This window comes from Mus musculus, chromosome 7 (assembly GCF_000001635.26).
Source record: "Mus musculus strain C57BL/6J chromosome 7, GRCm38.p6 C57BL/6J".
Classification (NCBI taxonomy): Eukaryota; Metazoa; Chordata; class Mammalia; order Rodentia; family Muridae; genus Mus; species Mus musculus.
The window spans coordinates 13,779,914-13,898,205 of NC_000073.6; the positions used below are offsets into that span (position 1 = coordinate 13,779,914).

General features: G+C 38.5%; 1 protein-coding gene and 3 pseudogenes across 1 annotated transcript; 2 read left to right on the forward strand and 2 right to left on the reverse strand.

The window, feature by feature from the left end:
* Positions 1-16,332: 16,332 nt before the first annotated feature.
* Positions 16,333-57,497, reverse strand: Sult2a1 (sulfotransferase family 2A, dehydroepiandrosterone (DHEA)-preferring, member 1). Its single transcript, NM_001111296.2, has 6 exons — positions 57,308-57,497; positions 56,048-56,256; positions 52,664-52,790; positions 24,117-24,211; positions 21,469-21,646; positions 16,333-16,554 (listed from the first exon to the last, which is right to left on the reverse strand). The coding sequence occupies exons 1-6, from the start codon at positions 57,441-57,443 to the stop codon at positions 16,442-16,444; spliced, it is 858 nt and encodes a 285-aa protein (NP_001104766.1). The 5' UTR covers positions 57,444-57,497; the 3' UTR covers positions 16,333-16,441.
* Kat6b-ps2 (k(lysine) acetyltransferase 6B, pseudogene 2) lies at positions 33,334-35,124 on the reverse strand (annotated as a pseudogene).
* On the forward strand, positions 66,194-67,714 carry Sult2a-ps2 (sulfotransferase family 2A, dehydroepiandrosterone (DHEA)-preferring, pseudogene 2; annotated as a pseudogene).
* Positions 68,815-69,207, forward strand: Tmem167-ps2 (annotated as a pseudogene).
* The last annotated feature ends 49,085 nt before the right edge of the window (positions 69,208-118,292 follow it).

Here is a 118,292-nt window from a genome sequence, read left to right on the forward strand (position 1 = left end):
TTCAGCCGAGAATCCTTGAATCTTGAGTCATCAAATATTTGCAACTTTTATTATTGTCTTGTTTATTATCAGCAAATTCCAATTCACTTTATAGAATTGCAGCTTTAAAACATTTTATTTTTATTTAAGTAAATCATTTTTTTGTAGTTTTATTGACTGAGATTGGACACGAAAAATTTTCTAAGAGTGTCGCTATGGAAATTACACAAGTACTCAGTATTTGTGTATTTATCATACTTTGCATGAATACTAGCTTAATTATTTGCAAAGAAACATATATATATATATACACTAATATATATATACTTAATATTTTCATTTGTTTATTCTCTTTACATCCTGCTTGCAGCCAACTCCCTATTCTCCTCTCAGCCACACACTTACAACTTCTTCTCAAGGAAGCCCCTCTCCTCTTCTTCTCAAGGAAGGGGCTTCCCTTGCATCCACCCACCCAGGGACAAACTCACCCTGGTGCATCAAATCGCATAGAACTAAGTACATCCTCTCCCACTGAGGACAGACAGGGTAGCCCAACTGTAGGAAAGGGGTGCAGAAGGAGGCAACAGAGTCATAGTCAGAGACAGTCCTTGCTTCAATTAGTCTTCATGAGACACACATGAGACTAAGATATTTGTTACATAGGTATAGACAGCCTAGGTCCAATCAGTGCATACTCTTCTGTTGGTGGTTCAGTCTCTGGGAGCCCCCATAGACCCAGGTTAGTTGGCTCTGCAGGTTTTCTTCTGATGATCTTGACCCTTCCAGCTCCTTCAATCTTACCCACAATTCTTCCATAAGACTCCCTGAGCTCTGTAGTAGAGGTTGAGATCAGGGATGGTGATACTTCCCAGAAGTCCTTCTCTTGTAAAGGAGATTTTAGTTTCTTGGCTTTTTTTTTTTTTAACCACATAAAATGAAGAATTACTCTTTCAAGGTGGGTAAAGAATTCTGTAGGAATTTTTATAGAAGTCACACTGAATCTATAGATTGTTTTTGGCAAAATGGCCATTTTAACTATGTTAATCCTACTTGTACATGAGCATGGAAGATGATGCCATGTTCTGATTTCTTCTTCAATTCATTTTCAGACAGGAAGTTCTCGTCATACAAATCTTTAACTTGCTTGTTAGAGTCACACCATTGTATTTTATATTATTTGTGGCTATTATGAGGGGTTAATTTCCTAATTTTTCTTTTTCTTTTCTTTTTTTTTTTTTAATTTGGCTTTTCGAGACAGGTTTTCTCTGTATAGGTCTGGCTGTCCTGGAACTCACTTTGTAGACCAGGCTGGCCTGAAACTCAGAAATCTGCCTGCCTCTGCTTCCCAAGTGCTGGGATCAAAGGTGTGTGCCACCAAACCCGGCCTTTCGCCCATTCATCTTTTGTGTAAGGGAAGGTTAATGATTTCTGAGTTAATTTTGTATACAGCTACTTGGCTGAAGACGTTTATCAGCTGTAAGAGTTCTTTGATAGAATTTTAGTGGTCACTTATGTATACTATCACATTATCTGCACATAGTGATATTTTGACTTCTTCCTTTCCAATTTGTATCTCCTTGATCTTCATTTGTTGTCTTATTGGTCTGTTTAGAACTTCAAGTACTACACTTAATAGCTATGGTGAGAGTGGATAGCATTATTGACCCGTCCAGCAGGTCCAGTTATTCGAGGGTCTCGAGGGGACCTTCTCCTAAAAACCAAATTGGGGGGCTGTAGAGAGAGATGAGAACCTTGTGTAATGAACAACACAGGGAAGCAGTTTGAGTAACATCAAGGTCTCCCTTTATTAGCCAGGCCCAAGGTTTAAATGCACAAGAAAAATGGGAAGTACTTCTCAGCAGGAGGAATGGGGCAGTGGAAATGCACCTCAGCAGGAGGCATGGGGCAGTGGAAAATGAGGAAGTACTTCTCAGCAGGAGGGATGGGGCAGCAGAAATTTTTCTTTTGGCGACTACAAGGTGAAGCAGGAACTTGGTGGTATGAGGGTACATCTTGAGGTCAGGACATCCGGTGCTGACTTAGGGCTGGAACAATTTTGACCCCCTTTTCTTCTTGGGGGGGAGAGGCCCAATTCAGAGATCAGGACAATAGTGTTGTCTTAATAGTTCCCAACATCTCCCCTGTTTTAATATTTTTATAAAGGCATATTGTATAATAAATTTGTAGCCACGTTTTTAACGACCGCCTAAATGTCTGTTTGCTCACTGGGTGATTCTCTAAAACCATAAAGGACACAAGGACAAGTTATCTATGAGGCTTGAATTAACGGTTCCAGTCTGTAGTGTATAACCTGGGCTAGCCAAGGGATGTAGGAATGAAGCAAGCTCCGTGGGTAGAGGTAGAGGTCTGATCCCCAGTGTGCAATGTTAGGGGCCATGTACAGGATTGACTCTCAGGCCCACAGATTTTTACCCAGAGTAACCCTGACCTGCTCCCATGCTGATTTTCTTGGGGGAAGGACCCTAGGTCACTCAACCTTCATGCAATCAGACATGCCTCTCAGAGACTGTCTAACAGCTTCCAGACTAATCCCTGTGTAGTCCTTAGTCCCACAACTTTCACAGGCAATGGCTTCAAGTTCCAATTTTTTGATGTGTCTAGCCTGGGATGACTGTTTAGTTTCCAATGTGGCAAGAATGTATATCACCATGTCAGAAGTACCGACTAAGGCAATCTATAAATGATACATGGCATGAGACTGATGGCCGAATTTAGGGGGAGGGGAATGATCTTTCTTAAGAATTTTATGGAAATTGAGTCTCTCTCCCAGAGACCAGGGTGATGAAGCACCATCCACGTCTGACTCCTCCAGTAACCTGCTTGTTATCACCAACGTCCAGCCAATGGTAATGAACTGAAACAAGTGCACTTGAAAGAGATGAATCAATTTGAGATTTAACAAATTGGGTCAATTTCTGAAATGCCCAAGGACCGAAGGAAATCAATAATAGGAGTCCCAATAGGGGCCCCAAAAGGGAGGGCAACAAGGTCGACCATGGGGAGGTTGAAAACCAAATTTGGTACTATGACTCTTGTTGTTCTCTCTCTCTTTTTCTTTCTTCTAAACTGGCAGTAACCTTGGCAGTGCTATCTTTAACTAATCTAGTTTTATCAACATATATGCAGCACTCTTCCTTAAGTGCAGCACATAAGCCTACTTGTTGTAGAAAGAGCAAATCTAATCTCCTTCTATTTTGAAGGGCAACTTCTGAAAGGGAGACCAAGGAATCAGTAAGATCATCTAGGCCCCTTTTTATATTCTCTATATCTTGGCTAATAGCCTCATTGAGCAGATAGTAATTGCACGCAGTCTGTTGAGAAGACACAAGGGCTGCAATTCCAGTCATGGTCCCAGCAGCACCAAGGTCAAGAAGGACTGCATGGGTCACTGCCTAGATAGGCTCTCTTTTGTGGCAGGATGGCGAGGAGGCACCTCGATCCCAAAACTGCAGTAAGTCATCTGACTCATGAATACTAAAATTTGGAAAAAGCTGAACCAAGACACAATAATCTCTATTATTTATAAAATCTTGTATAATAATGTACCGTGTAAGGCCTGTGGAACATGCCAAAAGGTATCATTTGGGGAAAGAAAATAAGAAAACCCATTTTTATTTACTCTAAAAGTGTTATTGCAAATCTCTAGCAAGAGCCGCAGCAGAAACATACTTGGACCCAACACACAGCTTCCTACCCCAGAGAGTTCTGTCAAGGTAAGCTGAACTGACTTGAAGGGCAGCTGCCTAGCATCTGAAAGCAGGGTAAAATTTCCAAATAAGGCTGTGCCCTCATAAAAGGGCAGGGAAGCAGAAAAGCACATCCAACAATCTTCAAATTCTGACACATTATCTCTTTGTGTCTTATCCAGCAAGGTCAAAGCAAAAGCTTTCAATATAGACCACAGTAAATCAGTGGAAGAGGGGGGCCCCCGCAGGGAGAGTGGGCTGAAATAGGGTTGTAGCACGCCCTGGGGCAGGAACCTGGATGTCAGGGACTGTTTCGGAATTAGGGTGACGTAATTGGGGGTTAGGTCCTACAGATGCTTTATATTTGTTGGGGATTTCCTTTTGTAGTTTAATCTTGAATGTCAATCCCCAATCTGTGCCCTCTTTATATATGTGCAACCCTCAAGAGAATCCTCTCTTGGTCCAGTCAGCAGTCCTTGCAGCTGTTGTAAAGCCAATTTGTAATGGGTTGCACCACCCTTGTCTAGAAGAATTGGGGGAACAATAGCTAATAAGGGGTTGTTTTCCAGGGGAGGTAATTTTAATATTGGGGTAAAGTCGTTTAACTGTGACATAATCCCAAGTGGAGGATGGGGTCCAATATGTATCCCCAGTGGTTTCACAGCCCCAAGAGGCACAGTAAAAATCATTTTCATAGCCACATTTATAATTTAGAGATCTATCTCGATGAGTTCCCGGACAGATATATATATATATACATCCAGTGTGTAAGGCCAGGGCAGTACGATGTATATCACTGCTGCAACCTGGATCAATCTTTTTATCACCTGTGTTAACTGCTGTTAATTGAGGCATATAATAATCAGAGGTGCCCCAGGTGGCGTCTGCACCCAATGCGAGGACACAGATGTCTACTTCTAACTCAGGCCAATGGGGCTCGGCACCAATCTTGGAGCTGGAGTTATAGCAGCCCCAATGGCCAGGTTAATAGACTTAGAAACTTGTTGAGAAAACACATCTACCTCAATACAAAGCTTGATCATACCACTTATATCTAAACTCTTGGTTTTACCTCTCAGGGCAGCCCTACATGCCAAATTGGCATTTTCAAGAGCAAGTTGTTGGACCAACAGACCCTCACTTTCCTCAGGTCCCAAAATTCTCTCAGCTGATTCCTGCAATCTGACAATGAACTGTGCATAGGACTCGGGAACCACCCAGCACCTGCCTCTCTCCCTCTCCTCTTCCCTTATCTTTGGGGCCAAGTGCCATCCTGGGGCCTCTATTCTGTTCTCAGCTCCTCTGCTATATTGAGCATGCAATGCTGGAGGCTGAGAACCTGGTACCTGGGGCTGCCCCTTGTCCACCATCCGACATGTGGAGTCAGTGACTTAACACAGTCAGGTGCCCATCCAAGGCCGCATGAAAAGCATCCAGCAGTCCTCCCATGTCCACCCACCCAGAGCACCGGATCTCTGGTGGGATGCAGGAACTCCCTACCCTCTTTCCACACACCCATAGACTCACAGCCATCCACAACATTTCCCCTATTTTGTCGAAAAATCGGCTCTTTTCTCCAAGATATAAATTGATCACAACCATTACAATTATGTAAATTATAAAGTATAAGATACACTCAGACCATTATATTTGTCAATTTAGATAAAGCACTCTGCCATCTATGTTAACTTAAATTGCTTACAATATTATAACTGAATTATGTCTTGGTTTTAGCTTGGGTTACGATGTGAAAACTATCCTCTCACATCTATATCATCTCTCTCGATGTTAAACAACTTGAGTTGAGTATGGCACTATAACTAGTCTACAATCTTGTCAGAATATGAGAACAACTTAAACATTACCTGCAATTACTAATGTGTAGAGACAGTTGACTACCTTCATTCCTCAAAATGTTGGAATATCATTCTTCAGTATGCTGGCCCAGGATCATCTGACAGACCTATGTAAAGCAGAATTATAAAGGACTTGTTATCCTCTCTTGTCAGAGCTATCAGTTGACTATTTCACATAGTGTGCCATTTTCCCACACAGTATTTTTGTCAATAGATGAATTAGGGCAATTCTTGCCCAGTAGGTATCTTGCCACAAATGGAGCAACCCCACTGTTGCTCAGTTTTTTCTTTGAACCAAGAAGGGGGTGTGGCCAGGAGCACATATGTCATATGTCACTAGTCAAATGATCTTTAATAAGGAAATGTCCTTAAATGTCATATCCTGTGGGTTTCTGTCACTGTTGAAGATTATATAAAATATATCTGAACTGTGAAATCTAACTATTCTTAGTCACTTCTATTTGAGTAAATTGAAAACACTGTATAATAATTAAATCAGAATCTAATGTAGTCATGAGTTTACTATCTGGTTTTTAACTTGTGTTACTTAATTATCCTAAACAGTTTGTAATAGAAGAACTGGGTCTAAGCCTTGTGTTCTCAGATGAGTTGCATAAGCACAATGTCTATCAAAGGGTAACAATATTAATTTCAAATTTTGTATAAATATAAGAAATTCACAACAATGAGAACCTTAAATATGTATCAATCTTGAAATACTTTTTTATCATTCAGACAATATTTTTATTAGATATTTTCTTCCTTTATAATTCAAATACTATCCTGAAAGTCCCTTAAAGCCCCTCCTCCCGGGCCCTGTTCCCCAACCCATCCACTCCCACTTCCTGGCCCTGGTATTCCCCTGTATTGGGGCACATAACCTGTGCAAGAACAAAGGCCTCTCCTCCCTATGCTGGCCGGTTAGGCCATCATCTACATATGCAGCTAGAGACAGGAACTCAGGGGGTACTGATTAGTTCATATTGCATTTCCTCCTATAGGTTTATAGACCCCTTCAGCTCCTTTGGTACTTTCTCTAGCTCCTCAATTGGGGACCCTGTGTTCCATCGAATAGATGTCTTTGAGCATCCATTTCTGTATTTGCTAGGCACTGGCATAGCCTCACAAGAGACAGCTAGATCAGGGTCACATCATCAAAATGTTGCTGGCATCTGCAATAGTGTCAGCGTTTGGTGGTTGATTATGGGATAGATTCCTGGATGGGCAGTCTCTGCACATTCCTTCCTTCCATCTCAGCTCCAAACTTTGTCTCTGTAACTCCTTCCATGGGTATTTTTTCCCCATTCTAAGGAGAGACAATTATTATAATTTGGGGCTCCATCTTCTTAATTTTCTTGTGATTTGCAAGTTGTATCTTTTGGGTATTCTAACTTTCTGGGATAATATCCACTTATCAGTGAGTGCATATCATGTAAGTTCTTTTGTGATTGGGTTACATCACTCAGGATGATATCCTCCAGATCCAACCATTTGCCTAAAAATTTTATGAAAATCATTGTTTTTAATTGCTGAGTAGTATTATATTGTGGAAATGTACCACATTTTCTGTATACATTCCTCTGTTGAGGGAAATCTGGGTTCTTTCCAGCTTCTTGCTATTGTAAATAAGGCTGCTGTCAACATAGTGGAGCATGTGTTCTTAATACCAGTTGGGACATCATCTAGATATATGCCCAGGAGAGGTATTGCTGGATCTTCCAGTAGTACAATGTCCAATTTTCTGAGGGACTGCCAGACTGATTTCCAGAGTGGTTGTGCAAGCTTGCAAGAACTCCACATAAAACCATAGACACTAAAACTTATAGAGGAGAAAGTGGGGAAAAGCCTCAAAGCTATGGGCACAGGGGAAAAAATCCCTGACCAGAACACCAGTGGCTTCTGCTATAAGATCAAGAATCGACAAATGGGACCTAATAAAATTGCAATGCTTCTGTAAGGCAAAAGACACTATCAATAAGACGAAAAGGCCAGTAACAGGTTGGGAACGTTTTTTACCAATCCTAAATGTGATAGGGGACTAATATCCCAATATATACAAAGAACCCAAGAAGCTGGACCCCAGGAAATCAATATCCACATTTAAAAAATAGGGCACAGAAGTAAATTATCTTTAAATTCTGTACCAATGTAAAATTATAACTAATTTAAACTAATTATAAAGATTTCTGCAGTGTGAGATATGGCTATACAGTGTTTTCTTTAAGAGTAAAATTGATAACCTATACCTATTTTCTATTCCTCTAATTCATATATTACTATATCCCCTATTTTTCACTCTCATTTACCTTCCTTTACCTAAGAAGGAAGGATAGAGAAGAGGAAAGGAAAGGTAAAGATTTCTGAGTTTATGCTCTTCAATTTCCTCTCTTTCCAAAGCCACAACATTTGTGAATTGTTTCTTAAAATGAAAATATATCTATAATTTATAAAATAATAAGAACCATCCATCCCAAACTAAGTGGCTGGAATAATAATATTCTTTTGCTTGCTTTTAGCTGAATTAGGGAAAAGAATTCCCATATGTGGGCCCTAAGGGAAATAGGAAAAATAGTTTTGTCCAAGGAGGGCTAATTGGCATCATTTGCCTTCCAGTCTCTATGTGTTGAGAAAGTTCACAGCATAGCTGACATCCTGATTATAACAGTCTGAATGGTAAGATGGACAAGCTAGGTATTCTGGAAATGTCCTGGAAGCAAGTCTTTAGAGGAGACAGCTTCAATGTAGTTGAGGTAGAATCAATCAAGGAGCTGGAATGGAAGGTCCCAGAATATTGTAAAGCCTGTCTTCCTCCTCTTTCATTCTGCAATGTATAAACCTTACAACCAAAACATAGTTCTGTAAAGACATTCATATTAAAGGTTTAAGGTGCCAAAATTAATTAATGAAGATCAATAAAGAAAGACAACTGTTTTTCTTTAGAGGTTACTTTGATCATATAATCAAAATAAAATATAAATTTCTATTCATGCCATCTTAAAGGATTGTATGTAACAACAAGTCATGAGAATTTTATACCCAATAGGTGTTATTGGCTACATATAGACATTTAAATCTCAGCTTGTTCTAGCTGTCTTCGTGTACACAGATCTATACATCACCTATCTTTTTGTCTTTGTTTGTTTCTTTCTTCTTGTCTGTAGCCAAGGGCTTTAGGGGTTCTTCCTTTGTCATCTCTGATTTTTATCAATTTGGAAGAAACCCATAGCTTTTCTCTCCTTATAGAAATATAGGCATAACCCCTCTGTCAGCCTAACACAGTTCCCATTTTCCATTCTGAAGTCAGAACATCCTTAATGTAAAATAGGCTGGTTTACTTTAGCAGTTTTTTCAAAAAAATCCAATGTCTTTTAGCAGTGTTAGTTTTCTGTTCATTAGCAGATTAAAAAATAAGGTTAATATAGCACTATATAACCTGCCTCTGTGTGTTTTTGTTGCCCTCTCTTGCCTGTTAAGCATCTCTTTTAGAATTCAATTAGAGTTCTCCACAATTGTTTGTCCTGTATGATTATGCTATATGACTGTAACATGTTTTACCTTATAATGTATTAAAAACTGTTTCATCTTATTAGATACATATGTCATACCGTTGTCCATTTTAATTTACGTGGGTATTCCCATAATGGCCATAACTTCTAACAAATGTGTAATATCAGAATCAGCTTTTGGCTCTTGTCCATTGAAATCCTGAATAGGTTTCTATACTATGATGTACATATCAGTTTATCAAACTCTGTAAAAAGGAACATACCTCTGCCAAATTTCATTTCTTTGGCTAACGTTAAGGTTACTTCCTGTAGGTAATGGAGTTTGGTTATATAGTAAACAAGTAGGAAAGTGCCTCATAATTTTCTTGGCTTCTTGCCAAGTGATAGAGAATTCTTTAAGTCTTTGCTGTTAACATTTTTAAATGGAATTCTGAGTCCTCTCATACACTTCCTAACAATAGCTGGTCAGTTTCATTATTACCTTGTGACAGACCGCCTTGCAGACCTGTATGAGATTATATATAGTGGATTACTCCTATTTCTGATCATTTCTTGTAGCTGAATATATAGTGAAGTCAATTCAGAATCATCCTGAATAAGTTCAGCAGTCGCTATGTGTAAAACAATGCTTTATGCACATTGAGAGGCAGTTATTATAGTAAGAGACCCTTGAAAATCTGACAACACCATGAGTAGTATATATAATTCAGATTTTTGGACCAACTTATATGGACTCTCAGCTACCTTACTTACATTTTCTAAATTATATTTTCTCTTTCTTGATTTATTAGCATCAGTGTAAACTGTAGGGGCTCCAGAAATTGGAATTCTCTTTATTATATGAGGGAGCATCCAATTAGTTTTTTTATGAAGTGAAGTCACTTGTTTTTAAATTACCTGTTATTAATCTCTCCCAAGAAATCTTTTCATGCTCTTTGCCAATGTTCATCTTGTGCCCATAATGAGTCGATCTCTGTGTCAGTGAATGGTACGACAGTTTCAACTGGGTCTATTCCAACTAATAGTCAAAGTCTCATTTTCCTTTTAGTATCAATCCAGAGATCTTTTCTAAGTACTTTTTAAAAATATGTTATTCTGTTTATGTGCTAAAAATTATCTATTCTAAAATATAATCTTCCCTCTGTATGAGAATTCTCATAGGGAATGAGTAGAAGATAAGATAACTAAGATGTAGGCCATTTTTGGATTAATACAATCTAGCTGTGTATGCTGTAATTTCCTTCCTAGCAGAGCTAACTCCTCAGCCTCAGCTGGCAATTTCCTTGGCTATTTAAATCTTTATCAACTGCAAGGTATAAAATAAATTTGTTAGGTCTTGAGTAGTCAAGGAAATCACAGGCTGCACCCAGTTAATATCTCCCAGTAACTTCTGAAAATCATTAAAAGTCCTTAATTTGTTTCTTTTGATTTGTACAGTTTGTAGTCCAAACTTTTGTAGATATATTTGATATCCTAGATAATTAGTAGAATTCTTTGTATTTTTTTCAGGGGTGATCTGTAAATTTGTAATCCCCAGCAAGGCAAGGTTTTTGTTGTTGTTGTTGTTGTTGTTGTTGTTGTTGTTATTGTTTACTTAATCAAACATTCCTTCAGGACTTTGTATCTAAATAAACCAATAGGATATCATCAATTTAATGATATATAATGGATTGAGAAAATTATTTGTGAGGTCCCAAGCCTGGGAAATGTAAAACCCTGCATACGTCTCTCTGCCCCAGCTATTGGCTGTGGGCACCTGTATTTACCAATTGAAATTAACTGGGGGCAGGTTCCCAGAAGCTACATGCTGACTCCAAACATTAGAATACAAGCAGCATTGGGCTAACCTACTACAAATGTGTGTCTATTTTCACTCTTCTATATGTACACCTATAGTTAGAACAGCACCATGTGTTGAAGATGCTTTTGTTTTTTCCATTGTTTGTTTTTGGATTCTTTGTCCAAAACCAAGTGTGCATAGGCATGTGGGTGTATTTCTGGATTTTCAATTTTATTTCAATGATCAACCTGTATGTTATTGTCATAAAAACAGACACGTCTATCAATGGATATAGCGTGAAAAATGTCTAAAAAAGCAATCCATGCTACCACTGGCAAGGCACCAGTGGTCAGGCTGGACTGTTATCAGCACAGCAGACTCTCTGACCCAGAGCTCTGAAATCTCTTCACCTGGCTCACTAAGTTCCCAATGCAAATTGCTGCCATGCCAACACCATGCTTCAAAAATCCCACAGCTAGTTGGGGTGCACTTCTCACAAACCCGTGCTTTTTGCAGTACCTTTCTCTCTAGAACCCACTTGCCATGTGAAGACAAACATTATACAACTTAGTTTAGAATCAACAGGTAACACAATCTTTGGGTGCAGCACCTAGTGGCCTAATTTGTAAGCTCTTTTGAATTACATATCCTCTGGAAGTGGATCCCAGTGGATCTATCACCTGAACTGGGGCCTTTGGTACCTACATCCACTACATCCACTCTCCCATTCAAAAGACTTCTCTCCTGCTTCTCAACTTCCTTTCTCCAACCTGGAAGTTCTGCCTACTCATCCAGTGATTGATTCACAAGTGGGGAGCTGTTAGGAGCGTATATATTTCAACAACAAGTGAATAAACAACAATAAATGTCACATCTGTGAATTTCCGACATTTTTACAAACTATATATGTAAAATAATCTGGACTGTTTTTCATTAAATACTCTCATCAGTTTCTAATTAAAATAACTTTCAAGCACCTTAACAATTAACTTAGAGCCACGAATTTGCTATCTGGCCTTTATCTCAAAGGCTTAATCATCTCCCAGCAGTTTATGATAATGGTTATAGAATGACTGGGTCTAACCCTTATATTCTTAAAATTGCTGTATAGGAACAATGTCTATAAGAGAGTAACAACTCTAATACCAATTTTATATAAATAAGAAATTTATACCAAGGAAAAGCTTAAATTTGTATCAAAATACGTTCTGTACCAAAGTAAGAATTTATGATTTCAACTTAGTAACTATTACAAAGGCTTCTACCAAATGAGATTATCGCTGCACAATAATTCTAGCTGTTTCCTTCCTGTTCAAAGTATGACCATTTCTAAATTCCCCAGATAGATGACTTAGAATAACCACCTCCAACTCCCAAATCCAGGGAACTTGGACAACAACTCTTAATAATTACTTGCAGCTGAATATGTGCATTGAGATATATTTGAAAGTGGGAAGAGTAGTCTTTGATGATGTCCCTGTCCTGAATCCATCTGGCTGAAAGTCCCTGAGATCAGGAGTTCAAGCAGATCAGTTCAGCATGTCTGATGATGGGATTCACTAAAGCTGTGTCTTCTGAAATATACAAATCTCAAAACAAAATTTTAGTATCATCAAGTTATCTGTATGGATTGTATTAATCTGTGTAGGGTAGTCAAATAAGTTAGGATCAAATTATGCTACAATCATAAATCTTCATTTAGGGATGGCACAAAGATATTTTCTTGTTTGATTCACCTGAATTATTCATGCAGTATGCCTCTATCAAATCTGATCTGTATAAATCTGGAAGATATGTAAATACTAATCACCTTTTCTAAAAAGAAAAGGAAAAACAATTTCTCCCAAATCAGCATATCCTTCAGTTGGCAACCAACAAAGTTTGTATCCTGCTTCTCTCGCAAAAAATAATAAAACCAAAACCTCATATTCCTACTCATTTTGAAAATCTGTATCCTTTCCTAACTATAAAAGATTTAAATCATACTTCTATTACCCGCTAACAGGAAGTAGACAGCTTTTCTTTTTTGATTAGATATTTTCTTTATTTACATTTCAAATGTTATCCTTTTCCTAGTTTCTCATCCAAAAATCCCCTACACCCTCCACGACCCTCCTGCTCCCCAACCTACCCACTTCCATTCTTGGTCCTGGCATTCCCCTATACTGGAGCATAGAATGTTCACAGGACTAGGGCCTCTTCTCCCATTGATAACTGACTAGGCCATCCTCTGCTACATATATAGCTAGAACCAAAAGTTCCACCATGTATTTTGTTTCATTGGTGGTTTAGTTCCAAGGAGCTCTGGGGGTACTGGTTAGTTCATATTGATGTTCCTCCTATAGGGCTTCAAACCCCTTCAGTTCCGTGGGTACTTTCTCTAGCTACTTCATTAGGAACCTTGTGCTCCATCCAATGGGTGATTGTGAGCATCTACTTCTGTATTTGTCAGGCACTAGCAGAGACCCTCAAGAAACAGCTATATCAGGCTCCTGTCAGCAAGCTCTTGTTGGCATCTGCCATAGTGTCTGGGTTTGGTTGTTGTTTATGGGTTGAATCTCCAAGTTGGGCAGTCTCTGGATGGTTGTTTCTTTAGTCACTGCTCTGAACTTTGTCTCTGTAACTCCTTCCATGTCTATTTTGTTCCTCCTTCTAAGAAGGATTCTGAGCTTCTAGGTAATATCCACTTATCACTGAGTGCATATCATGTGTGTTCTTTTGTTATTGGATTACCTCACTAAGATGATATCCTCCAGATCCATCCATTTGTCTAAGACTTTGATAAATTCATTGTTTTTAATAGCTCCATAGTACTCCATTGTGTAAATGTACCACATTTTCTGTATCCATTCCTCTGTTGAGGGATATCTGGGTTCTCTCCAGCTTCTGAATATTATAAATAAGGCTTCTATGAACATAGTGGAGTATGTGTCCTTATTACATGTTGGAACATCTTCTGGGTATATGCCCAGGATTGGTATTTCTGGGTCCTCAGGTAGAAGTATGTCCAATTTTTGGAGGAACCACCAAAGTGATTTCCAGTGTGATTGTACCAGCTTCCAGTCCCACCAGCAATGTAAGAGTGTTCCTTTGTCCACATCCTTGCTAGAATCTGCTGTAACTTAAGGTTTTTTTTAATTAGATATTTTCTTCATTTACATTTCAAATGGTATCCCAAAAGTCCCTCAACCCTCCCTGAGCCCTGCTCCCCAACCCACCCACTGTTACTTCCAGGCCCTGGCATTCCCTTCTATTGGGCCATATAATTTTTCCAAGATCAGGGGCCTCTCCTCCCATTGATGGCCTACTAGGCCAACATCTTCTACATATGCAACTAGAGACACAAGCTCTGGGGGGAAGGGGGTACTAGTAAATTCATATTGTCATTCCTCCTATAGGGTTGCAGAGCCCTTTAGCTCCTTGGGTTTTCTATAGCTCCCTCATTAGGGGTCCTGTGTTCTATCCAATAGATGACTGTGAACATTCAATTCTGTGTTTGTCAGGCACTGGCATAGCCTCACAAGAGACAGCTATATCAGTGTCCTGTCAGCAAAATCTTGCTGGCATATGCAATAGTGTCTGGATTTGGTGGTTGTTTATGGGATGGATCCCAGGGTCATGCAGTCTCTGGATGGTCCTTTTTTCTATCTCAATAAGCATTTTTCTCTGTTCCAAAATTTGTCTCTGTAACCTCTTCCATGAGTATTTTGTTCCCCATTCATAAAAAAAAACGAAGAATTCACATGTTGGACTTCCTTCTTCTTGAGTTTCATGTGTTTTGCAAATTGTATTTTGGGTATTCTAAGTTTCTGGTCTAATATTCACTTATCAGTGACTGCATATCATATGTGGGTTTTTTGTGATTGGGTTACCTCACTCAGGATGATATCCTCCAGATATACCCATTTCCCTAAGAATTTTATAAATTCATTGTTTTTAATAGCTGCGTTTACTCCATTGTGTAAATGAACTACATTTTCTGTATCCATTCCTCTGTTGATGCACATTTGGGTTCTTTCTGCCTTCTGACTCCTATAAATAGGGCAGCTATGAACAAAGTAGAGCATGTGACCTTATTATATGTTGGAGCATCATCTGGGTATATGGTCAGGAGGAGAATTTCTAGGTCCTCAGGTAGTACTATGTCCAATATTCTAAGGAACCACCAAAATTATTCCCAGAGTGGTTGTACCAGCTTGCACTCCCATCAGCAATGGAGTGTTCCTCTTTATCCACATCCTCACCAGCATCTGTTGTCACCTGAGTTTTGATCTCAGATATTCTGACTGGTGTGAGATGGAATATGGGGTTGTTTTGATTTGCATTTCCCTGATTTTATGTGGTTAAAAAAAAAAAAGGCAAGAAACTAAAATCTCCTTTACAAGAGAAGAACTTCTGGGACCTATCACCATCCCTGATCTCAACCTCTACTACAGAGCTCAGGGAGTCTTATGAAAGAATTGTGGGTAAGATTGAAGGAGCTGGAAGGGTCAAGATCATCAGAAGAAAACCTGCAGAGCCAACTAACCTGGGTCTATGGGGGCTCCCAGAGACTGAACCACCAACAAAAGAGTATGCAGTGATTGGACCTAGGCTGTCTATACCTATGTAACAAATATCTTAGTCTCATGTGTGTCTCATGAAGACTAATTGAAGCAGGGGCTGTCTCTGACTATGACTCTGTTGCCTCCTTTTGCACCCCTTTCCCATAGTTGGGCTGCCCTGTCTGTCCTCAGTGGGAGAGGATGTACTTAGTTCTCTGCGATTTGATGCACCAGGGTGAGTTTGTCCCTGGGTGGGTGGATGCAAGGGAAGCCCCTTCCTTGAGAAGAAGAGGAGAGGGGCTTCCTTGAGAAGAAGTTGTAAGTGTGTGGCTGAGAGGAGAGTAGGGAGTTGGCTGCAAGCAGGATGTAAAGAGAATAAACAAATGAAAACATTAAGTATATATAAATATATATATGTTTCTTTGCAAATAATGAAGCTGGTATTCATGCAAAGTATGATAAATACACAAATACTGAGTACTTGTGAAATTTCCATAGCATAACACTTAGAAATGTTTTCATGTCCAATCTCAGTTAATAAAACTACAAATAAATGACTTATTTAAATAAAAATAAAATGTTTTAAAGCTGGAATTCTATAAAGTGAATTGGAATTTGCTGATAATACACAACAAGACAATAATAAAAGTAGCAAACATTTGATGACCCAAGATTCCATGATTCTAGGCTGCAGAGATGACTCTCAAAGATGGAGAGATTTTAGGAGTATTGTATTGCTTAGGTAGAGGATCTGAGATCAGTTCCTAGGACCCAAAGAAGGAAGTTTACAGCTACATGCAACTACAGGTCCCTCGTAACCCGTGCACTCTTCTGGCCTCTGAAGGCACTACAAACAGAAAGGTATACACACCACCACCAGCAGCAGGAGCAGCAGCGCTACCATCACTGCTGTTGCTACTACTAGTATTAGTAACACTAGCTTTAAAAAAAAAATCACCCTCACAATTCCACAACAGGTTTTATTCTATGACCACATCTAGGTATTCAAGATACACAACAACAGGAACATAAACATCAGTGTTCATATAATATTCAAAAGCTTTGAAAATTATTCCCATGGGAAAATCCCTGGGGGGAATCCAGCCATTTTCTCCTGGAAAACTTTATCGAAGGCTTCAGCTTGGGCTACTGTGAAGTGATTCTTCCAGTCCCCAATTGTGCCTGTAAAATGTGAAGAAGATACATAGGTGGATTAATAATGGTCGTAACACCGCACTAGCTCAACCCTTCATAAGCTTTTACCTTCTGTTTGGTAATGATCACCCAGTTAATATGCTACATCCACTCCAGCAGTGACTCACATTACAGGTTTAGAAATCTGGAAGCAGTCCTGAGGCACAGTTTCAAGGAAAGAGCCTCCTGGAACCTTGGCATTCCCATAGCTAGAATGCCCCAGATTTGTGTCTGCAATATTGTGGAGGGTCTTGCATGCTTTCTTAAGGTATTTTACTGGATAAGATTTAGAAGTCTCAGGGCAAGCTTAGCAAAGTATACTTAGACTCTTCATTATAGCCAGGTATACCAGACTACGTTGCATATTAGAAGCAAGTTGGTGAATTCTTCCGACAAATGGAGATTCCCTACAGATACTTAAATGAACAGCCAAGTTACACTCATATGCAAGAACTTACCAAGGTCTAGGAAACAGGAGGGTTGTGGTATTGCATTATTCATGAGAAGGTTTGCTAGAGCAGAACCCCCTGGTGCTAGCTTTCACAAGGCTCAAAGGAGAAGGACAAATGTGACTAGGTTGTGAAATCCTTACCTATCATTAGCTGACCATAGGCAGGGCTGTTTCATCTTTACTGTAAATATTACCTGTTTCCTGTAAGTCTTTTGAAGCCGTTTCTCTCTTTTGTGCCATGTACTTCAATGTACTTTGCATGCTGTGACACCCTACTCCTTTCTTTTCTGCATTATATAAGATTGGTGTTGGATTTGTGACAATACATTCAGATTCAGCACACACTCTCCTGTCTGTATCTGTCAGTGAATCCTCACAGACTCCAGCTCACCTGTTGGAACCTTGATTTCCACAGATTGAGAGGGGCCAACTGAGCCTGGTCCATGGCATTAACAAATCAAACTACCATTTTCTGTAGAAAATTTATCTCTCTCTCTCTTTTTTTTTTCCTGAAACAGGTTTTCTCTGTATAGCCCTGGCTGTCCTATAACTCACTTTGTAGCCCAAGCTGGACTCAAACTCAGTAATCTTCGTGCTTCTGCCTCCCCAGTGCTGGGATTAAAGGTGTGAGCCACCACACCCTACTGAAAATTTCTTAAGTCCTGAAATCATATATACAAACTTCTCCCTCTGTCTAAATTATGTCCTACCATTTCCTTTCCCAACCTATATGCTAGACAATCTAACAGCAGCAACACTGGCTTGATCTTTTTATATATACACAGGTTATTCCTGTTTCCCATCAAACCTGTTCCTATCATGCTATCCAACTCAGCAGTTTTTATCATCTCAATGATCCAAACAGACTTCAAGTGTTCTGTCTACATCTTAATATTTACTTACAGAAGTAAATGATTTTAAAGCAAGTTTTAACTAATATTTTAAAGTAGTTTCTACTTATGTGTGTGTGGGTTCACAAGTGATGCAGATACACACAGTTATCTGAGGCATTTCAAGTATCTTGATTTTCTCACCAGATACAGTGGACCCAGCCCCTGCCAGCTGAGGGAATTACAGGACTCTGTTTCATTCATCCATGGTGTTTGCTGATGCATGAAGATCTGTATAATTTCAGGCCCTGTCCTATGTAGCACTGTGTCTTCTGACCATATATTGTTTTTCACCAGTTCATCCCAGAATGTCTCTAGTTGGAACCTTAAAGATTAACAAACTGCCCAAACTGTATCTTCCTTCACCCTAGAGGGCTATTATTTTTCATATAATTACATCTTTCTCTTTGTCTTTTTATTAATGACACTGTAAACTTCTCTTCCCATCTTTCCTCCATTTACAACCCAGCAGGCCCCATCCTTGCTTTATTTCCTAGCTGTGACACTGTTATGTGTACCATGCATTTATTCTTTGAATATACACACAGAATATGCACCTAATATATTTGAAAAGAAAGTGTTTCTGAAATTACTAAATGGTTCATTTTACAAAGAGTGCCAAACATATAGGACATACTCAGTGTGGGATTGTTAAATAAATTCGTGAATACCTGAGGTAGGTATAGGCAGTTCTCCTATTTTGCTGATGAGGAAAAATTAGTCTTTGAGATGTTATCAGTATGACAGTGAATGTGTGTGTATTTGAATCCAAAAGGAATGACAATAGAAGCCATTCTTTTCTCTATCACATTACTTTCTTTCTGTATCATCACATAAGTTAATTTTAATTCCCCAGAGGGTTATATTAAAGAAAATATAAAGAATTCATAAAAATGTAAATACCTGATACAGCATATTAACATAATATACTGTAATTGATATGAGTATAAAAGTGTCATCTAATGAGATGGGTACCTATTAATATCCATTGTGCCTTCAGGTTCTTTCTTTTCTTTATTTGAACATGATATCTTATTGTTTTTGACAGCATGCCTGGATCCTGATAGGCCAAACCAGATAGATGTTAGACTACAAGCATCTCAAAAAACTCAATATGGATTCCCAATGAATCAGTCCATCTGAGAAACCACATCTTTGGAGGTATACACATGCAGTTGTAAGTTCACTTATGTGCAAATTCTGTGCACCTTATTGATGCACTTTTATTTTCTTTCCTCTTTCTAAAAATCTCCCCAAACTTTTGTGTGTCACATGGCAGGATAACCCTAACATGTGGTGGCTTAACTCTTGTTGAAAAAGAACTTCCTCATAGTTCTGGAGGCTGCAGATCTCACATCAGAGTACTGTCCAAACCTTTGTAGGATTTTCTTTTTGGCCTGAAGATGGCAGGCTTCTTCTTCTGTCCTTGTGTCATCTTCTTTTTTTGACTCTGTTTAAGGTCTTCTGAAGGTACCAGTGAAAATGATCAATGGCCCAACTACTGTGTCCATTAAACATACACTGTGAAGTAATGAGTGCTAGGAATTTTGAGGTTTGCCAGTATATATTTCCTATACATATCTTGATCATGGCATTGTCTTTATAAAGTCTGATCACCCAAACCCAAAGAGTAGCTGAATATCTCTCTAGTATGCATTTCCTGCAGATCCTAAATATTGAATTAAAATGACTACAATTGCATGTGGAAAATCATTGCTTGGAGATTAAAACCAGATGCATCTCAACAACTTGAATGATTCAGTCTCTGGGATAAAGCTTACAAAGTAGCTCTGCAGAGACAATAAAAGATAATTTCTTGTGTCTTGAGATAAGAACAACTAAAGGATTTTGGAAAATAGGTCTAGTGAATTCCTCCTGGCTCAGGCAAGTCTAACACTTAATACAGCTTTTTAATGCTCTATGATTTAGGGAATTAGGTTATCTAATGGTAAATAATGGAATGTGTATTAGCATTATCTTAGATTTGCACATATTTTGATGATTCAAAAATGGCACCAATCTGATAGAGGAATTGAGAAGACAAATATTATCTTTATATATTTTACTTTCAAAGTTATTTCCAGACATATCCATTTCATCATTCTCTATAATGAATTAGTGAAGCAAGTGGGTAATGTATTTCGTGTCCCCCATCAGTGACCTGGTTTCCAGAATTACCTGGCTTAAAGGATATAACATAGTAAAAGAAAAATAATCCTCCCAAATAAAAGTTGTCTTCAAATGAAAAAAAAAAAAAAACAACAATAACAACAAAAATATATGCTACATATAATCACTAGGATAATTAAATTTCCAAAGATTAACGAAGTCTTATCAAGTATTTTGGTAGAACTATATTATAATTAATGTATGTATGTATGTATTCCTGCTATCATCTGTGCTGCATGACAAAGAGTATTTGTATTTGGAAGAGATTAAAACTAAGTGGGGTCTCATCCTAAAATTATCTTCCTGGCAAAGCAGAAACAACAGTTGTCTTTATGGAATTTGGTCTTAAATTCTATTCCATCTGCTCTGATTTGTCTCTGCTAATGCTTTTGCTTGTCACTTTCCTTATCCCTTTGCTATTAACAGAGCTACTTCATTCCTTTAGGTATGTAATAACAGACTTATTTTCTTACAATGTTTTAACAATGCCAAATTCTCATTCATTATAGAAAATCCAGAAACAGAGCACTTTGCTTAGGTGAGACCTTGTTTCTAGTGCAGAGAAATATGTCTCCTCAGAGTCTGGAGTGCAGTAGTCTGAGGGCAGCTGGCAAGAACAGTTCTATCTGATGACTGACACCTTCTTTCTTCTACTCTAAGTTCCATCTCATCTATCATTATCTAATTAAGTCTGGGTGAGGCACAAGGTCTGATTCATTCTGTCAAAGTAACTCCATATCTGTACAGCTATGAAACCACACACACAAACAATCTGCTCCCATCATAGAGAGGAGTTGGCAAATAAATAGAGAGCATTAAAATCCCCTTTTCAGAAAAGATAATTCCAAAGAAGTGAGGGGTCATGAAACTAAGGTAATCTAAACATAGGTTGGCAAATAACATCAGATTTTAACTTTAGAGATTTTTTTTTTTAGTCCTATTGGAGTATAACCTTGGTTTACAGTTGGCAGCAATCTTGACCTGTTCAACATCTTTTCCAGCAGTTAATGTAATTTTTGTGGTTCTATGGTTATCATCTTAGATATATCTTTGTTCTACTGCATTACACTTTTTATATTTTAGAAATGAGGAATGTGATATAGGAAACTTTACAATGTCTCATAGAATACTGACTACTCTCCCATTGTTTTCATTGAAGTATTATTGGACATGACCATCTCCAATCCCAAGTTCATCTACCAGAATAAATCAACTTTGCAGAATGTCTTAAACCCACATCTTCTTCATAAAAACCTTCCCTGTAATGTCTGTGAGAAGCTATCAGTGATAAGCAGTGACTTTCAGTACATTCCCAACAACTACTTAGAGCTTCATTGCCACATCAAGCCCTTCACATGTTCTGACATATTCTGAAGCTAGATGATCTCTTACCTTTTCTCATGAGCTTCAAGCCATTAGTAACCTGATCTTCCTTAATGAGACTAAAATTGGACATGTTGTTTTCTTTCATGGCTTGGAAAGAGCTGTACTTGAGGACGAGATCCAGCTCATCTGGCCCTAAATTTTTCCCTAGGAAGTCACAGATCTTCTTTATGGTTCCCTTTGTATCCTAAAAGAAGAAGAAAGTGAAATTAGGGCAGTAAACAGAGAGCACTGAGAGAAAAGATTCAAACATGTGATCTGTGGATGGGGATGATCAAAGTGTTGTGAAAAGGGCATCATCAAATGAGAGAGCATGAATAGGAATTAGGCAATAAAGGAAATGGAACAAAGGGAACGACTCAGACTCAACATTTATATTTTGAGTGGGCTCTCAAGGTGGCTCATCTCTGCTCTCTAAAGGACAGAGCCTGGGAATTCTTTTTAGGGAAGAGAAAATGTAAGAGAGAGGTTCTCATAGAACCTAGGTTAAATTTAAACTTGCTTTTTAGAGGATCATGACCTTGAATTTCAGACCTTCCTGGGTTAATCTCTATAATGCTAAGGTCACAGGTGTGTGCTGACACAGTCACTCAGTATACTGAGGTTTTTTTTTCTCAAGACAGGGCCTCACTATGGAGTTTTTTCTTGTGTGTTGGAAGTTTCTGTGGAGATTAGTATGTGTCAAGCTCACAGAGATCACCAAACCATCTATCTGGCTTTTTCCTTCCAAGTGCTGGCACTGAAAGTATGTACAAGCATACCTATCCTTCCCTGGCAGGTTTAAAGAAACTTATAGAAATGCTGCTAGACAATCATCAAGGCAAATGAAGACATGTGCACAAAATTCTCAGCAGAGATTAATGTTAGTTTCAAATAATACTGTTTGCTTAGGCTAACTAAAAACAATGTAGATTTTACGACAGTTTTATAGAAATGTTCTCAATATTTATGACTTGAGAGTTCTTCCAAGAGATTTTGTTTTGAGAAAGCATCTCAGGTTGCGGCTCATGTGGGCATCACATTCCCAATTTTTCTGTCTCAGATCTCTAACTGTTGCAATGATTTCTGTGTATTACCACAATTAATTTAATCTTCTGATATAATCATTACAAGGTAAAATCTTAGAACACCAAAAATTGTGCTTTCAATCTTAGCCCTCCCCATGCAGACATAAGGTTTTCTTAGTTTAAAACATTTTTTTTTACATATTTATCAGAGTTTTGCCTAATATTTCACACGAATGTAAACACTCATGACGTTAACTGAAAAGAATGTGTTAATGGTCAGATAGAAGACTTATTGGAATGTGCAGTAGTGTGTAGCAGACAGCTGGGTTGTGATCCTTTCTTGGGAAAACTGAACTTAATGATGATTAAGTAAAAGATTCTACATATGGGAAAAAAAGTGTGATGAAACTTTTTTAATTGTAAAATTAATTTATTTTTTACACTCTATATATTATTGCCCCAAAGCCAATCTACTCTATGACTGTTCCACATCACATACCTCCTCCCCACCACCATGTCTCTATGGGGATGTCCTGCCCAAACCAGATGACTTCTAATCTCCCTGTGTGCTCCAGTCTCCCAAGGGTTAGGTGCATCATCTCTGAATGAACACTGATCAAAAGTTCTCTACTGTATATGTGTTGGAGGCCTCATATTAGCTGGTGTGTGCTGTTCGTTTGGTGGTCCACTTTTGAAAGATCTCAGGGGTCCAGATTAATGGAGACTCTTGGTCATCCTAAAGGATCACCCTTCTCCTCAGCTTCTTTCAGCTGAGTGTAATTCAAAAACTAGGGTCAGCTGCTTCTGTCCATTGTCTGGGTACAAACACCTGCCTCTGATTCTTTCAGCTGCTTGCTGGTATTTTCAGAGGCCATTTATGATAGGTCCCTTTTTGTAAACTATCCATAGACTCAGGAATAGTGTCAGGCCTTGTGACCTCCCCTTGAGCTGGACACCACTTTGGGTCTTTTGCTGGACCTTCTTTTCCTCAGGTTCCTCTCCATTTCCAACCCTGTCATTCTTTCAGACAGGAACAATTATGGGTCAGAGTTATGATTGTGGGATGGGCACACTCTCCCTCATTTGATACCCTGTCTTCCTGATGGAAGTGGAGATAGGGTATATAACATCCTTCTCCATAATGCATGGAAATTCATCTAAGGTCTCTCCCTTTGAGTCCTGAGAGTCTTTAACTTACCAGGTCTCTGGTGCATTCTGGAGGGTCTCCAAAACCTCCTAATTTTAGAGGATGCTTGTATCCATTCTTACTGCTGGCCATCAGAGTTTCAGTCCTTTTCTTTCACACAATACTAGATCAGGTTCACCTCTCCCTCCCAGTCCCCCCATATACTTTCCCTCCCAGGTTCCTCCCTTCTGCTTCCTGAGAGAAAACTCTATGAGGACAAATTTATTTTTGAATAATTTCATCTATCAGTTTTGTCTGACTGCATTTTTACTGTTTACTAATAAGTATTTTTCTCCATCCCTTCAGGGAAGCAGGTAGGCTGAAAACAGGTCTTTGGATTTCTCTCTGTTTTTCTAGATCCCATGGCCAATATTCATCTTTTGTTGTTGTTGTTGTTGTTGTTGTTGTTGTTATTGTTGTTGTAATGGGTTCTCGTTCTTAACTGAGTGATACTGTAAGCTCACCTTTTTTATGTCTTCATAGTACAGTACCAAAAAGTTGTCCCATTCTCTCATGGACAGCCAGCCACGAACATGCTCAAACCATGATCCGAATAGAACTGTGTGCAGGGAGAAGTGGAGTGTCAATTACAAAGTAATAACACAGGGTCTGCTTGACTTTCTTCATTTTCTGAAAGCAGCAGCAGAAAGCTTCACTAAGAAAAATCTGACTAGTCTGTATTTATAGCATTAAACATGATGTTTGTGGTTGATACACAAATAGAGAACTGATAAAATCAAGTTCATTAACAAACTCATTACCACAAATATTTACCATTGATGCCATGAGGAGATATTCTACTGCCAAGGTGCAAGGACAGAGGTTTGTGCTGGGGGAAACCTATCACACCAATACAGCAATCCAGAGGTGATTTACATAAGTACCTGCCTCCTGGTGCAGTGTATGAAGACAAAAGAAATATTTGTTAACAGAGATGGGAGAACAGTATTTTATATGGTGTTGGAAAGAAAGATTCCCATCAGTACAGCAACCTACTGGCAGTAATCTAATAGATGTATACATCAAAGCTATATGACATCATTAAAAATCACATCAACAAAGTTAGTTAAGGGGGTAAGGCACCTTTGTGTGTGTGTAAGGTATAGGGAGAGAGAGAGAGAGAGAGAGAGAGAGAGAGAGAGAGAGAGAGAGAGAGAGAGAGAATATGTTTGTGAGGTTTTAGAATTATTTTAGCATATGTATTGGATGCAGATCTGTTGATTATGAGAACTATATAAGGCACTGCCAAGTGGGGAAGACAAGAGACAGAGGAATTTTAACAGAATCCCTCAACTCAGCATACCTATGTCTACAATTCCCTTTGGGAGTATATAGGGTATCATTTCCATTTCTCAGTTTTCAATTTTCAGCCCCTGGTTTTCCACATAATGCTCTTATCCTGAGCTGAACTCACATGCTACAATATAGAGGTACCAGGCCGGAGGTGCCTAGTAGTGCAATAATGACACAATTGTTATGGGGTTACTTAAATGATATCTGATTGGATTTGAGCCTTGATCCTTGAGATGGAATTTGTGCCTGGTACTATAATCCTGGTCATGAACCCATGGTTGATGATGTCATAGTTTCAAACTAGGGTTCCTACTGTCATTTTATTAAATGGTCATATTGTCAAATTACCATCTAAATATTTGTATTTATACCTGTGGATTTGTGCTGTTCTATATCTTTGTTAGAGATTAATTTTGCAACTGGCTCTGGATAATGTAGACTCATAAGTGATCAAAATGTACAGCATAATTGTGAATCATTGATGTATCGTTCCCTACTCAAGGCTCAGGAAATACCATGGAACAGGAAGTAGAATGTAAAAGCTAGAGAATGTGGTGGAGTGCTTTGAAATTTTCCTCTGTAAATATTGTCCTTTGAACATGAATTAGCTATCATGCAAATGTGCTCATATCACCAATGTTTGCCTATAGAAAAACTGCATAACATAAAGTAGGTCAATATTCCAGGATGCATGGGAGAGGGTGTCCTGAATCCCCACTCCTCACTGAAGATCTATTTGCAGTTGATGACTGCTAGATGGTCCTTTTCATATAGGACCACTGTTATGGTTCTAGTTCCCAAATGGATGGCCTCACACCCATGCATATATGAGCATCACAAATTAGCATTAGTGGGTTGTATTGTTTTGAAAAAAATTAAGTTGTGGTATGGACATATTATGCAATGTATAGTGTGTTGGAATGCATACTGGCAAATCTAGTAGAATGTAATATAACATATTCATTTTTAAATTTTTAAAGAATAGAAATATTAGGTATAAAAACACAAAAATTTTGAAAACTAAATCAAGCTCAATCATAGGACATAGGAAGATCTAATGCTTGTCTAAATAATATTCTAAAAGCAGATAATTCAGGAAGAAGGAGCCAATATATGATGCCAATTCACTTTACTTTTGAAGGACACCATTTCCAATTTCTAAGACCTATTTATTCCAAGAAAGAGTTTTTAAATCTTCTTCAGAAACCACATCATAATGAGTTTTCATGATAGTTTAGTTCATGTCTCATCCACCATCAGAAAAGTTTACCCATGTAGTAAACATAGATTAAGTCACAGACCCATAGCTCTTAATTGTGAAGATGATAAGAGACTTTGGAGTGGTGAGCAGTAAATTTGACTTCTATATTAAACCTTTTTCTCCAATGTTCAGGGATCAATTTGCATGTGGATGTGCCATATTATAGAAGCAGTGTTGGTGGATGACTTTACTAAAACAGTGTTTTCTGAGCACTTGACAGCAGTTGGACAAATGAATCCATCAGTTGTGACAGTATGTGCAAGATCTGTATAAGCTTGAGTGAGATTGAGTCCCTGCATGGAGCAAGAGGGTGGTTCTGATGTGCCAAATATGAGGAACTACTAGTAATTGATAGCTTCCTGAAGAGAGTCAGTTTACTTTTATGAGTATCCAACTACAGTGAATATTCATACACCCAAAAATGTATAGGCAGAATTAATTGGAATGTATGGTTTTAAAAGCAATAGGACTGGAGAGATGTCTCAGGATTTTAGAACACTTGCTGATCCCACAGAAGATGTTGGTTCAGTTCCTGTACCATCATGGTAACTCATTATCTTCTGTAACTTCAGTTCAACCAGATAATTTATACTCCTGGACACTGTGGGTAATGCTCTCGTTATGGTTCACGTACATACATGCAGATAAAAGGCACCTAGACATAAAATAAAACTAAGCCTTAAAAAATAATATACAAAGTTGGATGCTTATGGAATTAGAGCAGTATAAGGGAAGAATCAGGAAAGGGAATGAATGTGATAAAAATACATTGTATGGGATTATCAAAGAGTTAAAAGATATATTTAAAGACATTTTATACAAAGATCACAGTGATACTGAGTTAACTCAAAGAACATTAGTCTTGTAGCCCATTAGAAGGAAGATCAATGAAAAGAATGCCTCATTTTATAACTATATACATGGAGATTTAGAGAAAATAGTAAGCCCTAGAAAGTTGAAGTTAATGAAATCATTCATAAAGATTTATTTTATTTTTTAATTGCATATATACCTATGTGATGTTTGTGAGATTGCATGTATGTGTGTTCATATTTGTAAAGGAGAGAGGAGGATGTCAGTTACTCTGAATCTGGAGTTATAGAAAATCATGACCTACTCAGGGTGTGAGTGTGGGGAAACAGACTGTGTTCCTCTAAAAAAGCAGCCAGTGCCATAGATTACTGAGCCTTCTCTCCAGCTCTTAATGGTATAATTTTTAAAAGAAAGATATGAGCAACTTTATTGAACAAAAAAGTAGAAATTAGCACAAATTCAAAATTGAACATGAAATGAATAGATTTACAAAGGGGAATGAAGGGATTGTTTTATGGCTCAATGTATAAAATTGTTTATCATATAAGCCTTCTGATCAGATCTCATTTTCTGTAACCTGAATAAATTAGAAGGAAATAATTGACTCCACAAAGTTGCCCTCAGGTCATAACTGATGTTCTGTGACATGTGTGTATCCACACAGACACTATGCACACATACAACCCAGATAATAATAAAGAAAATACCATTAAAGGAAAAAAGAAATAGGAAACTGGACACAATCTATAAATACCCCAGAAGACAGTCTCAATGAGGAATCATGTAGATACCATTGGCATGTGTGTATGTATTTAAACATTGTCCTGATTGTTAATTGATGATATAGAAGGATAATGTATATTGTGGGCAGCATCATTCCTTACTTAGTGGGATCCTGAGAAGTATAGATGGAAGAAAAATCTAAATGAAGGCCAAAAAGCCATGGACTATATATTTATTCTCTTCTTGTTCATTACTGTGTAAACAAAGAAAGTACATCGAAATCATTGAGAGATATGCTAAGCCAAATATAAAGGAAAGCATCTCAGAAAAAGAGACTCATTAACAATTCTAAAAGGCAGGAAGGCTGGAAATCTGTATTTCAAGTTCTAAAAAGTTAACCATTTACAAGTCAGAGTATTATATCTGGCATTGCCTCTTGTCATAACTGAAGGAGAAATTAAAAAAATATTTTTTTCCAATTTTTATTAGGTATTTTCTTCATTTGCATTTCAAATGCTATCCCAAAAGTCCCCTATACCCTCCCTCCACACTGCTCACCTATCCACCCACTACTACTTCTTGGCCCTGTCAGTCCCCTTTACTGGGACATATAAAGTTTGCAAGACGAAGGGGCCTCTCTTCCCCATGATGGCCGACTAGGCCATTTTCTGCTACATATGCAGCTAGAGACATGAATTTGTGGGGTACTGGTTAGTTCATATTGATGTTCCACCTATAGGGTTGCAGACCCCTTCAGCTCGTTGTGGACTTTCTCTAGCTCCTCCATTTGGGGCCCTGTGTTCAAGCCAATAGATGACTGTGAGCACCCACTTCTGTGTTTGCCAGGCACTGGCATAGCCTCACAAGAGACAGCTATATCAGGGTCTTTTCAGCAAAATCTTGCTGGCCTATGCTATAGTGTCTGCATTTAGTGGCTTATTATGGGATAGATCCCTGCATGGGGCAGTCTCTGGATGTTACATCCTTTAGTCTCAGCTCCAAACTTTGTCTCTATAACTCCTTCCATGTGTGTTTTGTTCCCAATTCTGAATGGGCAAAGTGATCACACTTTGGTCTTAGTTCTTTTTGAGTTTCCTGTGTTTTGCAAATTATATCTTGGGTATTGTACATTTCTGGGCTAATATCCACTTATCAGTGAGTGCATATCATGTGAGTTCTTTTGTGATTGGGTTACCTGACTCAGGATGATACCCTCCAGATCTATCCATTTGCCAAGGAATTTCATAAATTCATTGTTTTAATAGCTGAGTAGTTCTCTGTTTTGTAAATGTACCACATTTTCTGTATCCATTCCTCTGTTGAGGGACATATGGGTTCTTTCCACCTTCTGGCTAGTATAAATAAGGCTGCTATGAATATAGTGGAGCTTGTATTCTTATTACCAGTTGGAGCATCTTCTAGATATATGCCCAAGAGTGGTATTGCTGGATTCTCCTGTAATACAATGTCCAATTTTCTGAGGAACAGCCAGACTGATTTCCAGAGTGGTTGTACAAGTTTGCAATCCCACCAACAATGGAGGAGTGTTCCTCTTTCTCCACATCCTAGCCAGCATCTGCTGTCACAAGGGTTTTTTGATCTTAGCCATTCTGTCTGGTGTGAGGTGGAATCAGGGTTGTTTTGATTTACATTTCCCTGATGATCAAGGAGTTCAACATTTTTTCAGATTGAAAAGCATATGAAATGAATTAATGGCCACCAAGTCTGTCCTACAACAGAGACTTGAGAAAAACAATTTTATCTTTAAAGCCATAACCACATGAATTAGTTTTAGAAGTCAACCATATACAGCCCAGTGTCACCTTAGACTCTCAGTTAAGAGATTGTCCCCATGAAATTTACCTATGAATGTGTATTTGAGTGATTGTCTTTATTGACCAATCACGTGGTAGGGCCCACAGCATAAACATGTGGACCTGGTCTGAATGCAAAAACTGAGAGTGAGACATTGAGAAAATTAGTAAGCTGATTTGTAAACTGTTTTCACTTCAGTTCTTTCTCAAGATCCTCCCCTGATTTTTCCTGTTGATAGATTTTTCACCCTAAAGTGGAAGTCAGATAAACTATTTCTGCTCTTAAGTTGCTTCTGGAAAGAATATTTTATCAGAGAAACCATAAACCAAACTAGACCAATAGTTAAACAAGAAATAAGAGAACAGCTTGTGTACCTTAGCAAAATCATCAAAATGACAGGCATTAATAGTCAACTTACAATGATAACTACATATTAATGTGACTTTTTAAATTTTTACTTTTTAAATTTAAGTTTTATTGCATTATGAGGAGAAAAGATAATTTCAATATATCAGAAATTAACATTTAACATTTAAAACATATTTTAACATTTAAAAACATATTTTGAGTACATGTAGTTACATCACGTTCTTCTTTTCCTTTTGTTCCCCAACTCCTCCCAAAGAACACCCTTCAATACCTGTCATATCTTTCAGGATTTTTTTTATCATATTTTGTAAAATTTATAAAATAATATAACAATAAAAATGAGTACGCTAAAAGTTACTTGATATAAAACCACAATCAACTGAACAATCTTATATTGATGCTTGTCTACAGAAATATTGAAAATACATGCCTTATTCTAAATATAAATTTCAAATAATTCCAAATATATTAACCGTTATCACATTTTAAAATTATATATCACCCCTTCAGGTCAGTGCTTGCTCCTGGCCATCATGCGTGCAAACTCAGCAGACAGTCCATGGTCCTCAGAGGATTTTCTACTCTGTTGGTGCCCTAGCACAGGATCTTAGGATCCCTGGTGAGTGGAGTGTAATGTCTGTTCTAAAACAATCATGATGGGCCTGTGCTAGCAAAAGCAAGGACACAGGAGTCCTGTCTGACCAGCAGCTCAGGTTCCTTCTGATCAGTGCTGGTCTACCTTGGATTTAAACAGTGTCCCATGGTCCCCAGAGGAGATACCAATTCCAGACTCTGTAACACACCGGCAATCTTAGGATTTGAGGATCCCAGTACCCAGGAGCTTGGTCACAACAGGATTTCAGGGTCTCAGAGAAAGCTTGACTGCCAACAACTCTGACACACCCAGAATCTCAGGTTCATAGGATCCAGGAATCACAGTATCATAGAGAAAGCTGGATGCTGAGGAGTCCTGAATCAACAGGGATTATAGTAAGGATAGGTTCCAATCAATATATTGAGGGCAGCAAGCACTTGAGATAATCAGATGACAGGAGAGAAGTGTAAGAGCAGAAGCAACAGAAACCAAGGCTACTTGGCATCATCAGAACCAAACTGTCCCACCATAGCAAGTCCTGGATACAACATCACACAAATATGGATCTAATGTCACTTCTTTTGATGATGACGGAGGACTATAAGATGGAAATAAATAACTCCCTTAAAGAAACACAGAAGAACACATACAATCAGGTGAAAGAATTGAACAAAACCATCCAGGATCTACAAGTGGAAGTAGAAACAATAAAGAATTCACAAAGGGAGACCACTCTGAAAATAGACAACCTAGAAAAGAAGTCAGGAGCCATTGATGCAAGCATAACCTACACAATACAAGAGATAGAAGAGAGACTCTCAGGTGCAAAGGTACCTTAGAAAACATTGACACAACAATCAAATAAATTGGAAAATGCAAAAAGATCCTAACCCAAAGCATTCAGGAAATCCAGGACACAGTGAGAAGTCCAAACCTAAGGGTAATAGGTATAGACAAGTAGAAATATTTTCAACTTAAAGGGCCAGGAAATACCTTCAACAAATTTATAGAAGAAAACTTCCCCAACCTAAAGAAAGAGATCCCCATGAATATACAAGAAGTCTACAGATCTACAAATAGTTTGACCAGAAAAGGAATTTCTCCCATCATATAATAATCCAACCACCAAATAAAATCAGTAAGGGAAAAAGTCAAGTAACATATAAAAGCAGACCTATCAGAATTTCACCTGACTCCTCCCGACAGATTACAGAAGCCAGAAGATCCAGGGAAAATGTCATACAGACCCACAGTGAACACAAATGCTAGCCCAGGCTACTATATCCAACAAAAGTCTCAATTACTATAGATGGAGAAACTAAGGTATTCCATGGCAAAACCAAATTCACACAATATCTTTCCACAAACCCAGCCCTTCAAAGGATAATAAAGGGAAAGCTTCAACACAATGAGGGAAACTACGCTCTAGAAAAAGCAAGAAATTAACATGTCAACAAACCTAAAAGAACATAGCCACGTGAACAGAAGTCCAAATCGAAGAATAAACATAACAGGAAGCAATAACAACTTTTCCTTAATATTTCTTAATATCAATGGACTGAATTCACCAATAAAAAGACATACAATAACAGACTGGTTATGTAAATAGGACCCCACTTTTTGCTGCAGAGAGGAAATCCACCTCAGGCATAAAGGAAGACACTACCTCAAAGTAAAAGGCTGGAAAACAATTTTCCAAGAAAATGTTCCCAAGAAACAAGCTGGAGTAGCCACTCTAATATGAAATAAAATGGACTTTCTTTTTTTTTTTAATGGCTCATCATAATTTATTTTACATTAAAATGTACAGCTTTTTGGGGGGATTCCTTCTTTTTTTGAAGTAACTGACTAAAAAGAAAACAGGTAAATACAAGAGTTCTGCTGGCTCCTGTTTTATATAAGGTCGTGCACACCTGTCCTGCTTGGCCCTTACTGTTATCTGTCCAGGTGCAAAGGCTACAAAAGGAAGCAATAGAAACAGACACAAATAACTTTTCTGATTTTTTACTTGAGATTTGTAAGCTTACTTTGTGCTATTCACAAGCTACTTTTCTATTTTTCCTTAAAACATAATTCCAATATTTTATAAAGATAGAAAAATCTACAGATGGAATGAAAATGTTAAGTTAGAAGCATTTCCATAAAATAGCAACTTTACACCAAATTCATGATTTTTAAAAACACTTGCCAAGTATTTGGACATATATGAAATGCTTCAAAACCTGACAGATAAACACTGAGATATGCTTCATTTAATAAATAGAAGTGTGCATTTATAAAACAAAAAGCTGCCTCTCCCCATAGGAGTCTGCCACCAAAATGGAAAATGGTCTTCTCAACTTTACACCAAACATTTAGCAATAAACCCCCTTCACTAACTAGACAGGGATAGCTCTGATAGCTCTTTACAGTTTTATAATGAACAAAAATACAGTCTTTTTTAAACCCTCAAATTAGGGTACCCTAATCAAGGCAAAAAACTTAAGAAGTGGCTTACCGTTAGCACAACACTTGTACAGTACTACAAAATGCACTGTCACCACCAAAGACATTAGTGGCATACTGAAGGGTCGCCTTAAACAAAATATACAGTAATTGAAATGCTAAAGGCATTTCCATGGAGTAGACAAGGAATAAGAAAAGTTGGACGTTCAGTATTAAAACAGATGATTTGGGAAGGGGCTTGTATGCACACTGTTTAATGGAAGCAGTCAAGACGTGTGGCCACTGCCAACCAGAGTCCTAAGAGAGGCCTTCCTTTGCAAAGAATTTTATATAAAAGTAACTGAAATAAAGGTGCCAAAAAAGAAAAAAGAAGGAAAAAAGAAAAAGAACTTGTATAAGGCATTCTGCTGTATACAGCTTTTTTTTTTTTTTAAATAAATGGTGCCAACAAATGTTTTTGTATTCACACCAATGATGGTTTTGAAATCGTACTCTTCAAAGGTATTTGTGCAGATCAATCCAATAATGGGACCCAGTGGGCTGGGTAGGCTGACAGGGTGTCTAACTTCTCTTGTAGGACCCATTGAGATACTGTTAGGACATGCCCATGTTCAAGTAGCCATGTGATCTGGGGGCCGTGTACATCATGTTAGCGTGGGGTGGGGTCTGCATTGGCTGCTGGGCATATGGTTGGCTTCCCATCATATGCCCAGCAGATGGGCACATCTGCAAGTGCATAGGGTACTGGGAGGTTTGATTCATGTAGCCATGGTAGCTGTGGTAACCACTGTTCATCATCGGCTGGGACATGCTATACCCATTCATGGCATTCAGAGTGTTCATGTTCATATTCACGGAGTTGACATTGTAGGCTGGCGCTGGCATCAAGTTCACACTCATGTTCATGCCTCTTTGCATTGTTAAAGTCCGTGCAGGATCCTGCATGGCTACAATCTGGGAACGCCCATCAATTTGTGACTGATGGGTGGCTGCAGCTGGTGACAGAGATGCAGACTTGGTTCTCATGGAGACATGACCCTTTCTGGAAAATTGAGTTTGCAGTATTTGGCTGTGGGAGATGCCAATATTTGATGCTGCCTTGTTCTGCTGCAGGAGAGATGGTGGCAGATTCATGGGAGGAGTCAGGTTAGGGGGTGGGGTCATGGTAGTTTGTGCTTGAGGTCCTCCAGGGACAAAGTGTACAGACTGTGAAAGCTGAACAAACACTGTGTTACTTAATATTCTGGACAAAGAAACACTGTTAGCATAGGAGTTCACAGCAGCAGATTGGCTGTAAGGCAGTGAATGATCAATAAGTGTATTAGTTAACTGTTGCAGTTTGGCAAGGCTGAAATTGGCAGATGGCTGTGGGTAGTGCCAATCCCCAAAATCACTTTGAGCCATTCGCTCATATAAGCCAATGTTGGCATTGCTGATCTCGGGGATGTCAGCCAGCTGCATGGGTGGGGTGAAATTGGTGGCCATGCTGCACTGAGCTAGCTGCTGGCTGCTACTGGGAGGCCTTTCCACCACACAGCCTTGGGGAGACTTGATGCTGCAGGTTAGAGGGGAGCTGATGCTGGTCTGCTGCATCATGCTGCATTTCCCGCTGATGTTGGACATCTGCTGGGTGACAACTCAGCTGTTCTGTGTCAGATTGCTAGAGGTGAGACTGCTGTAGGAGCAACTATTCTGGGAAGAGCCATTTCTACAGATGCTGCCTCCCATGGTTGAGTCATAGCTGCTTGGGTTCTCATAGTTCTCTCTTGTGCTCTCAATACTGTCACTGAACCTGTTGTCAACGACCTGCTGTGAGTGATCTGACACTGACGGGACGTCCTTCTTTGGACGGGTCTTCATGTTCTGCAGAGGTGGCACTGTGATGGCAGTCTGCTCAGGGCTAATTTGGATATAGCTATTCTCTAGGGCAGGGACGCTGGGGCTCTTAACAGAATGAACTGGCTTGCCAGGAAAGGAATGGGCAGATGAAAGTGGGCTACCATGGTCTGACTGTTGGCACTAGTCAAGTATGGTGGCAATTTGAGGACTTTGGTCTGTGTGAGTATAGTTTTGCAGGCTTCTACAGGCCTCTTGAATTTCAGTACAATCTGGAAAGGTGTCATCCTGTTCCCTGTTTTCTTGGGTCAAAGACTGCACACTGCTTGGAAGCACACATGGGAGCCTGTGAAAAATGATGCCAGACTTCTGACTTTAGTCTTCTCCTCACCTTAATTTTGCTGGAAGACAGCGCCTGATTCAAACCTTGGATTTACCGTGTCTGCTGGCTGCTTTTCTGGAGAAGACACTATAGAGGCCTCCCCCAAGTCATGAGAGGATGACAACATGGACACATCTTCCGGGGACACATCCCCAGGATTAATGTGTGATGACAGCTCCTCAGGAAGCCTGTCTGGGGATGAGGAGGCAAAGGGGACTCTTTGACTTGTTTGCCTGGAGATAAAGATGCAGTGTTGAGATCCCCTTCTGGGGGCAGCAGGGCAGGCAGCAGGATTCCGGGCACAGAGTACTATGGTTGGATGCCTGTGTTGCTCCCGTTCTCCTGCAGCACAATGAAGCAATGTGCTCTCCACATGTGCCTGATGAGGCAGCTTGTGCCCAGGTCCTTCCCATTCTTCCCTCTACTGACTCATTCATACAATGGACACAGACAGCCTTAGAGCTATCTGTGGGGTGACAATTAGAAGTGCTTCCAGATGGCTGATCTCTTCCTGGACCCTGATGTGCTTTTGGAAAAGGAATGCTTTCTGTCTGCCATGGTTTCTGAAGTGTTGTCATAATGGAGCATGGAGAGGTTGGGAGAGGAGCCTGCCAAGGCCTCTTCTCTGCTGTACTTTTCAGTGACAGACACATCAAGGGACACCTCTTCAGAAGAAACTACAGTCACAAACTCTTCCATTATTAGGTCAGGGGATGGGATCTTGGGAGCCATTTTCTGGACAAGTCTGACAGGTGAGAGCACAGTGCGAATGTCTCCCACATTTGTAGGCTGTGGTGGAAGCAAAAGAGAGGGAGGGGAAAAGGAGGACCCTGCTGATAGACTTCCATTTTCTTGAATGAGCTTGGTGGGGTGTGCCTGCTTCACATGTCTCAGGAGGCAAGTTGTACTCAGGTCTTTCTCATTCTTGCCCCTGTTGAACTCTTAGTGCTATCTCAAGGGGAAATAAAGAAATGCTTCCAGGCTGGAGACTTCTTCCAGGAAAGAAGGCTCTGGGTCACAGCTTCCATGGCTACGTTGTACAGTGTGCTACTATACTGGGAGAAGAGTGAGCCATAGTCATCCTCACTCTCGGCAGGTAAGTTTTTCCCAGAGGGCTGACAGGCACAGCTTGCTGCCCTGATTTCTGCCTGTTCATCGACACTGTCTCTCTCATATCCTCTGACTCACTTTTCAAGTCCATTTGTTCCAAACTGTGACAAGGAATTTGATCATCATCTTCCTCCTCTGTTTTGAAATTAACTTTGTCAGAAACAAAATCACTGTCCCCTAGGGACAAGTTTCTTGCTTATCCTCCATGACCAACCATAATTATTCTGGCTGCTTTATCATTCTGACATCTTAGGTTAATAAAACCTGCTTATAATGTCCACTTGTGAAGCCTAAAGTAGATTTTATCAGTCATTCATAATCTCATTTTCTATGCTGTTTACTATGGCTGACCATGAATGTCACTGGAAAGTTCACACAAGCACACTGTCACAGGGCATGGAGTTCTGCTCTGTAGGAGTACTGCAACCAAATACTTCTTGTTGTATATACCACTGCATGCAGCACAGACTTCTTCCTTTTCTCCAAGACAGGAGCCCCACCATCTAGAGGGCTCACACAGCCCTTCATTTCCTATGCTCTCCTCTCAGCAGGTCAACCAGAAGTAGAACATAAAGTATTTGAAGCCAGGTACATAAAAATTGCAGACATGGGGTGAAAAGACAGTGACCATGCTTATGGTCTCCATGCTTCTAGAGATCTGATTCCCAGTTCTCACTCCAAACTCTAGGACTTGCTCTGGTGGGAGAATTGGGTTCTGATGATGCCATCTAACCTTAGTTTCTGTTGATTATGTTCTTAAGCTTGCCTCCAGTCATATGGTTATCTCTAGTGCTACCTGCTCTGGATATGTCTGACTGGATCCCATCCTTCCTGTGATCCTTGTTGTGTCAGAAGTTCTCAGAGTCTAGCTGTCTCTATGACCCTGTTTTTCTGGAACCCTGTAATCCTGAGATCCTGGATGTATCTGAGTTTCTGAGAGTCAAGCTCCCTCTGGGACCCTGAGATACTGGTGTGACCAAGCTCCTGTGAACCTGTGATCCTGTGATCCTGAGTATGTTAGACTGCCTGGGAGTAGAGATTCCTCTGGGTATTGTGGGATTGGCTGCATAGTTTATGGCCAAGACATGTTAGGTCACTGGCCCTGACAGACTGGAAAGGAGCCAAGCCACTGATCTGGAAGAGTTCCTGCCTGCCTGGTTCCTGCTGGTCCCAGTTACTCCCGGTTTTGTGACATATGTAGTGTCTTCCTCACTTCTGATCCTATGATCCTGGATGTTTTAGGACATTTGGGAGCAGAACTGCCTCTGGGTGTTGTGGGCCTGGCTTCAGAGTTTGCACCCTAAGTCTGCTCAGGGCACCATCCCAGAAAATTAATATCAATTCTTTAATCAAATGGCATAGCCTAGGAGATTGCTTCAAAAATTGAGAAGAATATATTTGCTGTTTGTTATAATAAAAGATAGATTAGAACTAATAATTAAATGATTAAACGAAGTGTTTCAGGCCAATGTAACTACGAAAAGCAAATATTGCTGATGTAATCTTACAAAATCATAGTTGACTTGAATCAATTCTGGTGAGAAATGATAAACATTACTTTATATTCTTTGAAGGAATAATGCATGGAGAGGACAGTGAAGTTGTAATTACAGGTCCAACTAGTTCCACATGGAACACAGTACTAGATATACAGTAAGAAACAGTAGTCTCAATCTGAATGGTTAACACATCATCTTATTAAAAAATAAACAATATTAAATGATGTCCCAGATAAAGCAGGCTTAACCAACATCTTTAGAACACTAAATCTAAACAGTGTAGAATACACGTTGTTTTCAGCAGCCTATGGAGCTATCACTCAAATATATATATAAAGAAATTATTAACCAATATAAATTAAAACATTTTCTTATATTCTACTTAGCAACAATAAAATGGTTACAAATAAATGAAAAGAGAATCTCCAGAATGCACTAATTCATGGAGATTTAACAACTCACAAGTGAATGATGAAGAAGTCAAGAACAAAAGGACTCATATAATCAAATGAAGATGAAAACAAAACAGCATTTAACACTGGAGTAAAATGAAAACAGCACTAAGAGGGACATTTAAAGCTCAAAGTTCCTCCATTAAGAAATCAAAAGATTTCTAATACAGCAGTTAATGTTCACTATGGGAATTTGGAAAAAGAACAAAGCAAACTCCAAACTTAATAGCTAGAAAGATATCAGTGACCTCAGTGTAGAAATTAAAGAAGGAAAGAGTAGCAACAAGAAAAACAATATAGAGAGTTGATGAAATTTATTTTCTTCTAAATATAATGAATATTGATCAAATCTTACCTAAACTCATCAAAAGAAATAGCAAATGTCAAAAGTAATACAGTAAAACAAAAAAGGGGAGTCATTATCACAGCACAAATGTAATTAAGAAAAATTTTAGAGTTTACCTTAAAAGTCATAGAGCACTAAACTTGAAAACATAGAAGATATGGATGAATTTATATATTATATATATATGAAAGTATCTTCATATATATATATACATATATATATATATACATATATATGAAAATGAGATAAATATTACATTTAAAACAACTAATCAGGTACATATGGAGAGAAGGCTCAGCACATCAAAGCATTCTCTGTTCTTCTATAAGACAAGAATTCAGTTTCTAGTACACCTGGAAGTTCACAATGCCCTATTAAAACATAGACACCAATTTTCCTTGTAAGACTGCTTTTGTTGTGTCCCATAAGTTTGAATATCTTGTGGCTTCATTTTCATTAAACTCCAAGAAGCTCTATTTTCTTTCTTTATTTCTTCCTTGACCAAGTTATAAATTGAGTAGAGTGATGTTCAGCTTCAACGTTTATGTGGGTTTTCTATTATTTATGTTGTTATTGAAGATCAGCCTTAGTCTATGGTGATCTGATAGGATGTATGGGATTACTTCAATATTTTTTATCTGCTGATCAGCCTTATTTATAATAGCCAGAAGCTGGAAAGAACCCAGATATCCCTCAACAGAAGAATGGATACAGAAAATGTGATGCATTTACAGAATGGAATACTATGCAGCTATTAAAGACAATAAATTTGGTTTTGTATCCCAGGTCCCTCAGAGACCAGTCTGTGCAGGAGAGCCTTCAGATGGCAGAAGCAACATGACTTCTGGGACAGGCCCCTTTTCAGGCCTTCATCTTCAGCCAGGAAGCAGATGTGAGCTCCAGACATCAGTGCTCAAAGGAGAGGTGGCCTGAAGAGAGCACTCAGGAGAGAGTTGGCCTCCCAAGAGTGCTGACAGAGGCTAACAGAATCACAAGAGGAACAAGCTACAGCCAGAGATGGCTATAACAACTAATGCCAGAGATTACCAGATGGCAAAAGGCAAACATAAGAATCTTACTGACAAGCCAGACAGTGGTGCCACATACCTTTAATCCCAGCACTTGGGAGACAGAGGCAGGCAGATTTCTGAGTTTGAGGCCAGCCAGTCTACAAAGTGAGTTCTAGGACAGCCATGGCTATATAGAAGAACCCTGCCTCAAAAAACAAAAAACAAACAAACCAAACAAACAAAAAACAAAACAAAACAAAAAAAAAAACCAAATAAACAAAACAAGACTCTTACTAAGAGAAACCAAAACTGCTCACCATTATCAGAACCCAGCACACCCAACTCAGTGAGTCCTGGATAACCTAAAACACCCAAAAAGCAAGATTCAGGTTTAAAATTGTATCTTATGATGCTGGTAGAGGATTTTAAGAAGGAAATTAATAACTCACTTAAAGAAATTCAGGAGAACATGGCTAAAGAGGTAGAAGGCCTTGAATTGGAAACATAAAAATCCCTTAAAGTTTTACAGGAAAACACAACCAAATGGGTGATGGAATTAAACAAAACCATCTAAGATTGAAAAAAAAAAAAGGAACTAGAAAAATTTAAGAAAAGTCAAGGGGAGACAACTCTGGAGAAAGAAACCCCAGGAAAGAAAACAGGAATCATAGATACACACATCAGCAACAGACATGGAAGAGAGAATCTCAGATGCAGAAGACTCCATAGAGAACATGGACACAACAATCAAAGAAAATGAAAAATGCAAAAAGATCCTAACCCAAAACATCCAGGAAATCCAGGACACAATGATTTCTATGGATAATAGAAATAGATGAGAATGAAGATTTTCAACTTAAAGGGTCAGCGAATATCTTCAACAAAATTATAGATGAAAACTTCCTTAACCTAAAGAAAGAGATGCCCATGATCACACAAAAAGCCTAAAGAACACCAAATAGACTAGACAATAAAAGAAATTCCTCCCAACACGTAATAATCAGAACATCAAATGAACAAAACAAAGATAGAATATTAAAAGCAGTAAAGGGAAAAGGTCAAGTAACATATAAAGACAGACCTATTAAAATTACACCAGACTTCTCACCAGAGACTAATAAAGTCAGAAGATCCTGGACAGATGTTATACATTCCCTCAGAGAACACAAGTGCCAGCCCAGACTTCTATACTCAGCAAAACTCTCAATAACCATAGATAGAGAAACCAAAGTATTCCATGACAAAACCAAATTCACACAATATCTTTCCATGAATCTAGCCCTTCAAAGGACACAACATTTTGCAGCTTACAGGAAACCCACCTCAGGGAAAAAGCCAGATACTATGTCAGAGTGAAAGGCTGGAAAAATTTTCCTAGCAAATTGTTCGAAGAAACAAGCTGGAGTTGCTATTCTAATATTGAATAAAATCAACTACCAACCCAAAGTTATCAAAAAAGACAAGGAAGGGCACTTCATACACATCAAAGTTAAAATCTACCAAGATGAACTCTCAATCCTGATAATCTATGCTCCAAATGCAAGGGCAGACACATTCATTAAAGTAACTTTAGTCAAGCTCAAAGCACACAATGCACCTCACACAATAATAGTGGGAGACTTCAACACCCCACTCTCATCAATGGACAGATCCTGGAAACAGAAAATAAACAGAGATACATGGAAACTAACAGAATTTCTGAAAAGATGTATTTAAGAAATATATACATAACTTTTTATCATAAAACAAATAGATATACCTTCTTCTCAGCACCTCATGGTACCTCCTCCAAAATTGACCATATAATCAGGTAAAAAACAGGCCTCAAGAGATACAAAATTATTGAAATTATTCCATGCATCCTATCACATAAAAATGGACTAAGGCTGATCTTTAAAAACAGCATAAATAATAGAAAGCCAATATTCATGAGGAAACTGAAAAACACTCTCCTCAATGATAGCTTGGTCAAGGATGAAATAAAGAAAGAAATTAAAGACTTTTCAGGGTTCAATGAAATTGAAACTACAACTTACCCAACCTTATGGGACACAATGAAGGCAGTCCTAAGAGGAAAACTCATAAGCCTGAGTGCCTCCAAAGAGAAACTAGAGAGAGCATATTATAGTAGCCTGACAACACACCTAGGAGCTCTAGAAGGAAAGGAAGCAAATTCACCCAAGAGAAGCAGAGGACAGGAAATAATCAAACTTATGGCTGAAATCAACCAAGTGGAAAGAAAAAGAACTATTCAAAGAATCAACCAAACCAGGAGCAGTTTCTTTGAGAAAATCAACAAAATAGATAAACTCTTACCCAGACTAACCAGGGGGCATAGGGACAGTATCCTAATTAACAAAATCAGAAATAAAAAAGGAGACATAACAACAGAACCTGAGGAAATCTAAAACATCATCAGATCCTACTACAAACACCTATACTCAACAAAACTGCAAAACCTGGATGAAATGGACAATTTCTTAGACAGATACCAGGTACTAAAGTTAAATCAGGTTCAGATTAATGACCTAATCAGTCCCATTTCCCCTAAAGAAATAGAAGCAGTCATCAATAGTCTACCAAACAAACAAACAAAAGCCCAGGACCAGATGGGTTTAGTGCTGAGTTCTATCAGACCTTCAAAGAAGACCTAATTCCAACTCTCCTCAAACTATTCCACGAAATAGAAACAGAAGGTACTCTACACAATTTATTCTAAGAAGCCACAATTACTTTGATACCTAGAGCACATAAATACCCAACAAAGAAAGAGAATTACAAAACAATTTCCCTTATAAATATCGATGAAAAAATACTCAATAAAATCCTCGCAAACCGAATCCAAGAACACATCAAAACGATCATCCTCATGATCAAGTAGGCTTCATCCCATTGATGCAGGGATGGTTCAATATTGAGGAAATCCATTAATGTAATCCACTATATAAACAAACTCAAAGAAAAAAACCACATGATCATTTTGTTAGATCCTGAGAAATATTTGACAAAATCCAACATCAATTCATGATAAAAGTCACGCAAATTTCAGGAATTCAAGGCCCATAACTAAACATAATAAAAGCAATATAGAGCAAACCAGTAGCCAATATCAAACTCAATGGAAAGAACCTGGAAGCAATCCCACTAAAATCAGGGACTAGACAAGGCTGCCAACTCTATCCTTACCTGTTCAATATAATACTTGAAGTCCTAGCCAGAGCAAATTACAACAAAAGGAGATCAAGGGGATACAAATAGGAAAGGAAGAAGTCAAAATATCACTATTTGCAGATGATATGATAGTATATGTAAGTGACCCAAAAATTCCACTAGAGAAGTCCTAAACCTGATAAACATCTTCAGTGCAGTAGCTGGATATAAAATTAACTCAAACAAATCAGTGGCCTTTCTCTACACAAAGGAGTAACACGATGAGAAAGAAATTAGGGAGACAACACCCTTCACTATAGTAAATAATATAAAATATATTGGTGTGACCCTAACTAAGGTAGTGAAAGATCTATATGATAAGAACTTCAAGTCTCTGAAGAAAGAAAGTGAAGATGATCTCAGAAGATGAAAAGATCTCCCACATCCATGCATTGGCAGGATTAATATAGGAAAAATGGCTATCATGCTGAAAGCAATCTACAGATTCAATTTAATCTCCATCAAAATTCCAACTAAATTCTTCACTGAGTTAGAAGGGTCAATTTTCAAATCCATCTGGAAAAGTAAAAACCCTAGGATAGGAAAAAAACTATTCTCAACAATAAAAGAACCTCTGGTGGAATCACCATGCCTTCCTTCAAGCTGTATTACAGAGCAATTGTGATAAAAAGTGCATGGTACTGGTACAGCTACAAACAGGTAGATCAATGGAATAGATTTGAAGACCCAGAGATGAACCCACACACCTATGGTTACTTGATCTCTGACAAGGGAACTAAAACTATCCAGTGGAAAAAAGACAGCATTTTCAACAAATTGTGCTGCCACAACTGGGGGTTATCATGTAGAAAAATGTGAATTGATACATTCTTATCTCCTTGTACAAAACTTCAGTCTAAGTGGATCAAAGAACTCCACATAAAAACAGAGACACTGAAATTTATAGAGGAGAATGTAGGGAAAGCCTTGAAGATATGTGCACAGGGGAAAAATTCCTAAACAAAAGAGCAATGGCTTGTGCTGTAAGTTCAAGGATTGATAAATGAGACCTCATAAAATCGCAAAGCTTCTGTAAGGCAAAAGACATTGTCAATAAGACAAAAAGGCCAGTAACAGATTGCGAATTGTGTTTTACCAATCCTAAATCTGATAGGGGACTAATACCCATTTTTTAATAGAGCTCAAGAAATTGGACTCAAAAAAATCAAATAACCCCAAAAAAATTGGGGTACTAAAAATGAATTCTAAACTGAGTAATTCCAAAAGGTTGAGAAACGTGAAAAAATGATCAACATTCTTAATCATCAGGGAAATGCAAATTAAAAGAACCCTTAGATTCTACCTTAAATCAGTCAAAATGACTGAGATAAAAAATTCAGGTGACAGCAGATGCTGGTGAGGATGTGCAGAAAGAGGAGGCAAGGGCTACTCAACACACCCAAAAAGCTAGACCCAAATTTAAAAGCATATCTCATGATGATGGTAGAGGACATCAAGAAGGACTTTAATAATTAAGTTAAAGAAATACAGGAGAACACTGCTAAACAGGTAGACGACATTAAAGAGGAAGCACAAATATCCCTTAAAGAATTGCAGGAAAACACGACCAAACAGGTGATAGAATTGAATAAAACAATCCAAGACCTAAAAAGGGAAGTAGACAAAATAAAGAACCCAAAATGAGGCAATGCTGGAGACAAAAACCCTAGGAAAGAAATCTGGAACCATAGATGCAAGCATCAGCAACAGAATACAAGAGATGGAAGAGAGAATCTCAGGTGCATTAGATTCCATAGAGAATATCTGCACAACAATCAAAGAAAATGGAAAATGCAAAAAGATCCTAACTCAAAACATCCAGGAAATCCAGGACACAATGAGATCAAACCTACGGATAATAGGAGTAGATGAGAATGAAGATTTTCAACTCAAAGGACCATCAAATATCTTCAACAAAATTATAGAAGAAAACTTCCCAAACCTAAAGAAAGAGATGCCCAAGAACATACAAGAAAGCCTACACAACTCCAAATAGACTGGACCAGATAAGAAATTCCTCCTGACACATAATAATCAGAACAACAAATGCACTAAATAAAGATAGAATATTAAAAGCAGTAAGGGAAAAAGGTCAAGTAACATATAAAGGCAAGCCTATCAGAATTACACCAGATTTTTCACCAGAGACTATGAAAGCCAGAAGATCCTGGACAGATGTTATACAGACACTAAGAGAACACAAATGCCAGCCCAGGCTACTATACCCAGCCATACTTTCAATTACCTTACATGGAGAAACAAAAGTATTCCACAACAGAATCAGGGTCACACATTATCTTTCCACGAGTCCCCCCTTCAAAGAATAATAACAGAAAAAAAAAACAATACAAGGATAGAAACCACGTCCTAGAAAAAGCAAGAAGATAATCCCTCAACAAACCTAAAAGAAGACAGCCACAAGAACAGAATGCCAACTTTAACTACAAAAATAATAGGAAGAAACAATTACTTTTCCTTAATATCTCTTAATATCAATGGACTCAACTCCCCAATAAAAAGACATAGACTAACAGACTGGCTATACAAAGAGGACCCAACATTTTGCTGCTTACAGGAAACTCTTCTCTGGGAATAAGATAGACACTACCTCAGAATGAAAGGATGGAAAACAATTTTCCAAGCAAATGGTCTGAAGAAACAAGCTGGAGTAGCTATTTTAATATTTAATAAAATTGACTTCCAACTCAAAGTCATCAAAAAAGTCAAGGAGGGACACTTCATACTCATCAAAGGTAAAATCTTTCAAGAGGAACTCTAAATTATGAATATCTATGCTCCAAATACAAGGGCAGCCACATTCATTAAAGAAACTTTAGTAAAGCTCAAAGCAGACATTGCACCTCACACAATAATAGTGGGAGACTTCAACACATCACTTTCACCAATTTTCAGATCATGGAAACAGAAACTAAACAGGGACACAAGGAAACTAACAGAAGTTATTAAACAAATGGATCTAACAGATATCTACAGAACATTTTATCCTAAAACAAAAAGATATACCTTCTTCTCAGCACCTCATTGTATCTTCTCCAAAATTGACCACATAATTGGTCACAATACAAGCCTCAACATATACAAAAATATTGAAATTGTTCCATGCATCCTATCAGATCACCATGGACTAAGCCTGATCTTAAATAACAACAACAACAAAAAAATAGAAAGACAACATTCATGTGGAAACTGAACAACACTCTTCTCAATGATACCTTGGTCAAGGAAGGAATAAAGAAAGAAATTAAGGACTTTTTGGAGATTAATGAAAATGAAGCCACAACATACCCAAACATATGGGACACAATGAAAGCATTTCTAAGAGGAAAACTCATATCTCTGAGTGCCTCCAAAAAGAAACTAGAGAGAGCACACATTAGCAGCTTGACAACACACCTAAAAGCTCTAGAACAAAAGGAAGCAAATTCACCCAAGAGGAGTAGACTGCAGGAAATAATCAAACTCTGGTGAAATCAACCAAGTGGAAAGAAGAAGAACTATTCAAAGAATCAACCAAAGGAGAAGATGGTTCTTTGTGAAAGTCAACAAGATAGATAAACCTTTAGCCAGACTCACTAGAGGGCACAGGGAAAGCATCCTAATTAACAAAATCAGAAATGAAAGGGAGACATAACAACAGATCCTGAAGAAATCTAAAAAACACCATCAGATCCTTCTACAAAAGGGTATACTCAACAAAACTGGAGAACATGGATGAAATGGAGAGTTTCTAGACAGATACCAGGTACCTAGGTTAAATCAAGATCAGGTTAATGATCTAAATAATCCTATATCCTCTACAGAAATAGAAGCCGTCACTAATAGTCTCCAAACCAAAAAAACGTCCAGGACCAGATGGGCTTAGTGCAGAGTTTTATCAGACCTTCAAAGAAGATCTAATCTCAGTTCCTCACAAACAATTCCACAAAATAGAAACAGAAGGTACTCCACCCAATCCATTCTTTGAAGCCACAATTACTCTGATAGGAAAACCACAAAAAGACCCAACAAAGATAGAGAACTTCAGACAAATTTCACTTATGAATATCGATGCAAAAATTCTCAATAAAGTTCTAGCTAACTGAATCCCAGAACACATCAAAACAATCATCCATCATGACCATGTAGGTTTCTTCCCAGGGATGCAGGGATGGTTCAATATTCGGAAATCCATCAAAGTAATCCAGTATATAAACAAACTCAAAGACAAAAACCACATGATCATCTTGTTAGATGCAGAGAAAACATTTGACAAAATCCAACACCCATTCATGATAAAAGTCTTGGAAAGATCAGGAATTCAAGGCCCATACTTAAACATGATAAAAGCAATCTACAGCAAGCCAGTAGCCAACATCAAAGTAAATGGTGAGAAGCTGGAAGCAATCCCACTAAAATCATGGACTAGACAAGGCTGCCCATTCTCTCCCTACCTATTCAATATTGTACTTGAAGTCCTAGACAGAGCAATTAGATTACAAAAGGAGATCAAGGGGATAAAATTGGAAAGGAAGAAGTCTAAATATCACTTTTTGTGGATGATATGATAGTATATATAAGTGACCCTAAATATTCCACCAGAGAACTCCTAAGCCTGATAAACAGCTTCAATGAAGAAGCTGGATATAAAATTATCTTAAACAAGTCAATGCCCTTTCTCTAGACAAAGAATAAACAGGCTGAGAAAGGAATTAGGGAAACAACACCCTTCTCAATAGTCACAAATAATATACAATTCCTTGACATGACTCTAACTAAGGAAGTGAAAGATTTGTATGATAAGAACTTCAAGTCTCTGAAGAAAGAAATTAAAGTAGATCTCAGAAGATGGAAAGATCTCCCATGCTCATGGATTGGCAGGATCAATATAGTAAAAAACACTCTCTTGCCAAAAGCAATCTACAGATTCAATGCAATCCCCATCAAAATTCCAACTCAATTCTTCAATGAATTAGAAAGGGCAATCTGAAGATTCATCTGGAATAACAAAAAACCTAGGTTAGCAAAAACTCTTCTCAAGGATAAAAGAACCTCTGTTGGAATCACCATACCTGACCTAAAGCTGTACTACAGAGCAATTGTGATAAAAACCTCATGGTACTGGTATAGCGACAGACAAGTAGACCAATGGAATAGAATTGAAGACCCAGAGATGAACCCACACACCTATGGTCACTTGATCTTTGTCAAGGGAGCTAAAACCATCCAGTGGAAAAAAGACAGCATTTTCAACAAAGGATGCTGGCACAACTAGTGGTTATCATGTAGAATAATGCGAATTGTTCCATTCCTATCTTCTTTCATTAAGGTCAAATCTAAGTGGATTAAGGAACTCCACATAAAACCAGAGACACTGAAACTTATAGAGGAGAAAGTAGGGAAAAGCCTGGAAGATATGAGTACAGGGGTAAAATTCCTGAATAGAACAGAAATGACTTGTGCTGTAAGATCCAGAATCGACAAATGGGACCTCATAACATTGCAAAGCTTATGAAAGGATAAAACAAAAAGACCACCAACAGATTGGGAAAGGATCTTTACCTATTCTAAATCAGATAGGGGACTAATATCCAATATATATAAAGAACTCATGAAGGTGAACTCCAGAAAATCAAATAACCCCATTAAAAAATGGGGCTCAGAGCTGAACAAAGAATTCTCACATGAGGTATACCGAATGGCTGAGAAGCACCTGAAAAAAATGTTCAACATCCTTAATCATCAGGGAAATGCAAATCAAGACAACCCTGAGTTTCCACCTAACACCAGTCAGAATGGCTAATATCAAATATTCAGGGGACAGCAGATGCTGGCAAGGATGTTCAGAAAGAGGAACACTCCTCCATTGTTGGTGGGATTGCAAGCTTGTACAACCACTCTGGAAATCAGTCTGGTGGTTCCTCAGAAAATTGGACATAGTACTACTGGAGGATCCCGCAAAACTTCTCCTGGGCATATATCCAGAAGATGTTCCAACCGGTAAGAAGGACACATGCTCCACTGTGTCAATAGCAGCCTTATTTATAATAGCCATAAGGTTGAAAGAACCCAGATGCCCCTCAACAGAGGAATGAATACAGAAAATGTGGTATATTTACACAATGGAGTACTACTCAGCTATGAAAAAATGAATTTATGAAATTCCTAGGCAAATGGATTGATCTGGAGGGCATCATCCTGAGTGAGGTAACCCAATCACAAAGGAACTCATATACATATATACTCACTGATAAGTGGATATTAGCCTTAGGATACCCAAGATATAAGATACAATTTGCTAAACGCATGAAACTGAAGAAGATTAAAGACCAAAGTGTGGACACTTTGCCCCTTCATAGAATTTGGAACAAAACACCTATGGAAGGAGTTACAGAGACAAGGTTTGGAGCTGAGATGAATGGATGGACCATCTAGAGACTGCCATATCCGGGGATCCATCCCATAATCAGCTTCCAAACGCTGACACCATTGCATACACTAGCAAGTTTTTATTGAAAGGACCCAGATAGAGCTGTCTCTTGTGAGACTATGCTGGGGCCTAGAAAACACAGAAGTGTATGCTCACAGTCAGTTATTGGATGGATCACAGGGCCCCCGATGGAGGAGCTAGAGAAAGTACCCAAGGAGCTAAAGGGATCTGCAGTCCTATAGGTGGAACAACAATATGAATTAACCAGAACGACCCCCCCCTCCAGCTCATGACTCTAGCTGCATATGAATCAAAAGATGGCCTAGTTGGCCATCAGTGGAAAGAGAGGACCATTGGTCATGCAAACTTTATATGCCTCAGTAAAGGGAAAAGACAGGGCCAAGAAGTGTGGTTGGGTAGGTGGGGTATTGGGTGGGTTAGCATGTGGGGGACTTTTGGGATAGCATTGGAAATGTAAATGAAATACATATCCAATTTTTTAAAAAAACATAAAAATAAGGCAACTTAAGGAAGAGAGAACTTGTTTGTGTCAGGCAGAACGATGGGAATGGAAAGCTGGGATTTCATTTCCTCAACTACATGCAGGAAAAAAAGGAGTGTACTGGAATTGGTTTGAGTGTTTATTCTCTCAAAGCCCACCTTGAATGGAATACTTTCTCCAACCAGGCTGTGCCTCATAAACATTCTGAAAAAGTGCCACCAATTGGGAACCAAGTGTTGAAATTTGAGGGCCTATGTGGGCCATTTCTTACTCAAATGATGACCAATGTCAATATCAAGATTAGGTCTGTAAAGACTAGATACTTCAAATGGTGCTTAAATATTATGGCATGGAGCAATCTGTGACTGTGTCCTGTACTGTGGTGGTGTGAGAACAGAAAGACTTCGCAATCAGTGTTGAAATGATGATGCATCCTGGGCCCATAGACTTGTTGAACGTAGAGAGATAAAATGGAGCCTACAGAATTTTTTTTTAATCATTAGAGGAATGCAAATCAAAACAACACTGAGATTCCATCTCACACCAGTCAGAATGGCTAAGATCAAAAATTCAGTTGACAGCAGACGCTGGCAAGGATGTGGAGAAAGAGGAACACTCCTCCATTGTTGGTGGGATTGCAAGCTTGTACAACCACTCTGGAAATCAGTCTGGCGGTTCCTCAGAAAATTGGACATAGTACTACCGGAGGATCCCGCAATACCTCTCCTGGGCATATATCCAGAAGATGTCCCAACCGGTAAGAAGGACACATGCTCCACTATGTTCATAGCAGCCCTATTTATAATAGCCATAAGGTTGAAAGAACCCAGATGCCCCTCAACAGAGGAATGGATACAAAAAATGTGGTACATTTACACAATGGAGTACTACTCAGCTATTAAAAATAATGAATTTATTAAATCCCTAGGCAAATGGATGGACCTGGAGGGCATCATCCTGAGTGAGGTAACACAATCACAAAAGAACTCAAAGGATATGTACTCACTGATAAGTGGATATTAGCCCAGATACTTAGTATACCCGAGATATAAGATACAATTTGCAAAACACATGAAACTGAAGAAAAATGAAGACCAAAGTGTGGACACTTTGCCCCTTCTTAGAATTGGAAACAATCACCCATGGAAGGAGTTACAGAGACAAAGTTTGGAGCTGAGACAAAAGGATGGACCATCTAGAGACTGCCTTATCCAGGGATCCATCCCACAATTAGCCTCCAAACGATGACACCATTGCATACACTAGCAAGCGTTGGCTGAAAGGACCCTGATATAGCTGTCTCTTGTGAGACTATGCCGGGGCCTAGCAAACACATAAGTGGATGCTCATAGTCAGCTATTGGATTGGGCACAGGACCCCCAATGGAGGAGCTAGAGAAAATATCCAAGGAGCTAAAGATATCTGCAACCCTGTAGGTGCAACAACATTATGAACTAACCAGTACCCCAGAGCTCTTGACTGTAGCTGCATATGTATCAAAAGATGGCCTAGTCAGCCATCACTGGAAAGAGAGGCCCATTGGACACACAAACTTTATATGCCCCAGTACAGGGGAATGCCAGGATCAAAAAATGGGAACGGGTGGGTAGGGAATTGGGGGGGGGAGTGTATGGGGGACTTTTGGGATAGCATTCTAAATGTAATTGAGGAAAATACGTAATAATAAAAAATATATTAAAAAAATAAGCGTACAGAATATTAAAAATCTAGAGATGAAGGCAAGTTAGGTATCATACATGAAATTGTGGGTTTGAGCCCCAGCACCAAATAAGTAGAGTATACAGTAGATGCTTTTAGTCTTGGAACTTAAGAGGTAGCAGAAGAAGGAACCACACTTCAAGGTCATCCAAATCTATATAGAGCTTTCAAGTCCATCCTAAGCTATCTCTCACTTTGTCTTTTTAAAAGAATACTCTGAGACCTGCAACTGGGGAGGCTCCAGAGTCTCCATGGTGGTGACTCTATCTAAAACTCTTAACAGTAAGTGACATGGAGCCTGAAATGCCACCTCCTGTAGGCAAGTAGATTTCCCAGTGGAGGGATAAGAATAGCAACCCATTCAGAAAACCTTTGGCCCCAAATGTGACCTAACCAGAAGATGTCCAGAAACAAAGATGGAGCAGAGATGGAAATGATGGGCAATAATTGATTAGCCAAAATTGAGACACACACCATGGGCAAGAAACAATCCATGACACTATTACTGATACTCTGATATGCTTGCCTTCAAGAGCCCATAATAACGGTACTCTGAGAGGCTCCACCTAGCAGCTGAATTACAGAGATGTGTAAGTCCACAGCCAAGCATTAGTTAGAGCTGTGGAAGTCTTTTGGAAAAGTTGGGGAAAGGATTGTTGTACCCAATGGGGTTAAGAACTCCAGATGAAGACCAGAAGAGTCAACTAACCTGGACATTTTAGCACTCTCAGAAACTGAACCACCAACCAAAAAGTTATCCAGAGCTAGACCTAGGGGCCCTGCACATATGTAGCAGGTTTGCAACTTGGTGTTTGAGCAGGTCTCCCAACAACTGGAGCTGGTGCTCTCCATGAACATGTTTCCTGTCTGTGGATCCTATTCCTCTATCTGGGCTGCCTTGTCTTGTCTCTGTGGGAGAAGACACACCAAGTCCTGGGGAGAATTTTGTCATGGTAGGGAGTTACCTTAGGGCAACTATCCCTTCACAGAAGAGAAGAGGATGGGGATAGGAGCTGTGAGTAGGGGTCATTAAGGGGAGAGTGGTGCTGTATATTGCGACATAAATAAATAAAAAATAAATAAATAAATAAATAAATAAATAAACTTATATAATATGAATAAATAAATTTATTAATTAATAAATTAATTAATAAAATTAATGTCTCTGAGTTTCTTCCCCTCCTATATTTCACAGTTTACTCACCATTTCCTTTGAGGAACCATTCAAAATAAGTTCCGAGTGACCCTGGATTCTTCACAAGGTTTGTGTTACCCCAGAAAAAGTAACCAGACACAAGAATATCTCTGGGATTTCTCACGAGATAGATCGCCTTGAATGGATAAAAATGTAAACGAAGGTCATCAGTTATTCCTCACCTTTTAACTGTCATAATTTACATGATATATTCTAAAATCTGATGATTTCTAATTACATTTGCTATTTTTATGTGGGAAAACATATACACAAGTGAAAAATCTATAGTCATAATTCCCCTTTTCTAATTTTATTTGATTTGTAAAAATGTAACAACAAAATGACTAGTTTATTAATAGTGTAAAAAAGAAAGAGATTGATTCGACAGTTCTAGAGATTACAATAAAAATTGGTTATCCAACACCAAATGCCAAGCCTGTAAAATATACATACAAGTAAATCTGTAGTGACTGTGAAAAATCCACTGAAGTGTTTTGGGATATACAGATTCATTTAGGAATATATTGATTATTTATTTGTTTATGAATATATACTGTATACATTAGAAACTCGTAAATATGTGTCTATATAGGAATACATAAATGTAGGAATATATTTAGAAATATATATGTATATTTATATGTACATATGTATGCAACATAAATTAATGAAAAAAGAAAACATAAATTTGAGAGGGAGAAAAAATGTTATATTAATTTTTCAGGGAAAATATGGTAGGGGAAAATGATGTATATAATTATATTTTATTATAAAATGTCAAAACATAAAAGAAATAAATTAAAAGAAATCTTTATTTTATATATAGGTGTACACTGTCGCTGTATTCAGACATACCAAAAGGCACTGGATCTCATTACATATGGTCATGAGCCACCATGTTGTTGCTGGGAATTGATGTCAGTACCTCTGGAAAAGCAATTACTGCTCTTTACCTTGGAGCCAACACTCCAGACCCCAAAGTAATCATTTTTAATAAAAGGAACTTCATATTTTGTATCAATTATTCTACATCTCATCTTTTTAACTTCAAAAATATTGATTTATGCATGTCTGAGTGCACACATTCATTTTTGCACTCCATATGTGGACAGAAACCCACAGATATTAAGTAAAAGGGAATTGGATGCCCTGACACTAGAGTTGCAGAGAGCTGTGAGACACCATAAGGGTTTTGGGAACTGAACCTAGGTCCTTTGCAAGAGAAGCCAGTACTCTTAACAGCTGAGTCATCTCTCTAAGTCCTCTTAGAAATTTTAAATAGTTTTATTGAATATTTTTGTAAAAATTTCAAATGTTATCCCCTTTTTCAGCTTCCCACCTCCTCCCTGTAAACCCCCAATCCAATCTCCTTCCCCCTGCTTCAATAAAATTATTTTCTGACCCAACCATCCACTCCTACTTCCCAAGGATAGCAAAAGTTATTCTCAACAATAAACGAACTACTGGGTGAATCACAATCCCTGATCTCAAGCTGTGCTATAAGCAATAATGATAAAAAAAAACTGTATGCTATTGGTACAATTAAATTCAGGTGAATTAATGGAATAGAATTGAAAACCCAAAATAGAACCCACACTCCTGTGTTCAGTTGATCTTTTGCAAAGCTTCTAAAACCATCCATTGGGAAAAAGACAGCATTTTCAACAAATGATGCCTGTTTAATTGGCTATCAGCATGTAGAACACTGGGAATTGATCCATTCTTATTTACTTTTACACAGCTCAACTCCAAGTGTTTTGAGAACTTCCACATATAACCAGATACACTGAAACTTATATAAGATAAAGTGGGGAAGAACCTAAAATACATGGGCCCAAAAGAAAAGTTCCTGAACAGAACAGAAATGGTTTATGCTCAAAGATCAAGAATTGACAAATGGTACCTAATAAAATTGCAGAGTTTCTGTAATGCTAAGAACACTGTCATTAGGACAAATGGAAAAGAGGAACACTCCTCTATTGCAGGTGGGATTGCAAGCTGGTACAACCACTCTGGAAATCAGTCTGGTGGTTTCTAGGGAAATTGGACACAGTATTACCTGAGGACCCACTCCTGAGCATATATCCAAAAGATGTTACAACATATAACAAGGATATGTTCATAGCAGCTGTATTTATAAGAGACAGAATATGGAAATATATCAGATGTCCTTAAACAGAGGAAACCATTCAGAGATGGTGATACATTTACATGATGGCATACTACTCATCAATAAAAAACAATGACTTTTGAAATTCATAGCAAAATTAATAGAAATAGAAAATATTATCTTGAGTGAGGTAACCCAATCAGAAAAGTATACAAATGGTATGCATTAACTGATAATTGATTATTAGCCCAGTAGCTCAGAATACCCAAAATATATTTCACAGACCACATGAAGCTCTAGAAGAAGGACGACCAATGTGTTGGTACTACCATGCTTCTTAAAGGGGGGACAAAAAACTCATGGGAGGAAACATGGAGACAAAGTGTGGAGCAGAGACTGAATGAAAGACAATACAGGTACTGCTCCATCTGTGGATCCATCCTATATTCAGTAACCAAACCAAGACACTTTTTTCAATGTCAAGAAGTGCACGCTGTCAGGAACTGAGAGCCTCCTGAGAGGCTCTGCCAGAAATATAGAATTCATCCCTTTAAGCTTCAGTTTCCCTGGTCAAAATTTTCCAAATCCAGATAAGACACACACATATATATGAATGGCCACAAACATTGTACCATTTCAGTGAGAGATTATTTTAAGTTTGTCTTTGTAATTGCAGCATAAACTTTTTATAGTTTTTATGGATGGAGGAATTTACACAAAACTTTCTTACTAACTAGCACCTGTGAAAGGTCAGTATGTGGATATCTCTGATTCCTTCTACTGATCCTCTTTCCATTTCATGGGAGATTCCTGTAGCTACTGATCTCAATAAACAGCTACACACGTGATGACTCTGTATATATAACTGATCTTTGAACATTGATGCCTGGTCAGTTTTCTTCCCCTATGAGCAATTGTGTCTTAGGTGTTTCACCCACAGGGCTTAGCTTATACGTTATATAAGTAAGATTGGTTTTTTGATGACAATGATATAGTAAGATCCATTGTACATTAGAGATTGAACCCTGTTTGGCCTATATATATAAAGTTCATGAATGTTTCAGTGTGATATTTCACTTTATTTCTTACAGCTGCCCAGGATCACTGTGTGCTGGTCCACAACCTTGCACTCTATCTCATATAGTTTGAGGTGGGGAAACATCAGCATCACCTATTGCATGATAATCCCATCTTCACATTTCAGCAAGAACTCCAGGACTTGTCAGGTAAAATAAGTTGAAAGAGTGTTTAGTCAAAGAAAATCTCAATCACTGGACACTGACCTTGGCCTTGGAACTGAAGAAAGACTTGGAGAAGAGATGGATGGGAAGATGGGAGGTTATGAGTCGTGGTCCTTCCTTATTGATTAATGCAGAATATCCTATATCAGTCTCTATCCAGGGTGAGCGGTTCCAAATGGGCACAGTTTGGATCCACTTCGGATCTCCCTTGGTCTGAATCAAGCATACAATCTCAATCAGCCAGTTCGTTCCTGAATGAAAAGGAAAAGTGACTGTCACTCATTTCAACATTACTTGTGAAAAAGCCTCAAGTACAATATATGCCCATACAATTTACAGTGCTGCCCAATTTCAAGCACACAGACTTGTGTTCACAATGTCTGTGTGACATAAGTGCAAAGTATATTCACTCATCATATTCTAGACTTCACTTGCAAAACAGAGACCTTAAACTCAGTAAACAGCAACCTGTCAATGGAATATCTCCTCCAGGCCTGGCCCAACATCATTCTGCATTCTGGTGGAATAAATTTGTATCTTATATATTTCAGATTGTTATAATCATAGCACATGCCCTCTGAGACTACCTCCTTCAATTTAATTCACTGTCATTGAGAAGCCCCCAGGCTGCAATATATGACCGAGTTCTTCTTTTTAAGGTGAATCAATTCCCTTGTGCATTTTTACAACACACAGTTGATTTGTTTATGTGCTCATTTTTCACTGGATGTTTCTCTAGATTCCTTCTCTGAGATTTTTGTCTGGTACTTTTTCCCTGTATTCCCACTGCCTATGGAATTTCTGTGTCATTTTCCTTTATATGTCAACAACCTAATACTTACTCAATGTTCAGTGCTTCTTCCACACAGCAATCATCCATATCACCAAACTACCATGATGTTGCTTTTTGCTTTCTTGAGTTTTTCTGATTCTTTCTATGTCCTCGACAAGGTCCATAGGAATTTTACCTGAAACTGTCCTCTCCTCCACATATCCTCACATACATGACTTTATCTCTTAATGTTATTTCTTGTATTTATTCTCATCACTCTCACTATTCTATCTCTTACCCAGAGAGAGGGACCAATGGCATATTCTGCCTCAGGGAGCACTATCATTATTCTGGTGCCATAGCTGATCTCCTCTGCCCACATAGGTCAGATAGAGTGGAACACACACAAATAAATCTCCATGCCCACATGTCATTTTACACATTAATATATAGAATACCCTACTCATCACACAAAATGGTTTAGGATCAAAGTGCTCACCTCCCTTATACACTTCAGAATTAGTCCTTACCTGACTTGGGGTAAGTTAATATCAACAAGTCTTCTTCTTTCACCACAAACTTATTACGAATATCTTCCAAAATTTCTCTTTGATATGATATGGCAGGAAAAGGTATGCCTTCAAACCAATTATAGTCTGACATCATGAATAACTCCTTGTAGGTTCTCTTAGGATTCCAGCCGAGGACACCTATTCAACTTATAACAAATGCTGAGAGGTAAGATTTATAGTGCAGGTAAAAAATCATTAACATTCTCTTATGTGTTGTGAAATATTTACTGATGTGGAGAAATAAATATTGTCACCTACAGTCAAAGGTTACTCTATTGAGAAATTTTAAAGTTGTACAAATAACATTCTGTACAACCTGTGAGACCAAGTTCATGACCCCAAATCAGAGACTCAGGAAGACGTAATAGGACATAGAAATGCAAGTTAATTTAAAATGTCTAGTAATATAATTTAGCTTTCAGAATGATTTTGAATATGCAGAAAAATGACAGAGATCATACAGAACCTTTCCATGGAATTTCCTTCTTTCTTTCTTTCTTTCTTTCTTTCTTTCTTTCTTTCTTTCTTTCTTTCTTTCTTTCTTTCTTTCTTTCTTCCTTCCTTCCTTCCTTCCTTCCTTCCTTCCTTCCTTCCTTTCTTTCTTTCTTTCTTTCTTTCTTTCTTTCTTTCTTTCTTCTTTTCTTCCTTTCTTCCTTCCTTCCTTCCTTCCTTCCTTCCTTCCTTCCTTTCTTTCTTTCTTCCTTTCTTTCTTCCTTTCTTTGTTTTTTAAAGTGGTTGCTTTTGACAAACTCATAGTACATTAACTGCCCTTCTTCTTCCCCACAAACCTTCCCTCCTTTTTCCATATTTTTGATCATTTCTTTAATATTTTTTGCTATTTATATGCACACATGTATAGTCAATCTACTGAATCCATGCATTTGAGCTTGTATGCATCCTGATGTATGCAGTTGAGATTAGAAAAATCAATGTGAGATTTCATCTTCAGACAGAGCCTATTCTCCATATCTTAGCAACAATTGATATGAAGAATTTCTTATACGGTAAAATCATATAGAATTTCCCCTGGCCTCTTTAGTATACCTACTAGTGCGATTATGCTGGTTTGTTTGGGTAACTATACTGTTAAAAGTTCATGTGTCTATTTTCCTGTTGTGTCTAAGAGAGACATATTTTATCAACAGGAACCTTGGCCTTTGAGGGAACTCTGTACCCTCTTCTGTGACTTTTTCTGTGAGCCTCTTAGGTTGTAGGGATTTATTTTAGATATATCAGTAGGGGTTGTGTACCTTTCTGTTATTATCTACATTTTGGTCCATTGTGGATCCTTGCCAGAGTCACCATATCTTGCAAAAAGAAGTATTTTTGACAACGGGTGAGAACTGCATTAACCTGTGGGTATAAGGTCAAGTACTTAGAAAACAGCTCGAAATTACACTGATTTAGGGAACTGTTGGTAATGAGACTCATGGGGTTTTGCTTTTTCCATTCCTACCTGGTTTTATGTTTATAATACCAGACATGGCTCCCCTCTTCTTGAGTAGGCTTAAGGTCTAATTATATAGCCTTTGATCACCTCAAGATAAAAGTGCAACCATTTTTCTCCTTTGGATGTCTTGCCAGTCAAGTCATTCTTCTGGCTCACAGGCTTCATGCCTGCATAGTTTGAGTGATTGTTCCTCTCCATGGCGTAATGAGCAAGGCAGCAGTACCCCTGACCTGATCCTCAATCCACCCACTCCATATTCCTGGCCCTGACATTCCCATGTACTGGGGCATATGATCTTTGCAAGACCAAGGACCTCTCCTCCCATTGATGGCATATTAGGCCATTCTTTGCTACATATGCAACTAGAAACCTAGCTCAAGGGGGCACTGGTTAGTTCACATTGTTGTTCCTCCTATAGGGTAGAATACCCCTTTAGCTCCTTGGGTACTTTCTCTAGCTCCTTCATTAGGGGCCCTGTGTTCCATCCAATAGATGACTGTGAGCATCCCCTGCTGTATTTGCCAGGTACTGGCATAGCTTCACAAGAGACACATATATCAGGGTCCTGTCAGCAAAATCTTTCTGACATACTCAATAGCATCTGGGTTTGGTGGTTGTTTATAAGATGGGTCCCCTTGTGTGACAGTCTCTGGATGGTCCTTACTCATGTCTCAGCTCTGAACTTTGTCTGTGTAACTCCTTCCATGAGTATTGTGCTGCCAAATCTAAGAAGGAAGGAAGTATCTACACTTTGGTCTTCCTTCTTCTAGAGTTTCATCAGTTTTGTGAATTATATCTTGGGTATTCTAAGTTTCTGGGCTAATATCTGCTTATCAGTGAGTGCATATCATGTGTTTTCTTTTGTGATTGGGTTATGTCAATCAGGATACTACAGACACATCTATTTGCCCAAGAATTTCATAAATTCATTGTTCTCAATAGCCGAGTAGTACTCCATTGTGTCAATGTACTACATTTTCTGTATATATTCACCTACTGAGGGACATCTGGGTTCTTTCCAGCTTCTGGCTATTATAAATAAAGCTGCTATTAACATAGTGGAACATGTTTCCTTAATATAAATTGGAACATCTTCTGGGTATATGCCCAGAAGAGGTATTGATGGATTTTCTGTTTGTACTATGTCCAAATTTCTTAGGAACTGCCAAACTGATTTCTAGAGTGGTTGTACCAGCTTGCAATCCCACCAACAATGGAGAAGTGCTCCTCTTTCTTCACATCCTCATCAGAATCTGCTGTCACCTTAGATTTTGATCATTAGAGTTTAATGAAAATGAAGCCCCAACATACCCAAACTTATGGGACATAATTAAAGATGTCCTAAGAGGAAAATCATAGCTCTGAGTGCCACTAAAAATAAACTAGAGAGAGCATACACTAACACCTTGACAGCACATCTAAAAGCTTTAGAACAAAAGGAAGCAAATTCACAAAGGAAGAATAGACTGCAGGAAATAACCAAACTCATCATTGAAATCAATGAAGTGGAAACAAAAAGAACTATACAAAAAATAAACCAAACTAGGAGCTGGTTCTTTAAGAAAACCAACAAAATAGATAAACCCTTATCCAGACTAATTAAAGAGCACAGGGGCAGTACCCTAATTAACAAATTCAGAAATGAAAAAGGATATATAACAACAGAACCTAAGGAAATGCAAAGCATCATCAGATCCTAGTATAAAAGTCTATACTCAACAAAACTAGAAAACCTGGATGAAATCACCAAATTCCTAGACAGATACCAGGCAACCAAGTTAAATCACGATCAGATTAACAATCTACCCAAGTCCCATATTGCCTAAAGAAATAGAAGCAGTCATTGATATCCCCACCCAAAAAAAAAAAAAAAAAAAAGGCCAGGAACAGATGGGTTTAGTTCACTGTTCTATCAGACCTTCAAAGGAGACATAATTCCATTACTCCTCAAACTATTCCACAAAAATAGAAATAGAAGGTACTCTACCCAAAAAGAGAACTTCAGACCAATTTCCCTTAGTAATATCAATGCAAAAATAATCAATAAAATTTGCACAAACCAAATCCAAGAACACATCAAAATGATCATCCTTCATGATCAAGCAAGGATCATCCCAAGAATGAAGGGATTGCTTAATATATGAAAACTCATCAACATAATCCACTATATAAACAAACTCAAAGCCAAAAATCACACGATCATGTCATTAGATGCTGAGAAAGCATTTGACAAAATCCAGCACATATTCATGGAAATCAGGAAGTCATCAGTAATTCAAGGCCCATAATTAACATAATAAAAGCAATATACAGTAAACCAGTAGCCAAGATCAAAATAATGCAGAGAAGCTGGAAGCAATCCCACTAAAAGCAGGGACTAGACAAGGCTGCCCACCCTCTCGTTACCTATTCAACATAGTACTTGAAGTCCTAGCCAGAACAACTAGAGAACAAAAGGAGAACAAGGGGATTCAAATTGGAAAGGAGGAAGTCATAATATCACTATTTGCAGATGATATTATAGTATATATAAATGACCCTTAAAATTCCAACAGAGAGTTCCTATATCTGATAAACAGCTTCAGTGCAGTAGCTGGATAAAAAAATTAACTCAAACAAATCAGTGGCCTTTCCCTAGACAAAGGATAAACAGGGTGAGAATGAAATTAGGGAGACAATCCCCTTCAAAATAGTCATAAATAATATAAAATACCTTGGTATGACTCCAACTAAGGAAGTGAAAGATTGGTATGATAAGAACTTCAAGTCTCTGAACAAAGATATCGAAGATCTCAGAACATGGAAAGATCTCTCATGCTCATGGATTGGCACGATTAATATAGTCAAAATGGCTATCTTGCCAAAAAAATCTACAGATTCAATTGAATCTTTGTCAGAATACCAACTCAATTATTCACAGAATTAGACAGAGCTATTTGCAAATTCATCTACAATCACAAAAAACCTTGGATAGCAAAAAACTATTCTCAACCATGAAAGAACCACTGGTAGAATCACCATGACTGACCACAACCTGTACTACAGAGCAGTTATGATTAAAAAACAAAACAAAACAAAACAAAACAAAACAAAACAAAACAAAACAAAACTGCATGGTACTGGTACAGCAACAGACAGGTAGATCAATGGAATAGAATTGAACACCAAGAAATGAACCCACACACCTATGGTCACTTGATCTTTGACAAGGGAGCTAAAACCATCCAGTGGGAAAAAAAAAGACAGCATTTTCAACAAATGGTGCTGTGTCTACTGGCAGGTATCATGTAGAAGAATGAAAATTGTTCCATTCTTATCTCCTTGTACTAAGCTCAAGTCTAAGTGGATCAAGGAACTCTCATATAAAATGAGAGACACTGAAACTTATAGAGGAGAAAGTAAGGAAAAGCCTAAAAGTTACGGGCACAGGGGAAAAATTCCTGAACAGAACAGCAAAGACATGTGCTGTTAGATCGAGAAATGACGAATAAAATTGCAAAGATTCTGTAAGGCAAAAGACACTGTCAATAAGGCAAAAAGGCGACCAAGAGATTAGAAAAGTATCTTTACCAATCCTAAATGAGATAGGGTACTAATATTCAATGTATATAAAGAACTCAAGAAGATGGCCTTCAGAAAATCATATAACTCTATTTAAAAATGGGACACGGTGATGAAGAAAAAATTCTCAACTGAGGAATATCGAATGGCTGAGAAGCACTTGGAAAAAATGTTCAACATCCTTAATCATCAGGGAAATGCAAATCAAAACAACCCTGAGATTCCACCTCACACCAGTCAGAATGTCTAAGATCAAAAATTCATGTGACAGCAGATGCTGGCCAGAATGTGGAGAAAGTGGAACACTCCTCTATTTTTGGTGGGATTGTAAGCATGTACAACCACTGTGGACATTAGTTTGGTGGTTCCTCAGAAAATTGGACATAGTACTAACGGAGGATCCAGCAATAACATTCTTGGACATATATCCAGATGTTCCAATGGTAATAAAGACACATGTCCCACTATGTTCATAGCAGCCTTACTTATATTAGCCAGAAGCTGGAAAGAACCCATTTGTCCCTCAACAGAGGAATGGATACAGAAAATGTGGTACATTTACACAATGGAGTACTACTCAGATACTAAAAACAATAAATTTATGAAATTCGTAGGCAAACGGATGGATCTGGAGGATATCATCCTAGTGAGGTAACCAAATCCCCAAAATTCACATGATATGGACTCACTGATAGGTGGATTTAGCCCAGAAACTTAGAATACCCAAGATACATTTTGCAAAAATCAAGAAATTATAGAAGAAGGAAGACCAAAGTGTGGTTTCGTCATTTCTCTTTAGAATAGGGAACAAAATACCCATGGAAGGAGTTACAGAGACAAAGTTTGTAGCTGAGACCAAAGGATGGACTATCCTGAGACTGCCCCATGCAGGGATCTATCATTTAATGGGACACCAAACACAGACACTATTCCATATGCCAGCAAGATTTTGCTGAATGGATCCTGATATAGGTGTCTCTTGTGAGGCTATGCCAGTGTCTGACAAATATAGAAGTGGATGCTCACAGTCATCTATTGGATTGAACACAGAGCCCCCAATGGAGGAGGTAGAAAAAGTACCCAAGAAGCTGAGGGGGTCTGCAACCCTATAGTTGGAACAACAATATAAACTAACCAGTACTCCCAGAACTCATGTCTTTTGCTGCAAATTAAAGCAGGAGATGGCCTAGTCAGGCATCATTGGGAATAGAGAGCTGTTGATCTTGCAAACTTTATATGCCCTAGTACAGGGTTATATCAGGGCTAAGAAGTGGGAGTGAGTGAGTAGAGGAGCAGGGCAGGGGGATTGTATAGGAGACTTTAGGGATAGCATTTGAAATATAAATGAAGAAAATATCTAATAAAATTATGAAAAATACTGACCTTTACCTCTGGCCAGTTTTATTTCTTCACAAGAGAAGAAATAAAAATATATAAGAAGTAGAATATACCTTCTTAATTGGTCAAAAACTTTAGCAAGTAAGGTAATAAAAATTAAACTATTTTGAGGTTTAATCTACTCTAATCAGAAATAATATGACCAAACAAAAAACTTACAACAAATGCAGGTGAGATAAATGATTGTAATAATTTGGTAAATGGCAACCCTCACGAACTTAACTGCATTTCAATCAGATGAAGTCACTCTGAAAATCAGTGTGAAAAGTGTATCATATGGCACGTATACAATATTCCTTGACAAATGTGAAAGGACTTGATATATTACTCTACAAATAGTTTCTCAGCCATGTTTATTACTGTTCTAGTAATAATAACTGGAAAACAAAAACAACTTAAATATCCTTCAACTAATAAATGACTAATGAAACTGTGGTTCATATGTACAATGAAAATCTACTTAGCTGTGGAGATAAATGACATCATGAAATTTTTAGGCAAACAGGTGGATCTAGAAGAGATTTGTGTGTTCTGGCTTTGAATCTGTAACTGTGTGCTTATAACTTGGAGTAACCACAGCAACCAGGAAAGTTAAAAGGTATTATTTGGGAGAGAAATTCTAGACACTGAAATAGCACACAGGTGTTACAAAGGGAAAAATGGGGAAAATAGAATGGAGTGTATTTTGGACACAGGACACAGGTCTGATGCACAGTAATTGAAGTGACAAAAGGATAAATAATTCCATAGATGTTTTAAAAAAACATAGAAAATCATATTATCCAGTATTTATCTAAAATCACATATAATAAATATATATGTGTGAAACATTAATATGTTGTTTAAAGATATTTTCCATTTGGAATGATAATGTTCTCCACAAGAACTGTGGACTATATATCAAAATCCCAATATCATGCATGAGAAATATTCTCTAAAGTAGTTAGGAAAATCTGAGAATCCCCCCAAAAAACATCAGCTATGATGCCCTTGGTTGCCTCCCAGAACTTGGAGATGCACTTCAGACACAAAATTTGGAGGAACTGAGCTAATTTCTTGCAAGTGAAATGGTTTTCATAAAGTAAGACCTTGCTCATTCTGCCAGGGAGAGGAACAATCACTCAAACTATGCAGGTATGAAGCCTGTGAGCCTGAAGAATGACTTGACTGGCAAGACATCCAAAGGAGAAAAACAGTAGCACTTTTATCTTGGGGGGAACACAGGCTATATATTTAGACCTTAAGCCTATTCAAAAAAGGGGAGCCATGTCTGGTATTATAAACAACCAGGTGGGAATGGAAAAAGCAAAACCCCATGAGTCTCTTTACAAACAGTTCCCTAAACCAGTGTAATTTCAAACTGTTTTCTAAGTACTTGACCTTATACCCACAGGTAAATGCAGTTCTCTCCCCTTGTCAAATATACTTCGTTTTGCAACATATGGTTACTCTGGCAAAGATGCAAAATGAGCCAAACTGTAGATAATAACAGAAAGGTACACACCCCCAACTGATATATCTGAAATAAATCCTTACAACCTAAGTGGTTCAGAGAAAAAGTCACAGAAGAGGGTATAGAATTCCCCCAAAGGCCCGAGGTTCCTGTTGATAGAATATGTCTTTCTTGGACACAACAGGAAAATAGACACATGAACTCTTAACAGTATAGTTACCCAAACAAACCAGCATAATCGCACTAGTAGGTATACTAAAGAGGCCAGGGAAAATTCTATATGATTTTACCCTATAAGAAGAAATACTTCCTATCAATTGTTGTTAAGATACAGAGAATAGGCCATTTCTGAAGATGAAATCTCACATCTATTTTTCTAATCTCAACTGTACACCTCAGGATACATTGCATACAAGCTAAAAAGCATGGAGTCAGTAGGTTGACTATACATGTGTGCATATATAAATTGCAGCAAATATTAAAGAAGAGATCAAAAATGTGGGAAAAGGAGGGAAGGATTGAGGGGAAGAAGAAGGGCATTTAATGTACTATTAATTTCTCAAAAGCAACCACTATTTTAAAGAAAGAAAGAAAGAAAGAAAGAAAGAAAGAAAGAAAGAAAGAAAGAAAGAAAGAAAGAAAGAAAGAAAGAAAGTCCATGGAAAGGTTCTGTATGATCTCTGACATTTTTCTCCAAATTCAAAATCATTTTGAAAGCGAAATTGTATTGCTAGACATTTTAAATTAACTTCTTTTTCTATGTCCTATTACATCTTACTGAGTCTCTGATTTGGGGTCATGAACTTGGTCTCACAAATTCTGCAGAATGTTATTTGTACAACTTTAAAATTGCTCAATAGAGTAACCTTTGACTGTAGGTGACAGTATTTCTTTCTTCCTATCAGTAAATATTTCACAACAAACAAGAGAATGTTAATGATTTTTTACCTGCACTAAATCTTACCTCTCAGCATTTGCTATAAGCTGAATAGGTGTCCTGGGCTGGAATTCTAACAGCATCTACAAGGAGCTATTCATGATATCAGATTATACTTGGTTTGAAGGGATAGCTTTTCCTGCCATATCATATCAAAGAGAAATTTTGGAAGATATTCGTAATAGGTTTGTGGTGAAAGAAGAAGACTTGTTGATATTGACTTACCCCAAGTCAGGTAAGGACAATCAGTAATACTATTTCTGAAATGTATAAGGGAGCTTAGTACTTTGATCCTAATTAATTTTGTGTGATGAGTAGAGTGTTCTATATATTAATGTGTAAAATGACTTGTGGGCATGGAGATTTGTTCCACTCTATCTGACCTATGTGGGCAGAGGAGATCAGCTATGGCACAAGGACAATGATAGTGCTCCTTGAGGCAGAATATGCCATTGGTTCCTCTGTCTGAAGAAGAGATAGAAGAGTGAGAGTTATGAGAATAAATATAAGAAATAACATTAAGAGTTAAAGATATGTATGTGAGGATATGTGGAGGAGAGAACAGTTTCAGGTAAAATTCCTATGGACCTTGTCCAGGACATAGAAAGAATCAGAAAACTCAAGAAAGCAAAAAGCAACATCATGGTAGTTTGGTGATATAGATGATTGCTGTGTGGAAGAAGCAATGAACATTGAGTAAGTATTAGGTTGTTGACATATAAAGGAAAATGACACAGAAATTCCATAGGTAGTGGGAATACAGAGAAAAAGTATCAGACAATATCTCAGAGAAGGAAGCTAGAGAAACATCCAGTGACAAATGAGCAGATAAACACAAATCAACTGTGTGTGATAAAAATGTACAAGGGAATTGATTCACCTTAAAAAGAAGAAGTACTCAGTCATATATTGCTGCATGGGGGCCTCTCAATGACAGTGAATTAAATTAAAGGATGTAGTCTCAAAGGGCATGTGCTATGATTATAACATTCTGAAATATATGAGATACAAATTAATTCCACCAGAATGTAGAATGTTGTTGGCCCAGGCCTGGAGGAGATATTTCATTGACAGGTTGCTGTTTACTGTGTATAAGGTTTTGCAAATGAAATCTAGAATATGATGAGTGAATATACGTTTTCACTTATGTCACACGGACATTGTGAACACAAGTCTGTGTGCTTGAAATTGGGCAGCACTGTAAATTGTATGGGCATATATTCTACTTGAGGCTTGTTCACAAGTAATGTTGAAATGAGAGACAGTCACTTTTCTTTTTCATTCAGAAACAAACTGGTTGATAGAGATTGTATGCTTGATTCAGACCAAGGGAGATCCAAAGTGGATCCAAACTGTGCCCACTTGGGACCGCTCACCTTGGCTAGAGACTGATAGAGGATATCCTGCATTAATCAATAAGGAAGGACCACGACTCATAACCTCCCATTTTCCCATCCATCTCTTCTCTAAGTCTTTCTTCAGTTCCAAGGCCAAGGTCAGTGTCCAGTGATTGAGATTTTCTTTGACTAAACACTCTTTGAACATATTTTACCTGACAAATCCTGGAGGACTTGCTGAAATGTGAAGATGGGATTCTCATGCAGTAGGTGATGCTGATGTTTCCCCACCTCAGACTACATTAGATAGAGTACAAGGATGTGGACCAGAACACAGTGATCCTGGGCAGCTGTAAGAAATAAAGTGAAAAATCACACTGAAATATTCAGGAACTACATATATAGGCCAAACAGGGTTCAATCTCTAATGTACAATGGATATTACTATATCATTGTCATCAAAAAGCCAATCTTACTTATATAACGTATAAGCTAAGCCCTGTGGCTGAAACACTTGACCTTTTCCCCTTACTGCTTTTAATATTCTATCTCTGTTTAGTGCATTTGATGTTCTGATTATTATGTGTTAGAAGGAATTTCTTTTATGGTCTAGTCTATTTGGAGTTCTGTAGAATTCTTTTATGTTCATGGGCATCTCTTTCTTTAGGTTAAGGAAGTTTTCTTTTATAATTTTGTTGAAGATAATTACCAGCCCTTTAAATTGAAAAATCCTTATTCTCATCCATCCCTATTATCTGTAGGTTTGGTCCTCTCACTGTGTGATTTCCTGGATGTTTTGAGTTAGGATCTTTATGCATTTTGCATTTTCTTTGTTTGTTGTGTCTATATTTTCTGTGGAATCTTCTGCAACTGACATTCTTTCTTTGATCTCTTTCATTTTGTTGCTTATGCTTGCATCTATGGTTTTTGATTTCTTTACTAGGATTTCTATTTCAGAGTTGTCTCCCTTTGAGTCATTTTATTGCTATGTTGATTTAGTAGAATGTATTTACCATAAGGGTCTTGGCTTCATTACCATTGTCAGGTGTGGGTTCCATCTCATGACATTGTATTTAAATTCAATGAAATAGTTGTTGGTCATTCCCATAACACTTATGCCATTATTGCACCAATATGTCTTGAAGATATGTCACTGTTACAGGTCACAGAGTTCATCATTATATAAGACTGATGATGTCTTTCCTTCTCCTGTAGTGTGTACAGTAACTTCTAGCACTATTAATGACAACCAATAAAGATAAATCATCTGGGCCTTCTCTTTTTCCCTAGCCAGAATGATGATCTGGCTGAACCAGCACCGACCTTGCTATGCCTGCAATTATCAATTTTCAGAGTCTATTGACTGTAATCTTACTCCTTATATTTATGTGTGCTTATATCTGATCTCTGGCACACAGCATCCTGGACAGGAATAAAACTGGACTATTGATAATACTTTGGAAGTGTGTCCAAATTGGTGAATGCAAGAGTCCTTATGTGGCCATATGGTTCATAGTGATCGCCTTCAGCATCCTCTTCATACAGTATCTTTGGAAACTATCACAGTGTGAATGCCATCAGATTGTAAACAAGGACTTGCCTCCAGAAAATAATGGCAAAAAAAGAAAATGGTTAAGCATTGGAACTGAACTTGAAATGAGACAAATTTTGAGATGCTGTTCTCTATTTTTGTGCTATTGGAACATTGAGCTGTATGAATAATTAAGATGTAACAGTTTAATACACAGGAATGTGATTTTAGCCATCAACCTCAGGTCTCTAACTCCAGTATTCTACACTACAAATGTCATTCTGTTGTGGTAGTACCTCTTTTCCCAAGGTTCTCCAGGCATGAAGCAGAAACCCAGTGGCAAATTCCACAGGCACCTGTGACTAAGCCTTCAAAATACTATCTTCACGTAATAACTTGTAGCAATTGGTCTATTTTTCTTGAAAGAAAATTGTCTGATATTGTTGTTATTGTTCTTATGGATTGCGTTCATATTTGAAACCTTTTGATTGCTATCCAGAGTACCTCTATTCTTGGCAAATTCTGTAGTTTATTGCAGGTGTTTAAAGTATTTTAAACAAAACTCTGATATACTTTAATTAGCACAATAGTTGGGCTTATAGTCACAAAGATACAACTGCCACTCTATAATGAAGAATACTTTATAATGAAAAACAGCAAGTAGAGTGAGGAGAGTGAACAAGCATTGTGCATTCTTCTCTATAGTGTTGACTTCCAAATAGAACATTCATTGTAGGTACCCAAATGTTTTATTTGTGGTGCTTTTAATGCAGCATTTTAAATCTCGTTTGTATTCTGTCAAAAAAAAAAATGCTGAAGCATCTGGTTGGATACCAGCTCAATTTCTCCACGTCCAATGATATAAATTACCTCATGTCATCAGAAATAGGACCTTACCATCATATTATGGATGTAAGCAATAAATAGCATTGACAATAGTCTGTAATGTTTAGGGGTCATATTAGACCTATTTATCTAACAACTCACAAGATTTTACCAGTTCTTACTACTGGAGATTTTACTTGGTAGTGTATAATTTCTAGTTGGGGCATTGTCTGTCCCATATATCATAACATCACTTAAGTAATTTTTATTTACTTTTAGGAAGCTTCTAATGTATAAAGTTTCCATATACCTTTTCAAAATGTCTTCAGTATTAATTTTAGGAATCAACAGTCCTCAATATCTGAGGTATTTTTTTGTGTGGATAAAAATTAGACTAGGCCCATTATTTTCATATTCCACCAGATATCATTTTGGAGAAAATAATGGGCATTAACACTACAGAATAAATCAGATGAAAATAGAGCATCATTTTGAGTTCCTTTCTAACAAATTTGTCTCTTCTGAACTACCAGGTCTGATTATGATAGCAGAAAAACCAAGAGATTAGACCATTGGAAACCTGTATTTCATAGAATTCAAGGCATAAGCATCTCTTGCTGGACAAGATTTTTCATTTTACAAACAGACCCTGAAATAAGAGAGGCATGATATGGCTCAGTGTTTAAAAGCAATTGTTCTTCTAGAGGATCCACGTTCCATTCTTTTCTCCCATATGCCACTCACAACAATCTGTAGCTATAGTTCCAGGGAATTCTATGATCTATTCTGGCTTCTATAGGCCCCAGTATGTATGAGGTAAACAATCATTTATGCAAACACTCACACACGTGAAAGTAAAGTAAATTTAAAGTGCATTAATTCTTTTAAGGAATGCAATTTAAAAATTGCGTCTGAGGAACCGCGGTTCCTCAGAAAATTGGACATTGTACTACCAGAGGATCCAGCAATACCTCTTCTGGGCATATATCCAGAAGATGGCCCAACCGGTAAGAAGGACACATGCTCCACTATGTTCATAGCAGCCTTATTTATAATAGCCAGAAGCTGGAAAGAACCCAGATGCCCCTCAACAGAAGAATAGATACAGAAAATGTGGTACATTTACACAATGGAGTACTACTCAGCTATTAAATAGAATGAATTTATGAAGTTCCTAGCCAAATGGATGGACCTGGAGGGCATCATCCTGAGTGAGGTAACACATTCACAAAGGAACTCACACAATATGTACTCACTGATAAGTGGATATTAGCCCAAAACCTAGGATAATCAAGATATAAGATACAATTTCCTAAACACATGAAACTCAAGTAAAATGAAGACTGAAGTGTGGACACTATGCCCCTCCTTAGAATTGGGAACAAAACACCCATAGAAGGAGTAACAGAGACAAAGTTTGGAGCTGAGACGAAAGGATGGACCATCTAGAGACTGCCATATTCAGGGATTCACCCCATAATCAGCTTCTAAACGCTGACACCATTGCATACACTAGCAAGATTTTATCGAAAGGACCCAGATGTAGCTGTCTCTTGTGAGACTATCCCGGGGCCTAGCAAACACAGAAGTGGATGCTCACAGTCAGCTATTGGATGGATCACAGGGCTCCCAATGGAGGAGCTAGAGAAAGTACCCAAGGAGCTAAAGGGATCTGCAACCCTATAGGTGGAACAACATTATGAACTAACCAGTACCCCGGAGCTCTGGACTCTAGCTGCATATGTATCAAAAGATGGCCTAGTCGGCCATCACTGGAAAGAGAGGCCCATTGGACATGCAAAGTGTATATGCCCCAGTACAGGGGAACGCCAGGGCCAAAAAAATGGGAATGAGGGGGTAGGGAAGTTGGGCGGAGGATATGGGGGAATTTTGGGATAGCATTGGAAATGTAACTGAGGAAAATATGTAATAAAAATATTTTTAAAATTGCATCTGTAGATTTCCTTTGCTAATTTCCTCATTTTTATAATATTAACTCTGCCAATCTGTGAGTGGTATGTGCAGGTGCCTTCTCGTCTTTAATTTTTTTATTAGATATTTTCTTTATTTGCATTTCAAGTGTTTTCCCTTTCCAGGTTTCCCCTTTGGAACCCCTCTATCCCATTTCTCCTGCCCTTGCCTCTATGAGGGTGTTCCCCCACCCACATACTCATGACTTCCAGCCCTGGCATTCACCTACACTGGGGCATCAAACACCCTCAGGTCCAAGGGCATTTCTTCCCATTGATGTATACAAGACCATGATCTACCACATATGTGGGAATAGCCATGCATGTGTACACTTTGGTTTGTAGTCCAGGCACTGGGAGCTCCAGTGTCTGGCCAGTTGATCCTGTTGTTCCCTGTATGAGTCTGCAAACTGGATCAGCTCCTTCAGACCCTTCTCCAACTCCACCATTGCGGACACAATGCTCAGTCCAGTGGTTGGCTGCAAGCATTTGCCTCTGTATTTGTCAGGCTCTGGCAGAACCTCTCAGGAGACAACCATATCAGGTTTCTGTCAGCAAGCACTTCACAGCATCCACAATAGCGTAGTGTATGGTGAATATATATGGGATGATTAATATCTACTTACCAGTGAGTATATATGGTGTGTGCTCTTTTGAGACTGAGTTACCTCACTCAGGATGATATTTTCAAGTTCCATCCGTTTGCCTGTGAATTTCATGAAGTCACTGTTTTTAATGGCTGGTTAGTATTCCATTGTCTAAATGTTCCCCATTTTCTGTATCCATTCCTCTGTTGAGGGACATCTGGTTGTTTCCGGGTTCTGACTATTATAAATATGGCTGCTATGAACATAGTGGAGCATGTGTCCTAATTACATGTTGGAGCATCTTCTGGGTATATATGCAGGGGTGGTATAGGTGGGTTCTCAAGGAATAGTATGCCTAATATTCTGGGGAGAACCACCAGACTGATTTCCAGTGTTTGTCCCAGTTGGCAATTCCTCCAGCAGATCTACGTGTTTTCCTCTTAGCACTGTTTTCATTTTTTCCCAAAACTTTGTGTATGCTCTGTCTTTATTTTCATAAAATTCTAAAAAGTATTTCATTTCTTTCTTTATTTTCCCTTGACCAATTATCAATGAGCAGGGTATTGTTCAGTTTCCACGTGTATGTGAGCTTTCTGTTGTTTTAGTTCGTATTGAAGACCAGCCTTAGGCCATGGTGATCTATTAGGATACCTAGGATTGTTTTAATCTTCTTGTATCTGATCAGGCCTGTTTTGTGACCAATTTAATGGTTAATTTTTAGAAGGTACCATGGGGTGCTGAGAAGAAGGTACATTAAATCATTTTAGAATGACCTGTTCTATAGATTTGGATATGTCAAATCCATTTTGTCCATAAATTCTGTTAGTTTCAATGTGTCTCTCTTTTAGTTTCTGTTTCCATGATCTGTCCATTGATGATGGTTCAGTATTGAAGTCTCTGACTATTGTTTTGTGAGGTCCAATATGTGCTTTGAGCTTTAATATATATATATTTTTTAATATTGTGGGTACCCTTGTATTTGGAGCATAGATTTTTCAGAATTGAGAGTTCAGCTTGGTAGATTTTTCCTTTAACCAGTATGAAGTGTCCTTCCTTATCCATTTTGGTAAATTTTGGTTGAAATTTGATTTTTTTCAATAGTAGAATAGAGAAGAATATTAGAATAGCCACTTCAATTTGTTTCTTGGGACCATTTGCTTGGAAACTCTTTTTCCAGGCTTTTCTCTGAGGTAGTCTTTATCACTAAGGTGCATTTTCTCTATGCAGCAAAGTGCTGGGTCTTATCTTTTGTAGGGCTGGATTTGTGGAAAGATGCCACAGACCCTCAGGGTCCCTTTGTCTATGTGGAATGGGTCTCTGGGGCAGGTGGACAAGACATCCATGGGTGACAAGACAGACCAACATGCAAGATTGTGTAGAATCTGAATATATTGTGTCAGGTCGAGCATCAAACTTTTTATACCAAAGAAATAACAAGAAACCAGGCAAAATACAATCCACCAAGTTACAGTGGTGCAATACAAAAGGAATGTATACATCAAAAGAAGGTGGCGACCAGGCTGCTGCCAGAAAAAAAGGAACCAGGTGTAAACTAGTCTATTGTAAAACCCACCACCAGGTAGACTTCCTTACTGCATTCCTGCAGGATTTCAAGCTCAGATTTCAAGCTTGCAGGCTTCTGGGACCTTGGAACAATGGGGAGACTTATCTATAACAGAATTTAATCTTAAAAGACATTTATAATAAAATATTAAAAGAGAGCTCATACATCCATACACCAGACTAACTCGGGAATAGACTATGAGTATATGGGTAAATGAGAACGCCAAATCTCCAGGAAGTGAGCTTCCTTGAAACTTTTTTCCTCACTGAGTGCTTACAGACTTTTTCAGCCTGTCAATCTGACCCGACCAGAGGGCGTGGCAAAAGATGTTGTGTAAATTTGGATTTGTCATGTGATATCTTAGTTTTTCCATTTAAGGTAATTGTGAATTTTGCTGGATATAGTAGTTGTGCTGGCATTTGTGTATTTTTAGGGTCTGTAAGACATCTGCCCAGGATCTTCTAGCTTTTATAGTCTCTGTTGAAGTGTCTGGTTTAATTCTGATACGTTTGCCTTTATATATTACTTACTTTTTCCTCTTTTGGCACTTAATATTCTTTGTTTGCTTTCTGCATTTGGGGTTTTGACTGTTATATGACAGGAGAAATTTACTTTCTGGTCCAATCTATTTGGAGTTCTGTAGGTTTCATGTATTTTCTTCGGCATCTATTTCTTTAGGTTAGGGAAGTTTTCTTCTATAATCTTGTTGAAGATATTTACTGGTCCATTAAGTTGGAAATCATTGCTCACTTCTATACCTATTACCCTCAGGTTTGTTCTTCTCAATGTGTCCTGGATTTCCTGAATGTTTGGGTTTAGGAGCTTTTTGCATTTTGTATTTTCTTTGACTGTTGGGTCAATGTATTCTATGTCATCTTCGGCACCTGGGATTCTCTATTTTATCTTCGTTCTTTTGGTGATGCTTGCATCTATGACACCTGATCTCTTTTCTAGATTTTCTTTCTCCAGAGATGTCTCCCTTTGTGATTTCTTTATTGTTTCTCTTTCCAGTTTTAGATCATGGATGATTTTTTGTAAGTTACTTCACCTGTTTGATTGTGTATCTCTGTAATTCTTTAAGGGGTTTTGTGTTTACTGTCTAAGTGCTTCTACCTGTTTATCTGTGTTCTCCTGTATTTCTTTAAGGGAGTTATTTAAGTCCTTCATAAAGTCCTTCTCTATCATCATTATGATATGTGATTTTTCAACCAGGATCTTGGTTTTCCAGTATGTTGGGCTATCCAGGGCTTGCCTTGGTGGGAGAAATGGGTTCTGATGATGCCAAATAGCCTTGTTTCCTATTGCTTATGTACGTTCCTTTGCCTCTCACCATCTGGTTATCTCTGGTGCCAGCTGGTCTTACTCTTTCTGACTGTGGCTTTTCCCTCCTGCAAGCCTGTGTGTCAGTATTCCTGGAAGACCAGTTCTCTCTGGGAAAAATTTGTTTATGAAGGGCTGTGGTACAGGGTCAGCTCTGGGCTCAGACAGAACCTGGATGGATCCTGCCCCTTGCTGTTTCTTGGTTTCTGTGTCCCGATGGCTCTGGGTGGGTCCCTCTTGGATCAGTAATTTGAGCAAAAATGGTGGTCTTACCAATGTTCAGAGGTACTTTGTCACTCCTGGGAGTTCAGCTCTCTTCCAGTCATTTTTGGATGCGGAGTGCTGTTGCACAGGATCAACTCCAGGGGCTATCTTACAGGAGGAGCTTCTGGCACAAATGGAATCCAAAAGGAACCAGTCCATGTTTTCCCATTTTGTATTATCTTTTAGGTCCTTTTTAAAAAATGTTCTCTTCTAAAGAAGAGAAACAAGGAGGGAGGCCAAGTTGGGATGTATAAAAATCTCTCGTAGAAGGGGAAACAAAATAGTCATGGAGGCAGATGGAGTGAAGGAACTTTGTAACTCTGTAGAGAGAGTGTTGGGGAGATGTGGGTTTCAGGATCAGGTGTGAGGAGGGACAGGAGAGATGTTCAGATGGCTATGAGAATGAATGGAAAACAGCAACTGACAGGGGAGGTTGGAGCATCTGGGTGACATGCTAGAGATCTGGGATGGGGGAGACATTCAAACTATGAATCACAGCATTGGAGGTATGCAATATGAAGTGGTCAACAGTAGAGGGTAGGTACAGTAATCCACTTACAATACTTTTGACCTAAAATTTATACTGTCTAGAAGAACTGTAGTCAGGGAGGTTGGAGGAGATTCTGAGGAAATAGCCAACCAATAAACAGACCAACTAACGACCCATTCTATCGTTAAGGAACAATCCCTTATGCTAATAGCATATGATATTCTGTTATGCTTGCAGACAGGAGTCTAGCATGACTGTCCCTTGAGAGTCACTACCTAGCAGCTAATTCAAATAGATGCAGAGATCCACATCCCAGCAGAGGATGGAGATTGGGTCCTATTCTAGAAGTATTTAGGGAAGGATTGAGGGACCCAAAAGGGGACAGGAACAATGCAGAAAGACCAACAGAGTCAACTAACCTGAACCCTTGGGGCTCTCAAAGCTGAAACACCATCTATGAACACAAGCTGGACCTAGCCTCTATCCCACTCCACCGTATATATGTAGCTGTTGTACAGATTGTTCTTCATATGGGTACCAAACAACTGGAGCCAGGGCTATCCTGAAAGTTGTTTCCATTCTCTAAGATATGTTATTTTAGCTGGACTGTGTTGTCTGGTCTCAGTAAGAGAGAAAGTACCTAACTCTGCAGAGATTTGTTTTGCTAGTGTGGTGTTGGGGGTATAACAGTGGGGGTCCACACATCTTAGTGGAGAATGGGACGTAGTAGAGGTAAGGGTTGTAGGAGGGGATGATTGGGATGAGGGCAGAAATTAGGATATAAAATGAATAAATAAATCTTCATTTTTGTCATTAATTTTTATTGTAAAATTCTTTCACTCAATTGTTCAGAATTATTTCCAATATATTCTAAACTATTATAAATTATACTTTTTTCTAAACATGTCCATTGTTGACATTAAGGAATACTACTAATATTTGCATATTAATTTTGATTAATCCAACAATCTAGATAACCAAGTAGATTACAACATTTTGCTGTCTACAAGGAACACACCTCCAGGATAAAACAGACAATACCTCAGAGTAAAAGAATGGATAAATTCTGCCAAACAAGTGGTCCCATAAGAAACTTGGAGTTGGTATTCTCATATCCAATAAAATATCCTTTCAACCAAAAGTTAGCAAGTGATATAGGGAAGGACCCTTCATATATGTCAAAAGAAAAATCCACTAAGATTAAGTCTCAATTCTGAGCATCTATGCCCAAATGCAACTGCAATCTCATTAATAAAAGAAACTTTACTAAAGCTCTAAACACACATTGAATTCCACACAATAATATTGGGAGATTTTGCTGCCCCACGCTCACTAATGTATAGGTCACTGACACAGAAACTAAACAGATACACAAGATACACAGTGAAACTAAGAGAGGTTATGAAACAAATGGATTGAATAGATATATACAGAATATTTCACCCTAAATCAAAGAATATACCTTCTTCTCAGGACCTCATTGTGCCTTCTCCAAAGTGACCATATAATCTGTAACAGAACAAACCTCAAACAGTACTAGATAATTGAAATGATCCCATGTACTTTATCAGATCACCTTGGAGTAAGGCTAGACATCCATAACAAACAAAAACCAGAAAACTTATATATTCATGGAAACTTAACAACTCTCTTCCTAGTGAGAAATTGTTCATGGAAGAAATAAAGAAAGTAATTAGATGCCCAGTCCTTTTTGCTGGGGCAGATTTTTGGCTGGTCTGCATCAGTGAAGACACCATATTCTGATCCATTCTATAAAACCTGATGCACTCTGAGCAGTTGAGGATCTACTGCACTTAGAGTAGTTGAGGATCAGCTGCACTCAGAGAAATTGAGGATCAGCTGCACTCAGAGAAGTTGTAAAACCACTTGAATGTTTCATTGAAGACACAAAGAGTCTGAAGGGCTCCCAGGAGTTCTCTACCCCTGTGAAGGGCTCCTAAGTTGGAGGCCCACACAAGGTGGTCTGCTACAGCCAAGGATGCAGGAGACCTAAGGTAACACAGGGACAAAAGAGGCAGACTCTAGACAGTAACCCAGACCAATAAACACCAGGGATAACCAGATGGCAAAAGGCAAGTGCAAGACAATCAACAACAGATGCCAATATACGTTGGCATCATCAGAACACATTTCCCTCACAACAGCAAGCCCTGAATACAACAGACCTGAAAAATCAGAAAGCTGACACAAAATCATATCTCATGAAGATAATAGAGTCTTTAAGGATACAATAACTCACTCAAAGAAACACAGGAAAATACAGATAAACAGGCATAGGAATTGAATAAAGTCATCTAGGACAGAAAAGTGGAAGTAAAAATAAGAAAGAAAACACAAATGGAGGCAATCCTTGGAATGGAAAACCTAGGAATGAGGTCAGGAATTACAGATGTAAGTATCACTAACAGAATACAAGAGATAGAAGAGAATCTCTAGCTGACAAGATGCTGCTATAGCTATCTCTTGAGAGGCTATGCCAGTTCCTGGCAAATACAGAAGTGGATGCTCACAGTCATCTATTTTATGGAACACAGGGCTCCCAATGAAGGAGCTAGAGAAAGTTACCAAGGAGCTAAAGGGGTCTGGAAACCTATAGGAGGATAAACAATATGAACTAACCTGTACCCCTCAGAACTGTGTTTCTAGTTACATATATAGGAGAGGATGGCCTAGTTAGCCATCAATAGGAGGAGAGGCCCCAGGTCTTACGAAGATCATATGCCCTAGTAGAGGGGAATGCCAGGGCCAGAAAGCAATAGTGGGTGTGTTGGGGAACAGGGCATGGGGAGGTTATAGGGGCCTTTTGGGATAGCATTTGAAATGTAAATGAAGAAAATATCTAATAAAAATAAATTAAAATTAAATAAAAAAGAAGAGAGTATCTCAGGTGTAGAAGATAAAATAGAAGAGATTGACACAACAGTTAAAGAAAATTTAAAACATTAAAAAACTTCTAACCCAAGCCATTCAAGAAATTCAAGACACGCTGAAAAAAACAAAAAAACAAAAAAACAAAAAAACAAACAAACAAAAAAACCCAAATAAACGTAGGAATAATCAGAATAGAAGCTTCCCAGCTCATTGGACCTGGAAAAGTTTTCAACAAAATCATAGAAGAAAACTTCCCCAACCTAAAGAAAGAGTTGGCCATGAAGGTACAGGACCCCTATAGAACATCAAATAAATGGGACCAGAAAAGAAAATCCTCATGTCACATAATAATCAAAACACTAAAAGCACAGAACAAAGAAACAATACTAGAATATTTAAGGTGAAAGGGCCAAGTAACATTCAAAGTTATCAGAATTAAGCAAGACTTCTCAATACAGACTATGAAAGCCAGAAGAGCCTGGCCAGAGATCATGCAGAATCTAAGGCAACACAAATGTCAGGCCAGTCTAAGAGACCCAGAAAAACACTCCATCAACACATATGAGGAATCCAAAATATTCAAGAGAAAACCGTACTATATACCAGCCCAGCCCCACAGAAGATCCTAGAAGGAAAACATCAACACAAGGAAGGCAACTGCACAAAAGAAAGGAGAAGATATTATGCATCTCACAACGAAGCCAAAAGGAGAGAACCACAAGCACAGAAAGCCATCCATAAAAACAAACATATCAGGAACCAACAGTCATCTCTCTTTTATATCTCTGAATATTAATGGACTCAACTATCCTATAAAGAAACATAAGCTAACAGACTGGATATGCAAACAAGAGCTAGCATTTTGTTGCATAGAAGAAACACATCTCAATTACAAATACAGGCCCTATCAGAGTAAAAGGATGGAAAAAGCTTTCCCAAACAAATGGTCCCAGGAAACAAGCAGGAGTTGCCATCCTAATATCCAATAAAATAGAATTTCAACCAAAAGATATCAAGTGTGTTGAAAAAGGACACTTCATATTCATCAAGGGGAAAATCCACTGAGAGAAAGTCTCAATTCTGAACATGTATGCTCCAAAAGGAAGAGTACCAGGATTCATAAAAGAAACTTCACTAAAGCTCAAAACATGCATTGAACATCACAGAATAATAGTGGGAGACTTCAATACACCAATCTGGCCATTTGATAGGTCATTAAAACAGAAACTAAACAGAGACACGGTGAAACTAAGAGAGGTTATGAACTAAAGGAATTGAACAGATATCTACAGAACATTTTACCCTAAAACAAAAGAATACACCTTCTTCTCAGCACCTCATAGTTCCTTCTCCAAAATCAACCAGATCATTGGTCAGAAAACAACCCTCAACAGATAAAACAAGATCGAAAAAATACCTTGCATCCTATCAGATAACTCTGGCCTAAGGCTGGTCTTCAAAAACAGCAAAATTATAGAAAGCTCACATACACATAGAAATTGCAAATGTACTCAAGGGAAGAATAAAGAAAGAAATTAAAGACTTTCTGGAATTTCATGAAAATGTTGACACATCATACCCAATCTTAAGGGATGCAATGGAAGCAGTGATAAGAGGAAAGTTCATTGTATTATTTGCCCTGCTAAAGTAATTGGAGTGATCTTAAGCTATTAACTGATCAATTTAACTGATCACCTCTGAGCTCTAGAACAAAAAGAAGCATATTCACTTGAGTCGAATAGAAGGCAGAAAACAGTAAGAGAATCAGGAAGAGATTAAACCCCTAGCCAAACTAATTAAAGGGGCAAGAGTTAGTGTCCAAATCAACAAAATCAGAAATGAAAAGGGAGGCATAACAACATAAACAGAGCAAATTAAAAACAAAACAAAACATCAGATCCTACTCTAAAAGCCTATACTCAACAAAACCGAAAAATCTAAAAGAAATTGAAGTTTTTATAGACAGATACCACATACCAAAGTTTAATCATAGTAGGTAAACTATTTAAACAGGCTCATATCATACAAGGCTATAAAAGAAGTCATTTAAAATCTCCCAACCAAAGAAGTCCAGGGCCTGATGGATTTAGTACAGAATTCTACCAGACCTTCAAGAAGACCTGATACCAATTTTCTTCAAACTATTCCATAAAATAGAAAGAGAACGAACACTATCTAACTTTTTCTATAAAGCCATAATTACTCTGATACCTAAACCACACAAGGACCCAACCAAAAAATAAAGACTCAGACCAATCTTGCTTATGAATATCTATGCAAGATACTCAGTAAAATTCTTTCAAACTAATTGCAAGAACACATCAACCACCATTCACCATGAGTGAATTCACCACAACCATCAAGACAGATTCATCCTAGGGATGCAAGGTTAGTTTAATATATGAAAATACATTAATGTAATCCACTATATAAACAAACTCAAATTAGAAAATCACATGATTGTCTCCTTAGAAGCTTAAAAGGCATTTGACATATTACAACATCACTTCATTGCCACACCCACTACAGTAAAAGATTTGTGACAGGCCCAAAAGCTTGGATGAAATCCTGAGGCAAGCTGACCACTGAAACTCAGAGGAGAGAGCTTGTCTCCCAGGTCTGCTGATAGAGGCTAACAGAATCACAAGAGGAACAAGCTTTAACCAGAGACAACTAAATCAACTAACTCCAGAGATTACCAGATGGCGAAAGGTAAAGGTAAGAATCTTACTAACAGAACCAAGACCACTCACCATCACCAGAACCCAGCACTTCCCACCTCGCCCAGTCCAGGGCACACCAACACCCGAAAAGCTAGACCTGGATCTAAAAGAATATCTCATGATGATGGTAGAGGACATCAAGAAGGACCTTACTAAGTCACTCAAAGAAATACAGGAGAACACTGCTAAACTGGTAGAAGATCTTAAAGAGGAAGCACAAAAATCCCTTAAAGAATTACAGGAAAACACAACCAAACAGGTGATGGAATTAAATAAAACCATCCCATCCAAGACCTAAAAAGGGAAGTATACACAATAAAGAAAACCCAAAGTGAGGCAACACTGGAGATAGAAACCCTAGGAAAGAAATCTGGAACCATAGATGCCAGCATCAGCAACAGAATACAAGAGATGGAAGAGATAATCTCAGATGCACAGGATTCCATAGAGAACATCGGCACAACAATCAAAGAAAATGGAAAATGCAAAAAGATCCTAACTCAAAACATCCAGGAAATCCAGGACACAATGAGAAGACCAAACCTATGGATAATAGGAGTAGATGAGAATGAAGATTTTCAACTCAAAGGACCAGCAAACATCTTCAACAAAATTATTGAAGAAAACTTCCCAAATCTAAAGAAAGAGATGTCTATGAACATACAAGAAGCCTACAGAACTCCAAATAGACTGGACCAGAAAAGAAATTCCTCCCGACACATAATAATCAGAACAACAAATGCACTAAATAAAGATAGAATATTAAAAGCAGTAAGGGAAAAAGGTCAAGTAACATATAAAGGCAAGCTTATCAGAATTACACCAGATTTTTCACCAGATACTATAAAAGCAAGAAGAGCTTGGAAAGATGTTATACAGACACTAAGAGAACACAAATGCCAACCCAGGATACCATACCCAGCCAAACTTTCAATAACCTTAGATGGAGAAACAAAAGTATTCTATGACAGAACCAAATTCACACATTACCTTTGCACGAATCCAGCCCTTCAAAGGATAATAACAGAAAAAAAAAAAAAACCAATACAAGGATGGAAACCACGTCCTAGAAAAAGCTAAAAGGTAATCCCTCAACAAACCTAAAAGAAGCCAGCCACAAGAACAGAATGCCAACTTTAACAACAAAATAATAGGAAGCAACAATTACTTTTCCTTCATATCTCTTAATATCAATGGACTCAACTCCCCAATAAAAAGACATAGACTACTAGACTGGCTACACAAACAGGACCCAACATTTTGCTGCTTACAGGAAACCCATCTCAGGGAAAAAGATAGACACTACCTCGGAATGAAAGGCTAGAAAACAATTTTCCAAGCAAATGGTCTGAAGAAACAAGCTGGAGTCGCCATTCTAATATCTAATAAAATCGACTTCCAACCCAAGGTCATCAAAAAAGACAAGGAGGGGCACTTCATACTCATCAAAGGTATAATCTTCCAAGAGGAACTCTCAATTCTGAATATCTATGCTCCAAATACAAGGACAGCCACATTAATTAAAGAAACTGTAGTAAAGCTTAAAGCACACATTGCACCTCACACAATAATAGTGGGGAACTTCAACACACCACTTTCACCAATGGACAGATCATGGAAACAGAAGCTAAACAGGGACACACTAAAACTAACGGAAGTTATGAAACAAATGGATCTAACAGATATCTACAGAACATTTTATCCTAAAAAAAAAAGGATATACCTTCTTCTCAACACCTCATGGCACCTTCTCCAAAATTGACCACCAAACATGCCTCAAGAGATACAAAAATATTGAAATCGTCTCATGCATCCTATGGGATCACAATGGACTAAGGCTGATCTTCAATAACAACATAAATAATAGAAAGCCAACACTTATGTGGAAACTGAACAACACTCTCCTCAATGATACCTTGGTCAAGGAAGGAATAAAGAAAGAAATTCAGGACTTTTTGGAGTTTAATGAAAATGAAGCCACAACATACCCAAACTTATGGGACACAATGAAAGCATTTTTAAGAGGAAAACTCATAGCTCTGAGTGCCTCCAAAAATAAACTAGAGAGAGCACACATTAGCAGCTTGACAATACACCTAAAAGCTCTAGAACAAAAGGAAGCAAATTCACCCAAGAGGAGTAGATGAAAGGAAATAATCAAACTCAGGGAAGAAATCATCCAAGTGGAAACAAGAACTATTCAAAGAATGAACCAAAGGAGAAGCTGGTTCTTTGAGAAAATCAACAAGATAGATAAACCCTTAGCCAGACTCACTAATGGCACAGGGAAATCATCCTAATTAACAAATTCAGAAATGAAAAGGGAGACATAACAACAGATCCTGAAGAAATCCAAAAGACCATCAGTTCCTTCTACAAAAAGCTATACTCAACAAAACTGGAGAACCTGGATGAAATGCACAAATTTCTAGACAGATAGGAGGTACCAAAGTTAAATCAAGATCAGGTTAATGATCTAAACAGTCCTATATCCCCTAAAGAAATAGAAGCATTCATTAATAGTCTCCCTACCAAAAAAAGCCCAGGACCAAAAGGGTTTAGTGCAGAGTTCTATCAGAACTTCAAAGAAGATCTAATCCCGGTTCTTCACAAACTATTCCACAAAATAGAAGCAGAAGGTACTCTACCCAACTCATTCTATGAAGCCACTATTACTCTGATAACTAAACCACAAAAAGACCCAACAAAGACAGAGAACTTCAGACCAATTTCCCTTATGAATATTGATGCAAAAATCCTCAATAAAGTTCTAGCTAACCGAATCCAAGAAAACATCAAAACAATCATCCATCCTGACTAAGTAGGTTTCTACCCAGTGATGCAGGGATGGTTCAATATACGGAAATCCATCAAAGTAATCCAGTATATAAACAAACTCAAATACAAAAACCACATGATCATCCAGTTAGAGGCAGAAAAATCATTTGACAAAATCCAACACCCATTCATGATAAAAGTCTTAGAAAGATCAGGAATTCAAGGCCCATACCTAAACATGATAAAAGCAATCTACAGTAAACCAGTAGCCAACATCAAAGTAAATGGTGAGAAGCTGGAAGCAATCCCACTAAAATCAGGGACTAGACAAGGCTGCCCACTTTCTCCTTACCTATTCAACATAGTACTTGAAATTCTAGCCAGAGCAATTCGACAACAAATGGAGATCAAGGGGATACAAATTGGAAAAGAGGAAGTCAAAATATCACTTTTTGCAGATGATATGTTAGTATATATAAGTGACCCTAAAAATTGCACCAGAGAACTCCTAAACCTGATAAACACCTTCGGTCAAATAGCTGGATATAAAATTAACTCAAACAAGTCAATGGCCTTTCTCTACACAAAGAAAAACAGGCTGAGAAAGAAATTAGGGAAACAACACCCTTCTCAATAGTTACAAATAATATAAAATACCTTGGCGTGACTCTAACTAATGAAGTGAAAGATCTGTATGATAAGAACTTCAAGTCTCTGAGGAAAGAAATTAAAGAAGATCTCAGAAAATGGAAAGATCTCCAATGCTCATGGATTGGCAGGATCAATATAGTAAAAATGGCTATCTTGCGAAAAGAAATCTACAGATTCAATGCAATCCTCATCAAAATACCAATTCAATTCTTCAACGAATTAGAAAGGGCAATCGGCAAATTCATCTGGAATAACAGAAAACCTAGGATAGCAAAAAGTCTTCTCAAGGATAAAAGAACCTCTGGTGGAATCCCCATGCCTGACCTAAAGCTGTACTACAGAGCAATTGTGATAAAAAAAAATGCATGGTACTGGTATAGCAACAGACAAGTAGACCAATGGGATAGAATTGAAGACCCAGAAATGAACCCACACACCTATGGTCACTTTATCTTTGACAAGGGAGCAAAAACCATCGAGTGGAAAAAAGACAGCATCTTCAAGAAATGGTGCTGGCACAACTGGCAGTTATCATGTAGAAGAATGCGAATTGATCCATTCCTATCTCCTTGTACTAAGGTCAAATCTAAGTGGATTAAGGAACTCCACATAAAACCAGAGACACTGAAACTTATTGAGGAGAAAGTAGGGGAAACCCTTGAAGATATGGGCACAGGGGAAAAATTCCTAAATAGAACAGCAATGGCTTTTGCTGTAAGATCAAGAATTGACAAATGGGACCTCATGAAACTGCAAAGCTTCTGCAAGGCAAAAGACACCGTCAATAAGACAAAAAGGCCACCAAGAGATTGGGAAAGGATCTTTACCTATTCTAAATCAGATAGTGGACTAATATCCAATATATATAAAGAAATCAAGAAGGTAGACTCCAGAAAATCATATAACTCCATTAAAAAATGGGGTTCAGAGCTAAACAAAGAATTCTCACCTGAGGAATACCGAATGGCTGAGAAGCACCTGAAAAAATATTTAGCATCCTTAATCATCAGAGAAATGCAAATCAAAACAACCCTGAGATTCCACCTCACACCAGTCAGAATGGCTAAGATCAAAAATTCAAGTCACAGCAGATGCTGGCCTGGATGTGGAGAAAGAGGAACACTCCTCCATTGTTGGTGGGATTGCAAGCTTGTACAACCACTCTGGAAATCAGTCTGGCGGTTCTTCAGAAAATTGGACATAGTACTACCGGAGGATCCCGCATATATCTGAGCATATATCCAGAAGATGTCCCAACTGGTAAGAAGGTACATGCTCTACTATGTTCATAGCAGCCTTATTTATAATAGCTAGAAGCTGGAAAGAACCCAGATGCCCCTCAACAGAGGAATGGATACAGAAAATGTGATACATTTACACAATGGAGTAATACTTAGCTATTAAAAAGAATGAATTTATGAAATTCCTAGGCGAATGGATGGACCTGGAGGTTATCATCCTGAGTGAGGTAACAAATTCACAAAGGAACTCACACAATATGTACTCACTGATAAGTGGATATTAGCCCAGACTTAGGATACCTAAGATATAAGATACAATTTGCTGAACGCATGAAACTCAAGAAGAACGAAGACCAAAGTGTGGACACTTTCTCCTTCCTAGAATTGGGAACAAAACACCCTGGGAAGGAGTTACAGAGACAAAGTTTGGAGCTGTGTCAAAAGGATGGACCATCTAGAGCCTGCCATATCCAGGATTCCATCCCATAATCAGCTTCCAAACGCTGAAATTATTGAGTACACTAGCAAGATTTTGCTGAAAGGACCCAGATATAGCTGACTCTTGTGAGACTATGCCGGGGCCTAGCAAACACAGAAGTGGATGCTCACAGTCAGCTATTGGATGGATCACAGGGCCCCCAATGGAGGAAGTAGAGAAAGTACACAATGAGATAAAGGGATCTGCAACCCTATTTGTAGAACAACATTATGAACTAACCAGTACCCAGGAGCTCTTGACTCTAGTTACATATGTATCAAAAGATGGCCTAGTTGGCCATCACTGGAAAGAGAGGCCCATTGGACTTGCAAACTTTATATGCCCCAGTACAGGGGAACGCCAGGGCCAAAAAGTGGGAGTGGGTGGGTAGGGGATTGGGAGGGATGGTATGGGGGAATTTTGAGATAGCATTTGAAATGTAAATGAGGAAAATACCTAATAAAAAGTATATATATATATATATATATATATATATATATATATATTTATAAATAAAAAATCCTGAGGTAAAATGTTTTAGGGAAACTTAGTCTTCTGAAGCCTTGGCATCCCATAGCATGTATGCTCCAAACTTGTCCTTGCATTAGACAGTGAATCAATCTATGTGTTTTTTTTCCGTTATTGTTTTATTATAGGTGCCTCCAAACAATGACTTGTCAAATACCTAAGCAAAATTGAACTTTGCTTTCTGGCCTTCACCAATGTCCTAGGCAGTACTTGAACTGACCCTGGTCTTGGAATTCAGTAAGAATGTTACCTATTCAATAACATTCAGAATTACCTCTAGTATTGTAAGAGAGATAGTGAAAGAAATCAGGCATTACTATCTACTACATAGAATTAGAAATTTCTGGGCAAGCTTAGCAAAGAGAGTTTAGAATTATATCATAATTATGTATGGCACACTACATTACATAATAGAAGAAAGTCCCCCACAATGTCACTTACAATAACAGCCATGTCACTTCCATTTACAGGAATTTACAATGGTTTAGGAAGAAGATCTGGCTGTGGTTTAAGGAGGAACTAGAGTATTGCATTATTCATGAGAAGGTTAGCTAGAGTGGAACTCCCTGATTAGAACTATAGCTTGGGTGTGAAAGCCCTTAGTCCAGAGTGGAAAGATCTCATACCTCTCTTCTAAAAATGTAGCTGACCTTAGATAGAACTGACTTTGTCTCAGTTGTTTTATTGCCTAGTTCCTACCAGTCTTTATGTATGTAGTCCTCTGTTTTGGATAAGAGTCATTAAGCATCCGGTAACCTCAATGTACCTTGACTGATGTGCCAACTAACTTCCTTATTTTTTTCTGTATTAAAAATGTGATGCTTGCTTTGAGAAATTATATTCAGATACAGCACTCTCCGTGTCTGTCTGTTGGTCATTCTCTCCAACTCCTTGCTTGCCTGATTACCGAAATTCTGGTTTCCTATGGATTGAGGTAATGACTGAGTCCAGTCAATGGCAGCTAGCAACTCGAACAGGGACTTTGGACAGGTAAGACTATCTCTCCCTCTCTCTTTTTTTTTCTTCTTCTTTACTTCTCAGGAAAGGACAGGATCTCATCTGACTACTGCAGACCCACTGATAAAGGAGCATCAGTTTCAGGATGACAAGTAAGTTTCATAATGGGGTAGATTTAGCCAAAAATGAAATGGTTGTTTCTGTTGGTCTTTAAGCACATGTCCAGTTGGGGACTAAAAGCCTCAGATAAATCTTTAAACTCAAGCACCTTGTGTCAAGACCTGACCAGACCAATCCATAAGACAGGTTCACTACAAGATTTCATTAGAACATGTTTAGATGACTCGCCAGTCATAGTGGAAAAGGCCTTCACTGTATCGATAAAAGGACCAATTCAGAACCGATTTTAAGAACACCTATAAGAATGAAAAGCGTTGTTTGAGGCCAGCCTGGTCTACAGAGTGAGTTCCAGGACATCCATGGATACACAGTGAAACCCTGTCTCAAAAAAAAATTTAAAAAATTAAAAAATAAAAAATAATAAAGTAAAATAAAAAGAATGAAAAGCATTTTCACAGGGATGAATTTACATGTTTAGGTTGTGGAAAACAGGATTGTAAAAATCCCTCTGGAAACAAGAAGGGCCTTCCTCCAGGTCTCTGCCCATGCTGTGGTAAAGAGAACCTTGGAGGAATGTATGTAAATCAAAGTTCCATAAAGATGGGACTCTGCTCACTAAAGAAGCAAGTGAAATGAGTAAGAAACAAAAAAGAAATAAAACTAGATAAGGGGCAGCCTCTTAGCCCCATTCAGGAACTGTGGGCCTCATAGGACACAGCTCCAGTTATAAGAAAAACTTTAAGGTATGGATTCCAATACTTTAGGTGAAATTAAAAGTTATGGTTAAAGCATTAAAAGAGGCTTCAGAAAATCCAAAGAATAGCTCAGTTTGTACTGTTACCTTATTTACAACTCTTCAATCCTACATTGTGCCAAAACTTTGTAAATATGCCTTTATTAGAAGTTAGGAAATCATATCGTCAAGCATATATAATTTATATATAATTTTGTGAATGGTGTTTTTGTTGGTTACAGAAAGTGGAAGAGTGGGCAGAGCAGGTCTTAACGATGGCTGTGGAAGTTTGACTAATCATGTGCTGATAATGGTTTCAAAAAAGATTCAGTATGGTAGACCTTTTGGCTATTAGGAACATTTAGTGTTTAGGGATTGTGTCTCTTCTCAGAGACTGCCCTTCAATTAAATATATTGGAAACTTTGGATGCTTGACAGAAGCTGTTAGGAATTTCTGGTTTAAATACTGGTTTGACAAACTGCCTCTTATTAGCAGGTATGGAAAGGAAAGGAAAAGGAAAGGGAAGGGAAGGGAGAGGAAGGGAAGGGGAAGGGAAGGGAAGGGAAGGAAAGGGGAGGGGAAGGGAGGGGAGGGGAGGGGAGGGGAGGGGAGGGAAGGGAAGGGAAGGGAAGGGAAGGGAAGGGAAGGGAAGGGAAGGAACAGGAAAGGAAAGGGGAAAGGACAAAAGGAAAGGAAAGGAAAGGAAAGGAAAGGAAAGGAAAGGAAAGGAAAGGAAAGGAAAGGAAAGGAAAGGAAAGGGAAGGGAAGGAACAGGAAAGGAAAAGGGAAAGGACAAAAGGAAAGGAAAGAGAAAAGAAAAAAGGAAAGGAAAGGAAATTGGAAGGGAAAATATCTATCTCTTGATTCAGTCCAATTATACACAGCAGAAGCTAATTAAAGTTGCACAACACCTTAGCCAGGAGTCTAGCACAGCAGGATAGGTCCTGCTGAAAAACTGTTTTTAAAAAAGGAGTCTGCAACTTCTTAGTTCTAAGGCAGATGAGCTGATAGTTGATTTTTCCTAGAAAATACTCTGAAATTATGATTATTTGGTTCAGCAAATAGCAAAGTGCTATTTATCTTGAAGTTATAACTAGAAAAAGTAAAATTCTTTGATTGGTCTAAATTTATAAGATTTGTGTAGTGGCTTCATTTGATTTCTGACTGGTCTTCAAGGTATAAATATGCTCTGCATGTCTTGGTCATAGAGTACTGGCTTATAAGTTATAGGGTATGATTTTAAAAGGTATAGCATTAGTAAAAAGAAAGTTAGCTTAAAACTGGTAATTCAGGGCTGGAGTCATTTTAAATAACAGCACATGGCATTGGCCAGTCCCGGAAACAAGGCCTGTAAGGATATTTGTAAATTGAGATAATATAATAGGTGATTCTTTTCCTAGAAATTAGACTTATAAGAGATAAGATTTTAAACAATGTCTCCTTAATGAAGCATTACAGATTACACTATCATGCATTCATATATACGAAGTGGCAGCCAAGCTTCATAATGTTAAAGTGATGTTTCTGGTATTGATTTTTAAGAGGAAAATTATTTAAAATTGGGTTTTGCTTCCCAAAAGTTATAGATATATTCTAATATTGCACAGGAAACTTTAAAAATATGCTTAAAATTGTCAGTGTTCCATTGACTGCAGCTTGATCACAAGCTTAATATTTTTAACTTACCCATACATTGTTATTTAGGATGATTACATGAGTAATCATCTTATGAGAGCACTCATGCAGCTCACTGCAGAAATCTGGCCATACAAAGTAAAGGCAGAGTTATCTAGATATATTTGTCTTTGTGCAAAAATTAGACCATCATACAATCAGTTTGGCTATGGCTGCTGCCTTGCAGGGAACTAGAGTACAAGCAATTGTTTCACAGCACTAAGGTTATAAAGAACGTTTTAACTATAAGTCATCTTAAGAAAGACTGTCCAAAATTAGAGGCATAGACAGACAGTCCAATTGTTCCTCTGGAATCTGTCCTCACTGCAGGAAGGATAATCTTTGGGGTAGGACTCAGGCAATCTGCTCAGAGTAAGAAATGCTTACATTTGAGTTAATGCTCTTAGAGAAGGCTCAGAGAGGCTTGTCCTTGTCCAGACTCAGGATCTTGCCTGGGGCCTTCTTCTTTCGTTCCACACTGAGATTGAAGTTCCTGCCTTGGCTTGCTTTCCTATTATAGCCTAAAGATTGAGACTTGTGTCCTTGTCCTTGGTCAATGTCATATTCCTGCTTAGTTTCACCCCATAGATCTCTCCACAATGCATCACAATAAGACTAATAAGACTACATCTACTGTATTTATAAATAGCACTTCCATGGGAGAGAAGTATATGTGATTGGATCACATGTTCACATGTTTATTCTTTTGAGTTTCCTCCTGCTTCAACACACACACATACATACACACACATACACACACACACACACACACACACACACATATATATATATATATATATATATATATATATATATATGCAATATATACAATTTCCCCCCATGGGGGAATTGCAGGATGGTCTCCAGTCAAGCAGAGGTTTAACTCCCTGCCATGGTCATAATTCACCTACATTACAAGGTAGGCATTCCCTTCCAACCCCGCCACATGGGTCAGGCATGCTCACACAGGGACCTGTGGAAAACCTTCCAGCAGCTCTGCCTGCATCTGCCTGCCCAGTGCACAGGAGCACCTTTCCCTTCCCCTGGGCCCCCACAGGGCCACCCTTTATTTTGTTCCTTACACACACACACACACACACACACACACACATATATATATATATATATATATATATATATATATATATATACATATATATATATACACACACACACACTGATATATATATATATATATATATATATATATATATATATATATATATATCAGGGCTTACAATGGCTTAAAATTGTTCCTTTTTTATATACTGCTAATTCTCAAATTTGCAATTGATGTGCATATATAACTCAAGTTAAAAAAATACTATTCCTTTAAAGAACTGTCTTTGGACATTTAAGAACTCATCCTTATTTGCATGCACAAGACCTCAATTCCCTTCCCATAGCCACAAATAATATAAAATATCTTGGGGTAACTCTCACCAAACAAGTGAAAGAACTATATAACAATAACTTCAAGTCTCTCAAGAAAGAAATCAAAGAAGATCTCAGAAATGGAGAGATCTCCCATGCTCTCAGATTGGCAGAGTTAACATCATAAAAATGGCCACCCTATCAAAGGCAATCTATAGATTCAATGCAATTTCCATCAGAATTTCAACACAATTCTTCAAAGCCATGGAAAGAGCAATTCTCAAATTCATCTGCAGAGGCAAAAAACCCAAAATAATGAAAACAATTCTTAACAATAAAAGAACAGCTGGGGAAATGACCATCCCTGACCTCAGGCTTTACTATAGAGCTATAGTGATAAAAACTGCATGATATTGGTACAGAGACAGACATGTTGATCAATGAAACAGAATTGGAGACCCAGGAATAAACCACACATTTAGGAACACTTGATATTTTAAAAAGATGCTAAAAATATACAATGGAAAAAAGAAATCACCTTCAATAAATGGTACTGATCTAACTGGCTATCTTTTTGTAGAAGAATTAAAATAGACCCATTATTTGTCACCTTGTACAAAGAGCAAGTCCAAGTGGATCAAGGACCTCAACCTGAAACCAGATACACAGAATCTAATAGAAAAGGAAGTAGGAAAGAGACTTGAACTCATTGGCACAGGGGGAATTTCCTAAACAGAACTCCAAAGGGTCATGATGTAAGATCAATAACTGATAAATGGGACCTCATGAAAGTATAAAACTTATTTCTGTAACACAAAGGACATAGTCAATAAGACAAATTGGCATCATACATATTGGGGAAAAAAGTTCACTAACCCCATATCTAATAGAGGGCTAATATCCAAAATATATAAAGAACTCAAGAAGTCAATCAGCAAAAAACCAAACAACCCAATCAATAAATGGGGTGTAGAACTGAAATGAGAATTCACAAATGAGGAATCTCGAATGGCTGAGAAGAACCTAAAGAAATGTTCAATTCCTTAGTCATCAGAGAAATGCAAATCAAAACGACCCTGAGACTTCACCTTATATCAATGAGAATGGCTAAGATCAAATCCTCAGGCGTCAACACATGTTGGAGAGGATGTGGAGAAAGAGGAACACTCCTCCATTGGTGGTGGGATTGCAAACTGGTACAACCACTCTGAAAATCAATCTGGAGGTTCCTCAGAAAATTGGAAATAGGTCTACCTGAACACCCAGGTATACCACTCTTGGGTATATACCCAAAAGATGCCTCGTCATGCCACAAGGACACTGTGTTTATAGCTGCATTATTTGTAATAGCCAGAAGCTGGAAACAACCCAGATGTCCCAGAACAGAAGAATTAATACAGAAAATGTGGTTCTTTTACACAATAGTATACTACTCAGCTATTAAGAACGAGAACATCCTAAATTTTGCAGGAAAATGGGTGGAACAAGAAAATATTCTGAGTGAGGTAACTCAGACCCAAAAGGAGATGTATGGTATACACTCACTAATATGTAAATGTAAGCCACAAAAGTACAGAATTCCCAAGATACAGAACTCAAAAAGTTCACCAAGCTTAAGTGCTCAAGTCACACCTCAGTCCCACTTGGGTAGGAGAAAAAGGCATTCACAAGTGGGTAGTGAGGGAGGGACCTCAGATGAAAGGGGGTGGGGAGGGATGGGGAGAAGAATGGAAGCTGATCTGTTGTTGAGTGAAAGAAAAGGACTAAAGCCTTGAAGGAAGGCAGGTAGAATGGAAACAGACATCTTCAGGAGATAGGAGGTTGGGGGGACCCTCCAGAATGTACCAGACACCTTCAAGGTAATAGACTCTGAGGACTCAAAGGGAGGGATCTTAGATAAAATGCCAGAGAGTAGGGAGAGGGAACTTATAGAGGCCATCTCCATCAGGAAGACAGGGCATCAATTCAGGGAAAGGTGACCCATCCCACTGTCACAACTCTGACCCATAGTTGTTCCTGCCTGAAAGAATTACAGGGAACAAAATGGAGGGGAGCCTGAGGAAAGGAAGGTCCAGCAACAGGCTCAAAGTTGGATCCAGCTCAATGGGCGGTCCCAAGGCTTGACACTATTATTTAGACTATGGAGCACTCACAAAAAGGGTCCTAGCATGACTGCATTCAGAAAGTCCAGCAAGCAGCTGAAAGAGTCAAAGACAGATATTTGCCCCCAACCAATGGACAGAAGCAGCTGAACCCTGCTGTTGAATTAGGGACCAATGAAAGAAGCTGAGGAGAAGGGCAAACCTAGGGGCACCAGCTCAGTTAATCTGGACCCCTGAGATCTGTCCAACACTGGACCACCCACCAGGTAGCATACATCAGCTGATATGATTCCCCCAACACACATACAGTAGAGGAATTCCAGGTTTGTGTTCATTCAGAGATGATGCACCTAACACAAGAGACTGGCAGCCCCAGGGAGTTTAGTGGTCAGGTGGGGTGGAAGGTGGGGGCATCCATGTGGAGTTAGGATGGGGAGGAGATTTGGGATTTGGAGCAGTCCAAGTGTGGACTGGGAGAGGCTGATAAATATAGAGTGTGAAGACATAATTAATTAATTAAAAGAAAAAAAGAAATAAATTAAGCCTGATAGATATAAGACTGAATCTCAATGCAATTTTGATTTGTATTTACCCTCCAGGGCCGATACCAGTGGGCATCTTCTTTCTTGTCTGTTGTTCTTGAGGCAGAGGTGAGGGAAGAGCATCAACAGAGAGTAATACTTGGTTTTTATGAGATACAGGCATAAGACTTTGTCTTACTAGAAATTTAGGGTTGCTGTATAATAATAAACAGTTTACTTATTGTACTGGTTGGTTTTATGTGTCAACTTCACACAGGCTGGGGTCATCACAGAGAAAGGAGATTTAGTTAGAGAAGTGCCTCCATGAGATCCAGCTGTAGGGTATTTTCTCAATTAGTGATCAAGGGGGAAAGTCCCCTTTTGGGTGGGACCATCCCTAGGTTGGCAGTCTTGGGTTCTATAAGGCAAAGCCAGAAAAGAATATCTATCCATGGCCTCTGCATCAGCTCCCACTTCCTGAACTGCTTGAGTTCCAGTCCTGACATTCTTGGTGATGAACAGCAGTATAGAAGTATAAGCTGAATAAACCCTTTCCTCCCCAACTTATTTCTTGCTCATGATGTTTGTGCAAAAATAGAAACCCTAACTAAGACACCTATCCAAGTCTAGGTTACCTTGCTACTGTAGTTGACATGCCTCCTGTATTCTTTTAAGACCAGAAACTAGTTTCTTCCTAAAGTTATCAAAGGATTAAGTGAATAGCCTTTTTACTATCTCAGCAGGAACTCTACTGCTCTATCAGCCTCCTATTTGTAAATAGCAGGAAGAGAAAGGGACACTTAGAAAAGTGATTATAGCATTTATTACTAAGTTGTAAAAAATTTCCTATGAAATAAACTTAGGGGAAAAGCAGAAAGATCCTAAGTATGATAGGGTTAGGGGAAGGGGCAAAAATTCTGGTAAGGGAAAAAATTCTTCTAAGGGCAAATTCTTCTGTATTTGCCTCTCATCTCTTTGTCCTCAGTACTTATATATCTCTCAGAATAATACATGGTCACATGTTACAAAGTTCTTCACAAGTTCACACAAAAGAATCGTATCATAGATTGAAATAGGAGTTTTCAACAGAGAACGTTTACATGCAAATCCAATAGTCTTAATTTTCTGGGTAAACGTCCATCACCTGTCACAGATTCACAGGTTCATGGAAGGTTTAAAACCATAAGTAAGTTATCAGGGAAGTTTTGTATAGAAAAACCTAGTCAATATTTTATCTTCTGTCCTCTAACCTACAAAAAGTCATTAGTTCGATTTTTATGACCTTTGATTAATTGTTTTACAGCCTCTTGGAATGTGCTCTGAGTAGGAGAAAGTCTGGTTACTACCTAAAAGAAGTTAACTTGTGACACTTGGGAGACTGGCAGAGTTCTCATTACAGTTTTTAGTATCAGAAAAGGACCTAATAGTAGTCCCACTACAAAAAAGCATATTAATCACAAATATAATTTAAGAATTCTTATAGGATCATCATTAAGACTTAAAAAGTCACCTATTTGTCTAGAAAATGCATCTTTGTTTATCTGCAGTGATCTGCTCCAAAGCCTTTAGCTGTTACTTAATGATTGTTATATATGTTTAATAACAACAAGAAAAGTATATTAATAGTAGGAATTGTTCCTAAAAGGTATTCCCTTAAGGCATTTCCCAATAAGGGCCAACCTATCAACAAATTATATAATAGTCAGAAGCAGGCCATCTCAGAAAGATCACCTGCTAGTTATTACCTTGTCACATTATGTCTCCTGACAATTAAAAATTGATAAACAGGACCTCATAAAACTGAAAAGCTTATCCAAGGCAAAGGACATAGTCAATAGGATAAACAGGCAAATTACAGACTGGGAAAAAATTTCTATAACCCCACATCCAATGGAGTGGTAACAATCAAAATATATAAAGAGGTCAAGAAGCTAACTTCCCAAAAACCAACCCACCAATAAGAAAATGGAAAGTAGAGCGAAATAGAGAATTTACAACAGAGGAATTTCAAAGGGCCAAGAAGCAGTTAAAGAAATATTCAAAGTCCTTAGTGATCAGGGAAATGCAAATCAAAATGACACTGAGACCCTGAGACCCCACCTCACACAAGTCAGAATGGCAAAGATCAAAAACTCAGGTGACAGCAGATGCTGGTGAGTATGTAGAGAAAGTGGTACACTCCTCCATTGCTAGTGCAATTTCAAGGTGGAAAAAAATAGTCTGGAAACCAGTCTGGTGGTTCCTCAGAAAATAGGATATAGTACTGCCTGATGTTCCAGCTATACCACTCCTGTACATATATACAAAAGACGTTCCAACATGTAATAAGGACACATAGACATGCCCACTATGTTCAAAGCAGCCATATTTATAATAGCGCAAACCTGTAAACAACAGAGGAATGGATATGGAAAATGTGGTACATTTACACATATAATTCTACTCAGCTATTAAAAACAATGACTTCATGAAATTCACAGGCAAATGATGGAACTTGAAAATGACATCCTGAGTGAGGTAACTCAGTCAAAAAAGAATACATACAGCATATACTCACTGATAACTGGATATTAGCCCAAAAGTTCAGGAACATACAAGGTTCAATTCATAGACCATATGTAGCCTAGGAGAAAGATGACCAATATGTGGATTCTTCAGTGCTTCTTAGAATGATTAAGAAAATACTCACAGTTGGAAATATGGAGACAAAGTGTGGAGCAGAGACTGAAGGAAAAGTCATCTAAAGACTGATCCACCTGGGGATCCATCCCATATACAGTGACCAAATGTGGATGCTATTGTGGATTCTGGGAAGGTCTTGGTAATGGAAGCCTAATATGGCTGTCTTCTGAGAGGCTCTGCCAGTGTCTTCCAAACAGAGGTAGATGCTCACAGCCAACCACCTGACAAAGCACGGGGGTCTCTCATGAAGGAATTGGAAAAGAGACTGAGGAGCTGAGAGGAGTTGGTTTGCAGCCCCATGGAGGGAGCAATGGTGTCATCAGGCCAGAAACCCTGGAGATCCTGGGGACTGAACCACCAACCAAAGAATACAATGGAGGGCCCCATGGTGTTGGTATCATATGTAGCAGTGGATGGCCTTGTTGCACATCATTGGGAGGAGAGGCTCTTGGGTCTGAGGGTTTTCAATGACCCTATGCAGAGGAATGCCAGGGAGGGAAGATGGGATTGAGTGGGTGGATGGGAGAGTATCCGAATAGATGCAGTGGGAGGAGGGAGGAGGTAGGGATTTTCCAAAGGGAAGATCTGGAAAGGGGAAAACATTTTAAATAAAAACAAAAAGAAAACAAAAATAACCCTGAGATCCCTCCTTATACTAATCAGAATGACGATAATCAAAAACCCAGGTGATGGCAACTCTTGGGGAGAATGTGGAGAAAGAGAAATACTACACCATGGGTACTGGGGTTGCCGAGTGGTACAACCAATCTGGAAAGCAATCTGGAGGTTCCCTAGAATATTAAAAATAGATCTACCTGAAGACACAGCTATAGTCTTGAGCATATACCGAAAAGATCTCCACCATGCCACAGTGACATTTGATCTAATATGTTCACAGCAGCCTTACACAATGGAATACTATTCAGGTATTAAGAATGAGGACAATATGAGTTTCAAGCAAGTGTATGGAACTAGAAAATATCATCCTGAGTGAAGTAAGTCAGACCCAAAAGGATACACATAATATGTACTTACTAATATGTGGCTATTAGCCAAAAAATACAGAATATTCAGGATATAATCCACGGAACTCAAGAGATTACCAAGCTAAATGGCCTAAGTAGGGGTGCTTCAATCATACTAGGGAGGTAGCAAAAACCAATCATGGGGGCAGAAGGAGGGAGAGGAGGGGAGAGGTGGGGAAAAGTGGAGCATGATCAGGTATTGAGGGGGGACATATGAAAAAGCCCTTAGGACCAGTAGACAGAATGGAAATATGAAATCATGGGGATATGATGTGGGAGGACCCTCTAGAATGTACCTACAACCTGGGAGGTGAGAGATTCTCAGGACTCAAAGGGAAGGACCTTAGATGAAATACACAACACTGGGGAGAGGGAACTTGTAGTATAGTCCACCTCCAGTTGAAAGACAGGACATCAATTTGAGAGATGGGCTTGCCATCCCACAGTCAATAACTCTGATCCAGAATTGTTCCTTTCTAAAAGAACTTCATGGGAAAATATGCAAAATAAAAAGAAAAAAACCTGAAGTAAGTGACTGGCCAAATTTGGGATCAATCTCAAGGGGAGGCTCCAAGGCCTGCTACTATTATTGATGCTATGGTGTCCTTACAGACAAGAGCATGGCTGCCCTCTGAGAGTCCCAACAAGCAGCTGACTGAGATAGATGTAGATACTTACATTCAACCAATGGACTAAAGTTGGAGACTCCTGTTTCCCTCGAATTAGGGAAACACTGGAAGAAGATGAGAAGGAGGGCAAAACCACAGTAAGACCAGTAGTCTCAACTATCCCAGACCCCTGAGATGTCTCAGATACTGAGTCATCAATCCAGGCAGCATATACCAGCTTGTATTAGGACCCCAAAACATACATATACAACAAAGGACAAAGTGATCTAACTTCAGTGAGAGAAGATGAATGTAACCCTCAAGAAACTTGAGGCCCCAGGGATTAGGGATGTCACAGGGCTGGTGCAGTTGGATGTTGGAAGTTGGGGGATATAAAGTAGGAGGAGGAAGTATGGTATGAGGAATTGTGGGAGGTAGGACTGTGAGGTGGATAATGACTGGACTGTAAAAAAAATAAAGTTAACAATTAAAAATAAAAACAAATAAAAAATTTAAAATAAAATAAAATGCCCTGCAGCCAGATATTATGGAGGCATTTTCTGAATTGATGTTCCCTCCTTTAAGAAAAGTTGTGTCGAGTTGATATAAAACTATTATGTAATATAATATTATGTAGTATAATTACATTATAGGTATGGGTCATCACTTGTGTATGGAGGACAAAAAGAACTCTGTGAGGAGTCATTACTCCTTTCTGCTTTATGGATGCTATGCAAGGGACCTATTACATCCCACTTGCAAAGCAGGTGCCTATATCTGCTGTGTCAGCTATTGACTTAACATTTTTTCCAACTTGAAGAAGGGGACTTTACAAAGTCATGTTAGGAGGCTACTCTGGTGGTCTCTGCATTGTACTGGCTAACCAATGGTAATAATAAATGACCCTCTGCTGTTATAGCTGAGGAGAAATAAAAAGTATTTTTCTCAGTGTGAGGGTTTGGGCAATGTATTTATATGTGATTGGCAGGGAAGAGCACACAGACAATAAAAGGATACCAAATCTTATTCCTCCGTGGCATAACTAATACGTTTGGCTTAGGCTAGGATTATCAATAAGAGGGCTGATTACATCCACACTCTGAGAGGGTGTCAGAGGTCTTGAATTTGTTAAATCCCACTGGTATATGGTCTGAATTCCCTCATTAGATTAATGTGAGAAGGGGAATACACCATCAGAGATGGTATTCACACCTCCAGAAAGTTTCATTTCTTTCCCTCATACTTTATTTTTTTATTCACATTACATCCCAATTGCAGCCCCTCCCTTCTCTCTTCCTATCCTAGTCTTGCCCTGAAAATGTGGACCCTACAGCTACTATCCATTTGTTGTGGATTGCCCTGTTGCTGTTTGTATTTTGATGCTAATTCTACTTACCCAAGAGGAGTCTGCCTGGGACAAGGAGTTAAATACTCTGATGACTTCAGGTGAAATGTCCTCTAATGAATAAAGATTTCAAGGAATCAACCCCTGGGTGAATAGGCAGAACTTCCAGGTTGGAGAAAGGAAGAGGAGAAGCAGGAGAGAGGTCTTTTGAATGGGAGAGTGGATGGAGGACAAATGTAGGTACCAAAGGCCCTAGGTTCATTTGGTAGATCAACTGGGATCCACTACCAGAAGATATGTAACTCAGAAGAGCTTACACATTAGAAAACTAGCTGGTGCACCCAGCGATTGTGTTACCTGTTAATTCTAAATTAAGTTTCTGTGGTGTTTTCTTAACATGGTGACTCAACTGGGTTCTAGAGAGAAAAGTACTGCAGCAAATTACGGGTTTGTGAGAAGTGCACCCCAACTAGCTGTGGGAATTTGGAAGCATGGGGCTGGAATAGCAGCAACCTGCCATGGGAACTTAGTGAGCCAGGTGGAGAGATTTCGGAACTCTGGGTTAAAGAGTATGCTGGGCTGAGAACAGTCTAGCCTATCTGCTGGTGCCTAGTTCGTGATAGTATAGGATTCTTCTTTAATATTTACCGCTACAGGTGATAGTCCAAACTGTGAGGCAAAAATCTACTAAGAATTTAATATTATTAGCCTATGAGTTAGAAATTTGGAGGTTTGGCGAGCTGAGCAGAGTCAAGTGATGTGATGACTCAAGGATGGAAATCTTGAAACAAAGAAAGAGGGCTCTGAGAAAAAGTGTGAAGAGTCAAGATGGCTGTTCTGAGTCAGTGAGCTGGAGAATGCAAGCTGCCTACTTCTTGTGTCAGATATTGATTGAGCTGTGAATTTATAAAATTGGGATTATTTGCTTTTAGGATAGATTTATATACAGACTTTGTCAGAAGCACATGGGGAATTTTGCCTGTGGTTCGAAACTAGACTAGGGAATATTACTGACTCCAAGTAGAGAGCAGTGATAATTGCCTGCTTTGAACAGGTATTAGTTAATAAAGTCCGTGGCTCCAGACAGAGAACACAAAAGATAGATGGTATAATACCGTCTACAGGAAATTCATATTCTTTGAATATGGGTTCCACAGGAATTTTGGGTTAAAACTCTGGTTTGAAAAACTGTGTGCAACCAACAGATTGGGAAAAGATCTTTACCAATCCTACATCTGATATGGGGCTAACATCCAATTTATATAAAGAATTCAAGAAGTTGGACTCCAGAAAAAGCAAACAACCCTATTAAAAATGGTGTATAGAGATAAACAAAGAATTTTCAACTGTGGAATACCGAATGGTTGAGAAGCACCTAACAAAATGTTCAACATCGTTAATCATCAGGGAAAGGCAAATCAAAACAACCCTGAGATTCTATCTCACACCTGTCAGAATGTCTGAGATCAAAAACAGGTGACAACAGATGCTGGTGAGGATGTGGAGAAAGAGGAACACTTCTCCATTGCTAGTGGGAGTGCACGCTGGTGCAACCACTCTGGAAATCAGTTTGTTGGTTCCTTAGAATATTGGGCAAGGTACTACCTGAGGACCCACAAATTCCCCCCATGGGCATATATCCAGATGATGCTCCAACATATAATAAGGTCACATGCTCTAATTTGTTCATAGCTGCCTTATTCATAAGAGTCAGAAGGTGGAAAGAACCCCAATGTCCATCAAAAGAGCAATGGATACAGAAAATGTGGTTTGTTTATACAATGGAGTAAACTCAACTATTAAAAACAATGAATTTATAAAATTCTAGGCAAATGTTTAGATCTTGATGATATCATCCTGAGTGAGGTAACCCAATCACAAAAATAAAAAGAAAAGAAAAGAAAATCACATATTATATGCAGTCACTGGTAAATGGATATTAGAGCAGAAACTTAGAATATCCAAGATACAATTTGCAAAACACATTAAACACAAGAAGAAGGTAGTCCAAAGAGTGGATACTTTGTTTTTTCTTAGACTGGGGATCAAAATACCCATGGAAGAGGTTACAGAGACAAAGTTTGGAGCAGAGAAAAAAAGTTTATTGAGATAGAAAGAAGGACCATCCAGAGAGTGCACTACCACGGGATCCATCCCATAAACAACCACCAAATCCAGACACTACTGCATATGCCAGCAAGATTTTGCTGACAGGACCATGATATAGCTGTCTCTTGTGAGGCTATGCCAGTGCCTGACAAATACAGAAGTGAATACTCACAGTCATCTATTGGATAGAACACAGGGCCCCTAATGAAGGAGCTAGAGAAAACCCAAGGAGCTAAAGGGCTCTGCAACCCTATAGGAGGAACGACAATATGAACTTACCAGTACCCTCTTCACCCCCAGAGCTTCTGTCTCTAGTTGCATATGTAGAAGATGTTGGCCTAGTAGGCCATCAATGGGAGGAGAGTTCCTTGATCTTGGAAAGATTATATGGCCCAAGAGGGGAATGCCAGGGCCTGGAAGTAGCAGTGGGTGGGTTGGGGAGCAGGGCTCTGGGAGGGTTTAGGGATGTTTGGGATATCTTTTGAAATGTAAATGAAGAAAATATCTAATTAAAAAAAACTTCATGTTACAGCAGATTCTGGTGAGGGTGTGGACAAAGGAACACTCCTCCATTGCTGCTGGGACTGCAAGCTGGTACAACCACTGTGTAAATCACATTGGTAGTTCCTCAAAAAATTGGACATATTTCTACCTGAGGTCCCCGAAATACCACTCCTGGGCATATATCCAGAAGATGTTCCAACATGTAATAAGGACACATACTCCACTATATTCATAGAAGCCTTACTTATAATATTCAGAAGCTGGAAAGAACCCAGATATCCCCCAACAGTGGAATGGATACAGAAAATGTGGTACATTTACACAATGGAGTACTATGGAGCTATTAAAAACATTGAATTTAGCCGGGCGTGGTGGCACACACCTTTAATCTCTGCACTTGGGAGGCAAAGGCAGGGAGATTTCTGAGTTCGAGTCCAGCCTGGTCTACAGAGTGAGTTCCAGGACAGCCAGGACTACACAGAGAAACCCTATCTTGAAAAAAACAAAAACAAAAACAAAAACAAAAAACAATGAATTTATCAAAGTCTTAGACAAATGGATGCATGTGGAGGATATCTTCCTAAGCGAGTTAATCTAATAACAAAAGAACACACATGTTATGCACTCAGTGATAAGTGGATATTACCTAGAAGCTCAGAATACTTCTTAGAATGAGGGAAAATGTAGCCATGGAAGGAGTTACAGAGACAAATTTCAGAGCAGTGACTGAATGAACAACTATGCAGAGACTGCCCCACTTGGGGATTCAACCCATAAACAACAATGAAACCCAGACACTATGGCAGATGCCAACAAGATCTTGAGGACAGGAGCCTGATATAATTGTCTCCTGAGGGGCTCTGCCAGGGCATGACAAATGCAGAAGTAGATATTCCCAATCATCCATTGGATGGAGCACAGGGTTCCTAATGAGGTAGCTAGAGAAAGTACCCACGTAACTGAAGAGGTTTGACGCTTCATAGGAGGAACATCAATATGAACTAACCAGTAGCCCCAGAGCTCCTTGGAACTAAACTACCAATGAAACAAAATACATGGTGGAACTTTTGGCTCTAGCTATATATGGAGCAGAGGATGGCCTAGTCAGTTATCAATGGGAGGAGAGGCCCTAGTCCGGTGAACATTCTATGCTCCAGTAGAGGGGAATGCCAGGACCAGTAATGTGAGTGGGTAGGTTGGTGAGCAGGGGCGTCATGGAGGGTGTAGGGGATTTTTGGATGAGAAACTAGGAAAGGAATAACATTTCAAATGTAAATAAAGAAAATTTCTAATCAAAAAACAAAAGCTGTCTACTTCCTGATAGCAGGTAATAGAAGTGTGATTTAAATCTTTTATAGTTAGGAAAGGATACAGATTTTCAAAATGAGTAGGAATATGAGGTTTTGGTTGTTTTATTATTTTTGGGGTGAGAAGTAGGATACAAACTTTACTATTTGCCAACTGAAGGATATGCTGATTTGGGAGTTTTTTTTTCTTTCTTTCTTTTTAGAAAAGGTGATTATTATCTACATATGTTCCAGAATTATATGGATCAGATTTGATAGAGGCAGACTGTATGAATAATGCAGGTGAATTAAACAAGAAAATATCTTTGTACCATCCCTAAATGAAGATTTATGATTGTAGCATAATTTGATGATAACTTATTTGATTACCCAACACAGACTAACATAAACCATACAGATAACTTGATGATACTAAAATTTTGTTTTGAGATTTGTATATTACAGAAGACACAGCTTTGGTGAGTCTCATCATCAGACATGCTGAACTGATCTGCCTGAACTCCTGATCTCAGGGACTTCCAGCCAGATCCAGTCAGGACAGGGACATCATAAGAGACTACACTTCCTCCCTTCAAATATATCTCAATGCCCATATTCATCAGGAAGTAATTATGAAGAGTTATTATCCAAGTTCCCTGGACTTGAGGGTTGGAGGTGGTTATTCTAAATCATCTATCTGGGGAATTTAGAAATGGTCATATTTTGAAAAGGAAGGAAACAGAGTTGATTATGCAGCCATAATCTCATTGGGTAGAAGTCCTGCAATAGTGACTGAGTTAAAATCATAAATTCTTACTTTGGTACAGAAAGTATTTTGAGTGAAAATACACACACATTTGCAGTAGGTTAGCCAATTGCTGCTTGTATTCTAATGTTAATATTTGGAGTCAGCATATAGCTTCTGGGAACCTGCCCCCAGTTAATTCCAATGGTAAATACAGGTGCCCACAGCCAATAGCTTTGGTAGAGAGACATATGCAGGATTTTACATTTCCCAGGCTTGGGACCTCACAAACAATTTTCTCAATCCACTATATATCATTAAATTGATGATATCCTATGGGCTGATTCAGATACAAAATCCTGAAAGAATGTTTGATGAAGTAAACAACAACAACAACCTTGCCTTGCTGGGGATTACAAATTTACAGATCACCCCTGAAAAAAATACAAAGAATTCTATTACTTATCTAGGATACTAAATTCATCTACAAAAGTGTGGACTACAAACTGTACAAATCAAAAGAAACAAGTTAAGGACTTTTAATGATTTTCAGAAGTTACTGGGAGATATTAGCTGGGTGTAGCTTGTGATTGCCTTGGCTACTCAAGACCTAACAAATTTATTTTATACCTTACAGTTGATAAAGATTTAAATAGCCAAGGAAATTGTCAGCTGAGGCTGAGGAGTTAGCTCTGCTAGAAAGGAAATGAGCATACAGAGCTAGATTGTATTAATCCAAAGATGGCCTACATCTTAGTTATCTTACCATCTACTCATTCCCACAAGAATTCTCATAGAAAGAATAGATTAGATAGAATTTTATAATAGATAATTGTTTAGCACATAAACAGAATACGATATTTAAAAAAGAAAACTACTTAGTAAAGGTCTCCGAATTGATACTAAAAGGAAAATGAGACTTTGACTATTAGTTGGAATAGACCCAGTTGAAACTGTAGTACCTTTCACTAACACAGAGATGGACTCATTATGGTCACAAGATGAACATTGGCAAAGAGAATGAATAAATTTCTTGGGAGAGATTAATAACAGATACTTTAAAAACAAGTGACTTCACTTCATAAAAGAACTAATTGTATTCTCCCTCAAATAATAAAAAGATTTCCAATTTCTGGAGCCCCTACATTTTACCCTGATGCTAATAAATCAAGAAAGACAAGACACAAATCAGAAGATGTAAGTAAGGTAGCTGAGAGTCCATATAAGTTGGTCGAAAAATCTGAATTATATATACTACTCATGCTGTTGTCAGATTTTCAAGGGTCTCTAACTATATTAACTGCCTCTCAATGTGCATAAAGCATTGTTTTAGACATAGAGACTGCTGAACTTATTCAGGATGATTCTGAATTGACTTCACTATATATTCAGCTACAAGAAATGATCAGAAATAGGAGTAATCCACTATATATAATCTCATACAGGTCTGCAAGGCCGCCTGTCACAAGGTAATAATGAAATTGACCAGGTATTGATAGGAAGTGTATGAGAGTATTCAGAATTCCATTAAAAATAACAAAATATATTAACAGCAAAGACTAAAAGAATTCTCTATCACTTGGTAACAAGCCAAAAGAATTATTATTTTTTTAATGCAAAGAGATTTATTTTTTATTATATTGACAAAGGAAACCCACAAAACGCCCAGCAGAGACTTTGTTGTGGAGTTAAGTTTCTTTTTTTTTCCTTTTCCATTTTTTATTAGGTATTTCGCTCATTTACATTTCCAATGCTATACCAAAAGTCCCCCATACCCACCCACCCCCACTCCCCTACCCACCCACTCCCACTTTTTGGCCCTGGCGTTCCCCTGTACTGGGGCATATAAAGTTTGCATGTCCAATGGGCCTCTCTTTCCGGTGATGGCCGACTAGGCCATCTTTTGATACATAATCAGCTAGAGTCAAGAGCTCCGGGGTACTGTTTAGGTCATAATGTTGTTCCACCTATAGGGTTGCAGATCTCTTTAGCTCCTGGGTACATTCTCTAGCTCCTCCATTGGGATCCCTGTGATCCATCCATTAGCTGACTGTGAGCATCCACTTCTGTGTTTGCTAGGCCCCGGCATAGTCTCACAAGAGACAGCTACATCTCGGTCCTTTCAATAAAATCTTGCTAGTGTATGCAATGGTGTCAGCGTTTGGATGCTGATTATGGGGTGGATCCCTGGATATGGCAGTCTCTACATGGTCCATCCTTTCATCTCAGCTCCAAACATTGTCCCTGTAACTCCTTACAAGGGTGTTTTGTTCCCACTTCTAAGGAGGGGCATAGTGTCCACATTCAGTCTTCATTTTTTATGAGTTTCATGTGTTTAGGAAATTGTATCTTATATCTTGCGTATCCTAGGTTTTGGGCTAATATCCACTTATCAGTGAGTACATATTGTGTGAGTTCCTTTGTGAATGTGTTACCTCACTCAGGATGATGCCCTCCAGGTCCATCCATTTGGCTAGGAATTTCATAAATTCATTCTTTTTAATAGCTGAGTAGTACTCCATTGTGTAGATGTACCACATTTTCTGTATCCATTCCTCTGTTGAGGGGCATCTGGGTTCTTTCTAGCTTCTGGCTATTATAAATAAGGCTGGTATGAACATAGTGGAGAATGTGTCCTTCTTACCAGTTGGGGCATCTTCTGGATATATGCCCAGGAGTGGTATTGCTGGATCCTCCGGTAGTACTATGTCCAATTTTCTGAGGAACCGCCAGACTGATTTCCAGAGTGGTTGTACAAGCCTGCAATCCCACCAACAATGGAGGAGTGTTCCTCTTTCTCCACATCCTTGCCAGCATCTGCTGTCACCTGAATTTTTGATCTTAGCCATTCTGACTGGTGTGAGGTGGAATCTCAGGGTTGTTTTGATTTGCATTTCCCTGATGATTAAGGATGTTGAACATTTTTTCAGGTGCTTCTCTGCCATTCGGTATTCCTCAGGTGAGAATTCTTTGTTCAATTCTGAGCCCCATTTTTTAATGGGGTTATTTGATTTTCTGAAGTTCACCTTCTTGTGTTCTTTATATATGTTGGATATTAGTCCCCTATCTGATTTAGGATAGGTAAAGATCCTTTCCCAATCTGTTGGTGGACTTATTGTCTTATTGACGGTGTCTTTTTCCTTGCAGAAACTTTGGAGTTTCATTAGGTCCCATTTGTCAATTCTAGATCTTACAGCAAAAGCCATTGCTGTTCTGTTCAAGAATTTTTCCCCTGTGCCCATATCTTCAAGGCTTTTCCCCACTTTCTCCTCTATAAGTTTCAGTGTCTCTGGTTTTATGTGAAGTTCCTTGATCCACTTAGATTTGACCTTAGTACAAGGAGATAAGTATGGATCGATTCGCATTCTTCAACATGATAACAACCAGTTGTGCCAGCACCAATTGTTGAAAATGCTGTCTTTCTTCCACTGGATGGTTTTAGCTCCCTTGTCGAAGATCAAGTGACCATAGGTGTGTGGGTTCATTTATGGGTCTTCAATTCTATTCCATTGGTCTACTTGTCTGTCTCTATACCAGTACCATGCAGTTTTTATCACAATTGCTCTGTAGTAAAGCTTTAGGTCAGGCATGGTGATTCCACCAGAGGTTTTTTTATCCTTGAGAAGAGTTTTTGCTATCCTAGGTTTTTTGTTATTCCAGATGAAATTGTAAATTGCTCCTTCTAATTCGTTGAAGAATTGAGTTGGAATTTTGATGGGGATTGCATTGAATCTGTAGATTGCTTTTGTCAAGATAGCCATTTTTACAATGTTGATCCTGCCAATCCATGAGCATGGGAGATCTTTCCAACTTCTGAGATCTTCTTTAACTTCTTTCTTCAGAGACTTGAAGTTTTTATCATACAGATCTTTCACTTCCTTAGTTAGAGTCACGCCAAGATATTTTATATTATTTGTGACTATTGAGAAGGGTGTTGTTTCCCTAATTTCTTTCTCAGCCTGTTTATTCTTTGTATAGAGAAAGGCCATTGACTTGTTTGAGTTAATTTTATATCCAGCTACTTCACCGAAGCTGTTTATCAGGTTTAGGAGTTCTCTGGTGGAATTTTTAGGGTCACTTATATATACTATCATATCATCTGCAAAAAGTGATATTTTGACTTCCTCTTTTCCAATTTGTATCCCCTTGATCGCCTTTTGTTGTCGAATTGCTCTGGCTAAAAATTCAAGTACTATGATGAAAAGGTAGGAAGAAAGTGGGCAGCCTTTTCTAGTCCCTGATTTTAGTGGGATTGCTTCCAGCTTATCTCCATTTACTTTGATGTTGGCTACTGGTTTGCTGTAGATTGCTTTTATCATGTTTAGGTATGGGCCTTGAATTCCTGATCTTTCCAGAACTTTTATCATGAATGGGTGTCGGATCTTGTCAAATGCTTTTTCTGCATCTAACGAGATGATCATGTGGTTTTTGTCTTCGAGTTTGTTTATATAATGGATTGCATTGATGGATTTTCTTATATTAAACCATCCCTGCATCCCTGGAATAAAACCTACTTGGTCAGTATGGATGATTGCTTTAATGTGTTCTTGGATTCGGTTAGCAAGAATTTTATTAAGGATTTTTGCATCGATATTCATAAGAGAAATTGGTCTGAAGTTCTCTATCTTTGTTGGATCTTTCTGTGGTTTAGGTATCAGAGTAATAGTGGCTTCATAAAATCAGTTGGGTAGAGTACCGTCTACTTTTATCTTGTGAAATAGTTTGTGATACCCGGCCAAACTCTCAATTACCATAGATGGAGAAACCAAAGTATTCCACGACAAAAACAAATTCACACAATATCTTTCCACGAATCCAGCCCTTCAAAGGATAATAACAGAAAAGAAGCAATACAAGGACGGAAATCACGCCCTAGAACAACCAAGAAAGTAATCATTCAACAAACCAAAATGAAGACAGCCACAAGAACAGAATGCCAACTCTAACAACAAAAATAAAAGGAAGCAACAATTACTTTTCCTTAATATCTCTTAATATCAATGGACTCAATTCCCCAATAAAAAGACATAGACTAACAGACTGGCTACACAAACAGGACCCAACATTCTGCTGCTTACAGGAAACCCATCTCAGGGAAAAAGACAGACACTACCTCAGAGTGAAAGGCTGGAAAACAATTTTCCAAGCAAATGGACTGAAGAAACAACCTGGAGTAGCCATTTTAATATCGGATAAAATCGACTTCCAACCCAAAGTTATCAAAAAAGACAAGGAGGGACACTTCATACTCATCAAAGGTAAAATCCTCCAAGAGGAACTCTCAATTCTGAATATCTAGGCACCAAATGCAAGGGCAGCCACATTCATTAGAGACACTTTAGTAAAGCTCAAAGCATACATTGCACATCACACAATAATAGTGGGAGACTTCAACACACCACTTTCTTCAAAGGACAGATCGTGGAAACAGAAACTAAACAGGGACACAGTGAAACTAACAGAAGTTATGAAACAAATGGACCTGACAGATATCTACAGGACATTTTACCCTAAAACAAAAGGATATACCTTCTTCTCAGCACCTCACGGGACCTTCTCCAAAATTGACCATATAATTGGTCACAAAACAGGCCTCAATAGATACAAAAATATTGAAATTGTCCCATGTATCCTATCAGACCTCCATGGCCTAAGACTGATCTTCAATAACAACATAAATAATGGAAAGCCAACATTCACGAGGAAACTGAATAACACTCTTCTCAATGATACCTTGGTCAAGGAAGGAATAAAGAAAGAAATTAAAGACTTTTTAGAGTTTAATGAAAATGAAGCCACAACTTACCCAAACCTATGGGACACAATGAAAACATTTCTAAGAGGGAAACTCATAGCTCTGAGTGCCTCCAAGAAGAAACGGGGGAGAGCACATACTAGCAGCTTGACAACACATATAAAAGCCCTAGAAAAAAAGGAAGCAAATTCACCCAAGATGAGTAGACTGCAGGAAATAATCAAACTCAGGGGTGAAATCAACCAAGTGGAAACAAGAAGAACTATTCAAAGAATTAACCAAACGTGGAGTTGGTTCTTTGAGAAAATCAACAAGATAGATAAACCCTTAGCTAGACTCACTAAAGGGCACAGGGACAAAATCCTAATTAACAAAATCAGAAATGAAAAGGGAGACATAACAACAGATCCTGAAGAAATCCAAAACACCATCAGATCCTTCTACAAAAGGCTATACTCAAGAAAACTGGAAAACATGGACGAAATGGACAAATTTCTGGACAGATACCAGGTACCAAAGTTGAATCAGGATCAAGTTGACCATCTAAACAGTCCCATATCACCCAAAGAAAAAGAAGCAGTTATTAATAGTCTCCCAACCAAAAAAAGCCCAGGACCAGATGGGTTTAGTGCAGAGTTCTATCAGACCTTCAAAGAAGATCTAATTCCAGTTCTGCACAAACTTTTTCACAAAATAGAAGTAGAAGGTACTCTACCAAACTCATTTTATGAAGCCACTATTACTCTGATACCTAAACCACAGAAAGACCCAACAAAGATAGAGAATTTCAGACCAATTTCTCTTATGAATATTGATGCAATAATCTTCAATAAAATTCTCGCTAACCGAATCCAAGAACACATTAAAGCAATCATCCATCCTGACCAAGTAGGTTTTATTCCAGGGATGCAGGGATGGTTTAATATACGAAAATCCATCAATGTAATCCATTATATAAACAAACTCAAAGACAAAAACCACATGATCATCTCATTAGATGCAGAAAAAGCTTTTGACAAGATCCAACACCCATTCATGATAAAAGTTCTGGAAAGATCAGGAATTCAAGGCCCATACCTAAACATGATAAAAGCAATCTACAGCAAACCAGTAGCCAACATCAAAGTAAATGGAGATAAGCTGGAAGCAATCCCACTAAAATCAGGGTCTAGACAAGGCTGCCCACTTTCTCCCTACCTTTTCAACATAGTACTTGAAGTATTAGCCAGAGCAATTCGACAACAAAAGGAGATCAAGGGGATACAAATTGGAAAAGAGGAAGTCAAAATATCACTTTTTGCAGATGATATGATAGTATATATAAGTGAGCCTAAAAATTCTACCAGAGAACTCCTAAACCTGATAAACAGCTTCGGTGAAGTAGCTGGATATAAAATAAACTCAAACAAGTCAATGGCCTTTCTCTATACAAAGAATAAACAGGCTGAGAAAGAAATTAGGGAAACAACACCCTTCTCAATAGTCACAAATATTATAAAATATCTTGGCGTGACTCTAACTAAGGAGGTGAAAGATCTGTATGATAAAAACTTCAAATCTCTGAAGAAAGAAATTAAAGAAGATCTCAGAAGATGGAAAGATCTCCCATGCTCATGGATTGGCAGGATCAACATTGTAAAAATGGCTATCTTGACAAAAGCAATCTACAGATTCAATGCAATCCCCATCAAAATTCCAACTCAATTCTTCAACGAATTGGAAGGAGCAATTTACAAATTTGTCTGGAATAACAAAAAACCTAGGATAGCAAAAAGTCTTCTCAAGGATAAAAGAACTTCTGGTGGAATCACCATGCCAGACCTAAAGCTTTACTACAGAGCAATTGTGATAAAAACTGCATGGTACTGGTATAGAGACAGACAAGTAGACCAATGGAATAGAATTGAAGACCCATAAATGAACCCACACACCTATGGTCACTTGATCTTCGACAAGGGAGCTAAAACCATCCAGTGGAAGAAAGACAGCATTTTCAACAAACGGTGCTGGCACAACTGGTTGTTATCGTGTAGAAGAATGGGAATCGATCCATACTTATCTCCTTGTACTAAGGTCAAATCTAAGTGGATCAAGGAAATTCACATAAAACCAGAGACACTGAAACTTATAGAGGAGAAAGTGGGGAAAAGCCTTGAAGATATGGGCACAGGGGAAAAATTCCTGAACAGAACAGAAATGGCTTGTGCTGTAAGATCGAGAATTGACAAATGGGACCTAATGAAACTCCAAAGTTTCTGCAAGGCAAAAGACACCGTCAATAAGACAAAAAGACCACCAACAGATTGGGAAAGGATCTTTACCTATCCTAAATCAGATAGGGGACTAATATCCAACATATATAAAGAACTCAAGACGGTGGACTTCAGAAATTCAAATAACCCCATTAAAAAATGGGGCTCAGAACTGAACAAAGAATTCTCACCTGAGGAATACCGAATGGCAGAGGAGCACCTGAAAAAATGTTCAACATCCTTAATCATCAGGGAAATGCTAATCAAAACAACCCTGAGATTCCACCTCACACCAGTCAGAATGGCTAAGATCAAAAATTCAGGTGACAGCAGATGCTGGCGTGGATGTGGAGAAAGAGGAACACTCCTCCATTGTTGGTGGGAATGCAGGCTTGTACAACCACTCTGGAAATCAGTCTGGCGGTTCCTCAGAAAATTGGACATAGTACTACCGGAGGATCCAGCAATACCTCTCCTGGGCATATATCCAGAAGATGCCCCAACTGGTAAGAAGGACACATGCTCCACTATGTTCATAGCAGCCTTATTTATAATAGCCAGAAGCTGGAAAGAACCTAGATGCCCCTCAACAGAGGAAAGCATACAGAAAATGTGGTACATCTACACAATGGAGTACTACTCAGCTATTAAAAAGAATGAATTTATGAAATTCCTAGCCAAATGGATGGACCTGGAGGGCATCATCCTGAGTGAGGTAACACATTCACAAAGAACCTCACACAATATGTACTCACTGATAAGTGGATATTAGCCCCAAACCTAGGATACCCAAGATATAAGATATAATTTGCTAAACACATGAAACTCAAGAAGAATGAAGACTGAAGTGTGGACACTATGCCCCTCCTTAGATTTGGGAACAAAACACCCTTGGAAGGAGTTACAGAGACAAAGTTTGGAGCTGAGATGAAAGGATGGACCATGTAGAGACTGCCATATCCAGGGATCCACCCCATAATCAGCATCCAAACGCTGACCTCATTGCATACACTAGCAAGTTTTTATTGAAAGGACCCAGATGTAGCTGTCTCTTGTGAGACTATGCTGGGGCCTAGCAAACACAGAAGTGGATGCTCACAGTCAGCTAATGGATGGATCATAGGGCTCCCAATGGAGGAGCTAGAGAAAGAACCCAAGGAGCTAAAGGGATCTGCAACCCTATAGGTGGAACAACATTATGAACTAACCAGTACCCCGGAGCTCTTGACTCTAGCTGCATATATATCAATAGATGGCCTAGTCGGCCATCACTGGAAAGAGAGGCCCATTGGACTTGCAAACTTTATATGCCCCAGTACAGGGGAACACCAGGGCCAAAAAGGGGGAGTGGGTGGGCAGGGGAGTGGGGGTGGGTGGCTATGGGGGACTTTTGGTATATCATTGGAAATGTAAATGAGCTAAATACCTAATAAAAAATGGGAAAAAAAAAAGAAATAGTTTGTGCAGAACTGGAATTAGATCTTCTTTGAAGGTCTGATAGAACTCTGCACTAAACCTGTCTGGTCTTGGCTTTTTTTGGCTGGGAGACTATTAATAACTGCTTCTATTTCTTTAGGGGGTATGGGACTCTTTAGAAAGTCAACTTGATCCTGATTCAACTTTGGTACCTGGTATCTGTCCAGAAATTTGTCCATTTCGTCCAGGTTTTCCAGTTTTGTTGAGTATAGCCTTTTGTAGAAGGATCTGATGTTGTTTTGAAATTCTTCAGGATCTGTTGTTATGTCTCCCTTTTCAGTTCTGATTTTGTTAATTAGGATTTTGTCCCTGTGCCCTTTAGTGAGTCTAGCTAAGGGTTTATCTATCTTGTTGATTTTCTCAAAGAACCAACTCCTCGTTTGGTTAATTCTTTGAATAGTTCTTCTTGTTTCCACTTGGTTGATTTCACCCCTGAGTTTGATTATTTCCTGCAGTCTACTCCTCTTGGGTGAATTTGCTTCCTTTTTTTCTAGATCTTTTATATGTGTTGTCAAGCTGCTAGTATGTGCTCTCTCCCGTTTCTTCTTGGAGGCACTCAGAGCTATGAGTTTCCCTCTTAGAAATGCTTTCATTGTGTCCCAAAAGTTTGGGTATGTTGTGGCTTCATTTTCATTAAACTCTAAAAAGTGTTTAATTTCTTTCTTTATTCCTTCCTTGACCAAGGTATCATTGAGAAGAGTGTTGTTCAGTTTCCACTTTAATGTTGGCTTTCTGTTATTTATTTTGTTATTTAAGATCAGCCTTAGTGCATGGTGATCTGATAGGATACATGGGACAATTTCAATATTTTTGAATCTGTTGAGGCCTGTTTTGTGACCTATTATGTGTTCAATTTTGGAGAAGGTACCATGAGGTGCTGAGAAGAAGGTATATCCTTTTGTTTTAGGATAAAATGTTCTGTAGATATCTGTCAGATCCATTTGTTTCATCACTTCTGTTAGTTTCACTGTGTCCCTGTTTAGTTTCTGTTTCCATGATCTGTCCATTGGTGAAAGTGGTGTGTTGAAGTCTCCCACTATTATTGTGTGAGGTGCAATGTGTGCTTTGAGCTTTACTAAAGTTTCTTTAATGAATGTGGCTGCCCTTGTATTTGGAGCATAGATATTCAGAATTGAGAGTTCCTCTTGGAGGATTTTACCTTTGATGAGAATGAAGTGCCCCTCCTTGCCTTTTTTGATGACTTTGGGTTGGAAGTCAATCTTATCAGATATTAGGATGGCTACTCCAGCTTGTTTCTTCATACCATTTGCTTGGAAAATTGTTTTCCAGCCTTTCATTCTGAGGTAGTGTCTATCTTTTTCTCTGAGATGAGTTTCCTGTAAGCAGCAAAACGTTGGGTCTTGTTTGTGTAGCCAGTTTGTTAGTCTATGTCTTTTTATTGGGGAGTTGAGACCATTGATGTTAAGAGATATTAAGGAAAAGTAATTGTTTCTTCCTGTTATTTTTGTTGTTAAAGTTGGCATTCTGTTCTTGTGGCTGTCTTCTTTTAGGTTTGTTGAGGAATTTCTTTTCTGGTCCAGTCTATTTGGAATTCTGTAGTTTTCTTGTATGTTCATACTCATCTTTTTCTTTAGATTTGGGAAATTTTCTTCAATAATTTTGTTGAAGATGTTTGCTGGTCCTTTGAATTGAAAATCTTCATTCTCATCCACTCCTATTATCCGTAGGTTTGGTCTTCTTATTGTGTCCTGGATTTCCTGGATATTTTGAGTTAGGATCTTTTTGCATTTTCCATTTTCTTTGATTGTTGTGCCGATGTTCTCTATGGAATCTTCTGCACCTAAGATTCTCTCTTCCATCTCTTGTATTCTGTTACTGATGCTCAAATCTATGGTTCCAGATTTCTTTCCTAGGGTTTCTATCTCCAGTGTTGCCTCACTTTGAGTTTTCTTTATTGTGTCTACTTCCCTTTTTAGGTCTAGTATGGTTTTGTTCATTTCCATCACCTGTTTGTATGTTTTTTCCTCTTTTTCTGTAAGGACTTCTACCTGTTTGATTGTGTTTTCCTTTTTTTTTCTTTAAGGACTTGTAACTCTTTAGCAGTGTTCTCCTGTATTTCTTTAAGTGATTTATTAAAGTCCTTCTTGATGTCCTCTACCATCATCATGAGATATGCTTTTAAATCTGTGTCTAGATTTTCGGGTGTGTTGGGGTGCCCTGGACTGGGCGAAGTGGGAGTGCTGGGTTCTGATGATGGTGAGTGGTCTTGGTTCCTGTTAGTAAGATTCCTACGTTTACCTTTGCCATCTGGTAATCTCTGGAGTTAGCAGTTATAGTTGACTCTGTTTAGAGATTGTTCTTCTGGTGATTCTGTTACCGTCTATCAGCAGACCTGGGAGACAGATTCTCTCCCCTGAGTTTCAGTGCTCAGAGCACTCTCTGCTGGCAAGCTCTCTTACAGGGAAGGTGCGCAGATATCTTGTGTTTGGACCTCCTCCTGGCGGAAGAAGAAGGCCCAAAACAGGACCTTTCTCAGAAGCTGTGTTGCTTTAGCAGTTCCCAGAAGCTGTCAGCTTCTGTGGTGCAGACTCTCACCTGTGCAGACTAATTTCCTAAGTTTCGCGGAAGTCCCGGAACCAAGATGGCGACCTCTGCTCCTGAGGCTGAGGCGCCTCCCGAGCCAGGCGGACACCTGTCCTCTGGTCCGGAAGGTGGCCGGCTGTCTGCGGCCCGCAAAGGGTGCTGCCTCAGCTGCTCTGTGCTTCCGCCTGCCCCAGAAGCTGTCCGGTTCTCTGGCACACCCTCTCACCTGTTCAGACTAATTTCCTAAGTTTCGCGGAAGTCCCGGAACCAAGATGGCGACCTCTGCTCCTGAGGCTGAGGCCTCCTCCCGAGCCAGGCGGACACCTGTCCTCTGGTCCGGACGGTGGCCAGCAGTCTGCGGCCCGCAAAGGGTGCTGCCTCAGCGGCTCTGTGCTTCTGCCTGTCCCAGAAGCTGTCCGGTTCTCGCCAAAAGAATTATGAGGGACTTTCCTACTTGTTTACTATATAACCATACTCCATTACCCACAGGAAGTAACCTTAATGGTAGCCAAAGAAATGAAATTTGGCAGAGATATGTTCCATTTTACAGAGTTTGATAAACTGATATGTGCATCATACTATAGAAACGTATTCAGGATTTCAATGGACAACAACCAAAGGCTGATTCTGGTATTACACTTTTGTTAGAAATTATGACCATTATGGAAATACCCACATAAATTAAAATGGACAACGGTCTGACATATGTCTCCAATAAGATGAAAAAGTTTTTAATACATTATAAAATAAAACATGTTATAGTCATATAACATAATCAATAGAGGACAAGCAATTGTGGAGAGATCTAATTGAATTCTAAAAGAGATGCTTAACAGGCAATAGAAGGCAACAAAAATACCCAGAGATAGATTACATAGTGCTTTATTAACCTTAATTTTTAAAATGCTAATCAAAAGAAAACTAACACTGCTAAAAGACATTGGGTTTTTGAAAAAAAAAATTGCTAAACTAATCCAGCCTGTTTTACTTTAAGGATGTTCAGACATCAGAATGGAAAATGGGAAATGTGTTAGGCTTGCAGAAGGGTTATGCCTATAATTCCATAAGGAGAGAAAAGCTATGGGGTTCTTTCCAAATTTGTAGCTTCCCCCAGCCTGAAGTGGGCTGGTACAAACCTTGTTGCCACTGAGG

Bases quoted from the DNA above. Each gene is read 5' to 3' on its own strand.
- Sult2a1 (NM_001111296.2), bottom strand. From the start codon at position 57,443: ATGATGTCAGACTATAATTGGTTTGAAGGCATACCTTTTCCTGCCATA. The intron at 24,212-52,663 runs GTGAGTAAACTG...CCCTGCACACAG, and splicing joins ATGGTTCCTCAAAGGAAATG to TTCTATTCGGATCATGGTTT. The intron at 16,555-21,468 runs GTAAGAGATCAT...CACATTTTACAG, and splicing joins CTTGAAGCTCATGAGAAAAG to GCACAATTGGGGACTGGAAG.